The sequence below is a fragment of the Copadichromis virginalis genome, linkage group LG18 (genome assembly GCF_057382275.1).
Source record: "Copadichromis virginalis isolate Kocher_CV1m ecotype Utaka linkage group LG18, C_Virginalis_male_GT1.1, whole genome shotgun sequence".
Taxonomy (NCBI): domain Eukaryota; kingdom Metazoa; phylum Chordata; class Actinopteri; order Cichliformes; family Cichlidae; genus Copadichromis; species Copadichromis virginalis.
Genome location: NC_140635.1, coordinates 4,700,001 through 4,817,207, shown reverse-complemented (window position 1 = coordinate 4,817,207; position 117,207 = coordinate 4,700,001). Strand labels below are relative to the sequence as shown.

The 117,207-nt window shown below is 42.2% G+C and overlaps 12 protein-coding genes, 3 long non-coding RNA genes and 1 pseudogene across 17 annotated transcripts; 2 read left to right on the top strand and 14 right to left on the bottom strand.

Annotated features, from left to right (window-relative positions):
* Nucleotides 1–2,028: 2,028 nt before the first annotated feature.
* Nucleotides 2,029–24,391, bottom strand: LOC146687028 (uncharacterized). The gene is given in 11 exon segments (XM_085439477.1): nucleotides 2,029–3,580; nucleotides 3,583–4,388; nucleotides 4,875–5,153; nucleotides 6,424–6,518; nucleotides 8,564–8,772; nucleotides 12,099–12,177; nucleotides 18,877–19,420; nucleotides 19,907–20,185; nucleotides 21,451–21,596; nucleotides 22,299–22,560; nucleotides 23,591–24,391. Coding segments are annotated over 8 exon segments (2,316 nt in total). The 5' UTR covers nucleotides 20,154–20,185; nucleotides 21,451–21,596; nucleotides 22,299–22,560; nucleotides 23,591–24,391; the 3' UTR covers nucleotides 2,029–3,523.
* On the bottom strand, nucleotides 6,504–8,764 carry LOC146687030 (uncharacterized). Of its 2 annotated transcripts, none has more exons than XR_014916266.1 (3): nucleotides 8,564–8,763; nucleotides 7,272–7,533; nucleotides 6,504–6,569 (listed from the first exon to the last, which is right to left on the bottom strand). It is a non-coding gene; the product is annotated as an uncharacterized LOC146687030 (long non-coding RNA). The 2 variants fall into 2 exon arrangements; XR_014916267.1 differs by having other exon boundaries at nucleotides 6,546–6,569; nucleotides 7,264–7,533; nucleotides 8,564–8,764.
* Nucleotides 9,433–12,269, bottom strand: LOC146687029 (tripartite motif-containing protein 16-like). Its single transcript, XM_085437962.1, has one exon. It carries the CDS (start codon nucleotides 11,980–11,982, stop codon nucleotides 10,318–10,320), a length of 1,665 nt encoding a protein of 554 aa, XP_085294088.1. The 5' UTR covers nucleotides 11,983–12,269; the 3' UTR covers nucleotides 9,433–10,317.
* A 68-nt stretch (nucleotides 24,392–24,459) lies between the features above and the next one.
* Nucleotides 24,460–27,931, bottom strand: LOC146687027 (tripartite motif-containing protein 16-like). The gene has a single exon (XM_085437958.1). The coding sequence runs from the start codon at nucleotides 27,009–27,011 to the stop codon at nucleotides 25,344–25,346; it is 1,668 nt and encodes a 555-aa protein (XP_085294084.1). The 5' UTR covers nucleotides 27,012–27,931; the 3' UTR covers nucleotides 24,460–25,343.
* Nucleotides 27,932–32,214: 4,283 nt separating this feature from the next.
* LOC146687026 (uncharacterized) lies at nucleotides 32,215–33,825 on the top strand (annotated as a pseudogene).
* Nucleotides 33,826–33,915: 90 nt separating this feature from the next.
* LOC146687025 (uncharacterized) lies at nucleotides 33,916–43,696 on the bottom strand. The gene is made up of 3 exons (XM_085438003.1): nucleotides 42,896–43,696; nucleotides 38,173–38,451; nucleotides 33,916–37,686 (listed from the first exon to the last, which is right to left on the bottom strand). The coding sequence occupies exons 2-3, from the start codon at nucleotides 38,417–38,419 to the stop codon at nucleotides 37,142–37,144; spliced, it is 792 nt and encodes a 263-aa protein (XP_085294129.1). The 5' UTR covers nucleotides 38,420–38,451; nucleotides 42,896–43,696; the 3' UTR covers nucleotides 33,916–37,141.
* A 68-nt stretch (nucleotides 43,697–43,764) lies between these two features.
* LOC146687022 (tripartite motif-containing protein 16-like) lies at nucleotides 43,765–59,779 on the bottom strand. Its single transcript, XM_085437948.1, has 2 exons — nucleotides 59,719–59,779; nucleotides 43,765–46,471 (listed from the first exon to the last, which is right to left on the bottom strand). The coding sequence occupies exon 2, from the start codon at nucleotides 46,326–46,328 to the stop codon at nucleotides 44,649–44,651; it is 1,680 nt and encodes a 559-aa protein (XP_085294074.1). The 5' UTR covers nucleotides 46,329–46,471; nucleotides 59,719–59,779; the 3' UTR covers nucleotides 43,765–44,648.
* On the bottom strand, nucleotides 49,910–56,460 carry LOC146687024 (uncharacterized). The gene is made up of 3 exons (XM_085438002.1): nucleotides 55,660–56,460; nucleotides 54,167–54,445; nucleotides 49,910–53,680 (listed from the first exon to the last, which is right to left on the bottom strand). The coding sequence occupies exons 2-3, from the start codon at nucleotides 54,411–54,413 to the stop codon at nucleotides 53,136–53,138; spliced, it is 792 nt and encodes a 263-aa protein (XP_085294128.1). The 5' UTR covers nucleotides 54,414–54,445; nucleotides 55,660–56,460; the 3' UTR covers nucleotides 49,910–53,135.
* On the bottom strand, nucleotides 56,529–59,779 carry LOC146687023 (tripartite motif-containing protein 16-like). Its single transcript, XM_085437961.1, has 2 exons — nucleotides 59,719–59,779; nucleotides 56,529–59,230 (listed from the first exon to the last, which is right to left on the bottom strand). Exon 2 carries the CDS (start codon nucleotides 59,078–59,080, stop codon nucleotides 57,413–57,415), a length of 1,668 nt encoding a protein of 555 aa, XP_085294087.1. The 5' UTR covers nucleotides 59,081–59,230; nucleotides 59,719–59,779; the 3' UTR covers nucleotides 56,529–57,412.
* On the bottom strand, nucleotides 59,192–65,358 carry LOC146687021 (uncharacterized). Its single transcript, XM_085439379.1, has 3 exons — nucleotides 64,407–65,358; nucleotides 61,045–61,553; nucleotides 59,192–59,230 (listed from the first exon to the last, which is right to left on the bottom strand). The coding sequence occupies exons 1-3, from the start codon at nucleotides 65,356–65,358 to the stop codon at nucleotides 59,192–59,194; spliced, it is 1,500 nt and encodes a 499-aa protein (XP_085295505.1).
* A 14,445-nt stretch (nucleotides 65,359–79,803) lies between these two features.
* On the bottom strand, nucleotides 79,804–83,783 carry LOC146687020 (uncharacterized). The gene is made up of 3 exons (XM_085437988.1): nucleotides 83,157–83,783; nucleotides 81,865–82,126; nucleotides 79,804–81,162 (listed from the first exon to the last, which is right to left on the bottom strand). The coding sequence occupies exons 2-3, from the start codon at nucleotides 82,112–82,114 to the stop codon at nucleotides 80,318–80,320; spliced, it is 1,095 nt and encodes a 364-aa protein (XP_085294114.1). The 5' UTR covers nucleotides 82,115–82,126; nucleotides 83,157–83,783; the 3' UTR covers nucleotides 79,804–80,317.
* A 2,114-nt stretch (nucleotides 83,784–85,897) lies between these two features.
* Nucleotides 85,898–87,523, bottom strand: LOC146687019 (uncharacterized). The gene is made up of 2 exons (XR_014916276.1): nucleotides 87,020–87,523; nucleotides 85,898–86,166 (listed from the first exon to the last, which is right to left on the bottom strand). It is a non-coding gene; the product is annotated as an uncharacterized LOC146687019 (long non-coding RNA).
* Nucleotides 87,524–87,635: 112 nt separating this feature from the next.
* Nucleotides 87,636–93,523, bottom strand: LOC146687017 (tripartite motif-containing protein 16-like). 2 transcript variants are annotated; one of them, XM_085437939.1, is made up of 4 exons: nucleotides 93,471–93,523; nucleotides 91,727–91,834; nucleotides 90,831–90,917; nucleotides 87,636–90,342 (listed from the first exon to the last, which is right to left on the bottom strand). In XM_085437939.1, the coding sequence occupies exon 4, from the start codon at nucleotides 90,197–90,199 to the stop codon at nucleotides 88,520–88,522; it is 1,680 nt and encodes a 559-aa protein (XP_085294065.1). In that variant the 5' UTR covers nucleotides 90,200–90,342; nucleotides 90,831–90,917; nucleotides 91,727–91,834; nucleotides 93,471–93,523; the 3' UTR covers nucleotides 87,636–88,519. The 2 variants fall into 2 exon arrangements, with proteins under 2 accessions (XP_085294065.1, XP_085294064.1); XM_085437938.1 differs by lacking the exon at nucleotides 93,471–93,523 and having other exon boundaries at nucleotides 91,727–91,967.
* On the top strand, nucleotides 90,166–92,547 carry LOC146687018 (uncharacterized). Its single transcript, XR_014916277.1, has 2 exons — nucleotides 90,166–90,224; nucleotides 91,666–92,547. It is a non-coding gene; the product is annotated as an uncharacterized LOC146687018 (long non-coding RNA).
* A 13,976-nt stretch (nucleotides 93,524–107,499) lies between the features above and the next one.
* LOC146687016 (uncharacterized) lies at nucleotides 107,500–111,802 on the bottom strand. Its single transcript, XM_085437985.1, has 3 exons — nucleotides 111,002–111,802; nucleotides 109,710–109,971; nucleotides 107,500–109,007 (listed from the first exon to the last, which is right to left on the bottom strand). The coding sequence occupies exons 2-3, from the start codon at nucleotides 109,957–109,959 to the stop codon at nucleotides 108,079–108,081; spliced, it is 1,179 nt and encodes a 392-aa protein (XP_085294111.1). The 5' UTR covers nucleotides 109,960–109,971; nucleotides 111,002–111,802; the 3' UTR covers nucleotides 107,500–108,078.
* A 68-nt stretch (nucleotides 111,803–111,870) lies between these two features.
* On the bottom strand, nucleotides 111,871–117,108 carry LOC146687015 (tripartite motif-containing protein 16-like). Its single transcript, XM_085437937.1, has 3 exons — nucleotides 115,521–117,108; nucleotides 115,078–115,164; nucleotides 111,871–114,589 (listed from the first exon to the last, which is right to left on the bottom strand). The coding sequence occupies exons 1-3, from the start codon at nucleotides 115,759–115,761 to the stop codon at nucleotides 112,755–112,757; spliced, it is 2,163 nt and encodes a 720-aa protein (XP_085294063.1). The 5' UTR covers nucleotides 115,762–117,108; the 3' UTR covers nucleotides 111,871–112,754.
* Between the last annotated feature and the right edge of the window lie 99 nt (nucleotides 117,109–117,207).

Here is a 117,207-nt window from a genome sequence, read left to right as displayed (position 1 = left end):
CAAAAAAGACCACTTTCCAAGAATTTACAGAATAGTTTAAAATACTCTTTGTGTCTGTATCCAGGTTGGATGAGCGCCAAGTATTTGTATATGTGTGCATGAGGGTGGGAATGCATGTTTAGGTCTGTGTGCGCCTATTCGTCTGTGTCTATATGTCAGCTCGGGTCTTACACTCCACCCCCTTGGAACATCTCAGGCCCTCCAAGGTATGGAGGCCTATTTCCCCTCACCACACTCCCTGCTGGTGGCTGATGCCCTCAGACATCGGTGCGTTCTTGGTGTCCAGGGCTGGACGCTCAGGTCTGTACCAGCTCACTCCCCGGTACGGCTGCTTGGTGGGGCCTGGTGCCTGTGGCTCGGTCGGGCCCCTTGCGGGGGCTCGATTCACTCTGGCACAGCTGACTGCCTGCAGAGCCCGCGTGTACGTCACTGCAGCCCCCTCTGGCTTCTGCTCTGTGGCTGTTGGGTGACCCCTCATCTGGGGTTCTCCTCAGCTCTTCCCAGGAAGGTGGCACGGTTGCCCCTCCGGTGGTCCTCTTTGGGCGCTCGCACTCTGGGGGCCTCTGGATGTCTGGGGCCTGGATCTCCTCCATGCCTGCTTCATGCCCTGGGGGACGGGGCTGTGGCTCCCCACACCTTCTAGCAGATCGTTACATGGAGAAGCCTTTTGAATAGACGAGCACTCATCCACACAGGTGTTCACACACACAAGCTACACCTTTCTTGGCTGCTACCTCAAACCACATTGTGCGATGTCAATCTTGCGTGCTGCACAATCACATTCAGTATTTAATATTTACTGTTATTTACACTTAGCTAGATTATTGCAATGGTGTTGTGTTATTATGTTGCTCTCTTTTTTGCTTGTTTTCTCTTATTTTCTTCTCTCAACAGGTGACCTGGGAGATATTTTTTAAGTGCCCTTTCTCACTGTCCCTCTTCCCCTTTTCTTCCTTCCTTCCTTCCTTCCTTCCTTCCTATCCCCCAGTCATGTCTGTCCTATCTGTAACAACTGAAAATAAATTAAAATAAATAAATAATAACAAAGGTTGATCAAATGGACCAATATGGCAAGGCCGTGATGGTCCATTTGGTAAATTAAGTTAGTTGGGCATCTTTTTTGGCCTTCAGACAATAATTCTGATGGCTAAAAAACGAAACGGGACAACAACAAGAAAAGAAAGAAAGAAAGAAAAAAGTAATAAAAATGTATCTAAAACATATTTTAAGATGAATCTTTTTATGACTGAGTAAAAAAAAAATGCTAAAATTCGAGTGCAGTGTTGAGTAAAATGGTTTTATTAAAATTTAATTGACCCTTTGAAATTATTTGTTGGAAGTCTTAAATCCCACTGAACAGGGGAAGAGAAAGAGACAGAGACACAAAGATAGCAACACAGAGGTAAATAAACATGGAGACAAGACACTGAGAATAAGACAGAAGGGGAAATGCCCAAAGTCTCATATCTCTGACAAGTTAAGTCACTTTTATTCATAAAAAAAACCCAGAACTTAAATATAATTATAAACCACACATAAACATAATCATAGAACAATTAAAAGTAAAACATACCAAAAACACATCAAATGGAGAGTGAAGCAAATATTATTAATAACAACAAATGCACATATTAATAATATAAACCAAAATCCTTCAATAAAAAGGCTACAAACAGAAACAACAATTTGAAACAGCAATAAGAAAACAGTGAAAGTGACTACAGATATAGACCTTCCTAGGGAGGCCTGAAGTGCAAACATACCCTCTACACTCCCTTCATAAAACAGGGGACCATGATTACCACCATAGTTGGCCGGTCTGAAGGCACTGACCTCAACTTCCATACAATGTTTGAGCAGGACAACCAGGACAGACCCACAACATACAGAGCCTTAAGTGACCGCAGGCAAATCTCATCCACCCCACCACCACAGTGATGGGCAAGTCTCCCTGCCCACTGTACAAAATGTGCTTCACAGACGTTGTTTCATGTTGTAAAGATTGTGCCTTAAAAAAATAGCCACAAGAAGTTTTAAAGAAATCTTTATTTCACTTTTAAGACACATAACCAACACCAACATACGAATCAACAGGATGAGCACATGCTGAAATTCAGTCTTCATGAAAATCAAGATTAAATCACAAAATGTTTGGTCTCATGTGTGTTTCTTTCCAGCTTTGACTCTGTGGAGTAAAACCTCTCCACTAAACAAAAAAATAAAACATCTCAGCAACTTTTTTGTCACCTCCACAGCTCAACACGATACAAATATCACATCAAATGAATGTAAATACGTGTTTCATCTTCATTACAGGTTTTAATGGAATATGCAACAAACAGAATTAGGGCTGTGACATATCATATGATCTGCAATAATACTGGTATAAATGTTTACAAAAAAGTGTGTTTAGAGGAACATCATGTGTTTGCATTCACCCCAATGAGTCAACCCCAGTCATGTCTCACAGCCAGAGCCATATGTCGGGCTCCAGTCACAGTTTGGTAGCTGAATGTTCGCAAAATATGCAAGAAAACTTTTCCCACTGAAAGTGAAAAAAGCAAACCTGTTACAACACTTTAAGCAAAAACACACTTGAGTACAACCGGGCTGTGAAGGCACGTGAGCAGGAGATACTAGCAGCAGTGATGTGCGACCCAAAGGTAAACAAATGATTCAACCATGCATCACTGGAGCACTCGCGAGTTACATTTCATATAACAGCAAGAGCAGTCAGTGGATGGAAATTACTGATGTGCTACACGGTGGAAAAGCAGGAGGTTAAAAAGCTCGACCCAAGATGAAACAAACCAGGTAGAATTTCTTTTCCTTATATGACAGAATTGTGCAGGCTCCTTAAGCATTACAAGGTTATTTTGGATATTAAGCTAGAGTGTAAGCACTTGTAATACACTTTTCTTAAAACTTCCAGGAAAAACACCCCTGAGGATACTTATGTGCTCATATTTCATGTATGCCGTGTCACTAACATTGCACTATAATGTTGTTCATAGAGTATTTAAAGGTAGAATGGGAGGCAGAGCCTTCAGCTTTTAAGATTAGACTTAAAACTTTCCTTGTTGCAGATGGGGGTCCCTCCCTGAGCCTGGTTCTGCTGGAGGTTTCTTCCTGTTAAAAAGGAGTTTTTCCTTCCCACTGTCGCCAAAACGCTTGCTAATAGGGGGTCATATGACTGTTTGGGTTTTCTCTGTTTTCATTGTATTATTGTTGGGTCTTTACCTTACAATATCAAGCACCTTGAGGTGGCCACATTTTCACACTTTGAATTAGCTAAGCTGTCATCAGTGACAGCAGCTCACTGGAAGAGAAAGATGGAAAATCCATCATTTACTTACACATATAAATGCTGCTGCCTGCCGAGCTGATAAAATGTACATTATTTTTTTTAAATGTACGTTTCTTGAAATATTATTTTGAGGCTATATCTCCCACCCCTACATACAATAAACAATACAGAGTTTTTTAAGGAAGGAGGTCATCTGATCTGCTCTGATCTGGCTTCTCAGTGGACTGCTTCATCTGACAGTTCTCCCACTTTTAACTAGTGTGAATCCTCATGTGTCTTTGTAACTGTATCCTCTGAATGAAGCTTTTCCCACAGGTGCTACATGAATGAGGCTTCTCACCTGTGTGAATTCTCATGTGAGTTTTCAAGTTTATCATCTGACTGAATCCCCTCCCACAGGTGCCGCAGGAGTGCAGCTTCTCGCCTGTGTGGCTTCTCTGGTGTCTCTCCAGTGTTGGTTTCTGACTGAAGCTTTTCCCGCAGGTGCTACAAGAATAAGGCTTCTCACCTGTGTGAACTGTCATGTGCTTTTTGAACGTTGATTGGTCTCTAAATTCTTTTCCGCAGATGCCACAAGAATACGGCTTTTCACCTGTGTGGATTCTCATGTGAGTTTTCAAGTTTATCATCAGGCTGAATCTTTTTCCGCAGGTGCTGCAAGAATGTGGCTTCTCACCTGTGTGAACCCTCATATGTCTCGTTAGTTTGGATCTGTACTCAAAGGTTTTTCCACAAATCTCACATTTCACAAACTTTTTACTTGTGTCAGTTTTACGCTGACTCTCTGACACAGGAAAGTTGTCTTGCTGATCTCTGCTCTCTGGTTCAGGAGAGCTGGAAGAAAGGAGATGTTCACTGTCCAGCTCTGGCTCACTTTCCTCATAAGTAGGAGCCACCATGAAGATAATAATGCCTTCAGTCTCCTGCTTCACTACAAGCTGATCTACGTCCTGACTGGTGCAAGGTTCCTCCTCTTCCTCTTTTATCTGTGGAAGCTCCGGATCCTCCTGGTCGAGGCTGAAGTTTCTCTCCTGGTCCCCAAAAACCAGTTCCTCCTCACATTCATGCTGTTGTGGGAAAGCTGAGGTGACAAATGGACAAAATTACTTGTCTTAGATAAATATAGAAGTATAACAAGAATGACTACTCGGCAGTGGTGTCTACAGCTGTCCATTTCCAACTCTACAACAGAGTTTAATCAAAATATCATCCGAAATATCATCATATCATTTACCCAGACCTGGAAACTGTTAAAATAAGATTTCATGCACTCACTTCTAACACGTTAGTAAATTTCTATGCACCAATCACAGTTTGTCCACCAATTACTGTTGGAAAGATGTTTATGTAAATGATAAGACAAACATCAGACAGAAGGGGAAATTTAAAAGTAGGATTAAAATATGGGGATAAAAAGCAGCGAAGCTCTCAGAAAACCTCGACTAACAATCAGCTGAGTTTATTTAAACACTGGCCTTGAAGAACTCTGATGTGTTTCCAAAATATCTTTATTGAATGAATTAAAGTCATATTAATTTTTAGGTAAGACCATTACGGTTTTACATACCCCTGCTGTGTAAGTTCATTTCAGGTTTCCAGATGTTATCCAGCTGTCTGAGCTGCTCTTCTTCAGTCCAGATGAGGCCTTCATCCTCCTGTTTGAGTACAATCTTTTCTACGTCATCGCTGATGCAGAGTTCCTCCTCTTCCTCTTTGATCTGTGGAGGATCTGGGCCCTCCTGGTCCAGACTGGAGTTCCTCTCCTGGTTGGAGACCTGCTGGTCATACAGGCCCTCCTCTTCCTCACACTTCATGTTAGGGGGAGATCTTGAGGAACAAAGGGTCACTGAGGAAAAAGGTTAATAATGTGATGACAGGAAAACACATCTGAGCAAATATAGTCCACTCTGAGCATGTCCTCATATGTGAGTGAAATTTACAACTAACTGTACAAATGTGAAAAATGAAAGTGTAAGTTACTCTCGAGCTCTGATACTCTTATTAGGAAAGTTCAGAGTACAAATCATTCAGGTAGCTGCTGCCAGCTTCACGCTGCAAGTAAATGTTTGTCATTGTTGTAGATTAAACTGAAAATCTCACAGTGCCATAGCAGATAAGTACCAGTCAGGTTTCACAGCCAGTCATTGCACAGAATCAACCCAACTAAAGTCATCAGTGATCTGAAGATTATTAGGGACTCAGAGTTTCAGTCTTAGTTCTATTTGATCTCATTGCTGCCTTTGATACTGTTGATCATGACATTTTAAATCAAAGGTTTCATCATTTAGTTGGTTTAACTGGACAGTTCTCAATTGGCTCTCGACCTTTGACCCAGTTAAACCTCTCAGGTCATCAGGTTCAGATCTGTTAACTGTTCCCAAAATCAGATGTAAGTGTGCTAAGAGTGTGTTCAGTTACTGTGCTCCTGTTCTTTGGAGCATGCAGCCATAGTTTGCCTGCTGTGGCTGCATTCAAAACTAACAACTATGTTTCCATGCTTTGTGAATAACACTGACATCTGTGAGATTTGAGCTGATTTAGTTCGAGTTAAGACTGTTTATTAGAACATTACAAAGTTATTTTAAAAACTTCATCATTTTCTTGAACCCAAATATAATTCAGTTGAAAAATATACATTTTAACATGAGGTGAGGATGGTGGGGGAGGCACGATGGTCTTGTAGGGTTAGACCCTGATTAAGGGGTATTTTTGAAAGTAAAGCCCATCTCTCAAAGTCCCTGCCGGCCTGCCTCCACCTCGGGAAGTCTGTGGGTGCAGACGGAGGTGAGGAGCACCACAGGCGGCAGAGGACTGTCTGTAGCCCCGGAGTGAGGGTCAGAGAGCCGAAGCAGACAGCGAACTGTGGCACAGTGCAGAAAACAGAAGCTTTCCCTCCCTGCCTCCTTTATCTTAATCTTCTAAATAAATCTTCTATAAAGGCACTTTCTCTCGGTCTCAAGGTTTGTTTAATGCTAAAAGTTCACCGTAAAAAAGAGACGCACTTGTGTGATTAGCCGCTCCCTGATTTCAGTATGTTAGCCTACAAGCTGAGCTCTGATCAGGTCCTACATGAGTTGTATTCTTGTGTTAGTCCACTGAGACCATCGCAGTTTTACCTGTTATGCGTAACTTTATCTCGGGTTTCCGGCTGATATCCAGCAGTCTCTGCTGAAGGTTGATCTCATACTGGACGATCAGACGTTCTGTTAACCTCAGAGCAGATTTCTTCTGCAGCAGTCAGCCGGTCTCTCCACTATTGCTTCTAAACGAACAATAAAAAAAATGTAATTATAGAAAAACACTTCTGAGAAGATAAAGTTTTAGTTAAAGTCTGTAATGAGGGCATGTTGCTCACATTTGCAGGTGAAATTAAAAGTGTGTAAAAATGAAGTTATTTGTGCACTCTGATGCAAATGAGAACTTGAGTTCTGACATTTTTCAGCAACATTAAGAGTAAAAAAAACCTTTCAAACAAAAAAGAACTCACTTATTACTGACTGACTGATGATCTATTTTGGAGTTGATCTCGAAACTGATCTACATCTTGATATTTTTCAAAATAATCTTCACTATTGGGGGTGGCTGTAGCTCAGGCGGTAGAGCAGATCATCTACTGATCGGTTCGATTCCCGGCTTCACCTAGTCTGCATTTCAAATATCCTTGGGCAAGATACTAACTCCAAGTTGCCTCAAGTTGCTCTTTGATCTGTGGAATGTGTGTCTGAATGTTGGTAGAAAGCACTAAGAAAAATGTGCTTGTGCGAATGGGAGTGAGTGGGTGAATGCACAAGTTTTGTAAAGCGCTTTGAGTGCTCAAGATTGAGTAGAAAAGCGCTATATAAGAACCAGTCCATTTAAAACTCCCTGTCATGTTTTCACGAATACACATTAAATAGATCTGACTGATACAAACTGTAGGTTTAATATTAATGTTAACACTTCAGAAAAGCCATTACAGTTTTACCGCTGGTCTGTAAATCTTTCTCAGGTTTCCAGATGTTATGCAGCTGTCTGAGCCGCTCTTCCCCGCTCCAGACGACGATGCCTTCATCCTCGTGTTTCACTACAAGCTGTTCTCCCTCTTGACTGATGCAGAGTTCCTCCTGTTCCTCTTTGATCTGTGGGGGATCTGTGTCCTCCTGGTCCAGATTGAAGTTCCTCTCCTGCTTCCAGACCTGCTGGCCAGCCAGATCTTCCTCCTCCTTACACTTCATGTTGATGTGGGACTTGAGGAACAAAGTAAAAAGAAAAAGATTAGACAGGTAAAGGTGCAGCCTCAGTCAGCAGGGCTGTACACTGTGAGCATGTTGCTCACATATGTGAGAGAGGTTTGTACAAATGTTTCAGAAGCACCATGTGACTCCCTCTCTTTGTTGGAAAGTCTTATTAATTCACTTTATAACTATTACTTTGAAGATAAATTTCTACCATCACAAAAATATTATGACCTCTTTAAAAACAAACAACGGCAACTACATGACTTAAATTCCATGTTTAGATGAAGGTAATGGTCAATGCCTTTTGACAGGGGAAAAACCTCCACACAGAAGAATCTTACTTGGCTGAATCATAAATTATTCACCATGATTAAAACTGCAGATGAGCAATAATCTGCATTTTATTTTAGCCAAAGAGGAATGTTTCTGTTTGTCTGTGATCTGACTTTTTCTGCTGGGTCCAAATTTCATTTTATCCTGTGTAAGTTTGTTTCTCTTCCTGTTAACTAGCAAAGTCAAAATCACCTTGATTCATTTAACTTTAATTCAATTATAAATGTAATCATTTTATTGAACAATTAATTTCATTTCAATGAAAAACAATTACTTAAAAGAAAGAGATTAAGTTGGAGAGAGACATGTGGCCATCTTTTAGTGAGTTAGACCCTGATTAAGGGGTATTTTTAAAAGTAAAGCCCATCTCTCAAAGTCCCTGCCGGCCTGCCTCCACCTCGGGAAGTCTGTGGGTGCAGACGGAGGTGAGGAGCACCACAGGCGGCAGAGAACTGTCTGTAGCCCCGGAGTGAGGCGTCGTGAACCGAAGCAGACAGCGAACTGTGGCACAGTGCAGAAAACCGAAGCTTTCCCTCCCTGTTTGGTTTTGATGTGTCTCATGAAAGTCTATTGTTAAAAGTTGACCTTTAAAAAAAACGGACGCACTTGTTTGATTAGCTGCTCTCTGATTTTAGCCTGTTAGCTTACAGACTGAGCTCAGATCGTTCCTGTGTTAGTTCATTGAGAACATCACAGTTTTACATACCTGCTGCGTGACTTCATCTCGGGTCTCCGGCTGATATACAGCAGTCTGAGCCAGTGGCGGATCTCATCATCCTGGACGACTGTTTTTAATGTTTTTAACCACGGAGATTTCTTCTGCATCATCAGTCTCTCATTGTTAAACTCTCCCAGAAACTGAAGACAGTTGTGCCATTTCCGCGCTTCTTCTTCTTCTATTGAGTAGACGGCAGACTACACATGTCCAAGGGTAATACTGTCCTCCTCAGGCCATTGGCATCAAGTCAAAGCCTTAAAGTCTGGTACTTTGCGCATGGTCATTTTTTACGAACAGCAGAATCACAAGACAAAGCGTGCCAATGTTTATACTTTTCACTGTGACTGCCAAATAGATGAAAAAGTAGATGTTAAAAAACAACTTATAGTTTTGTCATTGGGCTGGTAGAAAGCTATGAGTTTCTGTCCCTTTGTCTGACCTTAGAGACTTATTTTAAAAGGAAACATTACAATCCTTTAAAGCAAGTATTTTCACCTCTGTTCCCCCCTCTGTACTTAGCTTTTTTGTTGTCATGTCAGTAATTGTCCAGTTGATGGCTCCCTTGGATCACAAGCCTGTCTCATGAGTCCAAGTGAATATATTCTTAATAAACAGCTTTGAAGAATTTGTGACCAACTTTGTTTAATTCGGAACATCATCATCATGAGTCAAACTCACTCTTGGATCTACAAAATATTTAACAAAAACAAACATCACTGAATCATAAGGTATTTGCTCCAACTCTTAGTCCAGAAACACATGAGTGAACTAGATCAGCTGCTCCTCCAGTTCAGCTGTGGATTTATATCATTATTTATATTTGTAAAGTGGATATGCAGTTTTTCAGTACTAATATAAGCATTTTATATCATTGCTTTATTGACAGATGTTTGGTGTTCAAGGTCAGGCATCAGTTTGAAAAAAAACAAACAAACACACTGAGTTGAACTTGAACTTCCTACTGACAAAAACTAAAATTGGTGCAAAAATAACCAGAAACATATAAGAAGCATCCTGGAGGTGCTGCAGACAAGATAGGACCAATAACATGTCAACAGGAAATCCTTTTTACTAATTTGTTTATTTCTTTTTAGATTTTTACTCTCCATTTTAAGCCATGATGTTTGCTGATACTGTGTTCCTACTGTTTGTTCTCATTAATAGTTCTGTTTTTAACATTCTGTGCTGAAGCTGGAGGAAATGTTTCTACAGTGTCAGATGATACAGCTCCAAACTAAATAAGTGACTAACTAACGATGCTTTAATACACTTTACTATAAATTATGATATAGTGCACTTTCTTAAAATTTCTTATTGCTCTGTAATTAATTGTTTTCTTTATAAATGTACAAATGAGAATAAAATCTGTGTGATAAAGGAAGGTCTGTAGACTTCTCTGTTAAGATCAGTGAAGAGAAACAACAACATACAAATACCTAAGAAAAATATTCAGTAAACATTTAGAAGATAGAGAAGTTTATGTTGTCATGTGGAGAAATTTTTCAAATAAAAATATCCATAAGCATTGATAGTCTCCATGGCTGAACAGACACAGGAAAGAGCTCCACCTATAAAACATAAAAACATCAAGACAACATGTTGAAGATGTCGAGGTACTGCCCATAATGTTTGACTGACATCTGATTTATGTGCAGCACATAAATACCACAATAATGATGGAGAGAAACTAAAAGGGAACTAAAATACAGATTTAAACTTACAACAATATGAAAGACTTCAGTCTATTTCACTTTAATCAACTCAGCTGTGGCTCCATAATTATAGTAAACCAACAGTCCAGCATAGAGCGGCTGAGTGAATGTGGTCTGGACTCTGTGGAGGAGAGTCATGGTTTCAGAGACGCTGTAGAAGGACAAAATACCTGCTCTGTGATCCAGGTACACTCCTACTCTGGAGGAACGAGGACCTGAGACACGAGTTTCAATGTTGTTGTACCAAAATGTAAAACTGTTGTTGTAACAATATAATGACCAAGATTTGTCATTACATCCAAATTCAGATTCACCTCCTTTTCTGCTGATATTCTTGTATGCGACTGCTACATAAACTCTCCCTCTCCACTCCACCTCCCAGTAACAACGTCCGGTCAGACTCTCTCTACTCAGGACCTGAAACGATCCAGTGAATCTGTCTGGATGATCAGAATAATGTTTTTGTTTCATTAAGGTTACTTTTCTGTTCCCCTCTGATAATAACAGCAGTTTGTGTGCTGTGTTTGGATCCAGTGTGATTTCACATGAATATTTTAAGAATCCAGCTCTGGTCTTTGGCTCTGGTTGTGACAGTAAAACATCCACTTCAGTGACTGTCAGTGAGATGTTTGTCCATTCCTCTCTCAGAATGTCCTGTAGTTTATCTCTGACCTCTGACACAGCTGCTGTCACATCCTCAAAGTAGCTCAGAGGACAGATATTGATGCTGGATGAGTCTGTAGACTCACTGAGTGCTGACAGTGAGGGGTAGTTGTGTAGAAACTGGATGTGATCCTCTGTGTGTGAGAGCTGCTTCAGCTCAGCATCTTTCCTCTTCAGCTCAGTGATCTCCTGCTCCAGCTTCTCCTGAAGCTCTTTGACTCGACTCACTTCAGTTTCCTGCTGGGATCTGATCTGCTGCTTCACATCAGAGCTTCTTTTCTGGATGAGATGGATCAGCTCAGTGAAGATCTTCTCACTGTGCTCCACTGTTTGATCAGCAGACTGATTGATGGCCTCCACCTCCTGTTGAAGCAGCTTCACATCTTTCTCTCTGTCCTGGATTCTCTGCTGGATGTTTTGTCGACTCACCTCCAGCTCTCTCTGCCTCTCAGTCCTTTCTGCTGCAGCTGAGACTGTGTCGTGGCCTTTATGTTCATCCACAGAGCAGAGATAACAGATACTCTGCTGATCAGTACGGCAGAACATCTTCATCACCTCATCATGACGAGAGCAGATGTTCTCCTGGAGCTTCTTGGAGGGCTCCACCAGCTTGTGTTTCTTTAATGGAGCCACATCATAATGAGGCTGAAGGTGTTTCTCACAGTAAGATGCCAGACAGACTAAACAGGACTTGAAGGCTTTCATTTTTCTTCCAGTGCAGACATCACAGGCCACATCTTCAGGTCCAGCATAGCAGTGATCAGCAGGAGCAGCTTGGAGTCCAGTCTTCTTCAGCTCCTCCACTAAAACTGCTAACATGGTGTTTTTCTCCAGGACAGGCCTCGCTGTGAAAGTCTGTCTGCACTGAGGGCAGCTGTAGATTTTCTTCTTTTCCTCTTCATCCCAGAAGCTTTCAATACACTTCATGCAGTAGCTGTGTCCACAGGGAAGAGCCACCGGATCCTTCAGTAGATCCAAACAGATCGAACAAGAGAAGGTTTCTCGGTCCAGCTGAACACTTTTCTGCGCCATTTCACCCAACAGTGTCAGTGACTGTGTGAGTTTCACTTCCTCAGAACTGAAACTGCTCTGATCTAAACAACATAGGTTTCTGTAGCGAATGGGATCTGTCAGCTCTTATACGTCACCACATGTTGGTTGCACCCATCTTCAAACTGCAGATCAGAAGGGGAGGGAACAAGGGAACATGTGGACAGAGAGGAGGTGCTGAGTTAGAGAGCAGGAAGAGGGAGGGTTATCAGACACTAATTCAATCCTGGAACATGTGAGCCTGTGAGTTTTTCATTTAAAAATAGCACTGCTCAGCCTTTAAAGTTGTTAAATAAACGTAACATTTAAAAGACAATCTTTTTATGTAAATTAGTTTAAATTATCATTTTAGTCATTACAGGATATCAAATACTGCAGCTGAACTAAGAAATTGTTGTAGAAAAAAGCAATAAAAGGTCGTTCCCCCTCTGTCCCCTCCTGGTCACCTGTGCCTCAATTTTATGAGATGAGATGGATCAGCTCAGTGAAGATCTTCTCACTGTGCTCACTGTTTTATCAGCAGACTGATTTTATTCCACAACCTAGACATCCACATTACTCACACTCTCATAACACATACATATAGGGCCTTGGGATCGGGCATGTTATACGGTGTCCAGAGGACGGTCTTTGTATTCAACCTCACCTCTGGCGCCGGTGCCCACCTCTCAGTTTTAAATGCATGTAGACATTGAGGGTTCTCAGGAGAGGCCGTGCTGTACAGTACATGTACAGTGTCCATTTGTGTCTGTATCCAGGTTGGATGAGCGCCGAGTATTTGTATATGTGTGCATGAGGGTGGGAATGCATGTTTAGGTCTGTGTGCGCCTATTCGTCTGTGTCTATATGTCAGCTCGGGTCTTACACTCCACCCCCTTGGAACATCTCAGGCCCTCCAAGGTATGGAGGCTTATTTCCCCTCACCACACTCCCTGCTGGTGGCTGATGCCCTCAGACATCGGTGCGTTCTTGGTGTCCAGGGCTGGACGCTCAGGTCTGTACCAGCTCACTCCCCGGTACGGCTGCTTGGCGGGGCCTGGTGCCTGTGGCTCGGTCGGGCCCCTTGCGGGGGCTCGATTCACTCTGGCACAGCTGACTGCCGGCAGAGCCCGCGTGTACGTCACTGCAGCCCCCTCTGGCTTCTGCTCTGTGGCTGTTGGGTGACCCCTCATCTGGGGCTCTCCTCAGCTCTTCCCAGGAAGGTGGCACGGTTGCCCCTCCGGTGGTCCTCTTTGGGCGCTCGCACTCTGGGGGCCTCTGGATGTCTGGGGCCTGGATCTCCTCCATGCCTGCTTCATGCCCTGGGGGACGGGGCTGTGGCTCCCCACACCAGCAGATCGTTACATGGAGAAGCCTTTTGAATAGACGAGCACTCATCCACACAGGTGTTCACACACACAAGCTACACCTTTCTTGGCTGCTACCTCAAACCACATTGTGCGATGTCAATCTTGCGTGCTGCACAATCACATTCAGTATTTAATATTTACTGTTATTTACACTTAGCTAGATTATTGCAATGGTGTTGTGTTTAGAGATGGACCGATCCGATATTACGTATCGGTCCGATACTGACCTAAATTACTGGATCGGATATCGGAGAAAAATAAAAAATGTAATCCGATCCATTAAATATCACGAAAGCACCTCGCAAAACTTGCAACACGCCGTAACTCACCTCAGAACGTTAGCACGTCAGAGCAGTATGCATCACGTGATAGAGCGGCTGTGGCATGCGGGACCTGTCGGTGGTCTGGATAGCATTTGGAGCTTCGCTAGCAACCCGGCATTTCATCTCCCATAAAGTTATCCCCGAGAGAAGTAAAGCAAGTGTGTAAGTCCATCTCTGAATGTTTGTAAAGCATTCCTGCGTTAAGCTTAACAAGCGACTGCCTCTCCTGCTGTTACTTCAATCATGAAACTGCTTAACGATCAGCTGATCGGCTTTTCTGTCGCGAGTCCGTCTCTCTGGTTTGCTTTTGGCCCACTTTGCACCAGAAAGAGGAAACCAGCGGCTGAACAACAGCAGCACGTTTAAGCTTGATCAGCTGTTGTTAGAATGTATTTAATATTACTTTCTACACCAGGATCTTTTTCTACGTAGCTGACGCTGGTAACTGTGCAGGGGCGGATCTTGCAAAGTTTAGCCAGGGGGGCCGATAGGGCATTAACCCTCTGATGCATAGTGGTCACTGGAGTGGACAGCTACTAAAACGTACATATCTCTTTAATGCTTTGGTTTCTATGGTGGAACTGCATATTAGCCTCTAGAGTGCTCTCTGCTGCCATGCTCCATTGAGGTCAATTCAGTGTTCAGTTAGTGCAACTGCAAGTAAATTTCCTCTGAATCAAAGATGGCAGACAAACTGTCACCCCTGCCGACCACTGCTGGCATATCCTGTCAATCCTTCTATGCTAAAAGAGCCCAACAGGTAAAAAAAATATGATGATATGCAGTAACATCTAGGGAAGGATATTATCTGTTTGGAATAAGAAATTGTTATGTCTAATATGTAGAAAACTACGATTAACCATGTGTCCACTGTAGTGGACATCATGCATTACCCACTATATTTTTTTAACATAAGTCATAAATTGTCTCACTGTTTTTTGGGACTGTTTTGGTTATAAGTAAGCATATAATTGTTACATTTATAAGCTACTCATTTAAAATGTATATTTCTGTGCAGATCAGCTGTAGTTTGAGTTACTATAATAATTATTTTATCATATTTTGTAGACTTCAAATGCAGCAAAGAATAAGGCAGCGTACAGAATAGTCCAGGAAATTCCATCCAGCTCCAGTGATGATGATTTCATTGATGAGTGCAGTGATGATGAGTTCAGTGATGATGAGAGTGGCTGCCAGAGCAGAACAGAGACATAGGAACTACGGACAGCCTAGGTGTGATGAACACAGAAGTGTTTGGAGATGCAGAGACTAAGATGTCAGTTTGTGTTTTCTTCCAGCATGCTACTAAGGGCTTGGTAATACTGTCCTGCATCGTTATAGAACTGTGTAGACTCAAAAATGTTTCTCTTGTTGGAGATAGTTTGCCATATTCAGGTGTAGGATTCACAGCTAGGACTGTTGATTGGTTTTGTTATTTACGTCTAAACATTGGGGCCTTATGAGTTGAAAGTTCCAAAAAAATTGCTGAGATGTTTTTCAAAGGATACAAGCAAACAAGTGTTTGTATATTTACAATAGAACACAAGGTAATTAATTTTTATAGTAAATTCACAGTATTTCATGCTAAGTGCTCAGGCGCATGTAGTCCACTGGAGTGGACAAGTTTATAACTTTATAAAAAAAACATATTTTTGGGGAAAAAAGAGTTGAACATTTTTTTTCATGTCCTGAGAAGAATAAAAGCACTTAAGAAAAAAATCTTGACCAAGGCTTTCATAATTCATGCATCAGAGGGTTAACAGGGAAAAGGGGGCACAAAGACATACTTTTCTTTCTTATTCTCATTTAAAATGTCTAGCTTTTAATAAATAATTATCTGACACCCAAAGTTTTAATTTGATGTAAAAGGAATAGAAGTCAATTACTGTATATAGTGACTATTAAGTCTAATATATATACCCTAGTAAACTATAGTACTTTTTCCTTTGGGAAGGTACCATCTGTGCAGTCTGCAATTTTGTTGAAGAAAGATGTTGAATCTATTTAATATTTCTTGAAAAATAATTGATTTCTGTGCATTTTTTTTCACACTGCATCAAATTAAGGTTGATTACGTCGATTAAGCATCATGAGGTGGAGCGTGAGGGGTGGTTCCCTATTTTTTATTTTTTTATTTTTGTTGCTGGGAGTTGGAACCCTATTAGTTAGGTTGCTTAATATTTACGCTAAGTACTCTTTAAAATACCAGAATAGGGAGGATGGTGTAGGTTTAAGTTTATTAGATTGATCAGTATTGCTGAACTATGAAATATTTTTTTTTTGCATACAGGTATAACAGAATAGCTTTAGTGTAGTTGTTGTTTTAAACTTGAGTATGAACTTATACAAAATGCAGCAAGATATTAAAAAAAAACAGTTTTGTTGATTAAAAAACACTATATCGGATTCATATCGGTATCGGCAGATATCCAAATTTATGATATCGGTATCGGACATAAAAAAAGTGGTATCGTGCCATCTCTAGTTGTGTTATTATGTTGCTCTCTTTTTTTGCTTGTTTTCTCTTATTTTCTTCTCTCAACAGGTGACCTGGGAGATATTTTTTAAGTGCCCTTTCTCACTGTCCCTCTTCCCCTTTTCTTCCTTCCTTCCTTCCTTCCTTCCTATCCCCCAGTCATGTCTGTCCTATCTGTAACAACTGAAAATAAATTAAAATAAATAAATAATAACAAAGGTTGATCAAATGGACCAATATGGCAAGGCCGTGATGGTCCATTTGGTAAATTAAGTTAGTTGGGCATCTTTTTTGGCCTTCAGACAATAATTCTGATGGCTAAAAAACGAAACGGGACAACAACAAGAAAAGAAAGAAAGAAAGAAAAAAGTAATAAAAATGTCTCTAAAACATATTTTAAGATGAATCTTTTTATGACTGAGTAAAAAAAAATGCTAAAATTCGAGTGCAGTGTTGAGTAAAATGGTTTTATTAAAATTTAATTGACCCTTTGAAATTATTTGTTGGAAGTCTTAAATCCCACTGAACAGGGGAAGAGAAAGAGACAGAGACACAAAGATAGCAACACAGAGGTAAATAAACATGGAGACAAGACACTGAGAATAAGACAGAAGGGGAAATGCCCAAAGTCTCATATCTCTGACAAGTTAAGTCACTTTTATTCATAAAAAAACCCAGAACTTAAATATAATTATAAACCACACATAAACATAATCATAGAACAATTAAAAGTATAACATACCAAAAACACATCAAATGGAGAGTGAAGCAAATATTATTAATAACAACAAATGCACATATTAATAATATAAAGCAAAATCCTTCAATAAAAAGGCTACAAACAGAAACAACAATTTGAAACAGCAATAAGAAAACAGTGAAAGTGACTACAGATATAGACCTTCCTAGGGAGGCCTGAAGTGCAAACATACCCTCTACACTCCCTTCATAAAACAGGGGACCATGATTACCACCATAGTTGGCCGGTCTGAAGGCACTGACCTCAACTTCCATACAATGTTTGAGCAGGACAACCAGGACAGACCCACAACATACAGAGCCTTAAGTGACCGCAGGCAAATCTCATCCACCCCACCACCACAGTGATGGGCAAGTCTCCCTGCCCACTGTACAAAATGTGCTTCACAGACGTTGTTTCATGTTGTAAAGATTGTGCCTTAAAAAAATAGCCACAAGAAGTTTTAAAGAAATCTTTATTTCACTTTTAAGACACATAACCAACACCAACATACGAATCAACAGGATGAGCACATGCTGAAATTCAGTCTTCATGAAAATCAAGATTAAATCACAAAATGTTTGGTCTCATGTGTGTTTCTTTCCAGCTTTGACTCTGTGGAGTAAAACCTCTCCACTAAACAAAAAAATAAAACATCTCAGCAACTTTTTTGTCACCTCCACAGCTCAACACGATACAAATATCACATCAAATGAATGTAAATACGTGTTTCATCTTCATTACAGGTTTTAATGGAATATGCAACAAACAGAATTAGGGCTGTGACATATCATATGATCTGCAATAATACTGGTATAAATGTTTACAAAAAAGTGTGTTTAGAGGAACATCATGTGTTTGCATTCACCCCAATGAGTCAACCCCAGTCATGTCTCACAGCCAGAGCCATATGTCGGGCTCCAGTCACAGTTTGGTAGCTGAATGTTCGCAAAATATGCAAGAAAACTTTTCCCACTGAAAGTGAAAAAAGCAAACCTGTTACAACACTTTAAGCAAAAACACACTTGAGTACAACCGGGCTGTGAAGGCACGTGAGCAGGAGATACTAGCAGCAGTGATGTGCGACCCAAAGGTAAACAAATGATTCAACCATGCATCACTGGAGCACTCGCGAGTTACATTTCATATAACAGCAAGAGCAGTCAGTGGATGGAAATTACTGATGTGCTACACGGTGGAAAAGCAGGAGGTTAAAAAGCTCGACCCAAGATGAAACAAACCAGGTAGAATTTCTTTTCCTTATATGACAGAATTGTGCAGGCTCCGCATTACAAGGTTATTTTGGATATTAAGCTAGAGTGTAAGCACTTGTAATACACTTTTCTTAAAACTTCCAGGAAAAACACCCCTGAGGATACTTATGTGCTCATATTTCATGTATGCCGTGTCACTAACATTGCACTATAATGTTGTTCATAGAGTATTTAAAGGTAGAATGGGAGGCAGAGCCTTCAGCTTTTAAGATTAGACTTAAAACTTTCCTTGTTGCAGATGGGGGTCCCTCCCTGAGCCTGGTTCTGCTGGAGGTTTCTTCCTGTTAAAAAGGAGTTTTTCCTTCCCACTGTCGCCAAAACGCTTGCTAATAGGGGGTCATATGACTGTTTGGGTTTTCTCTGTTTTCATTGTATTATTGTTGGGTCTTTACCTTACAATATCAAGCACCTTGAGGTGGCCACATTTTCACACTTTGAATTAGCTAAGCTGTCATCAGTGACAGCAGCTCACTGGAAGAGAAAGATGGAAAATCCATCATTTACTTACACATATAAATGCTGCTGCCTGCCGAGCTGATAAAATGTACATTATTTTTTTTAAATGTAAGTTTCTTGAAATATTATTTTGAGGCTATATCTCCCACCCCTACATACAATAAACAATACAGAGTTTTTTAAGGAAGGAGGTCATCTGATCTGCTCTGATCTGGCTTCTCAGTGGACTGCTTCATCTGACAGTTCTCCCACTTTTAACTAGTGTGAATCCTCATGTGTCTTTGTAACTGTATCCTCTGAATGAAGCTTTTCACCTGTGTGGATTCTCATGTGAGTTTTCAAGTTTATCATCAGGCTGAATCTTTTTCCGCAGGTGCTGCAAGAATGTGGCTTCTCACCTGTGTGAACCCTCATATGTCTCGTTAGTTTGGATCTGTACTCAAAGGTTTTTCCACAAATCTCACATTTCACAAACTTTTTACTTGTGTCAGTTTTACGCTGACTCTCTGACACAGGAAAGTTGTCTTGCTGATCTCTGCTCTCTGGTTCAGGAGAGCTGGAAGAAAGGAGATGTTCACTGTCCAGCTCTGGCTCACTTTCCTCATAAGTAGGAGCCACCATGAAGATAATAATGCCTTCAGTCTCCTGCTTCACTACAAGCTGATCTACGTCCTGACTGGTGCAAGGTTCCTCCTCTTCCTCTTTTATCTGTGGAAGCTCCGGATCCTCCTGGTCGAGGCTGAAGTTTCTCTCCTGGTCCCCAAAAACCAGTTCCTCCTCACATTCATGCTGTTGTGGGAAAGCTGAGGTGACAAATGGACAAAATTACTTGTCTTAGATAAATATAGAAGTATAACAAGAATGACTACTCGGCAGTGGTGTCTACAGCTGTCCATTTCCAACTCTACAACAGAGTTTAATCAAAATATCATCAGAAATATCATCATATCATTTACCCAGACCTGGAAACTGTTAAAATAAGATTTCATGCACTCACTTCTAACACGTTAGTAAATTTCTATGCACCAATCACAGTTTGTCCACCAATTACTGTTGGAAAGATGTTTATGTAAATGATAAGACAAACATCAGACAGAAGGGGAAATTTAAAAGTAGGATTAAAATATGGGGATAAAAAGCAGCGAAGCTCTCAGAAAACCTCGACTAACAATCAGCTGAGTTTATTTAAACACTGGCCTTGAAGAACTCTGATGTGTTTCCAAAATATCTTTATTGAATGAATTAAAGTCATATTAATTTTTAGGTAAGACCATTACGGTTTTACATACCCCTGCTGTGTAAGTTCATTTCAGGTTTCCAGATGTTATCCAGCTGTCTGAGCTGCTCTTCTTCAGTCCAGATGAGGCCTTCATCCTCCTGTTTGAGTACAATCTTTTCTACGTCATCGCTGATGCAGAGTTCCTCCTCTTCCTCTTTGATCTGTGGAGGATCTGGGCCCTCCTGGTCCAGACTGGAGTTCCTCTCCTGGTTGGAGACCTGCTGGTCATACAGGCCCTCCTCTTCCTCACACTTCATGTTAGGGGGAGATCTTGAGGAACAAAGGGTCACTGAGGAAAAAGGTTAATAATGTGATGACAGGAAAACACATCTGAGCAAATATAGTCCACTCTGAGCATGTCCTCATATGGGAGTGAAATTTAAACTGTACAAACGTGAAAAATGAAAGTGTAAGTTACTCTCGAGCTCTGATACTCTTATTAGGAAAGTTCAGAGTACAAATCATTCAGGTAGCTGCTGCCAGCTTCACGCTGCAAGTAAATGTTTGTCATTGTTGTAGATTAAACTGAAAATCTCACAGTGCCATAGCAGATAAGTACCAGTCAGGTTTCACAGCCAGTCATTGCACAGAATCAACCCAACTAAAGTCATCAGTGATCTGAAGATTATTAGGGACTCAGAGTTTCAGTCTTAGTTCTATTTGATCTCATTGCTGCCTTTGATACTGTTGATCATGACATTTTAAATCAAAGGTTTCATCATTTAGTTGGTTTAACTGGACAGTTCTCAATTGGCTCTCGACCTTTGACCCAGTTAAACCTCTCAGGTCATCAGGTTCAGATCTGTTAACTGTTCCCAAAATCAGATGTAAGTGTGCTAAGAGTGTGTTCAGTTACTGTGCTCCTGTTCTTTGGAGCATGCAGCCATAGTTTGCCTGCTGTGGCTGCATTCAAAACTAACAACTATGTTTCCATGCTTTGTGAATAACACTGACATCTGTGAGATTTGAGCTGATTTAGTTCGAGTTAAGACTGTTTATTAGAACATTACAAAGTTATTTTAAAAACTTCATCATTTTCTTGAACCCAAATATAATTCAGTTGAAAAATATACATTTTAACATGAGGTGAGGATGGTGGGGGAGGCACGATGGTCTTGTAGGGTTAGACCCTGATTAAGGGGTATTTTTGAAAGTAAAGCCCATCTCTCAAAGTCCCTGCCGGCCTGCCTCCACCTCGGGAAGTCTGTGGGTGCAGACGGAGGTGAGGAGCACCACAGGCGGCAGAGGACTGTCTGTAGCCCCGGAGTGAGGGTCAGAGAGCCGAAGCAGACAGCGAACTGTGGCACAGTGCAGAAAACAGAAGCTTTCCCTCCCTGCCTCCTTTATCTTAATCTTCTAAATAAATCTTCTATAAAGGCACTTTCTCTCGGTCTCAAGGTTTGTTTAATGCTAAAAGTTTACCGTAAAAAAGAGACGCACTTGTGTGATTAGCCGCTCCCTGATTTCAGTATGTTAGCCTACAAGCTGAGCTCTGATCAGGTCCTACATGAGTTGTATTCTTGTGTTAGTCCACTGAGACCATCGCAGTTTTACCTGTTATGCGTAACTTTATCTCGGGTTTCCGGCTGATATCCAGCAGTCTCTGCTGAAGGTTGATCTCATACTGGACGATCAGACGTTCTGTTAACCTCAGAGCAGATTTCTTCTGCAGCAGTCAGCCGGTCTCTCCACTATTGCTTCTAAACGAACAATAAAAAAAATGTAATTATAGAAAAACACTTCTGAGAAGATAAAGTTTTAGTTAAAGTCTGTAATGAGGGCATGTTGCTCACATTTGCAGGTGAAATTAAAAGTGTGTAAAAATGAAGTTATTTGTGCACTCTGATGCAAATGAGAACTTGAGTTCTGACATTTTTCAGCAACATTAAGAGTAAAAAAAACCTTTCAAACAAAAAAGAACTCACTTATTACTGACTGACTGATGATCTATTTTGGAGTTGATCTCGAAACTGATCTACATCTTGATATTTTTCAAAATAATCTTCACTATTGGGGGTGGCTGTAGCTCAGGCGGTAGAGCAGATCATCTACTGATCGGTTCGATTCCCGGCTTCACCTAGTCTGCATTTCAAATATCCTTGGGCAAGATACTAACTCCAAGTTGCCTCAAGTTGCTCTTTGATCTGTGGAATGTGTGTCTGAATGTTGGTAGAAAGCACTAAGAAAAATGTGCTTGTGCGAATGGGAGTGAGTGGGTGAATGCACAAGTTTTGTAAAGCGCTTTGAGTGCTCAAGATTGAGTAGAAAAGCGCTATATAAGAACCAGTCCATTTAAAACTCCCTGTCATGTTTTCACGAATACACATTAAATAGATCTGACTGATACAAACTGTAGGTTTAATATTAATGTTAACACTTCAGAAAAGCGATTACAGTTTTACCGCTGGTCTGTAAATCTTTCTCAGGTTTCCAGATGTTATGCAGCTGTCTGAGCCGCTCTTCCCCGCTCCAGACGACGATGCCTTCATCCTCGTGTTTCACTACAAGCTGTTCTCCCTCTTGACTGATGCAGAGTTCCTCCTGTTCCTCTTTGATCTGTGGGGGATCTGTGTCCTCCTGGTCCAGATTGAAGTTCCTCTCCTGCTTCCAGACCTGCTGGCCAGCCAGATCTTCCTCCTCCTTACACTTCATGTTGATGTGGGACTTGAGGAACAAAGTAAAAAGAAAAAGATTAGACAGGTAAAGGTGCAGCCTCAGTCAGCAGGGCTGTACACTGTGAGCATGTTGCTCACATATGTGAGAGAGGTTTGTACAAATGTTTCAGAAGCACCATGTGACTCCCTCTCTTTGTTGGAAAGTCTTATTAATTCACTTTATAACTATTACTTTGAAGATAAATTTCTACCATCACAAAAATATTATGACCTCTTTAAAAACAAACAACGGCAACTACATGACTTAAATTCCATGTTTAGATGAAGGTAATGGTCAATGCCTTTTGACAGGGGAAAAACCTCCACACAGAAGAATCTTACTTGGCTGAATCATAAATTATTCACCATGATTAAAACTGCAGATGAGCAATAATCTGCATTTTATTTTAGCCAAAGAGGAATGTTTCTGTTTGTCTGTGATCTGACTTTTTCTGCTGGGTCCAAATTTCATTTTATCCTGTGTAAGTTTGTTTCTCTTCCTGTTAACTAGCAAAGTCAAAATCACCTTGATTCATTTAACTTTAATTCAATTATAAATGTAATCATTTTATTGAACAATTCATTTCATTTCAATGAAAAACAATTACTTAAAAGAAAGAGATTAAGTTGGAGAGAGACATGTGGCCATCTTTTAGTGAGTTAGACCCTGATTAAGGGGTATTTTTAAAAGTAAAGCCCATCTCTCAAAGTCCCTGCCGGCCTGCCTCCACCTCGGGAAGTCTGTGGGTGCAGACGGAGGTGAGGAGCACCACAGGCGGCAGAGAACTGTCTGTAGCCCCGGAGTGAGGCGTCGTGAACCGAAGCAGACAGCGAACTGTGGCACAGTGCAGAAAACCGAAGCTTTCCCTCCCTGTTTGGTTTTGATGTGTCTCATGAAAGTCTATTGTTAAAAGTTGACCTTTAAAAAAAACGGACGCACTTGTTTGATTAGCTGCTCTCTGATTTTAGCCTGTTAGCTTACAGACTGAGCTCAGATCGTTCCTGTGTTAGTTCATTGAGAACATCACAGTTTTACATACCTGCTGCGTGACTTCATCTCGGGTCTCCGGCTGATATACAGCAGTCTGAGCCAGTGGCGGATCTCATCATCCTGGACGACTGTTTTTAATGTTTTTAACCACGGAGATTTCTTCTGCATCATCAGTCTCTCATTGTTAAATTCTCCCAGAAACTGAAGACAGTTGTGCCATTTCCGCGCTTCTTCTTCTTCTATTGAGTAGACGGCAGACTACACATGTCCAAGGGTAATACTGTCCTCCTCAGGCCATTGGCATCAAGTCAAAGCCTTAAAGTCTGGTACTTTGCGCATGGTCATTTTTTACGAACAGCAGAATCACAAGACAAAGCGTGCCAATGTTTATACTTTTCACTGTGACTGCCAAATAGATGAAAAAGTAGATGTTAAAAAACAACTTATAGTTTTGTCATTGGGCTGGTAGAAAGCTATGAGTTTCTGTCCCTTTGTCTGACCTTAGAGACTTATTTTAAAAGGAAACATTACAATCCTTTAAAGCAAGTATTTTCACCTCTGTTCCCCCCTCTGTACTTAGCTTTTTTGTTGTCATGTCAGTAATTGTCCAGTTGATGGCTCCCTTGGATCACAAGCCTGTCTCATGAGTCCAAGTGAATATATTCTTAATAAACAGCTTTGAAGAATTTGTGACCAACTTTGTTTAATTCGGAACATCATCATCATGAGTCAAACTCACTCTTGGATCTACAAAATATTTAACAAAAACAAACATCACTGAATCATAAGGTATTTGCTCCAACTCTTAGTCCAGAAACACATGAGTGAACTAGATCAGCTGCTCCTCCAGTTCAGCTGTGGATTTATATCATTATTTATATTTGTAAAGTGGATATGCAGTTTTTCAGTACTAATATAAGCATTTTATATCATTGCTTTATTGACAGATGTTTGGTGTTCAAGGTCAGGCATCAGTTTGAAAAAAACAAACAAACACACTGAGTTGAACTTGAACTTCCTACTGACAAAAACTAAAATTGGTGCAAAAATAACCAGAAACATATAAGAAGCATCCTGGAGGTGCTGCAGACAAGATAGGACCAATAACATGTCAACAGGAAATCCTTTTTACTAATTTGTTTATTTCTTTTTAGATTTTTACTCTCCATTTTAAGCCATGATGTTTGCTGATACTGTGTTCCTACTGTTTGTTCTCATTAATAGTTCTGTTTTTAACATTCTGTGCTGAAGCTGGAGGAAATGTTTCTACAGTGTCAGATGATACAGCTCCAAACTAAATAAGTGACTAACTAACGATGCTTTAATACACTTTACTATAAATTATGATATAGTGCACTTTCTTAAAATTTCTTATTGCTCTGTAATTAATTGTTTTCTTTATAAATGTACAAATGAGAATAAAATCTGTGTGATAAAGGAAGGTCTGTAGACTTCTCTGTTAAGATCAGTGAAGAGAAACAACAACATACAAATACCTAAGAAAAATATTCAGTAAACATTTAGAAGATAGAGAAGTTTATGTTGTCATGTGGAGAAATTTTTCAAATAAAAATATCCATAAGCATTGATAGTCTCCATGGCTGAACAGACACAGGAAAGAGCTCCACCTATAAAACGTAAAAACATCAAGACAACATGTTGAAGATGTCGAGGTACTGCCCATAATGTTTGACTGACATCTGATTTATGTGCAGCACATAAATACCACAATAATGATGGAGAGAAACTAAAAGGGAACTAAAATACAGATTTAAACTTACAACAATATGAAAGACTTCAGTCTATTTCACTTTAATCAACTCAGCAGTGGCTCCATAATTACAGTAAACCCAAAGTCCAGCATAGAGCGGCTGAGTGAATGTGGTCTGGACTCTGTGGAGGAGAGTCATGGTTTCAGAGACGCTGTAGAAGGACAAAATACCTGCTCTGTGATCCAGGTACACTCCTACTCTGGAGGAACAAGGACCTGAGACAGGAGTTTGGATGTTGTTGTACCAAAATGTAAAACTGTTGTTGTAACAATATAATGACCAAGATTTGTCATTATATCCAAATTCAGATTCATCTCCTTTTCTGCTGATATTCTTGTATGCGACTGCTACATCAACTTTCCCTCTCCACTCCACCTCCCAGTAACAACGTCCAGTCAGACTCTCTCTACTCAGGACCTGAGACAACCAAATGAATCTGTCTGGATGATCAGAATAAGACTGTTGTTGTTTCATTAATGTTGCTTTTCTGTTCCCCTCTGATAATAACAGCAGTTTGTTTGCTGTGTTTGGATCCAGTGTGATTTCACATGAATATTTTAAGAATCCAGCTCTGGTCTTTGGCTCTGGTTGTGACAGTGAAACATCCACTTCAGTGACTGTCAGTGAGATGTTTGTCCGTTCCTCTCTCAGAATGTCCTGTAGTTTATCTCTGACCTCTGACACAGCTGCTGTCACATCCTCAAAGTAGCTCAGAGGACGGATATTGATGCTGGATGAGTCTGTAGACTCACTGAGTGCTGACAGTGAGGGGTAGTTGTGTAGAAACTGGATGTGATCCTCTGTGTGTGAGAGCTGCTTCAGCTCAGCATCTTTCCTCTTCAGCTCAGTGATCTCCTGCTCCAGCTTCTCCTGAAGCTCTTTGACTCGACTCACTTCAGTTTCCTGCTGGGATCTGATCTGCTGCTTCACATCAGAGCTTCTTTTCTGGATGAGATGGATCAGCTCAGTGAAGATCTTCTCACTGTGCTCCACTGTTTGATCAGCAGACTGATTGATGGCCTCCACCTCCTGTTGAAGCAGCTTCACATCTTTCTCTCTGTCCTGGATTCTCTGCTGGATGTTTTGTCGACTCACCTCCAGCTCTCTCTGCCTCTCAGTCCTTTCTGCTGCAGCTGAGACTGTGTCGTGGCCTTTATGTTCATCCACAGGGCAGAGATAACAGATACTCTGCTGATCAGTACGGCAGAACATCTTCATCACCTCATCATGACGAGAGCAGATCTTCTCCTGGAGCTTCTTGGAGGGCTCCACCAGCTTGTGTTTCTTGAATGTAGGTGAATCATAATGAGTCTGAAGGTGTTTCTCACAGTAAGATGCCAGACAGAATAAACAGGACTTGAAGGCTTTCATTTTTCTTCCAGTGCAGACATCACAGGCCACATCTTCAGGTCCAGCATAGCAGTGATCAGCAGGAGCAGCTTGGAGTCCAGTCTTCTTCAGCTGCTCCACTAAAACTGCTAACATGGTGTTTTTCACCAGGACAGGCCTCGCTGTGAAAGTCTGTCTGCACTGAGGGCAGCTGTAGATTTTCTTCTTTTCCTCTTCATCCCAGAAGCTTTCAATACAGTTCATGCAGTAGCTGTGTCCACAGGGAAGAGCCACCGGATTCTTCAGTAGATCCAAACAGATCGAACAAGAGAAGGTTTCTCGGTCCAGCTGAACACTTTTCTGCGCCATTTCACCCAACAGTGTCAGTGACTGTGTGAGTTTCACTTCCTCAGAACTGAAACTGCTCTGATCTAAACAACATAGGTTTCTGTAGCGAATGGGATCTGTCAGCTCTTATACGTCACCACATGTTGGTTGCACCCATCTTCAAACTGCAGATCAGAAGGGGAGGGAACAAGGGAACATGTGGACAGAGAGGAGGTGCTGAGTTAGAGAGCAGGAAGAGGGAGGGTTATCAGACACTAATTCAATCCTGGAACATGTGAGCCTGTGAGTTTTTCATTTAAAAATAGCACTGCTCAGCCTTTAAAGTTGTTAAATAAACTTAACATTTAAAAGACAATCTTTTTATGTAAATTAGTTTAAATTATCATTTTAGTCATTACAGGATATCAAATACTGCAGCTGAACTAAGAAATTGTTGTAGAAAAAAGCAATAAAAGGTCGTTCCCCCTCTGTCCCCTCCTGGTCACCTGTGCCTCAATTTTATGAGATGAGATGGATCAGCTCAGTGAAGATCTTCTCACTGTGCTCACTGTTTTATCAGCAGACTGATTTTATTCCACAACCTAGACATCCACATTACTCACACTCTCATAACACATACATATAGGGCCTTGGGATCGGGCATGTTATACGGTGTCCAGAGGACAGTCTTTGTATTCAACCTCACCTCTGGCGCCGGTGCCCACCTCTCAGTTTTAAATGCATGTAGACATTGAGGGTTCTCAGGAGGGGCCGTGCTGTACAGTACATGTACAGTGTCCATTTGTGTCTGTATCCAGGTTGGATGAGCGCCGAGTATTTGTATATGTGTGCATGAGGGTGGGAATGCATGTTTGGGTCTGTGTGTGCCTAGTCTTAGACTCCACCCCCTTGGAACATCTCAGGCCCTCCAAGGTATGGAGGCCTATTTCCCCTCACCACACTCCCTGCTGGTGGCTGATGCCCTCAGACATCGGTGCATACTTGGTGTCCAAGGCTGGGCGCTCAGGTCTGTACCAGCTCACTGCTGGTACGGCTGCTTGGTGGGGCCTGGTGCCTGTGGCTCGGTCGGGCCCCTTGCGGGGGCTCGATTCACTCTGGCACAGCTGGCTGCCTGCAGAGCCCGCGTGTACGTCACTGCAGCCCCCTCTGGCTTCTGCTCTGTGGCTGTTGGGTGACCCCTCATCTGGGGCTCTCCTCAGCTCTTCCCAGGAAGGTGGCACGGTTGCCCCTCCAGTGGTCCTCTTTGGGCGCTCGCACTCTGGGGGCCTCTGGATGTCTGGGGCCTGGATCTCCTCCATGCCTGCTTCATGCCCTGGGGGACGAGGCTGTGGCTCCCCACACCAGCAGATCGTTACATGGAGAAGCCTTTTGAATAGACGAGCACTCATCCACACAGGTGTTCACACACACAAGCTACACCTTTCTTGGCTGCTACCTCAAACCACATTGTGCGATGTCAATCTTGCGTGCTGCACAATCACATTCAGTATTTAATATTTACTGTTATTTACACTTAGCTAGATTATTGCAATGGTGTTGTGTTATTATGTTGCTCTCTTTTTTGCTTGTTTTCTCTTATTTTCTTCTCTCAACAGGTGACCTGGGAGATATTTTTTAAGTGCCCTTTCTCACTGTCCCTCTTCCCCTTTTCTTTCTTTCTTTCTTTCTTTCTTTCTTTCTTTCTTTCTTTCTTTCTTTCTTTCTTTCTTTCTTTCTTTCTTTCTTTCTTTCTTTCTTTCTTTCTTTCTTATCCCCCAGTCATGTCTGTCCTATCTGTAACAGCTGAAAATAAATTAAAATAAATAAATAATAACAAAGGTTGATCAAATAGACCAATATGGCAAGGCCGTGATGGTCCATTTGGTAAATTAAGTTAGTTGGGCATCTTTTTTGGCCTTCAGACAATAATTCTGATGGCTAAAAAACAACAAGGAAAGAAAGAAAGAAAGAAAGAAAGAAAGAAAGAAAGAGAAAAAAGTAATAAAAATGTCTCTAAAACATCTTTTAAGATGAATCTTTTTATGATTGAGTAAAAAAAAAAAATGCTAAAATTAGAGTGCAGTGTTGAGTAAAATGGTTTTATTAAAATTTAATTGACCCTTTGAAATTATTTGTTGGAAGTCTTAAATCCCACTGAACAGGGGAAGAGAAAGAGACAGAGACACAAAGATAGCAACACAGAGGTAAATAAACATGGAGACAAGACACTGAGAATAAGACAGAAGGGGAAATGCCCAAAGTCTCATATCTCTGACAAGTTAAGTCACTTTTATTCATAAAAAAAACCCAGAACTTAAATATAATTATAAACCCCACATAAACATAATCATACACTCAACAAAAATATAAACGCAACACCTTTGTTTCTGCTCCGATTTGACATGGGATGGACATAAAGACCTAAAAGTCACTCCAGATACACAATATTACCATCCCTCCCAAACATAAGATAAGATAAGATAAGATAAGATAAGATAAGATAAGATAAGATAAGATAAGATAACCTTTATTAGTCCCACACGTGGGAAATTTGTTTTGTCACAGCAGGAAGTGGACAGTGCAAAAGTTATGAGGCAAAAATTAGAATACAATAAGAATAAATACAGTACACAACTGTACAGAATAGAATAAAATACTATATACAGTAGAATACAATAAAATAAATATACAATAAGATAAAAATAGAATACAAATACAAATACTATATACAACTGAGTAAAAATACAACGATGCCAGAAAAGATTATTGCACTTAGTGTTATTGCACATGTGTGGATGTGTGTGTTTGTTCAGTTAAAGTCTTTGTTGTGGAGTCTGACAGCAGTGGGGAGGAAAGACCTGCGAAATCTCTCCGTCCCACACCGTGGGTGCCGCAGTCTCCCACTGAAGGAGCTGCTCAGTGCTGTCACAGTCTGCTGCATGGGGTGGGAGATGTTGTCCAACAGTGATGACAGCTTAGCCGCCGTTCTCCTGTCACTCACCACCTCCACTGGGTCCAGAGGGCATCCTAGAACAGAGCTGGCCCTTCGGATCACCCTGTTCAGTCTCTTCCTGTCCCCAGCAGAGATGCTGCCGCCCCAGCAGACCACACCATAAAAGATAGCAGAAGCCACCACAGAGTCATAGAAGGTCTTCAGGAGTGGGCCCTCCACCCCAAACGACCTGAGTCTCCGCAGCAGGTACAGCCTGCTCTGCCCTTTCCTGTAGAGGGCGTCTGAGTTATGAGTCCAGTCCAGTCTGTTGTTCAGATGAACACCAAGGTACCTGTAGCTGTCCACAGCCTCAATGTCCATACCTTGGATGTTCAGTGGTTGCAGTGGAGAATGCTTGTGCCTGCGGAAGTCTACCACCAGTTCCTTGGTTTTACTGGCGTTGATCTGGAGGTAGTTCAGCTGGCACCAGTCCACAAAGTCTTGAGTCAGTCCTCTGTACTCCTTGTCGTCCCCATCAGTGATGAGGCCGACTATTGCAGAGTCATCAGAGAACTTCTGCAGGAAGCACTGGGTGGAATTGTGGGAGAAGTCTGCAGTGTAGATGGTGAAGAGGAACGGAGCCAGAACCGTTCCCTGTGGGGCCCCCGTACTGCAGACGACCCTGTCCGACACACAGCCCTGAGTCCTCACATACTGTGGTCGGTCGGTGAGGTAGTCCAAAATCCAGGTAGTGAGGTGATGGTCCACTCCAGAGTTCTCCAGCTTGTCCTTTAGAACCGAGGGAAGAATGGTGTTGAAGGCACTGGAGAAATCAAAGAACATGATTCTCACAGTGCTTCCAGCGGTCTCCAGGTGAGCGAGGGAACGATGTAGGAGGTGAATGACGGCATCATCCGCTCCAATGCCAGGCTGGTAGGCAAACTGAAGTGGGTCCAGTGATGAGCTTATTAGGCGCCGAAGCTGAGCCAGGACCAACCGCTCCAGGGTCTTCATCAGGTGGGATGTCAGAGCCACCGGCCTGTAGCTGTTGAGGTCCTTGGGGCGTGAAGTCTTTGGCACTGGTACAACACAGGAGGTTTTCCAGAGCTGTGGGACTCTTCCCAACCTCAGGCTCAGGTTGAAGAGGTGCTCCATCACCCCACACAGTTGGTCCGCGCAGGACCTGACAACCCTCGAGCTGATGCCATCTGGACCCGCTGCCTTCTTGCCATTAATCCTCCTCAGTTCCCTCCTAACCTGGGTGGTTGAGAGAGACAGGCTGGAGCCTTGTGTTGAGTGTGTATTGGATGCTGCAGTTGGGGGTGGGGGGGAGTGAGCAGGGTGAATAGAGGAGGTGTGAAGTGTCTGAGGTGTCAGAGGTGGAACAGCAGCAGTGGGGGTGGGTGAGTCTGCAGCCGATGTTGTAGACTGTCTCATGGTTGAATCAAATCTGTTGAAGAAATTATTCAGTTCATTTGCCCATCTCACATCCCTCCCAGGCAGAGAGTTCTGCTGTTTGTGGCCTGAGATGGTTCTGAGGCCTCTCCAGACTTCACCAACATTGTTTTGCTGAAGCTGGTTCTCCATCTTCTGCCTGTAGCTCTCCTTCCCATTCCTTATCAGTCCCCTCAACTCTCTCTGCACCCTTTTCAACTCCTCTTTGTCTCTGGATTTGAAGGCCCTCCTCTTCTGCTTGAGGACGGTTTTAATTTCTGGGGTAATCCAAGGTTTGTTGTTGGAGAAACACCGTTTTTATTGACTCTGGTTGGGCAGGTCACATACTGGGTGAAGGTGGGCAGTGTGGAGTCCAGTGAGGCATGATTGAAGTCCCCTGATATTATGAGAAGGGCTCTCGGTGATTGTGTTTGCAGTCTGCTGACCACAGAGTGGAGAGAGTCACAGGCTGCATCCGCGTTGGCCGAGGGGGGGACATACGCTGTTATCGCGATAACATGCGAGAACTCCCGGGGCAGGTAGTACGGACGCATGCTAACGGCTAACAGCTCAATGTCTCACATTGTTCACAAATCAGTCTAAATGTGTGATAGTGAGCACTTCTGCTTTGCTGAGATAATCCATCCCACCTCACAGGTGTGCCACATCAAGATGCTGATCTGACATCATGAGTAGCGCACAGGTGTACCTCAGACTGCCCACAACAAAAGGCCACCCTGGAATGTGCAGTTTTTTGCTTTATTGTGGGTCTGGGGACTCAGAACCGGTCAGTATCTGGTGTGACCACCATTTGCCTCATGCAGTGCAACACATCGTCTTCGCATGGAGTCTATCAGATTGTCAATTGTGGCCTGTGGAATGTTGGTCCACTCCTCTTCAATGGCTGTGCGAGGTTGTTGGATATTAGTGGGAACTGGTACACGCTGTCGTATACGCCGGTCAAGCACATCCAGAACATGCTCAATGGGTGACATGTCCGGTGAGTATGCTGGCCATGCAAGAACTGGGACATTCTCAGCTTCCAAGAACTGTGTACAGATCCTTGCAACATGGGGCCGTGCATTATCTTGCTGGAACATGAGGTGATGTTCATGGATGTATGGCACAACAATGGGCCTCAGGATCTCATCACGGTATCTCTGTGCATTCAGAATGCCATCAATGAAATGCACCCGTGTTCTTCGTCCATAACAGATGCCTGCCCATACCATAACCCCACCACCACCATGGGCCACTCGATCCACAACATTGACATCAGCAAAGCGCTCACCCACACGACGCCACACACGCTGTCTGCCATCTGCCCTGAACAATGTGAACCGAGATTCATCCGTGAAGAGAACACCTCTCCAACGTGCCAGACGCCATCGAATGTGAGCATTTGCCCACACAAGTCTGTTGCGGCGACGAGCTGGAGTCAGGTCAAGACCCCGATGAGGACGGCGAGCATGCAGTTGAGCCTCCCTGAGACGGTTTCTGACAGTTTGTGCAGAAATTGTTTGGTTATGCACACCAATTGTTCCAGCAGCTGTCTGAGTGGCTGGTCTCAGACGATCTTGGAGGTGAACCTGCTGGATGTGGAGGTCCTGGGCTGGTGTGGTTACACGTGGTCTGCGGTTGTGAGGCCGGTTGGATGTGCTGCCATATTCTCTGAAACGCCTGTGGAGACGGCTTATGGTTGAGGGATGAACATTCAATGCACGGGCAACAGATCTGGTTGACATTCCTGCTGTCAGCATGCCAATTGCACGCTCCCTCAATGCATGTGGCATCTGTGGCATTTTGCTGTGAGATAAAACTGCACATTCCAGGGTGGCCTTTTGTTGTGGGCAGTCTGAGGTACACCTGTGCACTACTCATGATGTCAGATCAGCATCTTGATGTGGCACACCTGTGAGGTGGGATGGATTATCTCAGCAAAGCAGAAGTGCTCACTACCACACATTTGGACTGATTTGTGAACAATGTTTGGGAGGGATGGTAATATTGTGTATCTGGAGTGACTTTTAGGTCTTTATGTCCATCCCATGTCAAATCGGAGCAGGAACAAAGGTGTTGCGTTTATATTTTTGTTGAGTGTAGAACAATTAAAAGTAAAACATACCAAAAACACATCAAATGGAGAGTGAAGCAAATATTATTAATAACAACAAATGCACATATTAATAATATAAACCAAAATCCTTCAATAAAAAGGCTACAAACAGAAACAACAATTTGAAACAGCAATAAGAAAACAGTGAAAGTGACTACAGATATAGACCTTCCTAGGGAGGCCTGAAGTGCAAACATACCCTCTACACTCCCTTCATAAAACAGGGGACCATGATTACCACCATAGTTGGCCGGTCTGAAGGCACTGACCTCAACTTCCATACAATGTTTGAGCAGGACAACCAGGACAGACCCACAACATACAGAGCCTTAAGTGACCGCAGGCAAATCTCATCCACCCCACCACCACAGTGATGGGCAAGTCTCCCTGCCCACTGTACAAAATGTGCTTCACAGACGTTGTTTCATGTTGTAAAGATTGTGCCTTAAAAAAATAGCCACAAGAAGTTTTAAAGAAATCTTTATTTCACTTTTAAGACACATAACCAACACCAACATACGAATCAACAGGATGAGCACATGCTGAAATTCAGTCTTCATGAAAATCAAGATTAAATCACAAAATGTTTGGTCTCATGTGTGTTTCTTTCCAGCTTTGACTCTGTGGAGTAAAACCTCTCCACTAAACAAAAAAATAAAACATCTCAGCAACTTTTTTGTCACCTCCACAGCTCAACACGATACAAATATCACATCAAATGAATGTAAATACGTGTTTCATCTTCATTACAGGTTTTAATGGAATATGCAACAAACAGAATTAGGGCTGTGACATATCATATGATCTGCAATAATACTGGTATAAATGTTTACAAAAAAGTGTGTTTAGAGGAACATCATGTGTTTGCATTCACCCCAATGAGTCAACCCCAGTCATGTCTCACAGCCAGAGCCATATGTCGGGCTCCAGTCACAGTTTGGTAGCTGAATGTTCGCAAAATATGCAAGAAAACTTTTCCCACTGAAAGTGAAAAAAGCAAACCTGTTACAACACTTTAAGCAAAAACACACTTGAGTACAACCGGGCTGTGAAGGCACGTGAGCAGGAGATACTAGCAGCAGTGATGTGCGACCCAAAGGTAAACAAATGATTCAACCATGCATCACTGGAGCACTCGCGAGTTACATTTCATATAACAGCAAGAGCAGTCAGTGGATGGAAATTACTGATGTGCTACACGGTGGAAAAGCAGGAGGTTAAAAAGCTCGACCCAAGATGAAACAAACCAGGTAGAATTTCTTTTCCTTATATGCAGAGGTGGAAAGAGTACTAAAATATTTTACTCAAGTAAAAGTACTATTACTTTGCTGAAATTTTACTCAAGTACAAGTAAAATTACCTGTCTAAAAATGTACTCAAGTAAAAGTAGCTCATTTAAAATGTACTCAGAGTAAAAGTTACATAGTTACTTTTCTGTCAGCAGGAGGACAGCCGCTTCTGAGTAGTGCAAAAAAGGACAGTGGGATATAAATCTCAAAGTAGTTCTTTTTTAGTGAAAAGAAAAACTTTACAAATTAAAGTGCAGTGGCAGTTAAACTGCAAGTCTATACATGAAAATGGATAATGGTCACCAAACCAATCAACCAAACCAAACCGTCAGGTATCACAGTGTTTTCAATACAAAACCATATCATTCTTTCACATGAGAATGTGTTCTAAACTGTCAAATAAGAGAACAAGTACTGAACTGAACGGCAGCTGCTTTAAAAATGTTTTTGAATTTTTTAAACTTGGCCCTGCCCTACTGTACCTCTAGATTAAAGTTCCTTTGTATCCATCCTAGAGTGTTACTCTCTGAACTTCCTGTTAATTTTGAGGAGCAGTTGATTTTCAGAGTTAGTAGAGTTCATCCTTGCTCACTTTGCAGTGAACAGTAGTCCAGCACAGCTAAAGAGACGCTCGAAGGCAGCTGAGGCAGGCAGGCCAGTGTTAAGTTTGAGAGAAAGTTTTTTGATGTCCCTAATAAGACATCAATGCATTACATAGCTACCGCTGGTAAATTATACCAATATACCTCGTGGGTTTTTTTTTATTGGACAGTAACAGGCTAGTTAACGGGAGGTTGCAAGTGCTAATTAACAAGTAACAGAAGTCAGCTGTCTTTGACTAATCTAAGGTAAGTGAGCGCTCTGTTATTCTTTTGCCTGCAGTGTGAACATATGTGGGTTAAGTAAGAAAGTAGCCGCTTCTGTCTTTAATTTAACTATTTTTTAAAATAAATTCTTATTATTAACAAACAGGAAAAACGTAGGTAAACACATTTTCTTTTGGCAATTTACCAACCCAGTAAAAAAAATGTAAGTTGCGTGGACAACAACGTGCCCGATTACAGCAAGTTGCTAGTACCAACCAACGTTATCTGTGTTCTTCACAGATGTCTTAACTTAATGTGATTAATTTGAACACAGCCTTTTTGCTACCATAACGGTACGAGTTGTATTTAACTTACCTCCACATGCTTGCGCAGGTTTGATGTGGAATTTTTAAAAGCTGCTAACTCGGTCTCTCTGGGCAAACACAGCTTACACTGCATAATAAAGCTGTTGCCTTTCTTGCACTTGAAGCCGAAATGGTCCCTTAAATACGGCCAGGGGTTCACATCCGTTTCTTCGAGTTCAGGGTCAGCAGAATTCGACGGGGCTTCTTTTTTCACTGGATCCATAACACCGATGTCAGACTCCATCTTTAACGTGACCTTAGCGCCAATTTGTTCTACTACCCATCATTCCCTGCAGTATTTCCGAAGTGCAATGGTTTTTTTAATTTACTCAGTAACGGGTGTGATTGAAAACGTAGCGAACTACAATACTTTTTAAAAAATATACTTAAGTAAAAGTAAAATTACAGACTTGAAAAATGACTTTAAAAAGTACAAATACACAAAAAAACTACTCAATTACAGTAACGCAAGTAAATGTAATTCGTTACTTTCCACCTCTGCTTATATGACAGAATTGTGCAGGCTCCGCATTACAAGGTTATTTTGGATATTAAGCTAGAGTGTAAGCACTTGTAATACACTTTTCTTAAAACTTCCAGGAAAAACACCCCTGAGGATACTTATGTGCTCATATTTCATGTATGCCGTGTCACTAACATTGCACTATAATGTTGTTCATAGAGTATTTAAAGGTAGAATGGGAGGCAGAGCCTTCAGCTTTTAAGATTAGACTTAAAACTTTCCTTGTTGCAGATGGGGGTCCCTCCCTGAGCCTGGTTCTGCTGGAGGTTTCTTCCTGTTAAAAAGGAGTTTTTCCTTCCCACTGTCGCCAAAACGCTTGCTAATAGGGGGTCATATGACTGTTTGGGTTTTCTCTGTTTTCATTGTATTATTGTTGGGTCTTTACCTTACAATATCAAGCACCTTGAGGTGGCCACATTTTCACACTTTGAATTAGCTAAGCTGTCATCAGTGACAGCAGCTCACTGGAAGAGAAAGATGGAAAATCCATCATTTACTTACACATATAAATGCTGCTGCCTGCCGAGCTGATAAAATGTACATTATTTTTTTTAAATGTAAGTTTCTTGAAATATTATTTTGAGGCTATATCTCCCACCCCTACATACAATAAACAATACAGAGTTTTTTAAGGAAGGAGGTCATCTGATCTGCTCTGATCTGGCTTCTCAGTGGACTGCTTCATCTGACAGTTCTCCCACTTTTAACTAGTGTGAATCCTCATGTGTCTTTGTAACTGTATCCTCTGAATGAAGCTTTTCACCTGTGTGGATTCTCATGTGAGTTTTCAAGTTTATCATCAGGCTGAATCTTTTTCCGCAGGTGCTGCAAGAATGTGGCTTCTCACCTGTGTGAACCCTCATATGTCTCGTTAGTTTGGATCTGTACTCAAAGGTTTTTCCACAAATCTCACATTTCACAAACTTTTTACTTGTGTCAGTTTTACGCTGACTCTCTGACACAGGAAAGTTGTCTTGCTGATCTCTGCTCTCTGGTTCAGGAGAGCTGGAAGAAAGGAGATGTTCACTGTCCAGCTCTGGCTCACTTTCCTCATAAGTAGGAGCCACCATGAAGATAATAATGCCTTCAGTCTCCTGCTTCACTACAAGCTGATCTACGTCCTGACTGGTGCAAGGTTCCTCCTCTTCCTCTTTTATGTGTGGAAGCTCCGGATCCTCCTGGTCGAGGCTGAAGTTTCTCTCCTGGTCCCCAAAAACCAGTTCCTCCTCACATTCATGCTGTTGTGGGAAAGCTGAGGTGACAAATGGACAAAATTACTTGTCTTAGATAAATATAGAAGTATAACAAGAATGACTACTCGGCAGTGGTGTCTACAGCTGTCCATTTCCAACTCTACAACAGAGTTTAATCAAAATATCATCAGAAATATCATCATATCATTTACCCAGACCTGGAAACTGTTAAAATAAGATTTCATGCACTCACTTCTAACACGTTAGTAAATTTCTATGCACCAATCACAGTTTGTCCACCAATTACTGTTGGAAAGATGTTTATGTAAATGATAAGACAAACATCAGACAGAAGGGGAAATTTAAAAGTAGGATTAAAATATGGGGATAAAAAGCAGCGAAGCTCTCAGAAAACCTCGACTAACAATCAGCTGAGTTTATTTAAACACTGGCCTTGAAGAACTCTGATGTGTTTCCAAAATATCTTTATTGAATGAATTAAAGTCATATTAATTTTTAGGTAAGACCATTACGGTTTTACATACCCCTGCTGTGTAAGTTCATTTCAGGTTTCCAGATGTTATCCAGCTGTCTGAGCTGCTCTTCTTCAGTCCAGATGAGGCCTTCATCCTCCTGTTTGAGTACAATCTTTTCTACGTCATCGCTGATGCAGAGTTCCTCCTCTTCCTCTTTGATCTGTGGAGGATCTGGGCCCTCCTGGTCCAGACTGGAGTTCCTCTCCTGGTTGGAGACCTGCTGGTCATACAGGCCCTCCTCTTCCTCACACTTCATGTTAGGGGGAGATCTTGAGGAACAAAGGGTCACTGAGGAAAAAGGTTAATAATGTGATGACAGGAAAACACATCTGAGCAAATATAGTCCACTCTGAGCATGTCCTCATATGGGAGTGAAATTTAAACTGTACAAATGTGAAAAATGAAAGTGTAAGTTACTCTCGAGCTCTGATACTCTTATTAGGAAAGTTCAGAGTACAAATCATTCAGGTAGCTGCTGCCAGCTTCACGCTGCAAGTAAATGTTTGTCATTGTTGTAGATTAAACTGAAAATCTCACAGTGCCATAGCAGATAAGTACCAGTCAGGTTTCACAGCCAGTCATTGCACAGAATCAACCCAACTAAAGTCATCAGTGATCTGAAGATTATTAGGGACTCAGAGTTTCAGTCTTAGTTCTATTTGATCTCATTGCTGCCTTTGATACTGTTGATCATGACATTTTAAATCAAAGGTTTCATCATTTAGAATCAGAATCAGAATCAGAATGGGTTTATTGCCAGATGTTGAGGTTTACAACATTAGGAATTTGCTGCGGTGCTTCAGTGCAAACAATAAGAATTAAAGTGCTATGTAGAAAGAAAGATATGTGCATGAGATATACATTAGATATATACATGAGAATAAGAATTAAAAGTGCTACGTAGAAGGATATATACATGAGTGCAGGTGGTGATCAGTGCCAGACATGAAATGATGCAGTGACACAGCGTAGGGTCATGTGTGAGTGGCGGGGACAGTCATGTGGTTATTGTTCATGTGTCCAACAGCAGAGGGGAAGAAACTGTTCTTGTGGCGAGAGGTTCTGGTGCGAATGGACCGGAGCCTCCTGCCTGAGGGGAGCAGGTCAAACAGACTGTGTCCAGGGTGAGAAGGGTCAGCTGAGATCCGAGCTGCACGCCCCAGTGTCCTGGAGGTGTACAGGTCCTGCAGAGATGGGAGTCTGCAGCCAATCACCTTCTCAGCAGAGCGCACAACACGCTGCAGTCTCTGTTTGTCCCTGATAGTGGCTCCAGCGTACCACACGGTGATGGAGGAGGTGAGGATGGACTCGATGATTGCGGTGTAGAATTGCATCATCGTCCGTGTTGGCAGGTTGAATTTCTTCAGCTGCCTCAGGAAGTACATCCTCTGCTGGGCTTTCTTGATGACGGAGGTGATGGTGGGCTCCCACTTCAGGTCCTGGGTGATGGTGGTACCCAGGAAGCGGAATGAGTCCACAGAGGTGATGGGGGTGTCAGTCAGGATGATGGGGGGGAGTGGGGCTGTGTGCTTCCTGAAGTCCACAATAATCTCCACTGTCTTCTGGGCATTCAGCACCAGGTTGTTGTGGCTGCACCAGGACACCAGACGTTCAACCTCCCACCTGTAGGCAGACTCGTCCCCGTCCGAGATGAGTCCAATAACGGTGGTGTCATCTGCAAACTTGATTAGCTTGACAGACTGGTGGGTGGAGGTGCAGCAGTTGGTGTACAGGGAGAAGAGCAGAGGAGAAAGAACACAGCCCTGAGGGGAGCCGGTGCTGATGGTCCGGGAGTCCGAGACATTCTTCCCCAGCCTCACGTGCTGCTTCCTGTCCGTCAGGAAGTCAGTGATCCACCGGCAGATGGGATCAGGCACATTCATCTGGGAAAGCTTGCCTCGGAGATGGTCTGGAAGGATGGTGTTGAAGGCAGAGCTGAAGTCCACAAACAGGATCCTGGCGTAGGTTCCTGGGGAGTCCAGATGCTGCAGGATGAAGTGTAGGGCCATGTTGATGGCGTCGTCTACAGACCTGTTGGCTCTATATGCAAACTGCAGGGGGTCCAGGAGGGGGGCCGTGAGGGTCTTGAGATGGGAGAGAACTAGGCGCTCAAATGACTTCATGACCACAGATGTCAGAGCCACGGGTCTGTAGTCATTTAGTCCAGTGATCCTAGGTTTCTTGGGGACAGGGATTATGGTAGAGGACTTGAAGCAGGCAGGCACATGACATGCCTGCAGTGAGGAGTTGAAGATGCCAGAAAACACTGGGGCCAGCTCGTTTGCACAGTGTCTGAGGGTGGCAGGAGACACACCGTCTGGGCCGGGAGCTTTCCGAGCATTCAGATTCTTAAACTGCTTCCTCACATCTGCTTCATGAATATGAAGAGTTGTGGTCGGAGGAGGTGGTGTGAAATCCTCTTTTGTGTGGGGTGAGGGGGCGGGTGTTGTAGGTGAACGGTTTGAAGGTGGTGATGGCTCTATGGAGGGGGGAGAGGTGGGGGAATGAGTGTCCAAAGTGCCTCTATTGTTGGGGTCGTTGGAGGTGTGAAGGCTGCCTGATGGCTCGTCAAAACGGCAGTAGAAGTCGTTGAGGGTGTTGGCTAAGAGCAAGTCATCAGTGGAGTGGGGGGTTTTAGGCTTGTAGTTGGTGATATTCCTAAAACCTTTCCACACAGAGGCCGAGTCATTCTCTGAGATCTGCTGCTGCATCTTCTCAGAGTGCTGATGTTTGGCAATGTCCACTTCTTTAGTGAACCTGTACTTGGCCTCTCTGTAGCAGTCCCTGTCTCCGCTTCTGAACGCCTTTCTCTTTTCCAGCCACAGCTTTTTGAGTTTAGGAGTAAACCAGGGTTTGTCATTGTTATAACTCACCCTGGTGCGTGATGGCACAATGCTGTCCTCACAGAAGTGGATATAGGAGGTGACAGTGTCCGTAAACTCGTCCAAGCTGTTAGAAGCAGCCTTCAATGTGTCCCAGTCTGTGGTCTCCAAACACGTGCGAAGCTCCTCCACAGCCTCGTTGCTCCACAGTTTTTTGGTCCTCACGACAGGTTTGGAGAGCTTCAGCCTCTGTCTGTACGCGGGGATTAGGTGGATCATGACGTGATCAGAAAGTCCGAGTGAAGCGCGCGGCACCGCGCGATAGGCCCCGCTGATCGTGCTGTAGCAGTGATCCAATGTCCTCTCCTCTCTGGTCGGGCATTTAATATACTGTTTGTATTTCGGAAGCTCATGGCTCAGATTGGCTTTGTTAAAGTCCCCAAGAGCAATGATGAGAGAGTCCGGGAATGACCGCTCCGTGTGGAGAATCTGCTCTGCGAGTGCGCACTGAGCTGCTCGCGCATCCGCGTCTGGCGGGATGTAAACAGCGGCCAGGATGAATGAAGCAAACTCCCGCGGAGAATAAAACGGTTTGCAGTGAATAAAAAGATATTCCAGAGAGGGAGAGCAGTGCTGAGCAATCACTGTTACATCTGTGCACCAGCCACTATTGATGTAGAAGCAGACACCTCCACCTTTGGTTTTACCGGAGAGAGCGGCCTGCCGGTCCGCGCGCAGCAGATGAAAGCCCTCCAGCTTGAGCGCGCAGTCCGGGATGTCCTCACTGAGCCACGACTCCGTAAAACATAAGACACAGGAGGAGGCAAAGTCTCTGTTCATGCTTCTCATCAGGGCCAGTTCATCTATCTTATTCCAGAGTGAGCGTACATTAGAAAGGAAGATCCCAGGAAGAGCCGTTCTCAGTCCGCGTTTCCTCAAACGCACGAGTACGCCGGCTCGCTTACCTCTCTTTCGACGTCTCACTTTCCTGATCAGAGTCAGCAGTAAATCTGCCGCAGATGCGACAAATATTGGAAATAAATCCACAGGCGTTGTAGTCCTGCAGTTAAGGAGCTCTTCTCTGGTGTAAGAATATCCAGAGGAGTGCCCAGACACTCCTTTAGTTGGTTTAGTTGGTTTAACTGGACAGTTCTCAATTGGCTCTCGACCTTTGACCCAGTTAAACCTCTCAGGTCATCAGGTTCAGATCTGTTAACTGTTCCCAAAATCAGATGTAAGTGTGCTAAGAGTGTGTTCAGTTACTGTGCTCCTGTTCTTTGGAGCATGCAGCCATAGTTTGCCTGCTGTGGCTGCATTCAAAACTAACAACTATGTTTCCATGCTTTGTGAATAACACTGACATCTGTGAGATTTGAGCTGATTTAGTTCGAGTTAAGACTGTTTATTAGAACATTACAAAGTTATTTTAAAAACTTCATCATTTTCTTGAACCCAAATATAATTCAGTTGAAAAATATACATTTTAACATGAGGTGAGGATGGTGGGGGAGGCACGATGGTCTTGTAGGGTTAGACCCTGATTAAGGGGTATTTTTGAAAGTAAAGCCCATCTCTCAAAGTCCCTGCCGGCCTGCCTCCACCTCGGGAAGTCTGTGGGTGCAGACGGAGGTGAGGAGCACCACAGGCGGCAGAGAACTGTCTGTAGCCCCGGAGTGAGGCGTCGTGAACCGAAGCAGACAGCGAACTGTGGCACAGTGCAGAAAACCGAAGCTTTCCCTCCCTGTTTGGTTTTGATGTGTCTCATGAAAGTCTATTGTTAAAAGTTTACCTTTAAAAAAAACGGACGCACTTGTTTGATTAGCTGCTCTCTGATTTTAGCCTGTTAGCTTACAGACTGAGCTCAGATCGTTCCTGTGTTAGTTCATTGAGAACATCACAGTTTTACATACCTGCTGCGTGACTTCATCTCGGGTCTCCGGCTGATATACAGCAGTCTGAGCCAGTGGCGGATCTCATCATCCTGGACGACTGTTTTTAATGTTTTTAACCACGGAGATTTCTTCTGCATCATCAGTCTCTCATTGTTAAACTCTCCCAGAAACTGAAGACAGTTGTGCCATTTCCGCGCTTCTTCTTCTTCTATTGAGTAGACGGCAGACTACACATGTCCAAGGGTAATACTGTCCTCCTCAGGCCATTGGCATCAAGTCAAAGCCTTAAAGTCTGGTACTTTGCGCATGGTCATTTTTTACGAACAGCAGAATCACAAGACAAAGCGTGCCAATGTTTATACTTTTCACTGTGACTGCCAAATAGATGAAAAAGTAGATGTTAAAAAACAACTTATAGTTTTGTCATTGGGCTGGTAGAAAGCTATGAGTTTCTGTCCCTTTGTCTGACCTTAGAGACTTATTTTAAAAGGAAACATTACAATCCTTTAAAGCAAGTATTTTCACCTCTGTTCCCCCCTCTGTACTTAGCTTTTTTGTTGTCATGTCAGTAATTGTCCAGTTGATGGCTCCCTTGGATCACAAGCCTGTCTCATGAGTCCAAGTGAATATATTCTTAATAAACAGCTTTGAAGAATTTGTGACCAACTTTGTTTAATTCGGAACATCATCATCATGAGTCAAACTCACTCTTGGATCTACAAAATATTTAACAAAAACAAACATCACTGAATCATAAGGTATTTGCTCCAACTCTTAGTCCAGAAACACATGAGTGAACTAGATCAGCTGCTCCTCCAGTTCAGCTGTGGATTTATATCATTATTTATATTTGTAAAGTGGATATGCAGTTTTTCAGTACTAATATAAGCATTTTATATCATTGCTTTATTGACAGATGTTTGGTGTTCAAGGTCAGGCATCAGTTTGAAAAAAACAAACAAACACACTGAGTTGAACTTGAACTTCCTACTGACAAAAACTAAAATTGGTGCAAAAATAACCAGAAACATATAAGAAGCATCCTGGAGGTGCTGCAGACAAGATAGGACCAATAACATGTCAACAGGAAATCCTTTTTACTAATTTGTTTATTTCTTTTTAGATTTTTACTCTCCATTTTAAGCCATGATGTTTGCTGATACTGTGTTCCTACTGTTTGTTCTCATTAATAGTTCTGTTTTTAACATTCTGTGCTGAAGCTGGAGGAAATGTTTCTACAGTGTCAGATGATACAGCTCCAAACTAAATAAGTGACTAACTAACGATGCTTTAATACACTTTACTATAAATTATGATATAGTGCACTTTCTTAAAATTTCTTATTGCTCTGTAATTAATTGTTTTCTTTATAAATGTACAAATGAGAATAAAATCTGTGTGATAAAGGAAGGTCTGTAGACTTCTCTGTTAAGATCAGTGAAGAGAAACAACAACATACAAATACCTAAGAAAAATATTCAGTAAACATTTAGAAGATAGAGAAGTTTATGTTGTCATGTGGAGAAATTTTTCAAATAAAAATATCCATAAGCATTGATAGTCTCCATGGCTGAACAGACACAGGAAAGAGCTCCACCTATAAAACGTAAAAACATCAAGACAACATGTTGAAGATGTCGAGGTACTGCCCATAATGTTTGACTGACATCTGATTTATGTGCAGCACATAAATACCACAATAATGATGGAGAGAAACTAAAAGGGAACTAAAATACAGATTTAAACTTACAACAATATGAAAGACTTCAGTCTATTTCACTTTAATCAACTCAGCAGTGGCTCCATAATAATAATTATAGTAAAGCCTCAGTCCAGCATAGAGCGGCTGAGTGAATGTGGTCTGGACTCCGTGGAGGAGAGTCATGGTTTCAGAGACGCTGTAGAAGGACAAAATACCTGCTCTGTGATCCAGGTACACTCCTACTCTGGAGGAACGAGGACCTGAGACAGGAGTTTCAATGTTGTTGTACCGAAATGTAAAACTGTTGTTGATACAATATAATGACCAAGATTTGTCATTACATCCAAATAAACATTCATAACCCCCTCCTTTTCTGCTGATATTCTTGTATGCGACTGCTACATAAACTCCCCCTCTCCACTCCACCTCCCAGTAACAACGTCCAGTCAGACTCTCTCTACTCAGGACCTGCTCATATCCAGTGAATCTGTCTGGATGATCAGAATAAGACTGTTGTTGTTTCATAAATGTTACTTTTCTGTTCCCCTCTGATAATAACAGCCATGTGTTTGCTGTGTTTGGATCCAGTGTGATTTCACATGAATATTTTAAGAATCCAGCTCTGGTCTTTGGCTCTGGTTGTGACAGTGAAACATCCACTTCAGTGACTGTCAGTGAGATGTTTGTCCATTCCTCTCTCAGAATGTCCTGTAGTTTATCTCTGACCTCTGACACAGCTGCTGTCACATCCTCAAAGTAGCTCAGAGGACGGATATTGATGCTGGATGAGTCTGTAGACTCACTGAGTGCTGACAGTGAGGGGTAGTTGTGTAGAAACTGGATGTGATCCTCTGTGTGTGAGAGCTGCTTCAGCTCAGCATCTTTCCTCTTCAGCTCAGTGATCTCCTGCTCCAGCTTCTCCTGAAGCTCTTTGACTCGACTCACTTCAGTTTCCTGCTGGGATCTGATCTGCTGCTTCACATCAGAGCTTCTTTTCTGGATGAGATGGATCAGCTCAGTGAAGATCTTCTCACTGTGCTCCACTGTTTGATCAGCAGACTGATTGATGGCCTCCACCTCCTGTTGAAGCAGCTTCACATCTTTCTCTCTGTCCTGGATTCTCTGCTGGATGTTTTGTCGACTCACCTCCAGCTCTCTCTGCCTCTCAGTCCTTTCTGCTGCAGCTGAGACTGTGTCGTGGCCTTTATGTTCATCCACAGAGCAGAGATAACAGATACTCTGCTGATCAGTACGGCAGAACATCTTCATCACCTCATCATGACGAGAGCAGATGTTCTCCTGGAGCTTCTTGGAGGGCTCCACCAGCTTGTGTTTCTTGAATGTAGGTGAATCATAATGAGTCTGAAGGTGTTTCTCACAGTAAGATGCCAGACAGAATAAACAGGACTTGAAGGCTTTCATTTTTCTTCCAGTGCAGAAATCACAGGCCACATCTTCAGGTCCAGCATAGCAGTGATCAGCAGGAGCAGCTTGGAGTCCAGTCTTCTTCAGCTGCTCCACTAAAACTGCTAACATGGTGTTTTTCACCAGGACAGGCCTCGCTGTGAAGGTCTGTCTGCACTGAGGGCAGCTGTAGATTTTCTTCTTTTCCTCTTCATCCCAGAAGCTTTCAATACAGTTCATGCAGTAGCTGTGTCCACAGGGAATAGTCACCGGATTCTTCAGTAGATCCAAACAGATCGAACAAGAGAAGGTTTCTCGGTCCAGCTGAACACTTTTCTGCGCCATTTCACCCAACAGTGTCAGTGACTGTGTGAGTTTCACTTCCTCAGAACTGAAACTGCTCTGATCTAAACAACATAGGTTTCTGTAGCGAATGGGATCTGTCAGCTCTTATACGTCACCACATGTTGGTTGCACCCATCTTCAAACTGCAGATCAGAAGGGGAGGGAACAAGGGAACATGTGGACAGAGAGGAGGTGCTGAGTTAGAGAGCAGGAAGAGGGAGGGTTATCAGACACTAATTCAATCCTGGAACATGTGAGCCTGTGAGTTTTTCATTTAAAAATAGCACTGCTCAGCCTTTAAAGTTGTTAAATAAACTTAACATTTAAAAGACAATCTTTTTATGTAAATTAGTTTAAATTATCATTTTAGTCATTACAGGATATCAAATACTGCAGCTGAACTAAGAAATTGTTGTAGAAAAAAGCAATAAAAGGTCGTTCCCCCTCTGTCCCCTCCTGGTCACCTGTGCCTCAATTTTATGAGATGAGATGGATCAGCTCAGTGAAGATCTTCTCACTGTGCTCACTGTTTTATCAGCAGACTGATTTTATTCCACAACCTAGACATCCACATTACTCACACTCTCATAACACATACATATAGGGCCTTGGGATCGGGCATGTTATACGGTGTCCAGAGGACAGTCTTTGTATTCAACCTCACCTCTGGCGCCGGTGCCCACCTCTCAGTTTTAAATGCATGTAGACATTGAGGGTTCTCAGGAGGGGCCGTGCTGTACAGTACATGTACAGTGTCCATTTGTGTCTGTATCCAGGTTGGATGAGCGCCGAGTATTTGTATATGTGTGTGTAACAGGGCAGCCCTTAGCGGCTGGAAACACAGTGAGACAGACCAAGGCAAGTGTAGTGGAACAAAGTATTTATTTGCTCTATGGCTCTCCTTACAACAATTAACTTGTCGAGCTTCTTCACAGCACAAAAAATCCACCTCTAATGACAACTGGCAGCCTTAAATATGTTCAGCTGTCACAGACTTAACCATTATTCCACTCTCAGGTAAATTCTTAAATCCCAACCTTCCACCACAGTATACAATATATCAATAAGAATAAATAAATACATAAATACATCTTCACATTTACATATTAATAAATATTTCACACTTTAATGTTACACCAAACCCAATATTATAAAAACCCAGAAACCCAAGCACAAAAAGATTCACCACACTCTCTTTACCAATGGTCTCTCCCGGAACCTTTAAATGGTGTCTGGACCCCCGGGGAAACATTTGCCCAAACACCTTGAAGAGGACACAGGCAAGAAAGGTGATTAATCATTAACTTACAAACACTTATTTGCACCACTTTTATCCCTAGATTTCACACACACATTTGCCTTAGTTTTCCTTCTTGGTAAACCTTAATCACAATCTCAATCACCATTCTTCTCTCCTGACAGACAACCACCACATTCCTTGACGAGGAGCAGCTGTGCAGGATCTGAAATAAGGCTACCAACTGATTTTAAAATTCCCAATAAATAGACAATAAATATTTAAACTGCTTGTGTGCAAATCCATGCTTAAAGTGCAATGCTCATAAAGTGCTTGATAAGGTGCTTTTAATAAAGTGAAAGGTGTGCTCTAAAGTGCTATACATATAATATAAATAAATGCAGTAAGGGAGTCCTCTTCCTTATAGTGTGCATGAGGGTGGGAATGCATGTTTAGGTCTGTGTGCGTCTATTCGTCTGTGTCTATATGTCAGCTCGGGTCTTACACTCCACCCCCTTGGAACATCTCAGGCCCTCCAAGGTATGGAGGCTTATTTCCCCTCACCACACTCCCTGCTGGTGGCTGATGCCCTCAGACATCGGTGCGTTCTTGGTGTCCAGGGCTGGACGCTCAGGTCTGTACCAGCTCACTCCCCGGTACGGCTGCTTGGTGGGGCCTGGTGCCTGTGGCTCGGTCGGGCCCCTTGCGGGGGTTCGATTCACTCTGGCACAGCTGACTGCCGGCAGAGCCCACGTGTACGTCACTGCCGCCCCCTCTGGCTTCTGCTCTGTGGCTGTTGGGTGACCCCTCATCTGGGGTTCTCCTCAGCTCTTCCCAGGAAGGTGGCACGGTTGCCCCTCCTGTGGTCCTCTTTGGGCGCTCGCACTCTGGGGGCCTCTGGATGTCTGGGGCCTGGATCTCCTCCATCCCTGCTTCATGCCCTGGGGGACGAGGCTGTGGCTCCCCACACCAGCAGATCGTTACATGGAGAAGCCTTTTGAATAGACGAGCACTCATCCACACAGGTGTTCACACACACAAGCTACACCTTTCTTGGCTGCTACCTCAAACCACATTATGCGATGTCAATCTTGCGTGCTGCACAATCACATTCAGTATTTAATATTTACTGTTATTTACACTTAGCTAGATTATTGCAATGGTGTTGTGTTATTATGTTGCTCTCTTTTTTGCTTGTTTTCTCTTATTTTCTTCTCTCAACAGGTGACCTGGGAGATATTTTTTAAGTGCCCTTTCTCACTGTCCCTCTTCCCCTTTTCTTCCTTCCTTCCTTCCTTCCTATCCCCCAGTCATGTCTGTCCTATCTGTAACAACTGAAAATAAATTAAAATAAATAAATAATAACAAAGGTTGATCAAATGGACCAATATGGCAAGGCCGTGATGGTCCATTTGGTAAATTAAGTTAGTTGGGCATCTTTTTTGGCCTTCAGACAATAATTCTGATGGCTAAAAAACGAAACGGGACAACAACAAGAAAAGAAAGAAAGAAAAAAGTAATAAAAATGTATCTAAAACATATTTTAAGATGAATCTTTTTATGACTGAGTAAAAAAAAATGCTAAAATTCGAGTGCAGTGTTGAGTAAAATGGTTTTATTAAAATTTAATTGACCCTTTGAAATTATTTGTTGGAAGTCTTAAATCCCACTGAACAGGGGAAGAGAAAGAGACAGAGACACAAAGATAGCAACACAGAGGTAAATAAACATGGAGACAAGACACTGAGAATAAGACAGAAGGGGAAATGCCCAAAGTCTCATATCTCTGACAAGTTAAGTCACTTTTATTCATAAAAAAACCCAGAACTTAAATATAATTATAAACCACACATAAACATAATCATAGAACAATTAAAAGTAAAACATACCAAAAACACATCAAATGGAGAGTGAAGCAAATATTATTAATAACAACAAATGCACATATTAATAATATAAACCAAAATCCTTCAATAAAAAGGCTACAAACAGAAACAACAATTTGAAACAGCAATAAGAAAACAGTGAAAGTGACTACAGATATAGACCTTCCTAGGGAGGCCTGAAGTGCAAACATACCCTCTACACTCCCTTCATAAAACAGGGGACCATGATTACCACCATAGTTGGCCGGTCTGAAGGCACTGACCTCAACTTCCATACAATGTTTGAGCAGGACAACCAGGACAGACCCACAACATACAGAGCCTTAAGTGACCGCAGGCAAATCTCATCCACCCCACCACCACAGTGATGGGCAAGTCTCCCTGCCCACTGTACAAAATGTGCTTCACAGACGTTGTTTCATGTTGTAAAGATTGTGCCTTAAAAAAATAGCCACAAGAAGTTTTAAAGAAATCTTTATTTCACTTTTAAGACACATAACCAACACCAACATACGAATCAACAGGATGAGCACATGCTGAAATTCAGTCTTCATGAAAATCAAGATTAAATCACAAAATGTTTGGTCTCATGTGTGTTTCTTTCCAGCTTTGACTCTGTGGAGTAAAACCTCTCCACTAAACAAAAAAATAAAACATCTCAGCAACTTTTTTGTCACCTCCACAGCTCAACACGATACAAATATCACATCAAATGAATGTAAATACGTGTTTCATCTTCATTACAGGTTTTAATGGAATATGCAACAAACAGAATTAGGGCTGTGACATATCATATGATCTGCAATAATACTGGTATAAATGTTTACAAAAAAGTGTGTTTAGAGGAACATCATGTGTTTGCATTCACCCCAATGAGTCAACCCCAGTCATGTCTCACAGCCAGAGCCATATGTCGGGCTCCAGTCACAGTTTGGTAGCTGAATGTTCGCAAAATATGCAAGAAAACTTTTCCCACTGAAAGTGAAAAAAGCAAACCTGTTACAACACTTTAAGCAAAAACACACTTGAGTACAACCGGGCTGTGAAGGCACGTGAGCAGGAGATACTAGCAGCAGTGATGTGCGACCCACAGGTAAACAAATGATTCAACCATGCATCACTGGAGCACTCGCGAGTTACATTTCATATAACAGCAAGAGCAGTCAGTGGATGGAAATTACTGATGTGCTACACGGTGGAAAAGCAGGAGGTTAAAAAGCTCGACCCAAGATGAAACAAACCAGGTAGAATTTCTTTTCCTTATATGCAGAGGTGGAAAGAGTACTAAAATATTTTACTCAAGTAAAAGTACTATTACTTTGCTGAAATTTTACTCAAGTACAAGTAAAATTACCTGTCTAAAAATGTACTCAAGTAAAAGTAGCTCATTTAAAATGTACTCAGAGTAAAAGTTACATAGTTACTTTTCTGTCAGCAGGAGGACAGCCGCTTCTGAGTAGTGCAAAAAAGGACAGTGGGATATAAATCTCAAAGTAGTTCTTTTTTAGTGAAAAGAAAAACTTTACAAATTAAAGTGCAGTGGCAGTTAAACTGCAAGTCTATACATGAAAATGGATAATGGTCACCAAACCAATCAACCAAACCAAACCGTCAGGTATCACAGTGTTTTCAATACAAAACCATATCATTCTTTCACATGAGAATGTGTTCTAAACTGTCAAATAAGAGAACAAGTACTGAACTGAACGGCAGCTGCTTTAAAAATGTTTTTGAATTTTTTAAACTTGGCCCTGCCCTACTGTACCTCTAGATTAAAGTTCCTTTGTATCCATCCTAGAGTGTTACTCTCTGAACTTCCTGTTAATTTTGAGGAGCAGTTGATTTTCAGAGTTAGTAGAGTTCATCCTTGCTCACTTTGCAGTGAACAGTAGTCCAGCACAGCTAAAGAGACGCTCGAAGGCAGCTGAGGCAGGCAGGCCAGTGTTAAGTTTGAGAGAAAGTTTTTTGATGTCCCTAATAAGACATCAATGCATTACATAGCTACCGCTGGTAAATTATACCAATATACCTCGTGGGTTTTTTTTTATTGGACAGTAACAGGCTAGTTAACGGGAGGTTGCAAGTGCTAATTAACAAGTAACAGAAGTCAGCTGTCTTTGACTAATCTAAGGTAAGTGAGCGCTCTGTTATTCTTTTGCCTGCAGTGTGAACATATGTGGGTTAAGTAAGAAAGTAGCCGCTTCTGTCTTTAATTTAACTATTTTTTTAAATAAATTCTTATTATTAACAAACAGGAAAAACGTAGGTAAACACATTTTCTTTTGGCAATTTACCAACCCAGTAAAAAAAATGTAAGTTGCGTGGACAACAACGTGCCCGATTACAGCAAGTTGCTAGTACCAACCAACGTTATCTGTGTTCTTCACAGATGTCTTAACTTAATGTGATTAATTTGAACACAGCCTTTTTGCTACCATAACGGTACGAGTTGTATTTAACTTACCTCCACATGCTTGCGCAGGTTTGATGTGGAATTTTTAAAAGCTGCTAACTCGGTCTCTCTGGGCAAACACAGCTTACACTGCATAATAAAGCTGTTGCCTTTCTTGCACTTGAAGCCGAAATGGTCCCTTAAATACGGCCAGGGGTTCACATCCGTTTCTTCGAGTTCAGGGTCAGCAGAATTCGACGGGGCTTCTTTTTTCACTGGATCCATAACACCGATGTCAGACTCCATCTTTAACGTGACCTTAGCGCCAATTTGTTCTACTACCCATCATTCCCTGCAGTATTTCCGAAGTGCAATGGTTTTTTTAATTTACTCAGTAACGGGTGTGATTGAAAACGTAGCGAACTACAATACTTTTTAAAAAATATACTTAAGTAAAAGTAAAATTACAGACTTGAAAAATGACTTTAAAAAGTACAAATACACAAAAAAACTACTCAATTACAGTAACGCAAGTAAATGTAATTCGTTACTTTCCACCTCTGCTTATATGACAGAATTGTGCAGGCTCCGCATTACAAGGTTATTTTGGATATTAAGCTAGAGTGTAAGCACTTGTAATACACTTTTCTTAAAACTTCCAGGAAAAACACCCCTGAGGATACTTATGTGCTCATATTTCATGTATGCCGTGTCACTAACATTGCACTATAATGTTGTTCATAGAGTATTTAAAGGTAGAATGGGAGGCAGAGCCTTCAGCTTTTAAGATTAGACTTAAAACTTTCCTTGTTGCAGATGGGGGTCCCTCCCTGAGCCTGGTTCTGCTGGAGGTTTCTTCCTGTTAAAAAGGAGTTTTTCCTTCCCACTGTCGCCAAAATGCTTGCTAATAGGGGGTCATATGACTGTTTGGGTTTTCTCTGTTTTCATTGTATTATTGTTGGGTCTTTACCTTACAATATCAAGCACCTTGAGGTGGCCACATTTTCACACTTTGAATTAGCTAAGCTGTCATCAGTGACAGCAGCTCACTGGAAGAGAAAGATGGAAAATCCATCATTTACTTACACATATAAATGCTGCTGCCTGCCGAGCTGATAAAATGTACATTATTTTTTTTAAATGTAAGTTTCTTGAAATATTATTTTGAGGCTATATCTCCCACCCCTACATACAATAAACAATACAGAGTTTTTTAAGGAAGGAGGTCATCTGATCTGCTCTGATCTGGCTTCTCAGTGGACTGCTTCATCTGACAGTTCTCCCACTTTTAACTAGTGTGAATCCTCATGTGTCTTTGTAACTGTATCCTCTGAATGAAGCTTCTCACCTGTGTGGATTCTCATGTGAGTTTTCAAGTTTATCATCAGGCTGAATCTTTTTCCGCAGGTGCTGCAAGAATGTGGCTTCTCACCTGTGTGAACCCTCATATGTCTCGTTAGTTTGGATCTGTACTCAAAGGTTTTTCCACAAATCTCACATTTCACAAACTTTTTACTTGTGTCAGTTTTACGCTGACTCTCTGACACAGGAAAGTTGTCTTGCTGATCTCTGCTCTCTGGTTCAGGAGAGCTGGAAGAAAGGAGATGTTCACTGTCCAGCTCTGGCTCACTTTCCTCATAAGTAGGAGCCACCATGAAGATAATAATGCCTTCAGTCTCCTGCTTCACTACAAGCTGATCTACGTCCTGACTGGTGCAAGGTTCCTCCTCTTCCTCTTTTATCTGTGGAAGCTCCGGATCCTCCTGGTCGAGGCTGAAGTTTCTCTCCTGGTCCCCAAAAACCAGTTCCTCCTCACATTCATGCTGTTGTGGGAAAGCTGAGGTGACAAATGGACAAAATTACTTGTCTTAGATAAATATAGAAGTATAACAAGAATGACTACTCGGCAGTGGTGTCTACAGCTGTCCATTTCCAACTCTACAACAGAGTTTAATCAAAATATCATCCGAAATATCATCATATCATTTACCCAGACCTGGAAACTGTTAAAATAAGATTTCATGCACTCACTTCTAACACGTTAGTAAATTTCTATGCACCAATCACAGTTTGTCCACCAATTACTGTTGGAAAGATGTTTATGTAAATGATAAGACAAACATCAGACAGAAGGGGAAATTTAAAAGTAGGATTAAAATATGGGGATAAAAAGCAGCGAAGCTCTCAGAAAACCTCGACTAACAATCAGCTGAGTTTATTTAAACACTGGCCTTGAAGAACTCTGATGTGTTTCCAAAATATCTTTATTGAATGAATTAAAGTCATATTAATTTTTAGGTAAGACCATTACGGTTTTACATACCCCTGCTGTGTAAGTTCATTTCAGGTTTCCAGATGTTATCCAGCTGTCTGAGCTGCTCTTCTTCAGTCCAGATGAGGCCTTCATCCTCCTGTTTGAGTACAATCTTTTCTACGTCATCGCTGATGCAGAGTTCCTCCTCTTCCTCTTTGATCTGTGGAGGATCTGGGCCCTCCTGGTCCAGACTGGAGTTCCTCTCCTGGTTGGAGACCTGCTGGTCATACAGGCCCTCCTCTTCCTCACACTTCATGTTAGGGGGAGATCTTGAGGAACAAAGGGTCACTGAGGAAAAAGGTTAATAATGTGATGACAGGAAAACACATCTGAGCAAATATAGTCCACTCTGAGCATGTCCTCATATGTGAGTGAAATTTAAACTGTACAAATGTGAAAAATGAAAGTGTAAGTTACTCTCGAGCTCTGATACTCTTATTAGGAAAGTTCAGAGTACAAATCATTCAGGTAGCTGCTGCCAGCTTCACGCTGCAAGTAAATGTTTGTCATTGTTGTAGATTAAACTGAAAATCTCACAGTGCCATAGCAGATAAGTACCAGTCAGGTTTCACAGCCAGTCATTGCACAGAATCAACCCAACTAAAGTCATCAGTGATCTGAAGATTATTAGGGACTCAGAGTTTCAGTCTTAGTTCTATTTGATCTCATTGCTACCTTTGATACTGTTGATCATGACATTTTAAATCAAAGGTTTCATCATTTAGTTGGTTTAACTGGACAGTTCTCAATTGGCTCTCGACCTTTGACCCAGTTAAACCTCTCAGGTCATCAGGTTCAGATCTGTTAACTGTTCCCAAAATCAGATGTAAGTGTGCTAAGAGTGTGTTCAGTTACTGTGCTCCTGTTCTTTGGAGCATGCAGCCATAGTTTGCCTGCTGTGGCTGCATTCAAAACTAACAACTATGTTTCCATGCTTTGTGAATAACACTGACATCTGTGAGATTTGAGCTGATTTAGTTCGAGTTAAGACTGTTTATTAGAACATTACAAAGTTATTTTAAAAACTTCATCATTTTCTTGAACCCAAATATAATTCAGTTGAAAAATATACATTTTAACATGAGGTGAGGATGGTGGGGGAGGCACGATGGTCTTGTAGGGTTAGACCCTGATTAAGGGGTATTTTTGAAAGTAAAGCCCATCTCTCAAAGTCCCTGCCGGCCTGCCTCCACCTCGGGAAGTCTGTGGGTGCAGACGGAGGTGAGGAGCACCACAGGCGGCAGAGAACTGTCTGTAGCCCCGGAGTGAGGCGTCGTGAACCGAAGCAGACAGCGAACTGTGGCACAGTGCAGAAAACCGAAGCTTTCCCTCCCTGTTTGGTTTTGATGTGTCTCATGAAAGTCTATTGTTAAAAGTTTACCTTTAAAAAAAACGGACGCACTTGTTTGATTAGCTGCTCTCTGATTTTAGCCTGTTAGCTTACAGACTGAGCTCAGATCGTTCCTGTGTTAGTTCATTGAGAACATCACAGTTTTACATACCTGCTGCGTGACTTCATCTCGGGTCTCCGGCTGATATACAGCAGTCTGAGCCAGTGGCGGATCTCATCATCCTGGACGACTGTTTTTAATGTTTTTAACCACGGAGATTTCTTCTGCATCATCAGTCTCTCATTGTTAAACTCTCCCAGAAACTGAAGACAGTTGTGCCATTTCCGCGCTTCTTCTTCTTCTATTGAGTAGACGGCAGACTACACATGTCCAAGGGTAATACTGTCCTCCTCAGGCCATTGGCATCAAGTCAAAGCCTTAAAGTCTGGTACTTTGCGCATGGTCATTTTTTACGAACAGCAGAATCACAAGACAAAGCGTGCCAATGTTTATACTTTTCACTGTGACTGCCAAATAGATGAAAAAGTAGATGTTAAAAAACAACTTATAGTTTTGTCATTGGGCTGGTAGAAAGCTATGAGTTTCTGTCCCTTTGTCTGACCTTAGAGACTTATTTTAAAAGGAAACATTACAATCCTTTAAAGCAAGTATTTTCACCTCTGTTCCCCCCTCTGTACTTAGCTTTTTTGTTGTCATGTCAGTAATTGTCCAGTTGATGGCTCCCTTGGATCACAAGCCTGTCTCATGAGTCCAAGTGAATATATTCTTAATAAACAGCTTTGAAGAATTTGTGACCAACTTTGTTTAATTCGGAACATCATCATCATGAGTCAAACTCACTCTTGGATCTACAAAATATTTAACAAAAACAAACATCACTGAATCATAAGGTATTTGCTCCAACTCTTAGTCCAGAAACACATGAGTGAACTAGATCAGCTGCTCCTCCAGTTCAGCTGTGGATTTATATCATTATTTATATTTGTAAAGTGGATATGCAGTTTTTCAGTACTAATATAAGCATTTTATATCATTGCTTTATTGACAGATGTTTGGTGTTCAAGGTCAGGCATCAGTTTGAAAAAAACAAACAAACACACTGAGTTGAACTTGAACTTCCTACTGACAAAAACTAAAATTGGTGCAAAAATAACCAGAAACATATAAGAAGCATCCTGGAGGTGCTGCAGACAAGATAGGACCAATAACATGTCAACAGGAAATCCTTTTTACTAATTTGTTTATTTCTTTTTAGATTTTTACTCTCCATTTTAAGCCATGATGTTTGCTGATACTGTGTTCCTACTGTTTGTTCTCATTAATAGTTCTGTTTTTAACATTCTGTGCTGAAGCTGGAGGAAATGTTTCTACAGTGTCAGATGATACAGCTCCAAACTAAATAAGTGACTAACTAACGATGCTTTAATACACTTTACTATAAATTATGATATAGTGCACTTTCTTAAAATTTCTTATTGCTCTGTAATTAATTGTTTTCTTTATAAATGTACAAATGAGAATAAAATCTGTGTGATAAAGGAAGGTCTGTAGACTTCTCTGTTAAGATCAGTGAAGAGAAACAACAACATACAAATACCTAAGAAAAATATTCAGTAAACATTTAGAAGATAGAGAAGTTTATGTTGTCATGTGGAGAAATTTTTCAAATAAAAATATCCATAAGCATTGATAGTCTCCATGGCTGAACAGACACAGGAAAGAGCTCCACCTGTAAAACGTAAAAACATCAAGACAACATGTTGAAGATGTCGAGGTACTGCCCATAATGTTTGACTGACATCTGATTTATGTGCAGCACATAAATACCACAATAATGATGGAGAGAAACTAAAAGGGAACTAAAATACAGATTTAAACTTACAACAATATGAAAGACTTCAGTCTATTTCACTTTAATCAACTCAGCAGTGTCTCCATAATAGTAAAGCCTCAGTCCAGCATAGAGCGGCTGAGTGAATGTGGTCTGGACTCTGTGGAGGAGAGTCATGGTTTCAGAGACGCTGTAGAAGGACAAAATACCTGCTCTGTGATCCAGGTACACTCCTACTCTGGAGGAACGAGGACCTGAGACACGAGTTTTAATGTTGTTGTACCGAAATGTAAAACTGTTGTTGTTACAATATAATGACCAAGATTTGTCATTACGTCCAAATACACATTCACCTCCTTTTCTGCTGATATTCTTGTATGCGACTGCTACATCAACTCCTCCCCCTCTCCACTCCACCTCCCAGTAACAACGTTCAGTCAGACTCTCTCTACTCAGGACCTGACACCTGTCAGTGAATCTGTCTGGATGATCAGAATAAGACTGTTGTTGTTTCATTAATGTTGCTTTTCTGTTCCCCTCTGATAATAACAGCCATGTGTTTGCTGTGTTTGGATCCAGTGTGATTTCACATGAATATTTTAAGAATCCAGCTCTGGTCTTTGGCTCTGGTTGTGACAGTGAAACATCCACTTCAGTGACTGTCAGTGAGATGTTTGTCCGTTCCTCTCTCAGAATGTCCTGTAGTTTATCTCTGACCTCTGACACAGCTGCTGTCACATCCTCAAAGTAGCTCAGAGGACGGATATTGATGCTGGATGAGTCTGTAGACTCACTGAGTGCTGACAGTGAGGGGTAGTTGTGTAGAAACTGGATGTGATCCTCTGTGTGTGAGAGCTGCTTCAGCTCAGCATCTTTCCTCTTCAGCTCAGTGATCTCCTGCTCCAGCTTCTCCTGAAGCTCTTTGACTCGACTCACTTCAGTTTCCTGCTGGGATCTGATCTGCTGCTTCACATCAGAGCTTCTTTTCTGGATGAGATGGATCAGCTCAGTGAAGATCTTCTCACTGTGCTCCACTGTTTGATCAGCAGACTGATTGATGGCCTCCACCTCCTGTTGAAGCAGCTTCACATCTTTCTCTCTGTCCTGGATTCTCTGCTGGATGTTTTGTCGACTCACCTCCAGCTCTCTCTGCCTCTCAGTCCTTTCTGCTGCAGCTGAGACTGTGTCGTGGCCTTTATGTTCATCCACAGAGCAGAGATAACAGATACTCTGCTGATCAGTACGGCAGAACATCTTCATCACCTCATCATGACGAGAGCAGATGTTCTCCTGGAGCTTCTTGGAGGGCTCCACCAGCTTGTGTTTCTTTAATGGAGCCACATCATAATGAGGCTGAAGGTGTTTCTCACAGTAAGATGCCAGACAGACTAAACAGGACTTGAAGGCTTTCATTTTTCTTCCAGTGCAGACATCACAGGCCACATCTTCAGGTCCAGCATAGCAGTGATCAGCAGGAGCAGCTTGGAGTCCAGTCTTCTTCAGCTCCTCCACTAAAACTGCTAACATGGTGCTTTTCACCAGGACAGGCCTCGCTGTGAAAGTCTGTCTGCACTGAGGGCAGCTGTAGATTTTCTTCTTTTCCTCTTCATCCCAGAAGCTTTCAATACACTTCATGCAGTAGCTGTGTCCACAGGGAATAGTCACCGGATCCTTCAGTAGATCCAAACAGATCGAACAAGAGAAGGTTTCTCGGTCTAGCTGAACTCCTTTCTGCGCCATTTCTCCTCTCAGTGTCAGTGACTGTGTAAGTTTCACTTCCTTATTATAGAAACTGGTCTGACCTCTGATCTGAACAACAAGTGTTGCTGCTGTGAATGGGGCCTGCCAGCTCTAACACACGTTGGTTACACCCATCTTCATAATGTAGATCTAAAGGGGAGGGAACACAGAACGATATGGACAGACAGGAGGTGCTGAGCTAGAGAGCAGGAAGAAGAGGAAGGGTTTTCATGCTGTGATTCATTCCAGAAAGCAGGAAGAGGCTCTGTGTTTAATTGTTTTTCTGTTCAAACCTTTAACTAAATAATATAAATGTCAATAACTGGATGCCTCTCTATTCTTTTTGTTAATCTGCTAAATGAATAGTTTGTTTCTTTTAACAATTCAAATAGCAGAAATGAACAGCTGACAGCTTGTCAGACTCAGACTGTAAACCATAGAGACAGTTTATATATACATTTAGTCAGGGCAGTGCAGAGATGTTTAAAGGGGCGGGTGCTCACAGTTAAAAAGGGCACATAGAAGCAGGCTGAAGAACAACAACCCACATTCATCAAGAATCTAATATGGAATCACATCACACTACATCACTGTCATCAGGTGGGCACAATGCAAAGCAAACGTAGCCCATTTTTTACCTGATGGGGTACAATGTTGCTGTTTGGGGGGTTGCTTCTGCTCTTGCTGCTGATAGTGCTGGAGGGCAGGGCTGTGTTGATCTGAGACTGTAGAGATTAAACAGTCCACAGGAGAGAGGGTAGCTGATTAAACAAGTGTTATGAGATAATAATAAAACGCAAAGATTGGTCACGGCGCTTGGAACCATAAGGCAACAAAACTGGGAAATAAACTAAGCTCTGCCTGTGAATCACTCTTTGCCTCTCTTCTTCCTTCCATCTCCTCATCTCATCTATCACATTCCACTTGCTGTCCATCTGAGAACGAGGCACAGTTTGCTATTGAATCCATCTATTATTTAATTATACATTTTAACAACTCTTGCACCTAATCCATAATAAAGCAATGATAGAAAAATGTTATAGAACAAAAACTTTGTGTTTATTATGTCTGTGAAGGTTCTCAGTCATCCAGGTCATCGTAGTCAAATCAGCTTGCAAAGAAAAGCGTCTGGACTTGTTTAAGTTGCTTGAAGACTGTTGAAATCTCCCAATTCTTTGAATCTTTGGGCTGAAGGAAGGACAATACTCGGTGTATAAATGCTCAATCAACAATCATTTATTTCCATACAATTCAACAGTCAGAGCATTACAACGTCCGGACGGGAGAGATGCCTGCAGAGGTTCGACAGCATGTCTCAAAATGGTAGCAACTTTCACAGACTTTTATAGCTAGTCACAGCCCCCCTCTTTGTCATAAAAGCTGCATCTTCACATGTTTTTCTAATTCTTAGCGAGCCTGGCTCCTGACCTTGCCTCCCTGTCTTTCTGTGTGAAGCAGGAAGGGGGGTAAGGAATGTGGTTTTATCTCTTCTGCCCAGACACCTAGTTGGTCTGTGCACAGATTTTTGCCAATTTGTTTTTAAGATTTTGGTTCATTCTTTCCACTTTTCCCTGAGATTGTGGATGGTAAACTGTACCATATCTATGTTGCAACCCCAACATACATTCCACCTCAGCGAGATCTCGATTTTTAAAGTGAGTGCCATTATCTGATCTTACCTTCTCTGGGAATCCATGCCAGGGGACATAATAATTCACCAGACATTTGATCACTGTTTTACTATCCTCTCTGCGCGTTGGCCACGCCTCTGGCCAGCCAGTCAGACCATCCACACACACCAACAGATATCTAAACCCTCGAACAGTGGTTATCATGTCAGTGTAATCAATCACAATTTCCTGGTCTGGTCTTTCTGGCAAAGGAAACTTACCCATTTCTGGTTTCACGGTGGGCTTCGGATTGTATTGTCCACAAATCAGGCAGGTTCTCACATGTTCCCTTACCAGGTTTTTCATGTAGGGATGCCACCAATGACACAAATCCCTTTCCATCTGGGCCACTCCCACATGACCTAGCCCATGAGCTTCTTTGATTTTCTCCTGGGCCACTTCTGCTGCGAGCACTGGCCGCCCATCGGGCCCTCTCCACAATCCTTCTGATTGTACGGCCCCTCTTTCCTGCCACACCGCCTTTTCCTCGGGTGAGGCTCCTCCTTGCGCCTTTTCGATGTCCTCTCGCTGTTGGGCTGGCAGGTCTCCCCATTCCATACCCATACTTACCATTTGTTTTCCTTCCTTATAGCCTGCCGCCCGTTTTGCTTCCTCGTCGGCTGCTCTGTTTCCTTTCGCCACCCAAGTGTCAGACTCGTCATGCCCTTTACACTTTATGATAGCGACCTCCAGAGGTTCTTTCAGAGCGTCCTCCAGCTGTCTCATTTCCTCCTCATGTTTGATCGGTTTATTTGTGGCTGTTCTGAATCCAGCCCTCCTCCATTGCCCCAGCTCCACATGTGCTGCTCCAAAAACATATGCTGAGTCAGTATAAATGTTAACTCTTTTTCCTTTCCCTAATCTCAGAGCTTCTATCACTGCAATAAGCTCTGCTCTCTGTGCTGACTGAGGCCCTTCTAATGTTCCTGATTTCTCCACCAGCAGCTGGTCTCCAACTCCTTTCACCACTGCATAGCCTGTTTTCAATCCTTCACTCGGATCTCTAAAACAACATCCATCTGTAAAATAATCATCTGCCTCACTCACCGGTTCTGCTCTCAAATCAGACCTTACTTTCTCTTCAACCTCTACTATTTGTGTACAGTCATGAGGTGTCCCCCCCCCCCCCCCCATTTGATCTGCCATGTTAATCCCTTCATGTGTGAAGGTCAAGTTTGGAGACTCCAGAATCTTAGTCAGTCTCTGTTGTCTCAGTGGGGTCATTGTAAATACCTGTGAGTTCACATAGGCCACCACACTGTGTGTTGTGAGCACTTTCAGTGGGTGCCCTCTCACAATGTGAGCCACTTTCTGAATTATTTTTGCTACCCCTGCTGCATGTTGTGTGCACATGGGGTGTCTTTTTTCTGTGTTATCCAGGCCAATGCTGATATACATCAGCACTTGTCTCTTTCCCCCTTTTTTCTGAAACAACACACCATTTACTACTCCATTTGTTTCAGAAACATCAACTGAGAAATCAGAGTTATAATCGGGGATTGCCAAATCTGCTGCACGAGACAGGGCCTGCTTTAATTCAATGAACCGCATTTCAGCTTCAGTGGTCCAGTTGAGATTAGCTGTGAGATCTCTCATGCCGTGTTCTTTCACCAAATCCCTCAAAGGTTTGGTTTTGCCCACATAGTCAGGAATGTAGTGTCTACTGTAACCTGTGAGCCCAAGAAATGACAACATTTCTTTAACTGTACGTGGCTGGGGGTGTGACATAATTGTTTCCCTCTGGGACGCCAACATGCCCACCGTCTGCATCGCCACCACACGACCTAGAAATGTAACTTCAGTTCTGACAAGTTGGAGTTTTTCTCTACTTACTTTAAAGCCTGTTTTAGCCAGCTGACGAAGCACAGTCATTGTCGCTTGAAAACAAGCATCAGCTGTTTTAGCGGCAATCAGCAAATCGTCCACATATTGGATCAGTGTGCATCCTTCAGGTAATACACATGGAGAAAGAGCATTTTTAAGTACCTGATTGAAAATGCCAGGTGAAAGGGCAAAACCCTGCGGCAGCCGTGTGTAACGCAGCTGCTGGCCCCTGTAAGTAAATGAAAAAATATCTCTTAAGGATGGATGCAGAGGGAGACAAAAGAAAGCATTTGCCAAATCTATGCATGTGAACCACCGCTGATCTGGAGATAAATTAGTCAGAGCTGTGTACGGGTTTGGTACAGGTACTGTTTGTGTCTTAAGGACAGCGTTTATTGCCCTAAGGTCATGTGCCATGCGATACTTGCCCGTGCCTGACTTTTCAACTGGGAGGATCGGAGTATTCCATGCAGAGGAAGACGACTCCAGCACACCCACCTGCAGGAGCCCTGAAATAGTTTCTGCAATCCCATTATCTGCCTCTGGGCTGTGTCTGTATTGTGAACGCCAAATAGGGGTGTCATCCTTTAACTCAAATGTGACGGGTGAACAAAATGTTAAACCCACATCAGTTGGACCTTTAGACCACAGAGTGTCTGGGAGTTCTGTTAAGCCTTTAACAGCTTCCTCGTGATCAGATTTCTCCCTGCCATGTGTTCGCTTTAAAAGTTTGTGTTCTAACACACTCTGATCAGTAGCAGTCACAGAAATTCGATATGTTTTACAACTGGGTGAGTATGAGACATCAGTGAGTTGTGTTTGTTGCCAATCTGTGGCCCTTGTGGCTGTTCTCACCATGGGGCCTAAATCTTTTGCTTGATGACCCTCGTGCACTGCCAAAGACACATGGGGAACCGCTTCATCCCCCATTCTATACCAACTCATTTTATCTTCAGGGAGTGGAACAAACGCTGCCACTCCAGCTGTACCAACATAAATGTCCTGAGAGTTAAGCTCCCAAGTTGTCTCATCTAAACACTCATTAAACAATTCCTCAAACCACTCAGTGCGCTCGCGATCGTAAAACAAGGTCACGTGGTAGGGGTCACGCAAGGGTGAGTAAACCGACATGGACATTATCCAGGGACGCCAGAGTTGGTACTGTGCCAGAATTCCATCTGATGTGGTCAGTCGCGCCCAGTAAATCTGCGCTGTGCGTTCACAATCCTCAGATAACAGCCACTGTCCTCTCATTCCTGATTGCAAACAGGACAGCTGTGTGCCATCTTTCAAAGTCACTGTTAATCCATCAGCTCCACACATGATAGTAGCTCCAAGCTTAATGAGCAGGTCCCTGCCCAACAGATTAACTGGAACTTGTGATGAAATCATGTATGAATGTGTTAAGGACTGGCGTCCTAACTCCGTCTTTAGAGGGACGGTCACTGGCAAGGTCATAGGTACCCCAGAGAAGCCGATAACACTGATTTTTGTGTCTGTGAGTGGGATGTCGTCAGGAGCCGTACGAATGGTGGAATACGTCGCTCCTGTGTCCACTAAAAAGGGCAGGTTACGTCCTTGAACCCTCAGTGGCACCAGGGGGTCTGCCCCTCCCCCTATGCCCAGGCCTCTCTGTGGGCTGTGTCAGTATTGTCCCTGCTGCCAGTATTCCACTGAATACTGGCCTGGAGGAGCCATCTGTGAGTTGGGGGCCGACCATTGTCCACGCCCCCTTCTGGCCGAACGTGGCATGTTGGTATTGAACTGCTGAGGTGGTTCTGGGCACTCTCGAACCCAATGTCCAGTCTGACCACAGTTGAAACACACAGTACCTGGCACGTACGGACCTCTAAGCACACCCCTTTGTCTACCCATGCCGCCGCCTCCTCCCCGTTGACCACCACGTGAACCCCAATTTCCTCTACCGACCCCACGGCCACCCCAATTTGTGCCTCGCGCGGGTCCCGGTGTGTCTACTGGCAATGCATTAGGATCAACATCAGTCCCCATTTGCTGGAAACCTTGAGCTACCATTACTTTTGCTATTTTTTCATCCTTTTTCTTGTCATTTGCCTTTCCCCTCATTTCACCCAGCTGTAATTTCAACAATTGCTCTTTCATGTTATCTGTCTCCTCAGTTTTAGCCATAACCTCATCATGAGCTGTCTGCAGGCGATGCACCAGATGTTTCTCCCACACGTGAGACTCCGCCCCCTCCATGTCGGGATTATCAGTCATGGCCACTCTGACCCTTTCGGGCACACCTTTTAACACAGCGTCTCTAAACCACAATTGTTGCATCCCCTCTCTACCAGGATGCTGGCCAGTGTTAAGGGCCCATGTGGCTTTAGCCTGTTCTATGTACTTCCTTGGAGTTTGATCAGGCTTCCACAACAACTTCAAAATCTTAGCAGCATTTGGAGTGGGATATTTTTCACGTAATGCATGAGATATTTCATTCACAACACGGCAGAACGGGGTGCTATCAACCATCAATGCTGTACCTGCTATTTTTTCTATGTCATCCAGTGCTGTGCCTTTGACACATCTGGCCACCACAGCTCTGAAATCACCTAGGGCCAGTTGAACACCTGTTGTTGCTCTGTCAAACTCTCTCAACCACCCCGCACCTCCGTCCGTAATAGGAGGTAATAACTCAGTCAATGCAGTTACATCTCCCACCCCGTATGGTTTGTATTTCATGTGACCCCCAGCGGTCACCACCAGGGGGAATGTCCCCGGCAGAGACAAAGTGTCCCTATCTTCCTGGCTCCGACGCGTCATGGGGTGTGGTTTGTTTGCAGGTTTGGGCTTGACTACTCTGCCTCTTCCTGATTTTTCTCTAGCTCCGGCCCCGGCCCTCTAGCTCCGGCCCTGCATCTAATTTCTGCTTTTCCCAGACACTTACTGGCGTATTATCATCCAGTGTGCCGGATAACCAGCCCTCGTATGCGTCCCCATCGGGCCCGCACACCTCACCTTTCTCAACCTGTGGTGCAACAACTACTCCACTACCTGCCTCATCATCAGAAATTTGATGACGCTGCTCTAGAGTTATTATAGCTGTTTCAAGCAGCCGCACAGCCCGCTCTTCTTCAGTCTCTACCTGCTGGGGAGACTGTTTCATGGGCGGTGACTGCACTCCGCCACAAGCTCCCTCCTCATTAACAAAAGTGGAGCTTTGCTTTATTCTTTCACTCTTCGGGGCTGGAGTAGGTCGTTTGGGCTCTTTAGATATATCACAATCCACATAACCTCCTGTCACTTCTAAAACTTGGCCATTCTCACCAGAGAGACAGCCCTGCTCCACCCTCAGCACAGGGTAAAGGGGGGCGGGGGCCTGATAGGGAGGGGGAAAACCAGTGAGCGATGACTTCACCGGAGAAGCCGGCAGCATCAGCTTCTCAGGCTCCTCCCTTCTCTCCCTCATCCAGTGCTCCACCCCCTGGCATGTCACAGCCCACCTCGTTACACGGGCTTTCTCCTCCTGAATTTCCTGCAACTTTTTCCCGAGTTTCCGACTGCTCCAGAAAGAGGCCTCCTCTAACTGTGTACTAATCTCCTGCTCTTCTTCCTGGAGCTTCTGTGCTATTCCCAGAAGCAATTTTGCCAACGAACCTCTTGTTTCTCCTCTCACTCCTTCCTTATCACACAACTTTTTAACTTTCGCTGCCACAGCTGCAGCCTTTGATTTTTTCTCACCCACGCTGCCAGGTCGCATGACCCTCAGCGCCCGCAACAACTCCTTCACCTGCTCATCAACAGTTTTCCACTCACCCTGCATCACTCCTTTTTCTATGTCAGATTTAAGACCCGACATATTCACACCACCACACACTTCTCACCCTCTCTCTCCTTTTTTTTTTTATAATACTTTTTAAATGTTTACACCACAGAGTAATACACCCAATTATGCCCGTCTATCTCTATGTGGCTCCAAATTCCCTCTTTATTCTAATTTCACACTCGTCAGGGGACAGGCACACAACAATTTTAACCACTGAAACGAGGAATTTTAACCTTTTTATTTCTTAACTAATCTAGACTCAACCTTTGTTCGCAAAATGTGTCTTGTTCTAGTCCGGAATAAATGTGAACCCGCGATTACGCTGCGGTCCCAGTGTTATTCCGTAGCTATGCGGGGGCCCTCACCTCCCCAAGTCACCACCTCGGCACCCGGACGCCGCCGGTCCTGGCCGCGCGTCCACGAACAGGAGGGTCGCCACTCCTAGGGCAAAATTATTTCCACAGGTACACTAGGCATCAACCTTTGATCCTAAAATGTGTCTTTGCTCTAATGTCCTCCTAATCAAACACATCAACCGTCACTGTGTTCACGCTTCACACTTCACACAAAAAACACACTCAGAGCGCGCCTCACTCACACTCAAAACAACACCTAGAGCGCGCTTTACACACAAGACAGCACCCAGAGCGCGCTTCGCAGCTTCGCACACACTCTCACTCAGAGCGCGCCTTCACACACACACACACAACACTTTTCTTCAGCGGGAATTTTACACAGAAACCTCTGAGCTCAACTATTAGATCTTCTTAAAGCACACTGCACCATAGACCAAAATACCCCTTTCTCTGCGCTTATGACCGCCACAACGGGGCAAAGTCGCATCATAAAAGTGATGCTTGCATCCCCGAAGTTATACCTGACATCATAAACCAGGTTTTGCTCTATGTACTTAAAATTTTACTTTGTATTATGACCGCAGCCCTTAAAACTCGACTGACGCCACAAACCACCGTCAAACCTCTATCCAATGTACTAAAACTAGCACCAACCACTACTGCACTTCACGGCCGCACCACCGGAACACGCCGTATCATAAACCAAACCTACGGACGTGTTTCGCTCTCGCGTTGCCAGCGTTCAACTGCACCGTGAAGCCAGCATCTGCTTTTCCTTAAATCAACTTCTATTTCATAGCCGGCAAAAGCCAGGACGTCACTGACACCATAAACAAAATAAACAAACCTCGACTTCAATGTACTGGACTAATGGCCGCGTCTTCAGAAGAAATTCTAACGTATTATTGCTACAGAAGCCAGTATTAGACAAAATTAAATGTGGAAGGTAAAGTGGCTGCAACTAGCTCAACGTAGTGTCTTATTAGTTTCTCGGTAGAAGCAGTTTATTTAACACACTGGAATTCAGCCTCAACTTATGTTGTTAGTATCTTGCGCCAAAAACCAGACACCGACAAATTTACTGTGAAAATACATGTGACTCAGCGAACAGATTAATTTGGAAAGCCCAATATGCACATTTGGTATAATACAACAGGCTGTGCTTACCTTTTTGTTGTTAGACCGGTCTTCCGTTCGCCTCGCCCCACTTCCTCAGCACACCAAAGATCCGGGTCACACGGCACCAAGTTGTTGAAATCTCCCAATTCTTTGAATCTTTGGGCTGAAGGAAGGACAATACTCGGTGTATAAATGCTCAATCAACAATCATTTATTTCCATACAATTCAACAGTCAGAGCATTACAACGTCCGGACGGGAGAGATGCCTGCAGAGGTTCGACAGCATGTCTCAAAATGGTAGCAACTTTCACAGACTTTTATAGCTAGTCACAGCCCCCCTCTTTGTCATAAAAGCTGCATCTTCACATGTTTTTCTAATTCTTAGCGAGCCTGGCTCCTGACCTTGCCTCCCTGTCTTTCTGTGTGAAGCAGGAAGGGGGGTAAGGAATGTGGTTTTATCTCTTCTGCCCAGACACCTAGTCTCCCTCTTACAGCCTTCTTCACATGATTCAGCAATAAAACATCTCAAGAAAACAGTGTCAGACATTCACAGCTGATCAAGGATACAGAGTAATGCACACTTTGTCTAATGAACTACAAATGATTATGTTTCTTTTATTCAAGAGTATAATAGAGACTAAACTACATACATAGCACACCATTAGAACTAAAGGATAATATATGGCCTACAGCTGTTAAGCTAATTTACTACATTGACTACTGGTCATAAAATGGCATATGTTTAACTACTAGTCTCAACAAGACTTTTCACCTCTCATCACCTCTCATCCGAGAAGCTTCTTCAGTTCTAAGATCAAATGGTGGGGAGTCCCAGATTTAAAACTAGTGGGAGTATCCCCCCACAGAGGGACAAAAGGACCCCCTGATGATCCTCTAATCGCCTGAGCCAAGGTATGAAAGCCAAGGTGGCTTGCCTGTTCCATTTGCCCATTAGTTTGAGATGGAAACCGGATGGTAAGCTGACTTGAGCCCCTAGTTCCTTGCAAAACTCTCTCCAAACCCAGAACGTGAACACATGCTGTGTAAGAATCTGGCTGGTGTTCAGAGCTGATGGGAGCTTAGGCAGAGCAATGAAATGCACAGCTTTGGAGAACCAATCGATGATGGTCAGAATAACTGTTACCTGAGGATGGTGGGAGACCAGTGATGAAGTCCAGTGCGATATGAGACCAGGGGCATCTAGGAACGGGCGAAGGAGGCCAGCAGGAGGTGAAACCTAAACTGGAAAAAACTAACACAACACAGAACTGAAACCTAAAATGGAGATGCAGGGAGACGACACAGAATGATGCAGGAAAAAACACAGATGAACCGGCGAGGAGCACACGAGGACACATAGTATAAATACACACAGGGGGAGACATGGAATGGCAAAGACACAGCTGATCCTAATTGACTACACGAGACAGGGGAAATGTGAACACTAGGTTTAGTTTAAACTAAACTTTAGGAACAAAAAAGTAAGAATCAACAGAATTAAACAAAGAACCAACAGCACAGGAAAGTTTAATCTTCATGAAAAACACATGCAGTGACTTCAACGTCCACAATAACACAATGTGTTTGGGCTTATGTGTGTCAGTTTCCAGCTTTAATCTTATGTAACAAGACCTCTTTATAGGTCAATAGAGGAATGAAGTCATTGTTGAACTACAGCTTGTGTGTGTGTCACCTCCACAACCTACAACAATAAAATATGATCTTTGAGTAGTGATATGGGAGTAAAATATACCATACTGATGTGAATAGGAGGTCATCTTTTCCCTCGGCTGTTAGGGTACCTGGGCCGTTGACCCAGTGTTTTGTGTTTGGTTTTTTGAGTCTTGTTTAATCATTATTCTGTTCTCTGTGTATCTTATGTTTCCTAGTTATCAGAATCAGAATACTTTATTAATCCTTCAGGATTAATAAAGTATTCTGATTTACTTTATTAAATCAGAATTCAAGGGCTTACGCTCTTGAATTTATTCAGTATTTGTTGTTTAGGTTGTCTTGGTTAGTATTTGGTCCCGTTCATGTCTTTGTCTCGTGTCTTCTCTCGTCCCTTGCTCTCTGTCCTTTTTGCTCTGCTGCAAACAGAAGCAGAGAAAACTGGAGCTTCTGGTCTTGGCCAGATCTCTTTTGAAAAAAGACATTTTAAAGTCAATGAGACTTTTTACCAGATAAATAAATAAAGAACATTGTAGCGACTTCCACAGTCGCTACAGGCCGGGGATGGAGCCTGCCTATTTGCCTGACGCGCTGTCAAAGTTACGCAATAATGCGAGAGATGGAATTGTTTGCTCGTTTAATTAAAGTGCTTTGAGAGTTTACAGAGTAGTATCATCGGCTCCTGATTCAAACTCTTACAACATCACAGGCTCTAATATAACGAAGCGAAACATGTAGTGCAGCGGTCAACAAAAACTACGGCTACCCAGCCCTCCTCTCTGTCAAAATCAAAACCCGTGAATGACAGAGTGACAACGCCCATTTATGTCACCGCTAGCACCCACGTGACTCCCATAACAACCAAACAAATAAAAACCCAGTGATCATCAAAATTCAATACATTCAATTATGGCTCCTACACACCAGCCCCTAATTATTAGTATCCCTTCTAATAATTACCCATAATTAACCAAGTAGGAGACATAAAACATGCAGAGAAAAGTCAAGCATTTACTGTATTTCAATATTACCCGCAGGAATCCTATAGGTAATCTTAAAGCCTATCTTTAAAGAAAAATGAGAGACATTTTATGTCCAAATACAATCAAAGTCTGATAATTGGACCCAGAAGTCTTTAACTGTGATCTGCCTCCAGCAGTAGACACAGTTTGGTAATAGGTCGATCCAGGCAACTAGTCTGAGTTTTAATCCGAACTTGACGAACGAATCCTCTTCGGTCAGGAAAAGTCTTTATCACACGTCCCATTGGCCAAGAGTTTCGAGGTGCCGAACTGTCCATGATGAGAACCAGATCTCCCACGATGAGGTTCCTTTTTACTCCAATCCATCGCTGACGTTCCTGTAGTAGGTATTCCTTCACCCATCTTTTCCAAAACAAGTCAGACATGTATTGGACTTGTTTCCATCTTCTGTGTGTGTACATATCAGTGGAATGGAATACTCCTGGTGGTAATATCGGTGAGGTCTTTAACAGAAGAAGATGATTAGGGGTCAAAGCTTCCAGGTCGTTAGGATCCATTGAGGCTTTGGTAATTGGGCGGCTGTTAATGATGGCTTCAACCTCACAAAGTACTGTATGAAGACCTTCTTCATCCAGGTTTTGTACTTTCATTATGGAATTAAGTACTTTGCGAACCAGTCTTATCAGTCACTCCCAGGTTCCTCCGTGATGTGAACCTCCAGGAGGATTAAATGTCCATTTAACTCCCTTTTGCAGAAAGACGTCATTGACTTTTACATGGTTCCAATGTTCAATGGCAGTTCTAAGTTCACGTTCAGCGCCTATAAAATTGGTTCCGTTGTCAGAACGCAGTTCTCGAACCTGACCTCTTCTTGCATTGAAACGTCTGAACGCATTAATGAAAGAGTCAGTATCCAGTGATGGAGCAACCTCAATGTGAACGGCACGGATAGCAAGGCAGGTGAATATAACACCATATCTCTTCACCACGCTCCTCCTACTTTTTACACTGAAGGGTCCGAAGTAATCCACTCCCACCCGCGTGAATGGAGGTTCATCTGGAATGATTCTTTCATTGGGCAAATCCACCATCTGTTGATTCACTGGTGCAGCATTAAGACGTCGACAGATGACACATTTAGATAACACTTTTCTTATTGCTGTACTAGCTCCAATCAACCAGTACTTTTCTCTTAGCTTAGACAGCATGTGGTTACGACCACCATGTCCAACTTCCTGATGTATGTGTCTAAGCAAGAGCTCGGAAATGTGTTGATCCTTTGCTAGTATTATGGGATGTTTCACCTCAACCGGCATCGATGATCTACTGAGTCTCACACCCACTCTGAGAATTCCATCTTGCAGCTGTGGGCAGAGTCTTCTTAGAGGACTTGATTTTATAATGGGTTGTCCCTTCTCCAGACTCACAAGCTCCAAGGAAAATCTCCTCCTCTGACAGAACTTGATAATGACAACCTCAGCTTTGTCCAGATCTTCCACTGTAAGATTCTTAATCACAGATGTCCTCTTGAAGTTCCTCAGCTTTTCTTCCACAAATGATTTCTGTTGCTCTTTGGTGACCTCTGACTGTGGTAAGCTTGAACACAATTCTCTCCTTTTCTTCGCAAAGGACAGAAGCAAGTCCTTAAATTTTAACAGCCATGCCACTGACTTCTTAAGACGTGTCCAGGTGGAAAAATGTTTAAACAAGCGAGTAACAGAATTTTCGCCAGCTTGCTCAACACTCACTGTGGCAACTGTTTTTACCTCAGGATCATCAGATGCAAGCAGACTGATGTCATCTGGGTAGACAGGCCATTCACTCCTAGATTGTAGAAGATACTGAGGCCCAGACAACCACTTTGTATTCTTCATAAAAACATCGACTTTCACTCCTCTTGAGGCCATATCTGCTGGATTACTGGCAGTGTCCACATATCTCCATTGCGAGGAAGATGAAACTCTTAAGATTTGTGAAACTCTGTTGGCCACAAAAACCTTGAATCTTGAAGTTTCACTCCTGATGTATTTAAGAACAGAAGCACTGTCTGTCCAAAACACAGAATCCAGAAGTTCCATCTGCAGCTCTTTCCTCCAGAGTACATCCAATCGACTGGCCATGGTTGCTGCAATGAGCTCCATTCTCGGGATGGTAAAGGATTTAAGAGGAGCGACACGCGCTTTTCCCATAACAAACGCACAGTGTCGTTCTGAACAGATGTTTTCAATCAGCAGATAGGTCACTGTTCCATACCCATCCTCACTGGCATCACAGAAATGGTGCAACTGAGCACTCGTGATTTCTCCAAATCCATCAGGTTTCAAACAACGACTCACTTCAAACTTGCTCAATAGCTGGAGCTGCTGGAGCCATGTTAACCATCTTTTGGAAAACAGCTCTGTTACATTATTGTCCCAGCCGATTCCTTCCTGGCATAGATCTCTTAGGATTTTCTTAGCAGTTAAGACCACAGGACTTAGCATTCCAAGAGGATCATAGATAGAACTGACAATTGAAAGGATTCCTCTTCTGGTGAGCGGTCTGTCCTTGAGCACAATCTTGAATTTAAAAGAGTCTGATTTTATACACCATTCCACGCCCAAAACTCGCTCGGTCATTGAGGAATCCAATTCCATGTTCAACTCTTTCATTCCTATGGCTCTGTGACTTTCAGGAATTGATTCCAGCAGGCGAGTGAAAGAATAAATGATGACTCTCCTCCTCTCTCGGAGTCAGGGGACATGTTGCATGTCATCTCGGTGTCTTGGTACGCAGTGGTGCGGTGATGATGTGCTGGGCAGGGCCAGTTCAGAACAGAGTCAAGGGCATCGGGGTGACGGCAAGTTAAATGTCCAACTGTTCCCTGTCTGTTGGTGATCCACTTTTTGAGCAGAAATCCTCCTTTGGCACACAAAGAAACCAACTCGTGGTACATTAACACTGCTTCCTCATCAGTTTCAATGGACACAAGACAATCGTCCACATAAAAACAGTGCAACAACTTCTTCACAGCTTCCTCACTGTAGAGATGTCCAAAGTCATCCGCACACTTTCTGAGTGCAAAGTTGGCACAACTTGGTGACGAAGTTTCCCCGAAGAGATGTACATTCATCCTGTATTCAGATGTTGGTTGTTCCAGATCACCTTTAGGCCACCAGAGAAATCTCAATAGATCTTTATCTTCAGCTGGAATCATGACTTGATGGAACATGGATTCAATATCTCCCATAATTACAACTGGCTCCTTCCTGAATCTTGTGATCACTCCTATTAAAGAGCTTGTAAGATCAGGTCCTTGTAAGAGTTGGGAGTTTAAAGATGTTCCCTGATAACTCATTCCACAGTCAAACACAACTCTGAGTTTCTTCTTGGTCGGATGGTAAACACCATGGTGTGGTATATACCACAGCTTGCCATCATTGCGATTGATCTCCTCTTCCGGGACCTTTTCAGCATAACCTTTAGCCAGAAGCTCATTCATGAAGACTTTGTACTCAGTATGAAACACTGTGTCTCTCTCAAATCTCTTTTTTAGAAAGCACAGACGTTGTTGAACAACTTTCTTATTGTTTGGCATACTGATACTGGCATTCCGAAAAGGTAATGCTATCTGGATATGACCACCCACATATTTGGCAGAGTTAGTCACTATTTCCAGAAATCTCTGATCCTCTCTTGACAATCCAACCTGCTCATCAACTTTGCTCTCAGGAAAGTCATTCTTGAACCGTTGCTGCCAAAGCTCCTCCAGCGTGACAACAGAAATTCTGTTGACTGTAACTTGTGGATGCTTCTGATCACCTGTAGCTTCACAGTTTCCTGAAAGTGGTCCATTGATGGTCCAGCCAAGCCTTGTCCTTATGGCATACGGTCCTCCATCAACACTACACACCACTTCCAGAGGTTCCAAGGCTTTGGGAATGTTTGTTCCAATCAGAAGTTCGATTCCTGCATTTATTTGAGGCAGGGTTATGTGTTTTAAATGTGCCCATCCTTCAATATCTCCTGGTGTTGTAATATTTCCCTTATGTACAGGCATGGACTCCTGTGTGTACACTTTTGGCAGTTCCAGAAATTCGTCACCACAAAGAGCGGCAACCTCCAGTCCTGATAAAGTGTTGCTGCTCACAACTCTTTCCCGGCCCATGGTTCTGAGGAGGATGTTTCCTTTCCTTCCCTCAAGGTGAAGTCTGCGCATCAGACTCTCAGTGCAGAAAACTGCTGTGCTCCCTTGGTCCAAAAAAAGCATATGTTGTAATAATGTTGCTTCCTTTCTTTGACTTTACTTGGACAGGCACAATGGGCAGTTTACAGTCCTGGTCTCCAGCCCCTGTAAGACCACTCGACACTAGTGTGCTCACATGCGGCTGCATGTTCCTGTCGGTCTTTTCAGAAGGTGAACTTTCTTTGTGCAGGATGGTGGGATGTTTCCAGCTGCATTTGGAACAGGAAATCCTCTTACGGCAATCTTTACTGATGTGTCCTATACACAAACAGCCAAAACAGATGCCATTTTCCTTTAAGAAGGTTATCTTCTTCTCATGAGCCATTTTTCCCAACTGTGCACAGACGTCCAACATATGTCTTCCTCCACAACAAATACAGACGTTCCTTCCAACCTGATTCTTTTTCATTTCCATTTCCGCAGGCTTAGGTGTACTCTCCACAACTTGCATAGTGGTGGCAAAGCTTGTTCCTTTATTTCCAGGTCTGCCTTGATACTTGGCTTTACTCATTCCTTTTGTTGGTAAAGAAAGCGGAGAATCTTGAATATTACCGAATACAGGATCAGTTAATATTCTTATTTGCTTCTCCAAAAAGTCTGCAATATCCATAAATTTGGCTCTTCTTTTATGCCTTTCTTGCAGGTCACAAACATGGCTTCTCCATTTGTCCCTAATTTTTTAATAATGTTCACCATATTAGAAGGCATGTCCAAATCGCTCAGATGCTGCACCTCCTCCATTGCATTACAGCATCCCCTGAGGAACAAACTGTAGTTCTGAAGAGCTTTTACTTCCTCTGTTTTAATTGATGGCCATGAAAGTGCCTTGTCCAGATATGCAGCTGCGACCTTCTGTTCATCGCCATAGTGCTCCTTTAACAGTGATTTTGCTTTGCGATAACCACGATCTGAGTTCATTTGTTGACAGCTTCTCACCAATTCCTTTGCATGGCCTCTTGTGTACTGTTCCAAAAAATATAAACGATCGCTGTTATTCTTCGTATTGCACTCAACTGCATTCTCAAATGCTTTAGCAAATGAATAATATTGAAGTGGATCTCCATCAAAATGAGGTATTTCTCTCTTTGGTAAAGAAAAGAGGCTTTGTTGTTGGATTAAGAGTGTTGTTATTTCATTTTGTTTAGTCATTACTCCAATAACATCATTTTGTGGTTCCGGTTCCACCATACCATTTGTATAACAGTCATTTTATTTTATTTATTGTGGACTTCAGGAAGCACACAGCTCCACATTCCCCCCCATCATCCTGTCTGACACCCCCATCACCTCTGTGGACTCATTCCGCTTCCTGGGTACCACCATCACCCAGGACCGGAAGTGGGAGCCCACCATCACTTCCGTCATCAAGAAAGCCCAGCAGAGGATGTACTTCCTGAGGCAGCTGAAGAAATTCAACCTGCCAACACGGACGATGATGCAATCCTACACTGCAATCATTGAGTCCATCCTCACCTCCTCCATCACCGTGTGGTACGCTGGAGCCACTATCAGGGACAAACAGAGACTGCAGCGTGTTGTGCGCTCTGCTGAGAAGGTGATTGGCTGCAGACTCCCATCTCTGCAGGACCTGTACACCTCCAGGACACTGGGGCGTGCAGCTCGGATCTCAGCTGACCCTTCTCACCCTGGACACAGTCTGTTTGACCTGCTCCCCTCAGGCAGGAGGCTCCGGTCCATTCGCACCAGAACCTCTCGCCACAAGAACAGTTTCTTCCCCTCTGGTGTCGGACACATGAACAATAACCGTATGACTGTTCCCACCACTAACACATGACCCTACGCTGTGTCACTGCATCATTCCATGTTTGGCACTGATCACCACCTGCACTCATGTATATATCTATCTACTTAGCACTTTTAATTCTTATTTTATATTTTTATGACAGTATGTTTGCACTGAAGCACCGCAGCAATTTCCTAATGTTGTAAACCTGCTCAACATTTGGCAATAAACCCTTTCTGATTTCTGATTTTGTCCATTTGCATCAGATGGGTTTGAAGGAATAACTGAATATTGTCGAGGATGCTTATTTTGAGAAGATTCAGTCAGCACAGCTTGTTGCATGACACATTCCTGGGTTTTATCTTTTCTCCGGTTTTGAGTTTCAGCATTAGTCAATGAATTTTGTTTTGCAGAAATGTGAGGTATAAATTCTAATGCATCAACATTAAGGGTTTGTTTAGATCTTTCATGGGAAATGTATGAATTCATTCCATCTGAAACTTTTAAAGATCCTTTTTTGCTTGTTATACTTTGAGCTTTAAGGACATTTATTGTAGCCATTTTTTCAGCAATTTCAGTGTCCAATTTTAGCCTTTCCTTTCTTTTACGAAGACGTTCCTCCTCTTCTTCCAGTACATGTTTCTCATCCAATAATTTCTGCTTTATCATTAAAGCTGCCAACTCTGCCTCAGCTTTCATATGAACAGATGAAGTTGAAGATTTTGATGAAGAAGTTTTGTGGCTTTCAACATTTGAAACACTATCACTTGGCTTGATATCATCCTCCACTTCTGTCTCAGTATTTGATGTAACATTGTTTTCCAATAAATTGATTTGCTTTGGACAAACAGCAGAATTTTGTTCTCTTTGATTTATCCAGTTCTGAATTTCATTTAAAAACACATTGGTGTATTTCATGATACTTGAAAACCATTCCTCTTGTTTTATTACTTCTTCCTCTGGCACCAAAGACAACACCTCAACATGTGAACTTGAAGCCTTTTCACACAGTGCCTTTAAATCCACCAAATACTGCTTAATTTGAGAAAGATTTTCATTGTGTTGCAGGAGCGCTTTCATTTTTTGTATTAGTCCTTTCATTTTATTAACATATATTTTGCATTCATTTTGTGATTTTTCGATTTTATTCAACAATGCCTTTCCAGTCATTTTTCTTTCTCTCTTTCCCCCAAAATCATTAAAGGAACAATCATCACCACCTGTTTGACTCATGATTTTCCCGTTTGTTTGTTCGATTTTTTATTTATTTATTTTAATCTTCAGTGATTATCCATTAAAACATATCCACTGGAAGCCACAATAGACTTTGACCATAAAATCCTTTCAACGTAACGGCACTTTAATTGTCCATTTGAACGTCATCCAAGCAGCATAATTAATAAGACGCAGCGCAGTCATCAATCCAAGAGCGCAGCCAAAAACATTGCACATTTAACCAACATTCATTCCATTCAGTGTCTCCTCTTGAAACATCTCAGCGCTAATGCAATGTCGCTTCCTTTTCCACAACCAGACATGCACAGGTAGAATTGCGTCAGGTGTGTCGGTGCTGCTGGGCTCACTCATTCAGATGCGCTGCACTTACTTGTGGCTTTCAGGTTCCTTGATCTGATTCCTTTGATCCTGCTTGCGGCTGGCTTCTCCAGAATGCCGTTTTTTGTTGACTAAAGATATAGCGACTTCCACAGTCGCTACAGGCCGGGGATGGAGCCTGCCTATTTGCCTGACGCGCTGTCAAAGTTACGCAATAATGCGAGAGATGGAATTGTTTGCTCGTTTAATTAAAGTGCTTTGAGAGTTTACAGAGTAGTATCATCGGCTCCTGATTCAAACTCTTACAACATCACAGGCTCTAATATAACGAAGCGAAACATGTAGTGCAGCGGTCAACAAAAACTACGGCTACCCAGCCCTCCTCTCTGTCAAAATCAAAACCCGTGAATGACAGAGTGACAACGCCCATTTATGTCACCGCTAGCACCCACGTGACTCCCATAACAACCAAACAAATAAAAACCCAGTGATCATCTAAATTCAATACATTCAATTATGGCTCCTACAAATATAAAAGTCTTCTACTTTATGATGGAAATGTTCTTTCTGGCTCAAAATGACATCATTTATCTGAATCTGTAGAAGAAGAAACAATCTCGGAAAGTCACTTTACTCTGTGTCTCACTGGATGTTCAAAGTTTTTAACAAAAGAGAAAAAGAGAAGCATTCTTTGATTTTAGTCTGTTAGCCCACAAGCTGAGTTTTTATCAGAGTCCTGCATGAGTCAGTGTTATTTCACTGACACCATCACAGTTTTACACACCTGTTCTGTATGACTTTGTCTCAGGTTTGCGGTGATATCCAGCACTCTGAGCTGATGGCAGATCTGGTCAGTCCACAGTAGCTTCAACCACTAAATTATCTCTAACACATCACCAAACCAAAGTCTTCCTGCTAAGAGTACATCAAAGGTGAAAAGCGAGCCTAGAATGTCATCATTTCTGCTCTCCTCTTTCTTCTTCTTCTTCTTCTGGACCGCACACATCTGTCGCTGCCCTACTCAGGTCGATCTAATGAAAATCAGCCAGAAATAATAATCAGAAATCCAAATGTAGAATTTGTAGAACAAATGACTGACCAGTGATTAGTGTTTTACAGTGATTACGACAGAAAGCCTGTTTCTGCCACTGCTGCCAAGCATTTGCTCTTTTCAGCTTGTTCAATTGTGGAGGTTTTTACATTCTTTACCTTACAATATAAAGCACCTTGAGGCAACTGTTGTTTTTTGGCACTATATAAATATAAATGAATTGAACTGGTAGCAACTTTATGAATGAGAAAATGAAAACAAGTGTCAGTCAGCTGGTTCATGTCCAGCAGGAGGGGAGGAATCAGTGAGTCTGTTACTCCAGTTACTTACTCAGAGGTAAAGTTAAAGAAAACGAGTTTCCTTCATCGCACTAAACCTGCCCACTAAACATGACCCTGAATGAACCCATATGTAAAGGACTGTAGGTTTTAAGCAGGCTCAGGTAATGGCAACACAATAGATGAGGAAAGTGGGGGAACTCTGACGACATCTAGTGGACATCTTGAAGATGACGGGTCTGAACAGAGAGCAATGCAGGTCTGTGGAGAAGATTGCAGCACACTGTGAAATATGAACTATGAATAATATCTACATCTGTAATGATGTAATCAAAATAGGCTCCATGTAGTTCAAGTTCTGTTACTGTACTTATGAAGCAAACTGCACACACAGAGTTGGCAAACATTGAGTTTACTTGCATTTAGGCAAAATGATATAAACACTTATCATGAGCCAATATAGCACATTTAACTGCTTTTATTTAGCAGGGATTACACAATACACAAAATTAGTCACAAACATTTTTAATCAAATCTTGCAACATGTTGCTAAGAAGAACCAGGACAACCAGGTCAAAGCCATACTGAAGTATAACCTTCATTAACATAAATCACAAAGAAAAAATATTTAAATAAAAATTGTATACTTGTCTTGAACTTTTTTAAATCTTTAGTCCTGTGTATCAAAACTTATTTATTGGCTGATAAAAAGGAATCACATCATGGTTGTTACAAGGAACAAGTGATGAAAAACTCATTTTCATGTTTGTTTTCTTCTATACTGAAGAAGAAATACAAGTTTCTGTGGTAAATATTAAAAGAGCATCCATGTTCAATAAATATTTGTGTCACCTTTAAAGACCAATAAAAAAAATATCAAACTTAGAGAAACATAAAGTCAGGGCTGGAACAAACAACATAGAGTGCCCTTCACTGCTGTGGACAGGAAATGTACCGTGACTTGGAGCATGAGGTCATTTTCTACCTCGGGTGCTGCAGTGATTTGGTTTGTCACTCAGGTGGATCCTTAGATGAAAATTCAGTCCTGATTTCCAACTGAATCTTTCCCCACAGGAGCTACAAATATATGGTTTCTCACCTGTGTGGATCCTTCTGTGACTTTTCATAGTCGACAAGTCTCTAAACTCTTTCCTACAGACGTTGCAAGAATACGCTTTCTCACCGGTGTGGATTCTCAAATGAGTTTCTAGTCCTGATTTCTTACCAAATCTTTTCCCACATGTGCTACAGAAATACGGCTTCTCGCCTGTGTGGATCCTTACGTGAGTTTCCAATCCTGATTTCCAAATGAATCTTTTCCCACAGGTGCTACAAGAATGTGGCTTCTCACTTGTGTGAACTCTCATGTGTCTCGTCAGGTTGGATTTACACTGAAAAGTTTTTCCACAAGTGTCACAGCTTACAGATTTTTTACTTGTATCAGTTTCACTCCGAGACTTATCTGTTCGGTTTTTGTGACGTCTCCTTTTCTTCAGCTCCGCATTTCTAGTTGATCCCGAGTCCACATGCTGGTTTTCTTCCTGTTCCTCAAGCTCTGGTTCAGGAAAGTTAAGAGCAAGGAGCTGGTCATCGTTTGGTTCTGATTCACTGAGGTCACTTTCCTCAAAACTAGAAGTCACCATAAAACTATTGATCTCCTGCTTCAGTACAATCTCCTCCAGCTCCTGACTGGTGCAGAGTTCCTCCTGTTCCTCTTTAATCTGTGGAGGATCTGGGTCCTCCTGGTCCAGACTTGAGTTCCTCTCCTGCTGATTGGCGACAAACTCCTCCTCCTTACAGGCAGTTTGCTGGTGGAGGTCTAAACGAACAATAAAAAAAATGTAATTATAGAAAAACACTTCTGAGAAGATAAAGTTTTAGTTAAAGTCTGTAATGAGGGCATGTTGCTCACATTTGCAGGTGAAATTAAAAGTGTGTAAAAATGAAGTTATTTGTGCACTCTGATGCAAATGAGAACTTGAGTTCTGACATTTTTCAGCAACATTAAGAGTAAAAAAAACCTTTCAAACAAAAAAGAACTCACTTATTACTGACTGACTGATGATCTATTTTGGAGTTGATCTCGAAACTGATCTACATCTTGATATTTTTCAAAATAATCTTCACTATTGGGGGTGGCTGTAGCTCAGGCGGTAGAGCAGATCATCTACTGATCGGTTCGATTCCCGGCTTCACCTAGTCTGCATTTCAAATATCCTTGGGCAAGATACTAACTCCAAGTTGCCTCAAGTTGCTCTTTGATCTGTGGAATGTGTGTCTGAATGTTGGTAGAAAGCACTAAGAAAAATGTGCTTGTGCGAATGGGAGTGAGTGGGTGAATGCACAAGTTTTGTAAAGCGCTTTGAGTGCTCAAGATTGAGTAGAAAAGCGCTATATAAGAACCAGTCCATTTAAAACTCCCTGTCATGTTTTCACGAATACACATTAAATAGATCTGACTGATACAAACTGTAGGTTTAATATTAATGTTAACACTTCAGAAAAGCGATTACAGTTTTACCGCTGGTCTGTAAATCTTTCTCAGGTTTCCAGATGTTATGCAGCTGTCTGAGCCGCTCTTCCCCGCTCCAGACGACGATGCCTTCATCCTCGTGTTTCACTACAAGCTGTTCTCCCTCTTGACTGATGCAGAGTTCCTCCTGTTCCTCTTTGATCTGTGGGGGATCTGTGTCCTCCTGGTCCAGATTGAAGTTCCTCTCCTGCTTCCAGACCTGCTGGCCAGCCAGATCTTCCTCCTCCTTACACTTCATGTTGATGTGGGACTTGAGGAACAAAGTAAAAAGAAAAAGATTAGACAGGTAAAGGTGCAGCCTCAGTCAGCAGGGCTGTACACTGTGAGCATGTTGCTCACATATGTGAGAGAGGTTTGTACAAATGTTTCAGAAGCACCATGTGACTCCCTCTCTTTGTTGGAAAGTCTTATTAATTCACTTTATAACTATTACTTTGAAGATAAATTTCTACCATCACAAAAATATTATGACCTCTTTAAAAACAAACAACGGCAACTACATGACTTAAATTCCATGTTTAGATGAAGGTAATGGTCAATGCCTTTTGACAGGGGAAAAACCTCCACACAGAAGAATCTTACTTGGCTGAATCATAAATTATTCACCATGATTAAAACTGCAGATGAGCAATAATCTGCATTTTATTTTAGCCAAAGAGGAATGTTTCTGTTTGTCTGTGATCTGACTTTTTCTGCTGGGTCCAAATTTCATTTTATCCTGTGTAAGTTTGTTTCTCTTCCTGTTAACTAGCAAAGTCAAAATCACCTTGATTCATTTAACTTTAATTCAATTATAAATGTAATCATTTTATTGAACAATTAATTTCATTTCAATGAAAAACAATTACTTAAAAGAAAGAGATTAAGTTGGAGAGAGACATGTGGCCATCTTTTAGTGAGTTAGACCCTGATTAAGGGGTATTTTTAAAAGTAAAGCCCATCTCTCAAAGTCCCTGCCGGCCTGCCTCCACCTCGGGAAGTCTGTGGGTGCAGACGGAGGTGAGGAGCACCACAGGCGGCAGAGAACTGTCTGTAGCCCCGGAGTGAGGCGTCGTGAACCGAAGCAGACAGCGAACTGTGGCACAGTGCAGAAAACCGAAGCTTTCCCTCCCTGTTTGGTTTTGATGTGTCTCATGAAAGTCTATTGTTAAAAGTTGACCTTTAAAAAAAACGGACGCACTTGTTTGATTAGCTGCTCTCTGATTTTAGCCTGTTAGCTTACAGACTGAGCTCAGATCGTTCCTGTGTTAGTTCATTGAGAACATCACAGTTTTACATACCTGCTGCGTGACTTCATCTCGGGTCTCCGGCTGATATACAGCAGTCTGAGCCAGTGGCGGATCTCATCATCCTGGACGACTGTTTTTAATGTTTTTAACCACGGAGATTTCTTCTGCATCATCAGTCTCTCATTGTTAAACTCTCCCAGAAACTGAAGACAGTTGTGCCATTTCCGCGCTTCTTCTTCTTCTATTGAGTAGACGGCAGACTACACATGTCCAAGGGTAATACTGTCCTCCTCAGGCCATTGGCATCAAGTCAAAGCCTTAAAGTCTGGTACTTTGCGCATGGTCATTTTTTACGAACAGCAGAATCACAAGACAAAGCGTGCCAATGTTTATACTTTTCACTGTGACTGCCAAATAGATGAAAAAGTAGATGTTAAAAAACAACTTATAGTTTTGTCATTGGGCTGGTAGAAAGCTATGAGTTTCTGTCCCTTTGTCTGACCTTAGAGACTTATTTTAAAAGGAAACATTACAATCCTTTAAAGCAAGTATTTTCACCTCTGTTCCCCCCTCTGTACTTAGCTTTTTTGTTGTCATGTCAGTAATTGTCCAGTTGATGGCTCCCTTGGATCACAAGCCTGTCTCATGAGTCCAAGTGAATATATTCTTAATAAACAGCTTTGAAGAATTTGTGACCAACTTTGTTTCATTCGGAACATCATCATCATGAGTCAAACTCACTCTTGGATCTACAAAATATTTAACAAAAACAAACATCACTGAATCATAAGGTATTTGCTCGAACGCGATGGACGCGAATAAAACGCCCCAAACGCCCCTAATTTGACGCGTGTACATTCGCGTCTCAACGCGTGTCCAAGAAAAATCCATCGCGCGTCAGAATATGATATTTTGACGCGCGTGAACCGGAAATGTGGGAGGAATGTGGGAGGGAGTTGTGCCAGACCGGTATTTTTGCAAGATGGCAGCTATCGAGCTAGCGCTTGAAGAGAGAGTCTCCCTTCTCTATGTACTGTGAAGAGCAGAGTAGCGGCGTAAAGGACATCCTCGCCGTACCCGGGTCCATCAGGTCCTCCAGAGGCATGAGCAGTTTGGTGAGTTTCACCACTTGCTCCAGGAGCTGCGCCTGGATGACGGCCGATTCCAGCGCTATCACCGTCATTCACTCGGCCAGTTTGAGGACCTGCTTTCCCTCGTTGGTCCCAGCATCGCCCGCCTAGACACCAACTACAGGCGCTCAATCCCACCTGCAGAGCGCCTGTCTGTCTGCCTGAGGTTAGTAAAACTATTTAATACGGTAGTCCTTTATTGATATCTGTGCTAATATGCTAATCCATCCAGTTATACACTGCTAACATGGATGTGCTATGCTAACAGTGAATGCTCTCGGTGTTTACTGAAAGCAAACTGTGGTACAGAGACGACTCTTTATAATATTTCTAGTGATACTCAGAAGCTCTCATCAAGCCCCGATTTAATTCGATTTATGCTGTTATCAGTGTTTGCATGATAGCATGGCTGTGGTGTCACATCAATGTATGCGCTCGGTGTTTGCTGATATCAAACTGTAGCATTAGCACCACTGAGTTAACCTTGTAGTGATACTCACTCCTTTTTATTTAGACCTGGTTTAATTCTGGGATAGTTGAATATTTGTATATAATCCCTGCAGCTGTCAGACTCTATAACAGGGGTCACCAGCCTTTCTTAAAACTGAGAGTTAGATAAAACTGTGAACAGTTTGGTTCATCTCTAGTTACATGGTTCTATCTTGATAAGCTGTCTTATCACAGATTAATTTTTCAAAAATATTAATGATTTAAGCAAGGAAAGGGCTACATGTCAACACACAACTCTTTATTTCTATTAATGTCTTACTTCATTCCTACCTGATTGACATGTTTAGGAATTATGAGTGATTGGCTCACTGTAGTTGTGAAAGTTGCTACCAATCAAATTATGATATGTTAAAGTTAAAACAAAACACAACTGTTTTAGATATTATCTAATATACATTTTGTAATTATCCTTATAATTACAAAATGTTTTATGTAAGATTTAAGTTTTGTGATTTATATCTGACATCACAAAAGTATTTTGGAATTTGAATGATGTATTTTGTAACTGCAGTACACATAATACTGATTTTGAACAATTTTGTCCAGGTTCCTTGTCACCGGGGACTCCTTCAGGACCATCGCGTTCAGTTTCAGAGTCGGTGTGTCCACGGTGAGCCAGATCACCCCCCAGGCAGCGACGTCCATCTGGGACTGTCTAGTGGACGACTTCATGGCTGTGCCTTCACCTGGAGACTGGCGGTCCATCACAGAGGGATTCCAGGAGCGCTGGAACTTTCCTCTGTGCTGTGCAGCTCTGGATGGGAAGCACATCCAGACAAAGGCACCCCATATATCATATAGGAGACACACACATTGATATACACTAAATATTCATTTCATTTCTTTTTTGTGGTGCCCAAATTTATGCACCTGCTTGATTTTGTTTAAACAATTATTGCACACTTTCTGTAAATCCAGTAAACTTCTTTTCACTTCTCAAATATCACTGTGTGTGTCTCCTGTATGATATTTAACTGACATTTTTTATTGTAACAACCAACGATTTATACAGGAAAATGATGTCTATTAACAAGGTTGCCCAAACTTCTGCATCCCACTGTATCAGTATATTTTGTCATTAGTATAATATGAAATAAATTCTACATGTGTCAAGTCGTGTGCCAACATTTGCTGTGTAGTAGAACTGAGACATTAGTCATTATAAAAATTTATTTGAAATAATATTAAAAGTCTCAAACAGAAAAACATTAAACATAAATATATAAAATATAAGAATTTACAGAGAGACAGTAATAAAAAGGACCAGCTGCTCTCCAGAGCAGGAACAAGGCTGAGGAGGAAATGCTCCATTGGAGACTGGTGTGGCCTCTTCAGGGACTCCAGGATGGCCAGCTCCACCGCCGATGGACCGTCCTGGGACCCGTCCCTCATCTGCCTCGGAGCCGTCCTCCTCTGTGGGCCTGTAAAACAGCACAAAACACAAAGAAATGAGAAGGCTGCTACTAGATTTTAATTTCAACATTGAAGAAAAAAAAAAAAACAATAACAGGATATAATCAGATTGGTTGTAGATATTTAGTAAAGGTGATCACAAGGGAATCCCACCGACTAAAAAGGTATCAGTGCTTGCTGTACATATCTGTGGGTGCAGCAGCAGGAGCTCAGGGACTGGGGATGCTCTGCTGCAGAATCAGTTGGTTCTATCAATACAGTATTAAATGTTAACAGGTTGAATATAATAATCATAGAGTAGACAGTGGTCCCTCATTTATTGCAGGGGTTCTCAGAATAACTAGCCCCTGGTCACAGTTCTCACAATTGGTTCTCAAAGTGCAAACCTTTGTAGATTGCAAAACGTAAAAGTATTATTATGCCGCGGTTTGTCTTCATCTGCCCGCCACTTTCGTGCGCCTTTTTCCCTCACGGTGCAGGTGTCTATTTCCGAATGAGGCTCATAGTTATGGGTGTTTTTGTGCTGTTTTTTCTATTGGACGTGATGGTTATCAAAACCAAACGTGATAAATTTGGCAAGCGCAGGAGACACGACACGGAGGAGATTTGTCAATCAGGCTGCAGAATGCAATGCTGTCCGGTGCAATAAAAAATCAGCGAAAAAGCAAAGCAGTGACGGATGAACAGCGGGACCACTGTGTGCTGTTTATTAATAAACAATAAAATATATTCCTAAATGACAACATGCATAAAAGCAGAACGGTATTTGTACGTCAGTGGGAAAATAGCGGTGGCTTGCTAGCTTTTGTGCGACTTCCCCGGGTCAGTGAAAACTTTCAAAAGAGAAATGAATGAACTTACCAGGTTGCCCGATCTCTTCACATATCTTCCTCCAAGCTCGGTCCTTTTTATTCCTGTCTCGGTACTGAAAGCAGCTGGTGTTGTACAGCTCCGAGTTGTTTGCTACCGCATTGATTAGCCTTCCCCTCCATTGAAGTATGAAAGGCTTTGGCTGGATCTGCCCCTTTGACCTAGGTAACAGCCACGTCACCAGGCTCCTGATTGGTTGTCGCGGCGCGATTTGACGCTGGAGTTCAGATTTTTCCAACTCGAGCGGTAGACGCGAAACGCGCGTATGCACAAAATGCAACACAAAAACTCACGCGCGTGGTTTTATTCGCGAGTCAAACGCGCCAGACGCGCTGCACTGACGCGCGTTTCACGCGTTTTGGCGTTTTCGCGACGCAAATCTGCTTCCGAATTTTCGCGGGACCCGCAATCGCGCGTCATCGCGCCTTTCCATTGACTTTACATGTAAACCTGACGCTCTATTCGCGTCCATCGCGTTCGGTGTGAACACACCGTTAGTCCAGAAACACATGAGTGAACTAGATCAGCTGCTCCTCCAGTTCAGCTGTGGATTTATATCATTATTTATATTTGTAAAGTGGATATGCAGTTTTTCAGTACTAATATAAGCATTTTATATCATTGCTTTATTGACAGATGTTTGGTGTTCAAGGTCAGGCATCAGTTTGAAAAAAACAAACAAACACACTGAGTTGAACTTGAACTTCCTGCTGACAAAAACTAAAATTGGTGCAAAAATAACCAGAAACATATAAGAAGCATCCTGGAGGTGCTGCAGACAAGATAGGACCAATAACATGTCAACAGGAAATCCTTTTTACTAATTTGTTTATTTCTTTTTAGATTTTTACTCTCCATTTTAAGCCATGATGTTTGCTGATACTGTGTTCCTACTGTTTGTTCTCATTAATAGTTCTGTTTTTAACATTCTGTGCTGAAGCTGGAGGAAATGTTTCTACAGTGTCAGATGATACAGCTCCAAACTAAATAAGTGACTAACTAACGATGCTTTAATACACTTTACTATAAATTATGATATAGTGCACTTTCTTAAAATTTCTTATTGCTCTGTAATTAATTGTTTTCTTTATAAATGTACAAATGAGAATAAAATCTGTGTGATAAAGGAAGGTCTGTAGACTTCTCTGTTAAGATCAGTGAAGAGAAACAACAACATACAAATACCTAAGAAAAATATTCAGTAAACATTTAGAAGATAGAGAAGTTTATGTTGTCATGTGGAGAAATTTTTCAAATAAAAATATCCATAAGCATTGATAGTCTCCATGGCTGAACAGACACAGGAAAGAGCTCCACCTATAAAACGTAAAAACATCAAGACAACATGTTGAAGATGTCGAGGTACTGCCCATAATGTTTGACTGACATCTGATTTATGTGCAGCACATAAATACCACAATAATGATGGAGAGAAACTAAAAGGGAACTAAAATACAGATTTAAACTTACAACAATATGAAAGACTTCAGTCTATTTCACTTTAATCAACTCAGCAGTGGCTCCATAATCATCGTAAACCAACAGTCCAGCATAGAGCGGCTGAGTGAATGTGGTCTGGACTCTGTGGAGGAGAGTCATGGTTTCAGAGACGCTGTAGAAGGACAAAATACCTGCTCTGTGATCCAGGTACACTCCTACTCTGGAGGAACGAGGACCTGAGACACGAGTTTGGATGTTGTTGTACCAAAATATATATCTGTTGTTGTCACAATATAATGACCAAGATTTGTCATTATATCCAAAAACACATTCATAACCCCATCCTTCTCTGCTGATATTCTTGTATGCGACTGCTACATAAACTTCTGCCCCTCTCCACTCCACCTCCCAGTAACAACGTCCAGTCAGACTCTCTCTACTCAGGACCTGTTTATACGAAGTGAATCTGTCTGGATGATCAGAATAAGACTGTTGTTGTTCCATAAATGTTGCTTTTCTGTTCCCCTCTGATAATAACAGCCATGTGTTTGCTGTGTTTGGATCCAGTGTGATTTCACATGAATATTTTAAGAATCCAGCTCTGGTCTTTGGCTCTGGTGGATCTGACAGTAAAACATCCACTTCAGTGACTGTCAGTGAGATGTTTGTCCATTCCTCTCGCAGAATGTCCTGTAGTTTATCTCTGACCTCTGACACAGCTGCTGTCACATCCTCAAAGTAGCTCAGAGGACGGATATTGATGCTGGATGAGTCTGTAGACTCACTGAGTGCTGACAGTGAGGGGTAGTTGTGTAGAAACTGGATGTGATCCTCTGTGTGTGAGAGCTGCTTCAGCTCAGCATCTTTCCTCTTCAGCTCAGTGATCTCCTGCTCCAGCTTCTCCTGAAGCTCTTTGACTCGACTCACTTCAGTTTCCTGCTGGGATCTGATCTGCTGCTTCACATCAGAGCTTCTTTTCTGGATGAGATGGATCAGCTCAGTGAAGATCTTCTCACTGTGCTCCACTGTTTGATCAGCAGACTGATTGATGGCCTCCACCTCCTGTTGAAGCAGCTTCACATCTTTCTCTCTGTCCTGGATTCTCTGCTGGATGTTTTGTCGACTCACCTCCAGCTCTCTCTGCCTCTCAGTCCTTTCTGCTGCAGCTGAGACTGTGTCGTGGCCTTTATGTTCATCCACAGAGCAGAGATAACAGATACTCTGCTGATCAGTACGGCAGAACATCTTCATCACCTCATCATGACGAGAGCAGATCTTCTCCTGGAGCTTCTTGGAGGGCTCCACCAGCTTGTGTTTCTTGAATGTAGGTGAATCATAATGAGTCTGAAGGTGTTTCTCACAGTAAGATGCCAGACAGAATAAACAGGACTTGAAGGCTTTCATTTTTCTTCCAGTGCAGAAATCACAGGCCACATCTTCAGGTCCAGCATAGCAGTGATCAGCAGGAGCAGCTTGGAGTCCAGTCTTCTTCAGCTGCTCCACTAAAACTGCTAACATGGTGTTTTTCACCAGGACAGGCCTCACTGTGAAAGTCCTCCGGCACTGAGGGCAGCTGTAGATTTTCTTGTTTTCCTCTTCATCCCAGAAGCTTTCAATACACTTCATGCAGTAGCTGTGTCCACAGGGAAGAGTCACCGGATTCTTCAGTAGATCCAAACAGATCGAACAAGAGAAGGTTTCTCGGTCCAGCTGAACTCCTTTCTGCGCCATTTCTCCTCTCAGTGTCAGTGTCTGTGTAAGTTTCACTTCCTTAATATAGAAACTGGTCTGATCTGAACAACAAGTGTTGCTGCTGTGAATGGGGCCTGCCAGCTCTAACACATGTTGGTTACACCCATCTTCATAATGTAGATCTAAAGGGGAGGGAACACAGAACGATATGGACAGACAGGAGGTGCTGAGCTAGAGAGCAGGAAGAAGAGGAAGGGCTTTCATGCTGTGATTCATTCCAGAAAGCAGGAAGAGGCTCTGTGTTTAATTGTTTTTCTGTTCAAACCTTTAACTAAATAATATAAATGTCAATAACTGGATGCCTCTCTATTCTTTTTGTTAATCTGCTAAATGAATAGTTTGTTTCTTTTAACAATTCAAATAGCAGAAATGAACAGCTGACAGCTTGTCAGACTCAGACTGTAAACCATAGAGACAGTTTATATATACATTTAGTCAGGGCAGTGCAGAGATGTTTAAAGGGGCGGGTGCTCACAGTTAAAAAGGGCACATAGAAGCAGGCTGAAGAACAACAACCCACATTCATCAAGAATCTAATATGGAATCACATCACACTACATCACTGTCATCAGGTGGGCACAATGCAAAGCAAACGTAGCCCATTTTTTACCTGATGGGGTACAATGTTGCTGTTTGGGGGGTTGCTTCTGCTCTTGCTGCTGATAGTGCTGGAGGGCAGGGCTGTGTTGATCTGAGACTGTAGAGATTAAACAGTCCACAGGAGAGAGGGTAGCTGATTAAACAAGTGTTATGAGATAATAATAAAACGCAAAGATTGGTCACGGCGCTTGGAACCATAAGGCAACAAAACTGGGAAATAAACTAAGCTCTGCCTGTGAATCACTCTTTGCCTCTCTTCTTCCTTCCATCTCCTCATCTCATCTATCACATTCCACTTGCTGTCCATCTGAGAACGAGGCACAGTTTGCTATTGAATTCATCTATTATTTAATTATACATTTTAACAACTCTTGCACCTAATCCATAATAAAGCAATGATAGAAAAATGTTATAGAACAAAAACTTTGTGTTTATTATGTCTGTGAAGGTTCTCAGTCATCCAGGTCATCGTAGTCAAATCAGCTTGCAAAGAAAAGCGTCTGGACTTGTTTAAGTTGCTTGAAGACTTTTCACCTCTCATCACCTCTCATCCGAGAAGCTTCTTCAGTTCTAAGATCAAATGGTGGGGAGTCCCAGATTTAAAACTAGTGGGAGTATCCCCCCACAGAGGGACAAAAGGACCCCCTGATGATCCTCTAATCGCCTGAGCCAAGGTATGAAAGCCAAGGTGGCTTGCCTGTTCCATTTGCCCATTAGTTTGAGATGGAAACCGGATGGTAAGCTGACTTGAGCCCCTAGTTCCTTGCAAAACTCTCTCCAAACCCAGAACGTGAACACATGCTGTGTAAGAATCTGGCTGGTGTTCAGAGCTGATGGGAGCCTAGGCAGAGCAATGAAATGCACAGCTTTGGAGAACCGATCGATGATGGTCAGAATAACTGTTACCTGAGGATGGTGGGAGACCAGTGATGAAGTCCAGTGCGATATGAGACCAGGGGCATCTAGGAACGGGCAACGGAGGCCAGCAGGAGGTGAAACCTAAACTGGAAAAAACTAACACAACACAGAACTGAAACCTAAAATGGAGATGCAGGGAGACGACACAGAATGATGCAGGAAAAAACACAGATGAACCGGCGAGGAGCACACGAGGACACATAGTATAAATACACACAGGGGGAGACATGGAATGGCAAAGACACAGCTGAACCTAATTGACTACACGAGACAGGGGGAAATGTGAACAGAACACACTAACATAAGACATGGACCTTCACAATAAAACAGGAAATGCACAGAGACACGGTACAGACACTAAATAGAGGGGAACACAGAAACCAAACTCTAAGAACTAACTAAGGCTACGTTCACACTGCAGGCGAAAGCGCATTAAATCCGATTTTTTTGACCCTATGCGACCCTATATCCGATCATGCTATGACAGTGTGAACGGCACAAATCCAATATTTTCAAATCTGATCTGGGTCACTTTCACATGTGGTACTGAATACTGAATCTGAATATGCAAATTAGGGGAAATTTACATCAAATTAAATGAGTAATGGCTGATTTGATGACCAAAATCAATGATGGTACTTAGAAACACATGACATTACACATTACATTTTCATGCAGTTAGAAGTTTGAACCTGCAGCTTTATTAAATGAACACCTGGTATCCAACAAGAGTTTAGTTTAAACTTTAGGAACAAAAAAGTAAGAATCAACAGAATTAAACAAAGAACCAACAGCACAGGAAAGTTTAATCTTCATGAAAAACACATGCAGTGACTTCAACGTCCACAATAACACAATGTGTTTGGGCTTATGTGTGTCAGTTTCCAGCTTTAATCTTATGTAACAAGACCTCTTTATAGGTCAATAGAGGAATGAAGTCATTGTTGAACTACAGCTTGTGTGTGTGTCACCTCCACAACCTACAACAATAAAATATGATCTTTGAGTAGTGATATGGGAGTAAAATATACCATACTGATGTGAATAGGAGGTCATCTTTTCCCTCGGCTGTTAGGGTACCTGGGTCGTTGACCCAGTGTTTTGTGTTTGTGGTTTTTTGAGTCTTGTTTAATCATTATTCTGTTCTCTGTGTATCTTATGTTTCCTAGTTATCAGAATCAGAATACTTTATTAATCCTTCAGGATTAATAAAGTATTCTGATTTACTTTATTAAATCAGAATTCAAGGGCTTACGCTCTTGAATTTATTCAGTATTTGTTGTTTAGGTTGTCTTGGTTAGTATTTGGTCCCGTTCATGTCTTTGTCTCGTGTCTTCTCTCGTCCCTTGCTCTCTGTCCTTTTTGCTCTGCTGCAAACAGAAGCAGAGAAAACTGGAGCTTCTGGTCTTGGCCAGATCTCTTTTGAAAAAGACATTTTAAAGTCAATGAGACTTTTTACCAGATAAATAAATAAAGAATATAAAAGTCTTCTACTTTATGATGGAAATGTTCTTTCTGGCTCAAAATGACATCATTTATCTGAATCTGTAGAAGAAGAAACAATCTCGGAAAGTCACTTTACTCTGTGTCTCACTGGATGTTCAAAGTTTTTAACAAAAGAGAAAAAGAGAAGCATTCTTTGATTTTAGTCTGTTAGCCCACAAGCTGAGTTTTTATCAGAGTCCTGCATGAGTCAGTGTTATTTCACTGACACCATCACAGTTTTACACACCTGTTCTGTATGACTTTGTCTCAGGTTTGCGGTGATATCCAGCACTCTGAGCTGATGGCAGATCTGGTCAGTCCACAGTAGCTTCAACCACTAAATTATCTCTAACACATCACCAAACCAAAGTCTTCCTGCTAAGAGTACATCAAAGGTGAAAAGCGAGCCTAGAATGTCATCATTTCTGCTCTCCTCTTTCTTCTTCTTCTACTTCTGGACCGCACACATCATTTTTTTTTTTTTTTGCCTGTCCTGTTTGGCTCCTTTGCCATCAGAATTATTGTCTAAAGGCAAAGAAAGATGCCCAACGGATTTACTTTACCAAATTGACCATCCCAGCCTTGCCGTAATGGTCCATTTGATTCACCTTTTATTGTTTATTTTATTTTCACTTGCTGAATATGGGACAGACTTGACTGGGGGAAAGAAGGGGAGAAAGAAAGAGGGAAAGAGAAACAGCTGAGAAGAGGGACGGGGGAGAAGGGCAAAAAACAAAAACCAACAGAATGGGCAGAGAAAAAATGCATATATCAATCACCTGGATCACCTGCTGAGAAAGAAAAAAGAGAACAAGCAGAAGAAAACAAGAGTAATAGAATAAACAACATCACAATGATATATGAGAATATGACAGTAAATACTAAATGGTAAATGGCCTGCATTTGTATAGCGCTTTTCTAGTCCATAGGACCCCAAAGCGCTTTACACTACATTCAGTCATTCACCCATTCACACACACATTCACACACTGGCGATGGCAAGCTACATTGTAGCCACAGCTGCCCTGTGGCTACAATATTAAACATTATTGTGCAGCACATAAGATCAACAGAACACAGTGTGCTTTGAGGTAGGAGCCAAAAAGGGTGTAGTTTGTGGGTGTGATCACCCGTGTGTACACCTGTGAGCATGGACGCGCTTGTTTTTAAAAGGTTCCTTCATGTAATGATCTGCTAGAGGGTGTGGGGGGGCCACAGCCCCGTCCTCCAGGGCATGAAGCAGGTATGGAGGAGATCAAAACTCCAGACATCCAGAGGCCCCCAGAACACAAGAGACCAAGGAAGACCAACAGAGGGGCAGCCGCGCCACTGTCCCAGTAAGAGCTGAGGAGAGTCCCAGATGAGGGTTCACTCAGCAGCCGCGGAGCAGAAGCCGGGGGGGTTGCAGTGACGCGCCCGTGAGCTCCGCCGGCAGCCAGCCGTGCCTGAGTGACCGAGCCCCAGGCCGAGAGGTCGGGGGCACCCCACCTCCGAAGTGGCCCGAGCGAGCCCCAGGCTCCAGGTCCCGATAAGCGGCCGCCAAGGAGTGAGCCGGCGTGTACCTGGACGCCCATCCCCAGACACAAAGAACCACCAACGCACCGATGTCTGAGGGAGTCCGCCACTGGCAAGGGAAGTGGTGGGGGGGGGGGAGATAGGCCTCCAAACCTTGGAGGGCCTGAGATGTCCCCAGAGAGGTGGCGTCTGATACCCAGCCTGACATATAGACACAGACATACAGGCACACACAGACACAAACATCCATTCCCACCCTCATGCTCTCATATGCACTTACTCCACACTCAACCGACGTGGAGACAGACATAAAGAGACGCTGTACACACGATCACGCTCCCCAAGCGTACTCTACGAACCGGGTCTAGGTACCCTTGCCCCTGGAGGGGGGGGAACTGCACCCAGACCCAGGTGGTGTTACCCTTTTCCCTGCGGTGGGGGGAGGCAGACCGTCCCGACTCCGCAGCAGCAGGGAGGCCCCACACTCCAGACCGCAGTCGGACGGCCAACTCCTCCTCCTAGCCCCCCCGCTCCAGCAGGCCGCAGAGAACGGGGGTGAGAGAAGACTCCAAACCTCCCTCCACCTGCTCATTGTAGTGTTGATGCATGTGTGTTCTAAGGTGCAATTAAAACCCAGAAGGGCATGGAGCTACCTGCCAGAGAGCAGCAGGTAACCGCATAGTCCCACCTGCTAGCCCTCAATGTCTACGTGTATTTAAAATTGAGAGGTGGGCAACGACGCCAGGGGTGAGGTTCAAGGTTCAAGGTTCTTTATTTGTCACATGCATAGTTATACAAGTATAATACACAGTGAAATGTAGCCTGACACGCTCCTCGACATGTGCAAAAATTGGGGGGGGGGGGGGGGGGGGTGTAGAGGAAGAACATATATATATATATATATACACACACATACATATAGTATATACACTGGGTGAAGGTGCAGTAGTAGCAGCAAGCAGGTGAATTCTGTACATTAATATGAATAGACATCTGACTATTTTACAGGAGACAATATAAACATATTTAAATTTAAAGGAATTTGAAATGTACATTGTGCCTTGGTTTAGAGTGTCTGGTTTAGAGGCTGTACACCCTGATGGTAATTTGGATTCTGTGTATCGTGCCCACCCCCAAGATCCTATATGTATGTGTAATGAGAGTGTGAGTAATGTGAATGTCTAAGTTGTGGGATAAAATTGAGGCAGAGGCAGCCAGAAGGGGACGGGGGGGGGGGGGGGGGGGGGGGGTAGCCTCCTCTGCACCCTGGTGACACACCCCTACTCCAAGGCCCTGCATGTGTGGGTGGTTGTGGTGGAGCGGGAAGAGGGACGCAGCTGGAGATGGGGAGGGAAGGAAGGGAGTGGCAAGTGACCCCTCCCTGGGGCCAGCTCCCCCGCAGTAGGCACCCCCATACTCTGCGACCCGCCAGGGAAAGGGGGCCCAGGCCCATCCAGACCGGGGCCCAGTGCAGCAGCACCGCCCGGCCCCACAGAGCCCGGGACAGTCCACCCAACCCCACCACAGAGAAAACTGCACCCACCCCACCATCCACTCATCTTCCAGACTACATAAGACAATAGACGCCCAGGCTGAGATCTTCCTCCTCTCCTGCAGAGAGAGTTCCTGAAGAGAGGAAAGCTCCTGCAAGGTGTGGCAATCTCCTCCACCAGTTGAAGAGCCCCCCAGGTGGCTCGACGCACCGGCGGCACCCTGCGCCAGGGCCAGGCCCCCATGCACCCACCCGCCCACCACCCCGGCAACAGACCAACCAGGACCCAAGCCCCTGAGGCCCGGCCAGGGCCCCAGCCCAGAGACGGAGCGCCCCCAGAACCTCACACCCATCCCGGACCCACCCAGGGGCAGACAGGCTACCAGGTCAGTAACCCACGTCCGTCAGCACAGACCCTCCCCTAGCCCCGCTGCACGCAGCCACGAGGAAACCGTCACCTAAGAGCCAACAGAGCCCCCAACCGGACATGACCGCTACCCCGGGTTGAGCCCCCCAAGGAAGATGCTTCCGGGGAACCCCCCGACGCCCTAAGCCTGTCCCTACCCCCACACCAATCACAGCAGTGAAGGCGGGACCAAACTATGACCCCCTACCCCCACTAGGTGATGGAGCTGATCAAAGGAGCCCAGAGCAATTGATCTGATGTGGTGGCAGAGGCTGTATCAAGACTAATGTAATCTAATAGATCATTTCTATATTGGTTAGAATTAAGATTATTTTTATTTTTACACTTCATGAGGACTGTTTTCTTGGCTATGCATAGGGCAGTGAAAACCATATGGGCTATATTCTTTTCTGAAGTGACATTATCTAAGCTGCCCAACAAACACACTAAGGGGGAAGTTGGAATGTTACATTTCAGACACTTTGATAAGTCCTCACATATCTCGCGCCAAAACCTCTGAACTGGTGGACAGAACCAAAGAGCGTGGATGTAATTGTCCGGTGAATTAGTTTGGCAGTGTGAGCAGTTGTTGGTAGACGTAAAGCCCATCTTGAACACAGAGGCGGAGCCAGACATTTGAAACACCCGGGGCTTAGCCCAAAAGGGTAGTATGCATGTGGGGTTTTGGTTTTTTTTTGGGGGGGGGGGGGGGGGGTAAAAATGACTGAAAGATTAATAGGCTCTGTTTTGAGTTTTGTTCAAAAAAGAATGACTTCATATAGGGAAAAATATATATCACATGTGCAGGACACCTTAAACTAGTTTTTAAGCAGCAAGGCAGAACAAAATCAGGGCTGTATCAAGACATGAGGACTAAACCCCAATTCAACCAGACCCAGAACTGATCCAGAATTAAAACAGGACTACAACAGTTCAAAATCAGGACTACTTAGGATTTAACCAAGACAGAACCAGAATCAGAACTAGATGATAGTAGCACTAAAAATCATCATAGACCTGCACTACACTTATTTTTTAATTCTACCAATGTACAATATTTAGATTGAGAAAAGTTTATATAATTATTTAGCCTTGTTGTGCAAACAAGCCCGCATAACTTAATAAATATAGAATTTGAAAAATAACAAACCTAAAAAGAAACACTAGGTACGAGATACATGAGGACCTATGATACGGTGATACTTTTGGTAAACAACCATTTGACTAACATGTCTGTCTCACCTGCTCTTGTTTCACCTCTGTTCTGTCCTCGTTCTGCATCTCCCTCTCTCTCCCTCTCTGCTCCTCTCTCTCCCTCTCTGTTCCTCTCTCTCCCTCTCTGTTCCTCTCTCTCCCTCTCTGTTCCTCTCTCTCTCTTTGTGCTGACAATCATCAAATATACAGATATTTACAAACTCTTCAGAAAACACAAACACTTTTTAAATTGTAACATCAAATCAGACTAAATGTTTATTTTTTTAGATTGATAAATATAAAAAACATATTTGTTAACTTTAAGAGTAAAGAGAGAAACTATCTGTATTTCTTAATTTTAAATGGCACCAAATTGTATTCAAAATTGAGCCACACTTATGGAGCTCCACAGTTCTTTTCCTGGTGTTTTGGTTGACATCTCTTGATGTTCCCATGTCACAGAAACAGGCTCTGTGTTTTGCCTTATATGCATCCACAGCTGTGCCACCAATTTACTCACATGGACTCTACTAACCTATCAGAAGCTTCTTCAGCTCAGAATGGAATCGTCTGCAGTTTTCTTATTAATTAACAAACTTAGTGTACATGTACTCCTAAATTTGATGAAAGTGATAAAAAATAGACAGCTCTGTCTCTCTTTATTCTGACATTTAACTAATTCAAAAGATATTTCAATATTTATCTAAAACAAAAGTTTACTCTAAATTGATGTTGTACAGTAAAAATGTTTTATGTTTTCTCCCTAAAGTGTATGTAAATATCTGGTTACAAATGTGAATATCCTGCTTTGTACTGAAATCCCTCTTGTTTTGCATAGAAATATACTGAACAACATACAAAGCATAATATATAAAATAACATTTACCTGAGTTTTTTCTTTGAAAGAAGCCTCTAATGTCCATTCTTATATTTCAGTACATAACTGAAACCGATTTAGTCGGGGAGGGTAAGAACTGAAAATATGAAATAAACACACGTAAGCTAAGATTCTCTAAAAAATAGCATTTGTTCGGCTTTTCATTTCGCCATTTGTTGATTCACTTGAAGAGCAAGTAACGTAATATTGGTCAAGTGATCAGTTTGATATCAATCTTTCGTGATTCACCGTCATATTTACATTATTTGTACGGTACGAATGATTTGCTTTGGTACCTGGTCAAACTTAAGCTCTCCTTAGTATGGCTGGCTCCGTTTCTCCAACAGTGCACTCACAGGCAGCAGCTGCCCCGCCCCCTCGCTCAGTTGCTTAGTGCCTGAGCTCGGATCATACCAATATCAGGGGGGATTCACGCACAGTCGTAAATTCCCACAGTGTGCACTATGTGCTTCGAATATTGTGTGTACTTTTTGTTTTATACAGTTGTCAGCCAGGCATCTAACTATGAAAAAATTACACTCCAAAAGACCCCGGGCTTCTGACAAAACAACCCGGGCTTAAGCCCAGTAAGCCTCCCCCACGCTCCGCCCCTGCTTGAACATCCGATGACCTGTATAGTGCACTCTATGTAATATTTTGTATTGAATTAATTGAAGACTGGGATTTCTGATTAGATGAAAGGTTTGTAAGCAAGTCTGAGACCAGAAGTTTTGGTCTAAGTTAGCTGATAAATCCGCTTCCCATTTTGCAATAGGAAGTGATACTGATTCATCTGTTTTAGAAAGCATTCTGTATATTTTGGAAAGTAATTTGGGGGTTTTAAGAGTAAGAAATTGAACCACACTTGGTGGTGTTTGTAGTTCAACTTGACCCGGTTTAAATTTCTTTTTTACTATGGATTTAATTTGTTGATATTCTAAAAATCTTTTCTTGTTGATCCCATATTGTGTAACTAGTCCGTCAAATGAAATAAATTCTGTTCCTTCTAGTATATGTTCTAAATATTTGATTCCTTTACCACTCCAATCTGAAAAGTTTATCATATTATTGTTTTGTAATATGTCAGGGTTGTTCCAGATAGGTGTACGTTTGCATGGGATTAATGAAGACTCCGTGAATTTTAGAAACTCCCACCATGCTGTCAGAGAAGAGCTGATGTTGACGCTTTTAAAGCATTCATGTCGTTGGATGTTTGAGCTGATAAATGGTAGATCTGAAATCTCTAGATTATTGCAAAGTGCTTGTTCTACATCTAGCCAAGGTTCATCTAAGACGGTATGTTTTAGCCATCCTGAGATAAACTGAAGCCTGTTGGCTAAGAAGTAGTGCTGAAAGTTAGGTAGTTCTAATCCTCCTTTATCCTTGGTCTTTTGTAGTGTTTTTAAGCTTATACGTGGGGGTTTATTTTTCCAAAGCAATTTGGACATACATGAATCTAGAGATCTGAACCAATCTTGTGGCGGTTTAGTTGGGATCATTGAGAATAAATCATTTATTTTTGGTAAGACCATCATTTTTATAGCGGCAACCCTTCCCATGAGTGATATGGGTAGACATTTCCACCTAGCCAGATCACCTTCTACCTTCTTTAAAAGTGGGATATGGTTTAATTTAGTTAGATCTGCAAGCTTGGGAGAAACATTAATACCTAAATATTTTATATTTCCCGATTGCAGTGGTGTTGAAGAGGAATTATGGAGGGAGCAATTAATCGGTAGGACTGTAGATTTTGACCAGTTAATTGAGTAATCTGATATTCTTGCAAAAGAGTTTATCAATTCAATCACCACAGAGATATTGGTTTGTGAATTTTGGAGAAAGAGTAACACATCATCCGCATAAAGGCTGATTTTATGTTCCATGTTCTTGCATTTTATGCCCTTAATTACTGAATTCTGTCTAATTGCTGCTGCTAGTGGTTCAATAAAAATTGCAAACAGTGAAGGGGAGAGTGGGCATCCCTGCCTGGTGCCCCTCAAGAGACAGAAGCTGGAGGATGTCTGGTCATTTGTTCTGACACAAGCTGTTGGGGAATTATATAATATTTTTAACCAGTTTATGAAAGAGGATCCAAAACCAAATTTGTGTAAAGTTGCAAATAGAAATTTCCAGTTAACTCTGTCAAATGCTTTTTCTGCGTCTAAAGAGAATATTGTAGTTTCTAGGTTTTTACTGTATGAGTAGTCTATCAAATTAAGTAATCTACGTGTATTTGTTGATGAGTGCCGACCTTTTATGAAACCAGTTTGGTCAGGATGAATTAAGAGGGGGGTTATTTTCTCCAGTCTTTTTGAGAGAGCTTTGCAGATTATTTTAAGGTCTACATTTATAAGGGATATTGGACGATAGCTTGAGGGATATACAGGGTCTTTGCCTGGTTTTAGCAGGAGATTAATGTTTGCAGAATTCATATTTGATGGAAGTCTGCCCTTTTCTTTGATTTCCAACAACGTTCTGTAGAAAACTGGTGCTAGAATCGACCAGAATTCTTTGTAGAATTCTGCAGGAAAGCCGTCTGGACCTGGAGCCTTATTATTGGGCATACTTATCAGGGCTTCCTGGAGTTCACCTGGTGTCAGTGGTGAATCCAGTGCCATTGCTTGAGTGTCTAATAATTTTGGAAGAGTTATGTTGTCCAAAAACTGATCAATTTCTTTTTTAGATGGGTTTATTTGTGGTGAATACAACGTGTTATAGAAATCCCTGAAAATGTTGTTTATTTGTATCGGATCATATATTGTGTTCCCAGATGAATCTTGAACAGCACATATAGTTGTTTTTTCTTTATTTATTTTTAGCTGGTTTGCTAGAAATTGACCGGATTTATTACCATGTTCATAATTTTGTAAGCGTAGTCTTTGTACTAAGAATTTTGTTTTTTTATCAATTATCTCATTTAATTCTAGTTTTTTTTTGCGTATTTTGTTCAATGTTTCCTGATCTTGGTGGGACGCGTAGGCTTCTTCTAGTGATTTGATGTTTTTTTCTAATTCCTGAATATTTTTGTTTTCTTTTTTCTTTTTATGTGATGAGAAAGAAATTATTTTACCTCTCATCACAGCTTTCCCTGCTTCCCATAGAACAGAAGCTGATGTTTCGGGAGTGTCATTATAGTCTAAATATGAAGTCCACTCTTTTTTAAAATATTTAATAAAGTCTTCATCTTTAAGTAGTGATGTATTAAATCTCCAGTTTTTACTTGGCGTAGTATTATTCTTGTGCATTAGTTTTAAAGATACAGGAGCATGATCGCTGACAGCTATAGGGTGAATCTCAGTGTCTGAAATGTCACTCAGCAGTGAGCTGCTGACCAAAAAATAATCCAGATGAGAGTAGGAGTGATGGACATGTGAGAAAAAAGTATATTCCTTACTGGTGGGGTGAAGGGAGCGCCATGCATCGCAAAGACCAAAGTCGCTCATATACTGTTTGATTATATTTGTGGACTGCCAATTACGCTGAGTTCCCGCTGTATTGAGCCTATCCATGTCTTCATTTAGTCCAAGGTTGAGGTCGCCTCCAAGAACAAGTGTGCCATCTAAGTGTTAAGAGAGTGCACTGAAAAAACCGTGAAAGAATGAGGGATCATCAACATTTGGACCATATACACTTGCAATACATAGCTTTTTATCAAGTATAGATAGTTTAATGATTAAGAATCTGCCCTCTGGATCTATAACTGTATCGAGTACTGTGAAATTAATATTTTTATGTATTAAAATTGCTACTCCCCTTTGTCTAGAATTATAACAAGCTGAGAACATATTAGGAAACTCAGGTGTTTTAAGTTCATTCGAACCTCTAAGAGGTCTGTGGATCTCTTGTAAAAGGACAACATCTGCCTGTAGTTTTTTGAGTTGGTTAAATATTTTTAACCTCTTTTCTCTGGAGCCAGCTCCATTTATATTCCATGTAATGAACCTCAGTGTACCCATAGATGTTTGTGTATAGGGATGTATGCTGTGTGCGTCGCTTAGACAGGTGGAGAGAATACGTCACTTGTTCATAAATAAAAAGAAGGAGAGAGAGAAAAAATGTGTGGCGAGATGCTCCCTGAGTCTGACTATGTGTTTGCATAGTTACTAATATGAGTAGGCTTGGCTTAAGTGTGTGTATCCTAAACGACTGTGTGCGCTGTCTGACTGAAGTAAATGTGCTGCCGTTGAGCGCATGGTGTGTATGTGTCGAAATAAAGGGTGTTGTTTGTGGATGAGTGTCGAAGCAGGTGATCGAGGCAGTGAAAGGAATAAAGAAAGAAACCAAGGACAGGGGTGAGCAGCATAAAAGCAAGAGGGGGAAAAGAGAGAGAGAAAAAAACGAGAAGAAAAAAAAAACAAACAAAACGTAAACATTCCAATTAAATCACTGACGGAGAGTGACGGTGTTAATTCTGCTATGAAATCACACTTTAAGATGCGATTTGATACTGGTAAGTTAAACAGATGTTAATGCAAGTTAGTGTGAGTGGATAGGGAAATGGTGTAGCTGATTCTTATCTGGTGTGAGGTTAATACAGCCACGGAGTGATGTTGGGGTCGCGGTGGAGCTGTCCGTCCACGTACAGCCGGTCCACAGCGATGACAGCGCGGGAGCCCTTCTGGATGAAGCCGCGTCGGATTGGGAAGAGGACCCTGCGTCGTTCCAAGATCTCTTTGGGGAACTGGTCGTTCACGCTGAAGTCCGTTCCTTTTAATTCCCTGCCGCGGCTTTTCACCTGTTGTTTTTGTTTGAAGTGGCCGAATTTGGCCACGATAGGACGTGGTCTCCCGGCCGTAGCCCGAATGGGGCCGAGGCGATGTACCCGATCGAAGACGATGTTCTTCACAGTGTCCTCCGGCAGCTTCAGGTGGATTTTGATGAAGCTTTTTACCGTGGTCTCCGCGTCCTCTCCAGCGGCTTCTGGAATACCAGAAAATACCAGATTATCACGCATGCTACGAGCTTGTAGATCAATAACTGTTTCTTTTATTTTTTTATTTTCTCTATTGAGCTGGGTAACATTTTCTGTGAGACATTTCACCGACTCCCTTAGCGTGGCATTTTCAGCAGCAAGCGTTTCCACCTGCTGCTGGCTGTACTCCAGGGATTCTCGCAAGCATTTAAATTCTCGGTGAAGAATCTCCACCAAGGACAGCCTTGCGTCGAAACTGGACAATCGCTTGTCGATTGACTCCAGTATGTCGGCAATATCTTTGCCGGCTGGCGATGTTGAGCCGGGGGAATCTGCCGGGCGTTGTCTTTTCGACGACGGCGTCTCAGCTTTGGCCGGGGAAGCTGCACACTGGGCCTTCTTCATCACGAGATCCTGAAAGCACTGATCAATATAATCTTGGAGAGTCTCTAAACTCTCCCCGTTGTTCTCCAGGGTGTTGGAGATTATTTAGACAAATATTGTTAGTTATAAGACAATTGATAAGTGTATTTGGTAATAGGGGGAGACCGGGGATAGTTGTAACGTGGGTCAGTTGTAACACTTCCAATTTCTCCAATCAGGGCTAAGTTTCAAATGATGTGACTCATCCTGTGCATGCCCAATTCAGTTCTGCTATCACATGTGAAAAATCAGCACATTTTGTCAAACACAGACAATTTAACATCAAAAAAAGTAAGTTTTTCTACTTTATTTCAATTTCTAATAGCATTATCTGCTTTGCAGTTAAACTCATCAAACTTAAATTATGTTATTTGTATGTCTATGGGGATATATTCTGTGTAAGTCTTTAGTGCTAATGTTTTAGCCGTTGGCTGTAATGTTAGCTAGTTCATGGCTATAGGAGTCTGGGTCAGTTGTAACAGCAACAGTCTGGGTTAGTTGTAACAATAATGCAGATGTTACAACTTACCACACTTTTACTTTAACTTATATTAAACAAGTTGCGGCAACGACATCAGCAGAGAGAGGTTCACTGGTCGCTTTTGTATATGCGGTTAATGCCATTGGCAACACAATTCCTCCACTGTTTGTGTTCCCACACATACATTATGCAGACCACTGTGTCAGAGATGGACCAGTAGGAAGTACTGGTAGTGGAAATAAATCAGGATGGGTGCAAGAAACAGATTTCCTCATCTTTCTGAAGCACTTTGCAAACCACACCAAGGTAAGCCATGATAAAAAGTAATGGAATTGCGATGCTGGTGAACAACTACATTTTTTCAGCTTCATTGTTATGTTCAAAATTGGTGCAAGAGTTGTCGGTTATAATGCCCACTGAGCCAATGAGGCCAAACTCAAGGAAGACCAACCAAAATTAATGAAATATTCAGTTGCAGAAAATTCCATAATTTGTCTTTTTTGGGGGGTTGGAATATGTTCAAAAGCTGGATTTCTGCATTCTGTCACACACACACAGCTACATAAATGGCTCTAAGTGCATTCATGTGTTGAATAAACAAAGATTACATGTTAATGTTTTGTTAGTACCCTTATTTCATTGTGTTACATTTCACCCCAGGATATGTTACAACTAACCCAGACTATGGGGTTAATTGTAACATTTCACTCTTCGTGTTTGAGACCATACCATGCAATGAGTAATTGTGCTGCAGAGAAAATAGCTGCACTATTTAATAGCAGAGACATGTAAATACTTTGCATTACATTTTGAATCCACTACCTTAAAAGAGCTCCAATTTACAGACAGAAATGTCAAAAATGTTACAACTATCCCCGGTCTCCCCTACTGAAGCTTAAATGAATTTGTTCAAATCTAAACTACCATTTGCTTTAATTTTCCGCCAACAATCTCCGGCGTCTGACGTCAGTTACAACATGAGTCGCTTACCTTGTCCGTCACTTGTCCTTTTTTCAGACTAAAATCAAATTAACAAACTAAAATCAAAGCATTCTTTGATTTTAGTCTGTTAGCCCACAAGCTGAGTTTTTATCAGAGTCCTGCATGAGTCAGTGTTATTTCACTGACACCATCACAGTTTTACACACCTGTTCTGTATGACTTTGTCTCAGGTTTGCGGTGATATCCAGCACTCTGAGCTGATGGCAGATCTGGTCAGTCCACAGTAGCTTCAACCACTAAATTATCTCTAACACATCACCAAACCAAAGTCTTCCTGCTAAGAGTACATCAAAGGTGAAAAGCGAGCCTAGAATGTCATCATTTCTGCTCTCCTCTTTCTTCTTCTTCTACTTCTGGACCGCACACATCTGTCGCTGCCCTACTCAGGTCGATCTAATGAAAATCAGCCAGAAATAATAATCAGAAATCCAAATGTAGAATTTATAGTTCCCCATTGATGCAATTTGGTTATTAAATTTAAGAAGCAGTCTGTAATGCTCACCCCAGCATAGTTGAAGCAGATCATCAAAGCATGCTGAACACTTTCTACCATTCCACATGTGCATTTTCTATCCAGGTACTCAACAGCACCAAACCATAATTGTGAATCCATGGCTTTGATCTGGTGAAAATCACCCTACCCCTACTGTTCATCTTTACACACAACAGATGGTGTTTCTGTATCTTAATATATGACTGAATGAAAAGTAATGACAACCGTTATTTTCAATCTTCCATTGCTTCTACCTGTTGTTTCTCTGTATTATTGTCGGATCTTTACCTTCAAATAAAGTGCCTTCAATATAAACTGCCTCGAGGTAACTTGTTGTAATTTGGTTTTTTATTAAGAAAATTGAACTATTGTGGCAGAAAAGTTGGATGCAAACCAAGACTAAAAGTCCTCAGGCAGGAGTCATAGCTGGGCTTTAGCATCTGGGTCACCCACTTTACCCAGGGAGCTAAACCAGCATCTCCAACAGGTGATTTGTTTGTCTGGCAGTTTCAGGCTGGGAAAGCTTGTTAAACTTTAACAAAACATTATTTGGCACCAACGTGAATGATTTGGGTCATGTTTATCACGTCTGAGTCAGGGAGCAAAGGTCACCTCCTTTATGCAGGATTTCACCTTATGCCAACAGGGGAAAAAAATCACGAGTTCTTAAACAAGCTGTAGGTCATGTTACTACACACATTTCAATATGTAAGCATTTCATCATGTTTTAGAGTCTCATAGTTATTTCAGCCTCATCTTCACATATTTTCACAAATATTCACATTATCTCCGAGATCCAGTTGTGAAATTTTTTCCCTCAGTGTAACCGATTGCAACACAACAAATGACTGACCAGTGATTAGTGTTTTACAGTGATTACGACAGACAGCCTGTTTCTGCCACTGCTGCCAAGCATTTGCTCTTTTCAGCTTGTTCAATTGTGGAGGTTTTTACATTCTTTACCTTACAATATAAAGCACCTTGAGGCAACTGTTGTTTTTTGGCACTATATATAAATATAAATGAATTGAACTGGTAGCAACTTTATGAATGAGAAAATGAAAACAAGTGTCAGTCAGCTGGTTCATGTCCAGCAGGTGGGGAGGAATCAGTGAGTCTGTTACTCCAGTTACTTACTGAGAGGTAAAGTTAAAGAAAACGAGTTTCCTTCATCGCACTAAACCTGCCCACTAAACATGACCCTGAATGAACCCATATGTAAAGGACTGTAGGTTTTAAGCAGGCTCAGGTAATGGCAACACAATAGATGAGGAAAGTGGGGGAACTCTGACGACATCTAGTGGACATCTTGAAGATGACGGGTCTGAACAGAGAGCAATGTAGGTCTGTGGAGAAGATTGCAGCACACTGTGAAATATGAACTATGAATAATATCTACATCTGTAATGATGTAATCAAAATAGGCTCCATGTAGTTTAAGTTCTGTTACTGTACTTATGAAGCAAACTGCACACACAGAGTTGGCAAACATTGAGTTTACTTGCATTTAGGCAAAATGATATAAACACTTATCATGAGCCAATATAGCACATTTAACTGCTTTTATTTAGCAGGGATTACACAATACACAAAATTAGTCACAAAAAATTTTAATCAAATCTTGCAACATGTTGCTAAGAAGAACCAGGACAACCAGGTCAAAGCCATGCTGAAGTATAACCTTCATTAACATAAATCACAAAGAAAACATATTTAAATAAAAATTGTATACTTGTCTTGAACTTTTTTTAAATCTTTAGTCCTGTGTATTAAAACTTATTTATTGGCTGATAAAAAGGAATCACATCATGGTTGTTACAAGGAACAAGTGATGAAAAACTCATTTTCATGTTTGTTTTCTTCTATACTGAAGAAGAAATACAAGTTTCTGTGGTAAATATTAAAAGAGCATCCATGTTCAATAAATATTTGTGTCACCTTTAAAGACCAATAAAAAAAATATCAAACTTAGAGAAACATAAAGTCAGGGCTGGAACAAACAACATAGAGTGCCCTTCACTGCTGTGGACAGGAAATGTACCGTGACTTGGAGCATGAGGTCATTTTCTACCTCGGGTGCTGCAGTGATTTGGTTTGTCACTCAGGTGGATCCTTAGATGAAAATTCAGTCCTGATTTCCAACTGAATCTTTCCCCACAGGAGCTACAAATATATGGTTTCTCACCTGTGTGGATCCTTCTGTGACTTTTCATAGTCGACAAGTCTCTAAACTCTTTCCTACAGACGTTGCAAGAATACGCTTTCTCACCGGTGTGGATTCTCAAATGAGTTTCTAGTCCTGATTTCTTACCAAATCTTTTCCCACATGTGCTACAGAAATACGGCTTCTCGCCTGTGTGGATTCTCACGTGACTTTCAAATCCGGATTTCTTATTAAATCTTTTCCCACAGGTGATGCAAAAATATGGCTTCTCGCCTGTGTGGATCCTTACGTGAGTTTCCAATCCTGATTTCCAAATGAATCTTTTCCCACAGGTGCTACAAGAATGTGGCTTCTCACTTGTGTGAACTCTCATGTGTCTCGTCAGGTTGGATTTACACTGAAAAGTTTTTCCACAAGTGTCACAGCTTACAGATTTTTTACTTGTATCAGTTTCACTCCGAGACTTATCTGTTCGGTTTTTGTGACGTCTCCTTTTCTTCAGCTCCGCATTTCTAGTTGATCCCGAGTCCACATGCTGGTTTTCTTCCTGTTCCTCAAGCTCTGGTTCAGGAAAGTTAAGAGCAAGGAGCTGGTCATCGTTTGGTTCTGATTCACTGAGGTCACTTTCCTCAAAACTAGAAGTCACCATAAAACTATTGATCTCCTGCTTCAGTACAATCTCCTCCAGCTCCTGACTGGTGCAGAGTTCCTCCTGTTCCTCTTTAATCTGTGGAGGATCTGGGTCCTCCTGGTCCAGACTTGAGTTCCTCTCCTGCTGATTGGCGACAAACTCCTCCTCCTTACAGGCAGTTTGCTGGTGGAGGTCTAAACGAACAATAAAAAAAATGTAATTATAGAAAAACACTTCTGAGAAGATAAAGTTTTAGTTAAAGTCTGTAATGAGGGCATGTTGCTCACATTTGCAGGTGAAATTAAAAGTGTGTAAAAATGAAGTTATTTGTGCACTCTGATGCAAATGAGAACTTGAGTTCTGACATTTTTCAGCAACATTAAGAGTAAAAAAAACCTTTCAAACAAAAAAGAACTCACTTATTACTGACTGACTGATGATCTATTTTGGAGTTGATCTCGAAACTGATCTACATCTTGATATTTTTCAAAATAATCTTCACTATTGGGGGTGGCTGTAGCTCAGGCGGTAGAGCAGATCATCTACTGATCGGTTCGATTCCCGGCTTCACCTAGTCTGCATTTCAAATATCCTTGGGCAAGATACTAACTCCAAGTTGCCTCAAGTTGCTCTTTGATCTGTGGAATGTGTGTCTGAATGTTGGTAGAAAGCACTAAGAAAAATGTGCTTGTGCGAATGGGAGTGAGTGGGTGAATGCACAAGTTTTGTAAAGCGCTTTGAGTGCTCAAGATTGAGTAGAAAAGCGCTATATAAGAACCAGTCCATTTAAAACTCCCTGTCATGTTTTCACGAATACACATTAAATAGATCTGACTGATACAAACTGTAGGTTTAATATTAATGTTAACACTTCAGAAAAGCGATTACAGTTTTACCGCTGGTCTGTAAATCTTTCTCAGGTTTCCAGATGTTATGCAGCTGTCTGAGCCGCTCTTCCCCGCTCCAGACGACGATGCCTTCATCCTCGTGTTTCACTACAAGCTGTTCTCCCTCTTGACTGATGCAGAGTTCCTCCTGTTCCTCTTTGATCTGTGGGGGATCTGTGTCCTCCTGGTCCAGATTGAAGTTCCTCTCCTGCTTCCAGACCTGCTGGCCAGCCAGATCTTCCTCCTCCTTACACTTCATGTTGATGTGGGACTTGAGGAACAAAGTAAAAAGAAAAAGATTAGACAGGTAAAGGTGCAGCCTCAGTCAGCAGGGCTGTACACTGTGAGCATGTTGCTCACATATGTGAGAGAGGTTTGTACAAATGTTTCAGAAGCACCATGTGACTCCCTCTCTTTGTTGGAAAGTCTTATTAATTCACTTTATAACTATTACTTTGAAGATAAATTTCTACCATCACAAAAATATTATGACCTCTTTAAAAACAAACAACGGCAACTACATGACTTAAATTCCATGTTTAGATGAAGGTAATGGTCAATGCCTTTTGACAGGGGAAAAACCTCCACACAGAAGAATCTTACTTGGCTGAATCATAAATTATTCACCATGATTAAAACTGCAGATGAGCAATAATCTGCATTTTATTTTAGCCAAAGAGGAATGTTTCTGTTTGTCTGTGATCTGACTTTTTCTGCTGGCTCCAAATTTCATTTTATCCTGTGTAAGTTTGTTTCTCTTCCTGTTAACTAGCAAAGTCAAAATCACCTTGATTCATTTAACTTTAATTCAATTATAAATGTAATCATTTTATTGAACAATTAATTTCATTTCAATGAAAAACAATTACTTAAAAGAAAGAGATTAAGTTGGAGAGAGACATGTGGCCATCTTTTAGTGAGTTAGACCCTGATTAAGGGCTATTTTTAAAAGTAAAGCCCATCTCTCAAAGTCCCTGCCGGCCTGCCTCCACCTCGGGAAGTCTGTGGGTGCAGACGGAGGTGAGGAGCACCACAGGCGGCAGAGAACTGTCTGTAGCCCCGGAGTGAGGCGTCGTGAACCGAAGCAGACAGCGAACTGTGGCACAGTGCAGAAAACCGAAGCTTTCCCTCCCTGTTTGGTTTTGATGTGTCTCATGAAAGTCTATTGTTAAAAGTTTACCTTTAAAAAAAACGGACGCACTTGTTTGATTAGCTGCTCTCTGATTTTAGCCTGTTAGCTTACAGACTGAGCTCAGATCGTTCCTGTGTTAGTTCATTGAGAACATCACAGTTTTACATACCTGCTGCGTGACTTCATCTCGGGTCTCCGGCTGATATACAGCAGTCTGAGCCAGTGGCGGATCTCATCATCCTGGACGACTGTTTTTAATGTTTTTAACCACGGAGATTTCTTCTGCATCATCAGTCTCTCATTGTTAAACTCTCCCAGAAACTGAAGACAGTTGTGCCATTTCCGCGCTTCTTCTTCTTCTATTGAGTAGACGGCAGACTACACATGTCCAAGGGTAATACTGTCCTCCTCAGGCCATTGGCATCAAGTCAAAGCCTTAAAGTCTGGTACTTTGCGCATGGTCATTTTTTACGAACAGCAGAATCACAAGACAAAGCGTGCCAATGTTTATACTTTTCACTGTGACTGCCAAATAGATGAAAAAGTAGATGTTAAAAAACAACTTATAGTTTTGTCATTGGGCTGGTAGAAAGCTATGAGTTTCTGTCCCTTTGTCTGACCTTAGAGACTTATTTTAAAAGGAAACATTACAATCCTTTAAAGCAAGTATTTTCACCTCTGTTCCCCCCTCTGTACTTAGCTTTTTTGTTGTCATGTCAGTAATTGTCCAGTTGATGGCTCCCTTGGATCACAAGCCTGTCTCATGAGTCCAAGTGAATATATTCTTAATAAACAGCTTTGAAGAATTTGTGACCAACTTTGTTTAATTCGGAACATCATCATCATGAGTCAAACTCACTCTTGGATCTACAAAATATTTAACAAAAACAAACATCACTGAATCATAAGGTATTTGCTCCAACTCTTAGTCCAGAAACACATGAGTGAACTAGATCAGCTGCTCCTCCAGTTCAGCTGTGGATTTATATCATTATTTATATTTGTAAAGTGGATATGCAGTTTTTCAGTACTAATATAAGCATTTTATATCATTGCTTTATTGACAGATGTTTGGTGTTCAAGGTCAGGCATCAGTTTGAAAAAAACAAACAAACACACTGAGTTGAACTTGAACTTCCTACTGACAAAAACTAAAATTGGTGCAAAAATAACCAGAAACATATAAGAAGCATCCTGGAGGTGCTGCAGACAAGATAGGACCAATAACATGTCAACAGGAAATCCTTTTTACTAATTTGTTTATTTCTTTTTAGATTTTTACTCTCCATTTTAAGCCATGATGTTTGCTGATACTGTGTTCCTACTGTTTGTTCTCATTAATAGTTCTGTTTTTAACATTCTGTGCTGAAGCTGGAGGAAATGTTTCTACAGTGTCAGATGATACAGCTCCAAACTAAATAAGTGACTAACTAACGATGCTTTAATACACTTTACTATAAATTATGATATAGTGCACTTTCTTAAAATTTCTTATTGCTCTGTAATTAATTGTTTTCTTTATAAATGTACAAATGAGAATAAAATCTGTGTGATAAAGGAAGGTCTGTAGACTTCTCTGTTAAGATCAGTGAAGAGAAACAACAACATACAAATACCTAAGAAAAATATTCAGTAAACATTTAGAAGATAGAGAAGTTTATGTTGTCATGTGGAGAAATTTTTCAAATAAAAATATCCATAAGCATTGATAGTCTCCATGGCTGAACAGACACAGGAAAGAGCTCCACCTATAAAACGTAAAAACATCAAGACAACATGTTGAAGATGTCGAGATACTGCCCATAATGTTTGACTGACATCTGATTTATGTGCAGCACATAAATACCACAATAATGATGGAGAGAAACTAAAAGGGAACTAAAATACAGATTTAAACTTACAACAATATGAAAGACTTCAGTCTATTTCACTTTAATCAACTCAGCAGTGGCTCCATAATAATAGTAAAACCAGAGTCCAGCATAGAGCGGCTGAGTGAATGTGGTCTGGACTCTGTGGAGGAGAGTCATGGTTTCAGAGACGCTGTAGAAGGACAAAATACCTGCTCTGTGATCCAGGTACACTCCTACTCTGGAGGAACGAGGACCTGAGACACGAGTTTGGATGTTGTTGTACCAAAATATATATCTGTTGTTGTAACAATCTAATGACCAAGATTTGTCATTACATCCAAATTCAGATTCACCACCAAATAAACATTCATATCCTTTTCTGCTGATATTCTTGTATGCGACTGCTACATAAACTCCTCCCCCTCTCCACTCCACCTCCCAGTAACAACGTTCAGTCAGACTCTCTCTACTCAGGACCTGAGACCTGTTAGTGAATCTGTCTGGATGATCAGAATAAGACTGTTGTTGTTTCATTAATGTTGCTTTTCTGTTCCCCTCTGATAATAACAGCCGTTTGTGTGCTGTGTTTGGATCCAGTGTGATTTCACATGAATATTTTAAGAATCCAGCTCTGGTCTTTGGCTCTGGTTGTGACAGTGAAACATCCACTTCAGTGACTGTCAGTGAGATGTTTGTCCATTCCTCTCTCAGAATGTCCTGTAGTTTATCTCTGACCTCTGACACAGCTGCTGTCACATCCTCAAAGTAGCTCAGAGGACGGATATTGATGCTGGATGAGTCTGTAGACTCACTGAGTGCTGACAGTGAGGGGTAGTTGTGTAGAAACTGGATGTGATCCTCTGTGTGTGAGAGCTGCTTCAGCTCAGCATCTTTCCTCTTCAGCTCAGTGATCTCCTGCTCCAGCTTCTCCTGAAGCTCTTTGACTCGACTCACTTCAGTTTCCTGCTGGGATCTGATCTGCTGCTTCACATCAGAGCTTCTTTTCTGGATGAGATGGATCAGCTCAGTGAAGATCTTCTCACTGTGCTCCACTGTTTGATCAGCAGACTGATTGATGGCCTCCACCTCCTGTTGAAGCAGCTTCACATCTTTCTCTCTGTCCTGGATTCTCTGCTGGATGTTTTGTCGACTCACCTCCAGCTCTCTCTGCCTCTCAGTCCTTTCTGCTGCAGCTGAGACTGTGTCGTGGCCTTTATGTTCATCCACAGAGCAGAGATAACAGATACTCTGCTGATCAGTACGGCAGAACATCTTCATCACCTCATCATGACGAGAGCAGATGTTCTCCTGGAGCTTCTTGGAGGGCTCCACCAGCTTGTGTTTCTTGAATGAAACTGCAACAATATTATGAGTCTGAAGGTGTTTCTCACAGTAAGATGCCAGACAGAATAAACAGGACTTGAAGGCTTTCATTTTTCTTCCAGTGCAGACATCACAGGCCACATCTTCAGGTCCAGCATAGCAGTGATCAGCAGGAGCAGCTTGGAGTCCAGTCTTCTTCAGCTGCTCCACTAAAACTGCTAACATGGTGTTTTTCACCAGGACAGGCCTCGCTGTGAAAGTCTGTCTGCACTGAGGGCAGCTGTAGATTTTCTTCTTTTCCTCTTCATCCCAGAAGCTTTCAATACACTTCATGCAGTAGCTGTGTCCACAGGGAATAGTCACCGGATCCTTCAGTAGATCCAAACAGATCGAACAAGAGAAGGTTTCTCGGTCTAGCTGAACTCCTTTCTGCGCCATTTCTCCTCTCAGTGTCAGTGACTGTGTAAGTTTCACTTCCTTATTATAGAAACTGGTCTGATCTGAACAACAAGTGTTGCTGCTGTGAATGGGGCCTGCCAGCTCTAACACATGTTGGTTACACCCATCTTCATAATGTAGATCTAAAGGGGAGGGAACACAGAACGATATGGACAGACAGGAGGTGCTGAGCTAGAGAGCAGGAAGAAGAGGAAGGGTTTTCATGCTGTGATTCATTCCAGAAAGCAGGAAGAGGCTCTGTGTTTAATTGTTTTTCTGTTCAAACCTTTAACTAAATAATATAAATGTCAATAACTGGATGCCTCTCTATTCTTTTTGTTAATCTGCTAAATGAATAGTTTGTTTCTTTTAACAATTCAAATAGCAGAAATGAACAGCTGACAGCTTGTCAGACTCAGACTGTAAACCATAGAGACAGTTTATATATACATTTAGTCAGGGCAGTGCAGAGATGTTTAAAGGGGCGGGTGCTCACAGTTAAAAAGGGCACATAGAAGCAGGCTGAAGAACAACAACCCACATTCATCAAGAATCTAATATGGAATCGCATCACACTACATCACTGTCATCAGGTGGGCACAATGCAAAGCAAACGTAGCCCATTTTTTACCTGATGGGGTACAATGTTGCTGTTTGGGGGGTTGCTTCTGCTCTTGCTGCTGATAGTGCTGGAGGGCAGGGCTGTGTTGATCTGAGACTGTAGAGATTAAACAGTCCACAGGAGAGAGGGTAGCTGATTAAACAAGTGTTATGAGATAATAATAAAACGCAAAGATTGGTCACGGCGCTTGGAACCATAAGGCAACAAAACTGTGGGAAATAAACTAAGCTCTGCCTGTGAATCACTCTTTGCCTCTCTTCTTCCTTCCATCTCCTCATCTCATCTATCACATTCCACTTGCTGTCCATCTGAGAACGAGGCACAGTTTGCTATTGAATCCATCTATTATTTAATTATACATTTTAACAACTCTTGCACCTAATCCCCTTAGGCAGAGCAATGAAATGCACAGCTTTGGAGAACCGATCGATGATGGTCAGAATAACTGTTACCTGAGGATGGTGGGAGACCAGTGATGAAGTCCAGTGCGATATGAGACCAGGGGCATCTAGGAACGGGCAACAGAGGCCAGCAGGAGGTGAAACCTAAACTGGAAAAAACTAACACAACACAGAACTGAAACCTAAAATGGAGATGCAGGGAGACGACACAGAATGATGCAGGAAAAAACACAGATGAACCGGCGAGGAGCACACGAGGACACATAGTATAAATACACACAGGGGGAGACATGGAATGGCAAAGACACAGCTGATCCTAATTGACTACACGAGACAGGGGAAATGTGAACAGAACACACTAACATAAGACATGGACCTTCACAATAAAACAGGAAATGCACAGAGACATGATACAGACACTAAATAGAGGGGAACACAGAAACCAAACTCTAAGAACTAACTAAGGCTACATTCACACTGCAGGCGAAAGCGCATTAAATCCGATTTTTTTGACCCTATGCGACCCTATATCCGATCATGCTATGACAGTGTGAACGGCACAAATCCAATATTTTCAAATCTGATCTGGGTCACTTTCACATGTGGTACTGAATACTGAATCTGAATATGCAAATTAGGGGAAATTTACATCAAATTAAATGAGTAATGGCTGATTTGATGACCAAAATCAATGATGGTACTTAGAAACACATGACATTACACATTACATTTTCATGCAGTTAGAAGTTTGAACCTGCAGCTTTATTAAATGAACACCTGGTATCCAACAAGAGTTTAGTTTAAACTTTAGGAACAAAAAAGTAAGAATCAACAGAATTAAACAAAGAACCAACAGCACAGGAAAGTTTAATCTTCATGAAAAACACATGCAGTGACTTCAACGTCCACAATAACACAATGTGTTTGGGCTTATGTGTGTCAGTTTCCAGCTTTAATCTTATGTAACAAGACCTCTTTATAGGTCAATAGAGGAATGAAGTCATTGTTGAACTACAGCTTGTGTGTGTGTCACCTCCACAACCTACAACAATAAAATATGATCTTTGAGTAGTGATATGGGAGTAAAATATACCATACTGATGTGAATAGGAGGTCATCTTTTCCCTCGGCTGTTAGGGTACCTGGGTCGTTGACCCAGTGTTTTGTGTTTATGGTTTTTTGAGTCTTGTTTAATCATTATTCTGTTCTCTGTGTATCTTATGTTTCCTAGTTATCAGAATCAGAATACTTTATTAATCCTTCAGGATTAATAAAGTATTCTGATTTACTTTATTAAATCAGAATTCAAGGGCTTACGCTCTTGAATTTATTCAGTATTTGTTGTTTAGGTTGTCTTGGTTAGTATTTGGTCCCGTTCATGTCTTTGTCTCGTGTCTTCTCTCGTCCCTTGCTCTCTGTCCTTTTTGCTCTGCTGCAAACAGAAGCAGAGAAAACTGGAGCTTCTGGTCTTGGCCAGATCTCTTTTGAAAAAGACATTTTAAAGTCAATGAGACTTTTTACCAGATAAATAAATAAAGAATATAAAAGTCTTCTACTTTATGATGGAAATGTTCTTTCTGGCTCAAAATGACATCATTTATCTGAATCTGTAGAAGAAGAAACAATCTCGGAAAGTCACTTTACTCTGTATCTCACTGGATATTCAAAGTTTTTAACAAAAGAGAAAAAGAGAAGCATTCTTTGATTTTAGTCTGTTAGCCCACAAGCTGAGTTTTTA

Coding starts and splice junctions, on each gene's coding strand:
- LOC146687029 (XM_085437962.1), bottom strand. CDS start 11,982: ATGGCGCAGAAAAGTGTTCAGCTGGACCGAGAAACCTTCTCTTGTTCG.
- LOC146687027 (XM_085437958.1), bottom strand. CDS start 27,011: ATGGCGCAGAAAAGTGTTCAGCTGGACCGAGAAACCTTCTCTTGTTCG.
- LOC146687025 (XM_085438003.1), bottom strand. CDS start 38,419: ATGAAGTGTGAGGAAGAGGAGGGCCTGTATGACCAGCAGGTCTCCAAC. Junction 37,687..38,172: donor AATGAACTTACACAGCAGGG/GTATGTAAAACC, acceptor TTGTCACCTCAG/CTTTCCCACAACAGCATGAA.
- LOC146687022 (XM_085437948.1), bottom strand. CDS start 46,328: ATGGCGCAGAAAAGTGTTCAGCTGGACCGAGAAACCTTCTCTTGTTCG.
- LOC146687024 (XM_085438002.1), bottom strand. CDS start 54,413: ATGAAGTGTGAGGAAGAGGAGGGCCTGTATGACCAGCAGGTCTCCAAC. Junction 53,681..54,166: donor AATGAACTTACACAGCAGGG/GTATGTAAAACC, acceptor TTGTCACCTCAG/CTTTCCCACAACAGCATGAA.
- LOC146687023 (XM_085437961.1), bottom strand. CDS start 59,080: ATGGCGCAGAAAGGAGTTCAGCTAGACCGAGAAACCTTCTCTTGTTCG.
- LOC146687021 (XM_085439379.1), bottom strand. CDS start 65,358: ATGACGCGTCGGAGCCAGGAAGATAGGGACACTTTGTCTCTGCCGGGG. Junction 61,554..64,406: donor TAGAGGTCCGTACGTGCCAG/GTACTGTGTGTT, acceptor TTTTTGGAGCAG/CACATGTGGAGCTGGGGCAA. Junction 59,231..61,044: donor ATCCCTACATGAAAAACCTG/GTAAGGGAACAT, acceptor CCTCCCCTTTAG/ATCTACATTATGAAGATGGG.
- LOC146687020 (XM_085437988.1), bottom strand. CDS start 82,114: ATGAAGTGTAAGGAGGAGGAAGATCTGGCTGGCCAGCAGGTCTGGAAG. Junction 81,163..81,864: donor GAAAGATTTACAGACCAGCG/GTAAAACTGTAA, acceptor TTGTTCGTTTAG/ACCTCCACCAGCAAACTGCC.
- LOC146687017 (XM_085437938.1), bottom strand. CDS start 91,967: ATGTCTCCCCCTGTGTGTATTTATACTATGTGTCCTCGTGTGCTCCTC. Junction 90,918..91,726: donor TGGTCTCCCACCATCCTCAG/GTAACAGTTATT, acceptor TAATCTCTACAG/TCTCAGATCAACACAGCCCT. Junction 90,343..90,830: donor GCAACATTGTACCCCATCAG/GTAAAAAATGGG, acceptor CCTCCCCTTTAG/ATCTACATTATGAAGATGGG.
- LOC146687016 (XM_085437985.1), bottom strand. CDS start 109,959: ATGAAGTGTAAGGAGGAGGAAGATCTGGCTGGCCAGCAGGTCTGGAAG. Junction 109,008..109,709: donor GAAAGATTTACAGACCAGCG/GTAAAACTGTAA, acceptor TTGTTCGTTTAG/ACCTCCACCAGCAAACTGCC.
- LOC146687015 (XM_085437937.1), bottom strand. CDS start 115,761: ATGTCTCCCCCTGTGTGTATTTATACTATGTGTCCTCGTGTGCTCCTC. Junction 115,165..115,520: donor TGGTCTCCCACCATCCTCAG/GTAACAGTTATT, acceptor TAATCTCTACAG/TCTCAGATCAACACAGCCCT. Junction 114,590..115,077: donor GCAACATTGTACCCCATCAG/GTAAAAAATGGG, acceptor CCTCCCCTTTAG/ATCTACATTATGAAGATGGG.